Source organism: Coptis chinensis, chromosome 2 (genome assembly GCF_015680905.1).
Source record: "Coptis chinensis isolate HL-2020 chromosome 2, ASM1568090v1, whole genome shotgun sequence".
In the NCBI taxonomy this organism is placed as follows: Eukaryota; Viridiplantae; Streptophyta; class Magnoliopsida; order Ranunculales; family Ranunculaceae; genus Coptis; species Coptis chinensis.
The window spans coordinates 99,115,910-99,217,171 of NC_141457.1; the positions used below are offsets into that span (position 1 = coordinate 99,115,910).

The following is a 101,262-nucleotide window of genomic DNA, read 5'->3' on the forward strand; positions in this document are numbered from 1 at the left end:
TGGACCCGAATGAGATACCAAAACGATCGGCACAAAAAATGCTATCCAATTGTATGAGTCTTTCTTGAAAGTCACAATTTTTTTTTTTTTAAGGAGAGTGGTTTATTTAATTATAAACAAAGGTTTTATTTACATACAAGGGAGATATCGTGAAAAACACCTGGATGTCGGAGTCACCATCTTAAATTATAGACAACTGTCATGTCGGGCTCTGGAGGCGAACCCAATCGGTCGGTGTGGCTTCACCTCTATGTATTATGGGGTTAGGGGCAGGACGGTACCATCTTGGACCGTGCGCGCTACGGTCTAATAAAATTGCCCTTATTACATACGGCTATCCTCAAACCGCCCCAAGGGACTTAAAGTAACCAATTCTAGGGTTGGTCTGGTGGAATCCATTGCCCGTTTGTGTTCCAAGTATGCAACATCTGAGGTTTGACCACGAATCCCATGTGCAAAACTTAATGCAAAGGGAAAAGGCAACAATATAAACATATTTACAAGGTGAGTCTTTTAAGCGTCGGATCCTCAAGGCGAATCCCAACCGTGGGAGAAAGCGGTGCGGCGACGAAGATTATCCGCGGCTGGTGTTAGACAAAAGTATACCTTAAAAGCTGGCTAGTATCGGATAGGAAGTCGGGGCCTAGAGCGGAAAGGGTGTTTGGCAATGCATACACCAGCCCATTCTTCGCGCACGTCGTTTACGAGCAAAAGAACTATGACCATTCCCTATTCGTGATGAGTGAGACTTACACTAAATGATTAGATGAAGTTCGCGAGGTAGAGAGTAGAAAAGGGAAGAGAAGGAAAGAGGTGAAATTTTAGGTACCCATCGTTTACCGAGAAGCACATTTGCTCATGTTGCAGAAGACATTTATACTCAGTTCTGAAAAAGAGTTTTCGTGGACTAAGGTTCCGGCACTTGCAACCACACACTTCAAAGAACTTTGGAGATCATAAGATAGAAGATGGCCCGGCTACCAAAATGGCGTACCCTCTATAGAAACAAGATCGAGTACGCCAAACGAAACATCTAGTCAGCGTATACTGGATTCTAAAGAAGAGTTTGCTCAACATCTGGTGAGCGTAATTCGTTGTAATGTTTTAGGTGTTGTCCATTGACTTGAAATTCACTGTTATCCTTTGGATTAAGCAAAAGATTGCCCCATAATGTTTCACGGTGACACAATAAAAGGACCGGACCATCGTGTTTTCAATTTACCGGGGAAAGATGTGTAATCCGAGTTGTGCTGTAAAACTTTTGGCCAATTTTGAAATCCTTACATAAAATGTGCTTGTCGTGCACTCTTTTCAATTAGCTTTGTAGGATTTCGAGAGATCATAAGCATCACTCGAATCTCCCGGCTCATTTAATTGCAATTTTAAGCTTCTTGCCCGCCTCGATGATATTGTAATTGAGGCTTTTGATGGCCCAAAAGACACACGATGCTCAAGTTCATTTGGCGGCGGATGACAAGGTTTTCCAAAACAATGCGGTAAGGAGACATCCCTATGGGTGTCTTAAATGTTGTTCGGTATGCCCACAAGGCATCCGAGCGAAGCGGAAGAGACCGATCCTTCCTTGAGGGTTGCCGGTTTTCTCCATAATAGACTTTATCTCTCTGTTGGAGACTTCCACTTGGCCACTTGTTTGTGGGTGGTATGGAGTAGCAATCTTGTGAGTAACTACATATTTCTTCATTAAAAACCCAAAAATTTTGTTACAAAAATGTGTACCCCCATCACTGATGATAGCTTTGGGGACACCAAAACAAGAGAAAATGTTTTCTTTTACAAATCTCACGACAGTCTTATGGTCATTTGAGCGACATGCGAGTGCCTCAATCCATTTGGACACATGGTCTACAACGACTAAAATGTATAGAAAACCTTGAGAAATAGGGAAGAGTCCCATAAAATCAATGCCCCAAACATCAAAAATTTCCACAATCAAGATAGGATTTAGGGGCATCATATTTCGTTTGGTAATTCGACCTAGGTCCGACAACGCAATGCAAGCTATGCAATGTTTGTGTGCATCGAAAAAAAAGGGTAGGCCCAGTAAAACCACATTGTAACACCTTGCCGCAGTTTTTTTCCATCGAAATGACCTCCAAAGATTGTTCATGGCAAAAGGATAATATCGTCCGGTGCGTTCTCGGAATGCAAATGCGGCGAATGAGTTGGTCGGAACAATACTTAAAGAGGTAGGGTTCATCGAAATAATATTTTCGGTGGATAAGAACTTTTATGATCGGGACGTGACCAAAAGGGGGGGATTTCCTCAAGTAACTAGGTAGTTAACGATATCTGCGTACCATGGAGATGAGAAAATAGAGTACAAGTATTCGTCTGGGAAGGAATCACCAATGGCTTTAGAATCACTATCGATGTCACCAACCAGCCTTGATAAATGGTCGACTACGACATTTTCGGTTCCTTTTTTGTCTTTGATTTCCAGGGTGAATTCTTGTAAGAGAAGGATCGGTGGAACAATCGTTGTTTTCGTCCCTTTTCGTGGAGTAAGTACCGAATTGCTGCATGGTCAGTATATACGATGGTCGATGTTCCAACTAGGTAGGGGTGAAACTTATCTAAAGCATAGACAACAGCTAGGAACTCTTTCTCAGTTGTGGTATAATTACGTTGAGCGTCGTTAAGAGTTTTACTAAGCGTAGTAAATGACAATGGGTTTGCCGTCCGTCGTTGGCCTAGCACGCGGCACCAATAGCAAAGTCGCTTAGCGTCACACATCGATTCGAATGGTTGAGACCAATCGGGGGTTGAATGATAGGAGTGGTATTGAGGCGGTTTTAGAGTATCAAAAGCTTGTTTGCAATTGAAATTGAAGTCGAATCGCATCCTTAAGCAGGAGATTGGTTAAGGGTCGAGCAACTTTAGAAAAATCTGAATGAATCTCTTGTAAAACCAGCGTGGCCTAAAAAGACCGCGGATATCGGATTTAGTATGCGTGGGAAAGGTAGCGAAGAAATTTTAACAATTTTAGCTTTATCGACCTCTATCCCGTCTTTTTGAAACAATATGACCTAGAACAAGTCCTTTGGTAACCATGAAATGACACTTCTCCCAATTGAGTACCAAATTTTTTTTCTCTTAGCGTTAATACTTTAGAAAGGTTGGATAAGCGATCGTTAAAGGAATTTCCGTAAATGGAAAAGTCGTCCATGAAGACTTCCATATAACGTTCCACCATATCACTAAAAATGTGAAGCATGCAAAGCGTTGGAAAGTGCACGGGGAATTACAAAGACCAAAAGGCATTCCGATGCGTATGCAAAGGTTTCAAAGGGACGCGTGAAAGTTGTCTTTTCTTGATCGGGGATCGATGACAATTTGGAAGTATCGGAATAGCCATCAAGAAAACAAGTAGTAAGCATGACCGCTAAACGTTCTAGCATTTGGTCAATGAATGGGAGAGGAAGTGATCTTTACGGGTTCGGCATTAAGTTTCGCGATAGTCAATGCAAATTCTCCATTTCAAAGGAATACGAAGTGGAGATGCACTCACCATTTTCATTTTGCACAACTTGAATGCCGGACTTTTGGGAGGGTGGGACGGGACTAACCCACCACTATCCGAGATAGGGTATATGATACCCGCATCAAGTAAACGTAAAACTTCCTCTCTCACTACTTCCTTCATGGCGGGATGGGCGGCGTTGTGGTTCTCGCGATGTCTTTGTGCCGTCATCAAGATGTATACGATGCGTGCATATGCTGGGGTCTATCCCCTTAATATCATCTAAGGACCATCCGATAATGAGCGGTGTTCACTTAATGACGTGAATCAAACGTGCATCTTCGTCTGTAGTCAAGTGAGCAGAAATTATTATAGGGTGACTGCCATCGAGATCGAGATGCACGTACTTCAAATCAGAGGGTAGATATAACACCCCGTCTTTTATTTGCTTTTCTTATAATAAAAAATAAAAATAAAATAAAAATAATAATAATAATAAAGATAATGAAATAGAAAAAAACAGATATAGGATATCCAGCAGTTACGGATAAAAGCCCGTAGGTAAATGGATAAGTGTTGTCCTTGTTTTTCGGGGAGTTTTCTCACGTAGAGTTTTGGGGGAAAAAAAAAACACAGCGAAGGTTTTAGAAAAATAGGGTTGGTCACAAACAGGGAGTTTTTCATAAAAGAGAGTTTTACAGAGAGGAAAGGGAGAAGTTTCCTACTGGAGATTTTGCTGGTAACAGGAGCGTATCACGGGTGAGTAGTCTGAACATGTTCTATTAAATTTTTGTTTAGTCTTTGAATCATTGTTTTTCATCGAATCGTAAAGGTCGGAAATGTGGTTGTATACTGGCGTGTGATTGTTAGAACTAAATGGTATAAAACCAAGAAATACATAAGGTTGTTAACGAGGAACGGATAAACCGTGTAACCTCGCAAGATTTGTTTTTGTTTAACCCGGAATGAAATTGAGTTTCCGTTAATGATATAGTTAATTGTTGTTACATGGACTCAAAACTTATTGATTGCCGCGAGAGTAAACTGTTTTGATGAAGTGATATCTTTGTTTTCTTTTTTGTTGATTGAATTGAAGGGTGGTATTTTCCTTGGTTGTTGGTTGTGGTTTGGTGAAGAATAGATGAGTTGTTGTCGCCGGGGAATGATTGGTAGTGGTGGAATCATGGTATGAGTGTTGTGAAGCTCACGAAAGTAGCCATTAATGGCGTCGATTTGAGATTTTCGCAGTATAAGGAAATCTAAGTTTTGGATATCGGCATGTAGGGTTTTGGGAGGAGTCAAACCGATATGATGGAATTGGAGGAGGAGGAGAAATACGGTGGTGGTGGGCGGTGGAGAGGAGCTGGCTTGGAGAGATGTTGGAGGAAGAGGACGACTGTTGGGCAAGTTGGGCCTTGGGCGAAACTTGTTGATTTTGTTTGGGCCTTAACTTGTTTTGTTTTGGGGCCAAACTAAATAGAGAGTGTTGGGCGAGTTCTATTTTTTTTTTGGGCTGACCCATTTGAATTAAAATGGGTTAAGGTGAGTCTTTAAGGATTTAGACTTTTGGGCCTCGATTTCGGGCCTTGGTTTTTGGGGCTGGTCCATAGTATTTTAAGTGGATCTTCAAGTTGGGCCAAACCAGTGTATGGGCCGGGTTAAGGCTTAAGTTATTGAACCTGGTCAGCTTAGATAAATCGGTTTAGGACTGGGTTGACTGCTGTTGACCCTTAGCAGGTCGACTTTGACCAGAGTTGATTTTGACCAGGGTTGACTTTGACCAGTTGACCCAATTTGACTTTTTAACTCGGATTATGATTTGGGCTATTCGGATAGGTCTAGGGCTATAAGCATGATTGGCTTTAGGCTAAGACCTTTCTAAATATACTTGTGTACATATATTTACTGCTTTGTGATTTTTCAGTCTTTTACGATACACAACGTTATGACACTTATACCTCCATGAAATTAATAACGCGTAAACCAAAATTACTTGAATCAATATATTCCTTCGTTCTCTGAAATAATATATACAATAAATTTCAATAATCGTAAACAAAATTTACCGCGACTCTTTTAGAACTTTCCCGCCTCAAGTTTTGGAATTGAGTTTTTTATATTTGTTGATGTCATAGGTTAGGTGGGCATTTATTGAATGTGCCATAAATGGCCCGTTAAGTTATATATATGGGTATTCATTGAATGTGCCATGAATGACCCGGTATTCATTGAATGTGCCATGAATGACCAGATTCTTTAGACTACCCTAGAGAGGAACTAAGGTATTCGCCTTGCGGGTTAGTTGTATTGTTTGATTATGCGAGTGTTTGGGTTTACTTTTGAATACATAATATAATATCTACATAGGTTATATAGAAGTTCTAACTTTCTTTTTGCAGGAGGGTAGGACTTAATAATATTTTGTCTTGAGGGACGCCGGTCCTACCCTTTATGGTTGATGGATATCGGTAAGTTTTAATTCTATGGTTTAGATATTAAAACGAAGTTATTATAATGAGTTATATAATGGAAGTCTTGCTTGGGAAGAAATTATGCGGTTAAAATGGCGGAACCACATGCCTCCAATTTGTGAATGATTAAGTTATGGGATAATATAAAGTGATTGTTTGAATAATTAAAGTATGATAATGGTTTTATGTGGTTAGTCTACTCATACCAGCAAATTCCATTTTGCTGACCCATGTTTGCTTTGTTTTGGCAACGTAGGTGTGTTCTTGGGAACATAGGTGGAAGGCAGTGGAACCGCGGCGTTTGATTTGGGATTCTTGCCTGGAGCAGTCTGTTAGTTTCCTTTTAGGTCTGATTCTTATTAGAATGATGTAATAACGTAGTTTACATTTTTAGTATGACATGAGAATACGATGTTGAGGACCTGTTATTCTTAGAATGTTATATTGATATTTTTTGATGGAAGATAGACTTGTATAAAGTAATAAAGAGAATTTTTGGAGATTGAATTTGTGGTTAAGATTGTTTATGATGTGGGTTTTAGGTTTTGACATGTGTTGTATCCACCCCGTCATAGCCTGGGTTTTTAGACAATTGAACCAAGTGATGTTTGAAATATTTATATTTCAAATATTCATTTTTTTAATTGTTTAGAAATTCGGGCTGTGACAGTAGAGGTTTTAAATCCGGAGTTGGAGGATTGGGGATCAAGGATTCGTGAGGGATCATCTCTTCAATGGAAAAGAGCGAATCTGGTTCTTCTGAATCAGTTTGCACTGAAGCATTAGGGTCAAATAGTGGTACTTACTCTAATAATGCATGGACATCCCTTATGTACGAGTCATCGTCAAACTCCGAATTATCAAAAGAGAGGAATTGGTGTATCTCGTCTGGGGGAAAAGAGTTTGTGAAATAATCATGACCTAGACTATCAACCAAGCTAATCTCGCCCTCCATTATAGGATCGGGAAACTGTTTCATTAATTTGAACACGTTGAGTTCGACAGAAAGGTTCCCGAAAGACAATGTCATTGAACCGTCCCGACAATTTATGAGGCGTTAGCGATTGCAAGAAAAGGACGCCCCAAGATGATAGGGATGGAGTCACGTGCTACTTCATTATCTAGAATGACAAAAATCAATCGGGTAGTAAAATCTTGGACCTTTACTATAACGTTATCTACTATGCCTTTTGGGTATTTGATGGAGCGATCCGCGAAGTTGCGTAATCATATTGGTAGGTTTTAATTCATGAAGACCTAACCGCTTAAATAAGTAGTAGGGAAGTAGGTTAACACCGGCACCTAGGTCTAAAAGTCGCGATGGCGGTATACTTGTCGCCAACGTGCATGAATACAGGTTGGTCGACACGGGTCCTGTACTTTACCACACCATTGGTAGTGGTAATCGAGGGAAACTTTCGGTGAGGAACGCTTGTTGAGGTACATTAGATGCGTCGTTTGGTGGTGCACATGTCCTTCAAAAACTTGGCATGCTTGGGCAAATGCTTTAGCATCTAGGAAAGGTAAGTTTATGGTCAAAATTTTGAAGGTTTCACGGATCTCATCAAAATGTTCATCATGTTTGTTCTTTACCAAACGGGCGGGAACGGAGCTTTTGGAAGGAATCGTAGATAAGGATCGATGGCGTCTTTCCCTAGGGACGTAGGTGTAGATTTTGAAGATACAACTTCGATTCGTTATAGGTTCATGAGGTAGGAGTTGGAAGGGCGTCGACCGTGACTTCCGTCGATTCCTCGTCGGCATAACGTATATTATTGTCGATGGTTCGCCATAACGAAGAGTGGTAATGGCATTTACCTCACCCCGGCTTGGATTACTAGGTCTGGTGCATTGTTGAGTTCAAAGGCGGTGTTTGTAGGCTTAGGGGTTTGAAGCGCTTGCCCGGGGAACACTTTTGACTTTTATCCCCGAGCTTTGGTGAAAGACTGTTGGATAGAAGCTAGGATTTGATTCTGTTGATTCATGTATGTCGGGGAAAGTTTCAGCCGTTTTTTATCGGTGTGGATTGAACTAAAGGGCGAGGAACTAGTTCACGGTTATTATTCACGGGTTGATTTTGGTAGCCATATCCTTGATTAGCGGGAACAAGGTTGCGGTTGTTTTGGTACCCTATATTTGCGTTGTTGGGAAAATTACTTTGCCCCTTGCGAAATTGTGGAGGATTTCCTTGACAATAGGAATTGTAGTAAGCGGGTGGTTAAATGACAGAACGTTGTTGCCACCGAAGGAGCTTGTTGTTGGACGGGGGTGCCCAAGCTAAATTCGGATGTTGTCGCCAAGGTGCATTAGGGATGTTGAAAGCACAAGCCTCTTCGAGAAGGTTGGGAGGACACGTGATACCAAAGGACAATAAGAATCGGCGTGCTTTCGGGACTTAAACAAAGAGGGCATGGGGAAGCGTTGGCAGCCATGACCTGTTTGGGTTTTGTTCATTTACTTGTACCCGAAAGAGCATCAACCTTTTTGTTTAGGGACTCGATTAGAGTTTTACTTCGGATCGGGTTTGACCTCGAACATAGGCGTAACTTTGGTAGGAGTGTCTTTAGAAGATCTAGAAGAATCGGTGTTTCCCCAATGGGTGCTTCGTGAGGTCCGTTTCTCAAGAAAAGTGTATGCTTGATGGCGCCCTTGTCCATGAAACAACCGCCGTTCATGATATCTAATGTTTCCTTTTGATGGGTGGAGGAGAGACCATTAAAGAATGAAACGGACTAATCTGGCGGTGTCGAGTTGATGATGAGGACATTCGAGAAGTAGATCGAAATCTGCTCCCACGCCACGAAAAGGATTCACAGGGGGGTGTTGGCGAAAAGAATTGAATCTTTTGAAGCATTTACGTAGTTTTCCTCGAAAGTATAAAACTTTATCATGAATGCTTGAACAAGTTTGGCCCATGTGTCAATGGATTGCGGCTTGTCCGGCGAGCCAATGAAGCTTTATCGGCTAAGGTAAAGGGAAACAACCTAAGCAAGACTTGTTCGTTGGCAACGGTCGGATGGCGAAAAGTGGTGACTACTTGTTGTATCCGGCGAAGATGATTGTATGGTTTTCATGGTCTAACCCATGGTAAGCGGTAACAAACCGAAAATGTTTGGCGGAATCTGAAAATCACCTACAATCGTGATCGAGTTTAATGCAGGAAAGCGTGTCCTTCTGTAAAGGCAATATAGAAATCGAAAGGGTTTCCATTTGTGAGATTTTCCTCGACCATATTTAAAGGAGATAATGGCAACGAGATGTTTGACGAGGTTGATTTACGGAGGAGGGACTATGTCTAGGAGATAACATAAACAGTTGTTTCTTGTATTTTCGACGATGATATGTAAGTTCTAATTCCTTATGTTTACCAGACCGTAGTCTCATACAAATATAAATTTTAATTTAAGGCTCATAAGGAATGAATAATGAGTGGAGGTTTTAGAATTTAGGAAGGAGGGAGTTGAAGCACGTCTTCCGACATTGCTGCTAACTTCGGCGGGGAAGCTAGGATAGCGTGTGAATATTCCATTTGCCGGTCACCTGAGAGAATTGAGGGAGGTTGTTCGTGCTAGCACGTTCCTTAATTAGGGGCAACCTCAATTTTTTCCAAGTTTCCTAGGCACTGATGGAATAGGATGATGATTTATGATGGTGTATTATGCGGGGTGTTATTAAGATGATTTAGATGAAATTTTTAATTACTATGATTTTTTTATTTTTTATTTTTTATTTTTTTTATTATTTTAATTTACGTAATTAGTGTATTATGGAGACATGATTACGAAATATGCAATTAAAAATGATAGATGCCAAAATGGAAACTAACTAACATATACTAGTTTACGTAGAAAGTCTACCCATGCAAATCTATATTACCTATACGTGCAACTATGTGTAAGTTATACGTGAGCTAGGGGAATGTCGAGAACGAACTTATGCAATTGAATACCGCGTACGTGAATTGATGTAACATACACATACAAAAATATTCTAAGCAGGTGGTTTGGAGCTATGCATATATCAAAATATATTCGAATCATATTAATTGTGTTACGTGAATATGTGATGACGAACCACCCTTACATGCACAGAGTTCTCATGCCAACATACAAATATACGAGGTAAAACAGGTTATAGCAAATAATATCCTCGACAAAGTTTGAGGAGTTTAAGAGTTTGAAACACGGCGTCCGCGATTCCTCGATATAGCGATCAACTACTCCCGAGCTTATGCTTACTAGTAAAAACGGGACCAAAGAGCCCAAAAAGAAATCGAAAAGGAAAGTGGTGTGCACAGACTGAAAACCGGAGTGTTGATACTCCAGGTTAGTCTCGCGTGCTACTAATTGATCTCGTCCGAGGAGACTTTTTTCTGCATTCAAGACTTCAAATTCCTACGGAGTACTTAGGATCTGCTAATGAAAATAAACAAAACTTGGTTTACGGATATTTGTTAGTAAAAAAAAAATTAAGGTAAACTGTTCCAGAACTCGTTAGTATTGTAACAGAAATGAAAATTAAAAGATGAGGAGGTAGGGGAGGGGTTTTATGGATGTATTCCGGTTATTACGTTAAGTCCGAGTCCTTGCGCTTGTGCGCCATTTGATAAAAAACACTCTTTACACACGTTTATTTGTTTTCGCCATTACTTATTTTCTTAAGTCCGAGGTCAGGGTCCAGTCCAAAGTCCAAAGTCCAACGTCCCAGATAGTCAGATGCGTTTTAGTCAAGTTACCTTACTCATGTGGGATTGGTAGGAAGTAAGGGATCGCCCAAACCTTAGGGCTTGGATAGGTTCACAATGGAATTACAACTTTTAGTGAGTAGGATTTTTAGGTTTCTTTTTAGTTGGTTTTAATTAAATTAATGGTAATGTAAATTTACGATTAAATGTAGGTAAACAAAATTAGAGAAACAGGGAGAGAGTTTGTAACACCGTATTTTTAAACATATATTTTTATATTAATTAATTAATTAAATTTATTTATTTTCAAAAAATTCGGATTGGACTCGGGATACGTTTGATTTTTGGGCCGATCGTGTTGTTGGCTTTGGGTTTGGACCCAAGTATATAAACACTTTTCTAGAAAATAGGGTTAGGGAGAATAGAATATATTAAAAATGGAGGCGAGCTAGAAGTTGGATTTCTAGGCGATGGAAGTTTGACGGTCGGACTACGACGGATTCGTGGTGTTTCGTTTATCTTGGTGAGTAGAGTTAACTCTCACCACTACTAGAACTATGATTTTCATCGGTTTAGAATTTACTGAATTTTCTGCCCATATAAAATTTTTTGTGAGTAATTATATTATTTTTTTTTATCGATTTCACCAAAATCTTTCCGTCGAGTTTTTAGTTGGATTTCGGTTTAGCTTTTTCGCTTTTTCCCTCGTTGTTATTCTACTCAAACGGTCAATTTTATTGGATGGTTAGGTTAGATAGTAGTAGTATTTACTAAATCCTGGAAACTCTGGATTAAGTACATTGGGACTTCGGAAGAATTCGCCGATGGCGTCCGAGAGTCCAACCTCAAGAGATCGCCCCTACATTTTGGGGAACTCTTACGGGGTGGTGTTGATTCTTGCGCTATGTTGTTGTGTGGATGGTTTTATGTGGTTGGTTGATGTGGTCGGGATATTGGTTTAAGCTTGTGTTGTCGGTACATTTGAAGTTGGAAATCCGGCATCAATGGTGCCAGTCTTTTTTTTTATTGAACTTCGTTGTTGTGGGGTTTTCTAAGTTGTTGGTGATGGAGTAGTGTACTAGGTGGGAGGGATCGATTGGTTGGTTTCTTGGGCTGTTGGGAGCTTGGGAAGAACCATTAATGGTGATTTGAAATGATTTCTAGATCCGGTTTTGGTGATGTTTGGATTGATTGAATTAGAGTTTTTGTGTTTGTTAAAGTGGTGGGGGTTTACACCCTCTTCACTTTCGGTTGGTTTGATTGGGTGGTTGTGTGGAGGATGGTGGTGGCGGTTTTTGCTTTGTAGGTGGAGGAGATGATGAAACGATTACCAATCAAGCGCCGATTTGGGCTTGGGCCTTGGTTGGTTCTTTGGGCCGAAATGTTTTGTTTTGGTTGGGCCCAATTGATTTTAAGTTGTTTGGCCGAAATTTCAAGGGTGGTTGGCCGAAATTTCAGTTTTAGTTTATGTGGGCCGAAATCTAATTTAAGTGGTTGGGCCCTTTTCTTTTTGTTTTGAAATTTTTGGACCTAACCACTTAACTGTTTTTGGGCCCGTTTATAATATTGCATGGACCAGTCCATTGGACTTAAAATAGATCTACATGGGTCTTTCACTGTTTAGACTTCCGGGTTTTAAGGTTTGGGCTTCGCCTGTTGGGTCCGAACCATTACCTTTGGTCATGAGCCCAATGAGCCATGCACCTTTGAATTTTAGCCATGAACCATGGTTATGACCACGAACTGTCGAACACGAAAACGAACGGTTTGACTTTGACAACGGTTTTGACCATGGCGTGTTGATTTTGGCGTTGACCATGATGTGTTAACTTTGACCATGATGGGTTGACTTTGATTTTGAACCATGATGTGTTGACTTTGACTTTGACCATGATGTGTTGACTTTGGCTTTGACCATGATGTGTTGACTTTGACCATGATGGGTTGACTTTGATTTTGACCATGATGTGTTGACTTTGACCATGATGTGTTGACTTTGACTTTGACCATGATGTGTTGACTTTGGCTTTGACCGTAAACCGTTGACTTTGACATTTAATGGATTGGATGAATGTTGACTTTTCTAGTTTTTCACATATTGGACTATATGGATAAATATAGAAAAATAAAATGTTGTCGATATTATATAACTTGGTTTGTCATTATCTAATTTAGATTTGACGTGAGTGAGTAGTGTGTAAAAGATATATATATATATTGGGCTTTGATTGTGGGAATTGGACCGTTTTTATTTGTGATACGTTTTATGTGTATATTATATGGACACATATAATAATAAAATCTTTGTGGAAGCTAGTATATATGTGGTTGTCAATATCTAAGAAAGATTTGACCTTGATGTTATGTATTTTTGACACGCGTGACGATATTGAGATGTTAGGAGATATTATATTCCTAATACGTTATAATAAAATGTATGCGACACGTTGAAGCATTGTGACATAATATAATATGTTGAGATAGTTATATTACTGCAATATCATGGAAAAATGTATATACACTCCATTATTTTTTATATGTGAGATGCTAATATAGTATTGGTGAATATTTGATACCGGAATGTGGTGTAGTGCAATAATATATTGGCACGTGAAAGAATGAAAATGGTTATGAGGTAACCGAGATATTTCTATGTATTGTGGCTTAGTGCAATAAGGTAATTGACTGCAACGTGGTATAGTAGAAATGCTTATGAGTCATAAACGATGACACTGAATAAATTACGAACGAAAATCCTAGAACCCGACTACCACAACTCATGAGATTTGCCTTTATGTGGGCTTATGTGATATGATTGACCCATGTGTTGGGTGTATATATAAGATGTGATTGACCCATGTGTTGGGCAATCGTAGCCGAATATTGGCTTGATATATTCCGTTCGCAAAAATAGAACGATGATGCACAATATTTTATGCCGAATAGTGGCGATTGCTTACATAGATTTGGCTTCCGTGTGAGGATTTACGGTGTGCAAAGAATTTCCGGGTGGTGGTTACGCGAAGTGGCTCATTATGTAAGGGAGGCATGTGGATGTACATGTTCGGCGTTGGGTAGCGATTGTGGTAGCCAGGAAAACTAGGTAAGACATAGATACGACGCGAATTTTAGGGACACGCAAAGAAAGCCTGAAATAATCTAATTATGGTAATATGTTTAGTTGGTTATTTGTTTAGTTAGAACCTAAGGCGCCTCGATGGAGGAACTACATGCCTTATTTATTATACGTATAGTCTGTTGGGTGGTTAGTGAGAAGTTAAGGCGCCTCAGTGGAGGAACTACCTGCCTAAATTATTATACTTAAAGATGTTGTAATAGTTGTTGAAAGTTAAGGCGCCTCGATGGAGGAACTAACTGCCGTATGGTTTGTGTATATATTGGTATAAGTATATGTTGTATTTTAGAGCTACTCACACCAGCATTTTTATAATGTCGACCGATTTGCATGTTTGTTTTATCGGGTGTGTTCATTCAATGAACATAGTTGATAAGTTTTGACAGTTTAGTGATGAAGAAGATTGGTTCTTTGCTTGTGGTTTGCGTTAATTGCATCTCAGGTTGTGTTTTTGATATAGATTTTCAGTTGAGATAATATTATTTGCATTTTCATTTGTAAATTGTTTTATAATGAAGAGGACTTTGTTTAAGTTAAAATTTTTATTGGTTTTAATTATGTATATTTTAATTTGGAGAGAGTCGTCACACCTCGGAGATGAAGAGTCGGGGACAAATAAAATTAGAGAAACGGGTGTGAGAGAGTTAATCATGCTCATGCAAGAATCATTTTTTCAACAGTTTTATTACCAAATCACTACATCTCTAGTCCGTCTCGTTTCGAGACGACGCCGAAAGTATTGATCTCTAGTGCATGCCCACATCTCTAGGTCGATTTCACTAGCATAAGGAGTTTCAATAATACCTCATCTCTCGTATATTATTTTAGAGCCCGGCTTGATTTCACATCACCGGACGAATTGGAGAAGTAGCCCGACACCGAAAGTCGCGACGCCTTGAGATTCTGGAGCATCGCCAATTCAAACTTTATCTGATCACCATTTTGGGACCGGATGTTAATTGTATGCCTAATTCCTAAGTAGTGATTCTAGAATATTAACGAAGTCAATCCGATTTTCACACGAAGCAAAGATAACCCTCCCCGAGGGGATTAGCTCATCATCATAGAAGGAATAATAAAACTTCTTTGTATACATTAAGTAAATAAATGCGAGGATGTAATTTAAACTAGAAAAAAATGATCAATTATTAAGGGTAAAATAACTTTATAGTATTTAATTTCTTTGAAATAGAAATGGCGGAATGTAAGTACTGAAGAAAAAAAAAAACTAAGCGTAGCTAAAACATTAATATGCTAAAGGGGAAATAATGAAGGCGACCCCCTCATATATATAGGCTGATGTCTCGTGAAGCCTTTAATTGGGTTTCGTCTGTTTGCTAATTTAGACATTCAAAACTTTGAATAACAAAGTTTTGTCTCCATGTAAATCAATTTGATTCAAAGTTTTGTTACGAAACAAAACTTTCATTTAAGGTTTTGTCCTTTTGTGTTTTGGTTTTTGTCTTTTAGCCCAATTCAATTCAAACATTGAATTGGTACGTGTCTTTCCTCTTGCAAGGTGGCACCAAATTGAACCCATCACTTGCCACCTGCCTATCGCCGACTTCGTCATGCCTTTGGGCCTTGAGAGTGGGTCCACTTAGTGTCCATTGCTAATTTGGCGCTTTTATGACTTTTGTCCTTGCTGGCAGAAGTTCGTCGCCGGTCGCTATGGCAGCTTCACTAGCCAACGCCGGCATCTAGATTTATCCATTTTGAGCTTCAAAGTTTGTTGCTTCTTTATATGTGGACCCGCTTCGACCGGTTTTGTTCTTTTGGAAACTTTGGCTCTAGTCGGGCTTTTTGGGCTTCACGGGGTTGAGTAGGAAACTTCAAATATTCCAAGGTATTCGCACTTTGATGCATGTTTTATCATTATATTCATTTTAATTGCGGAAACCTGCAAAAGTACGAAAATATAATTATTACATGATTATTAAACACATAATCGACCAAAATGATATGTCTCTCGGGGTTTAATATTACAGTTTTGGGTGCTTATCAAGTACTACAGATGAGTTAGAGTTTTACCATTTTGTTTGGTTATGAGCAACGATATGTATGGCCTTGTTACTCCACTCAAGATCTTTCCACCCGACCACATTGCAATCATAGTGGAATAGAATAAAAGTGAAATTTTCTGAAAAGAACTGAAATTTCTGAGATTAGATGAAAAATCTTTTGCTTTAAATATCCAGCACGCTGATTAAAGAAATACCTTCTGAACAATGGTGTCAACATTTTCCTTCTGTTTAATACCAGCTGAAATTGCTAGTAGATTTCAATGACTTTGATGTTCAACCTGAAACGCGAAGGTTGCACACAGCATCAACAAACATAACATAACCACCAGTGACCAGACTGGCATATCTCAAAGAAAATTGAATGTAGAAACAATATGGAAAATATAAGACTAATAAGAGCGCCAACTGTAGACTGTAAAAATGTCTACCCCTAGTTACCAATACATAACTAAACAGTCCAGAGACTTCGAGGTGTCATTTGATGATTTCCATATATAGCTCAAACTTTTGGCCAATGTCGGAACCCAGAAAAAAAAAAAAAAAAAAAAAAGGAAAAACATAAAACCTTGAACTTGCATTATTCAGTGTGAGAAGACGGTGAAATCTAGAAGGCTTAAAATTGCTTTCACAATCATCAAATAGGATCCAAGTATCTCCGGTCACTACTTACTCTTTATCTTCTCTATATTTAGGACTTCATTCTCAAATCCATGTCTTCCACTTTTTCCCCGGTGAAGGTGGGAACCGAACCCAAGACCTTGGGTCCAACCTTCCAAAATCGACCAGTAGGTTACTACATAATATCTTAACATGCTATAATCAAGTATCCATTAAACTTAAGGTACTTAGGGAGAGAGCGAGAGAAAGCGAGAGAGATCCCTCAAAATGAAAAAAGACAATCCAGTCCAAAAGATAGTTTGAAACTATAGTTTTCACGATTATCAAAACAGGTCCAAATATCTCCAGCCAATACATAATAGATAAACAGGGTTTGATATGGTTTAATAAAAATCCCAAGTTTACAGTAAAAAAATCTTGGATATCGTAATGAAATGTAGATGAATCCTTAACGAAATCTTGGCTGCATGACTTTGTTTTTTTTTTTTTTTTGAAACTCAGCCATTATTCCTAGCATTGCTTCTATCTAATTTTTTTTTAAACTATAATTTTCGGTATCTGTAACCAATGTATTAGCTTGTAACATTCAAATTAGCTTGAGTTAATCTATACCGAGACAACAAAAAACTCGGTTCAAAAAGAAGGTACTAATGCTTCTTAGCTTAGTGAACTTGATGTGTAACCGGGGTTAAATCAATTGTCCTGAATAAAAGGACGGCACCAAATTGGTAAACTATTTGAGTGAGCAAAAAATTAATATCAATCATAAATATGATAGGTTTACACTTTAGAAAGTATTAGATTAGTGAGTTATGGCCTAACTTAGGCCAGAGAAAGGAAGATCTCTAACAATGAATAAGCTGCCTTTCTATCACTCCTAAGATAATATCTCTAATTAGAACTTCAACAATATAACTATAACTATAAGTTCATAAAAATTCATATGCACTAATAGTTTAATAACTAATAGTTATATTCTTGTCATAAGGACTCTCGAGAAGCACGTTTATGTTAGTAAAACTATTCACGTCATTCAATTATTCTAGGAAATGACATTGCAACCATTAGCACATCTCACCCTACACAATCTGCAAGGGGTTAAGTGCAAACTGAGGAAGCCAAAACCTCAAGGCATGATCCAAGCACATATTTAGCTTAGAAACCTAACTTAGGAAGCAATTAAAGTGAGCAAAGGTTTGCATTGAGGGCCGTGTACGTTCTTGAATCTTGACTGATCGAGTGATTCAGTACTGTGCATTTGTCGTTCATATATATTATGTCTCTTTTTTTCCTTTTTCTTAAGATTGATCGATCAGTACTAACGTCGTTTAGATAGGGTGCATATTACCATTCCAAATTCTAAGCCATATATTGATGATCGTTATAATAAAATGAACTACATACAAACTCACCTGGTGAGGAACTCAGAGATAGGGTGAGAGGAGAGGATAGGAGATCGATCGCCATTAGCAATTCGTAGGATATCTGGCTGAAGATCCTCATAAGTGATCATAGGGATCTTTGACTTAAAGGTATTACGGTCAATTGCTCCTCCCAATTTGTATCTTCCGAGAAACTCAGTGTGAGTGTTCTGGGTCAAAATTTGGGCCAACACCTTCTCTTGAACGGAATCAGCATTTTTGGTAATTTCTTGAATGAATTGAAGAGCCTTGGCATCTTTTTCAGTAGTAGCAGCAGCGGGGTCAATAGGTCAGTTTAGCAAACGTTGTGTTTGCAATTGCAGGAAACATCATAACTCCCACCCACAAACTCCACCGCATTGTCACAATCCGGAGATGGGCACCACTTAATTCTTTTTTTAACTTCAACATATGATCGAAGCAGGAAACGCAAGTACTTTAACGCTTCTTCATCAGAAACTAATTTATTCACCAACTCATCACCCACAGCAGCAACACACTTAATCTCAGGGCATCTCATTGTTAAACATCCAAGGCAATCATTAATTGAAGTAGTAATGTATCCCTTCCAACACAACTTACAAAACAAATGACCACATGCAACACTAACCATATCTCTATGAAGAAAGTCATCAAAACAAATTCTACAATTATCAGAATTAGAGTCACCAAAGTTGGAGATAGCTTTGAACTCACATTTGGCCTCACATTTATAACCCAAGAACACCATCGTCACCACCGACGATAGGGGCTAAAACTTGCCCGATGACAGAAAACCAACCACTCATTCTCAAAGAATAGATAAATCTCTTCCCGTTAGTGAAGAAGCTGATGGCAAATGAACTTCAATCTGATAAACGAAGCTGTTCCGGTAAAACAGACGATCCGAAATCTGAAATTTTAAGATTCTCATTCTCATCTAATAGTAAATTCTCCTGCAAATTTTCTAATCAAAGCTAGGTAATAACTTTCAGGTCTAGTAATGTTAAATCAAACAGCAACGGGGGCGGTAATACGTCGAGACTAAAATCAACATCAACTTGGGGATCACACATAGTTAAAGGATTTTCAGCTGAGAAAAAAACAAAACAGCAACAATCAACATCTCTATAAAAAAAACCACCACTTTGCAGCTCTAGTATTTCCAACATTCAAAAAAACCATCCCATTGTTCTTCAACCCGTCTCGTGTTAAAAGAACGATTCTTGGTGACTTACCATGTTCGGGTAATCCAGCCCAAGTTTATCCCCACGTGCTAGATTCTCAAAAGACTAATAAGTCTTCTACAGCTTCTCGTGATTTGTTTATTGAGTTGGATAATTTAAGAGACTTGTTAAAGGAATCTAAAGAGAGGGAACAGAAGTTATGCGATGAGGTACATGAATTAAAAAAGTAGTCCAAGGGTTTCTGATTTAGAACTGGTCAAACTGATAGTAGTAAATGGAGAACAGTTAATTGAAGGATATTATATAATTTACAGAAATTGACTGCACTAATCAACTGTTGGAAATACTTTAATTTGAAATCAAGGGTTTCTGAGTTACTAATTTGGAGAGCTCTCACTTTTCAAGTTTCCTTTTGTTTAAGAATGGAGATAAGAGGAGAGAGATTTTTATTTTGGACTTTATGTTTTTTGGATTTTTTTTTACGAACAATTGAAAAGAGCGTGGATTTGCCTTTTTTTTTTTTCGGAGGGTGACGTGTTTCCTTTAGAGTAAAAAGGGGGCTGACGTGTTTCACTGAGAGCATTCTCAACTACTCAGTATTAATGGTCTTTGATAAAGCCCATGCTTATAGTTTATCTACAAAAAAGCAAACACTCAGAGCTTATCTATAAAAAAAGTCAACGCTCAAAGCCCATGCTCATAGCTTATCTATAAAAAAGTCCACACTCAGAGCTTATCTACAATAAAGCCCACACTCAGAGCCTACATACCCACGTAAAATCAATATCAATTGCGCACATGTTTTGCGAGTCAAACAACTTCCACAACTTCGTCCACATTCAAGATTCACTTCCATCAACTTCATATCGTGTGACACTTCTCCCACCATTTCTCCAACTTCATCCCACGGGTGGACAGTTCTCCCGCCCAGTTCTCCAACTTTATCCCATGATTGGACAGTTCTCCCGCCAATTCTCTAACTTCATCCCATGATTAGACAGTTCTCCCCCTCTCTAACTTCATCCCACGATTGGACAGTTCTTCAACTTCATCCCACAATTGGAATATTGGAGAACAAGGAAGTAACTATCACCAATCCTACCTATAAAATCCAACATTCGTCATTTTTCCAGAACTACACTATCGAGACTTGATCCCAAACAATACATTTGGGTACGTAGGCAATTTCACACTGAAGTGCAGTCTTATCTTTCCCCAACAACCATCTCCAAAAACATTACTTCCGACCCTCAACTGGTGTGTTTTGGCAAATCTTGCTGAAGCACCTATAATCAATTGTACTAAAAAAATGTTTTTATAAAACAACTTCCTATAGTAGAACATGAATGTTATGAAAAAACAATAACTTGCCATTGAAATCTACTTGAACCTCTCTTTTCCCTCGCTCCAATTTCACTGGAATTTCGTTTGGCATATCGATTGGCGACATTTTGTATGGAATATCGATTTCTTATATTCTATTTCGACTATATGTTGGAATTGTTTTCTTTTGTCATATATTTCAACTATACCACTGGCGGTACATACCGATGATTTCGATTCCAATACTGTTTCGATGTTTCAAAAAAACTAAAATATTTCTGAATTCCGAGATTCTGTTCGAAACCAACACTGCTGTAGACTTGGACTTCAATTTTAGTGCTTTGATGAATCTCAACAGATGGACTCAATAGAAGTGCCAACCTAGTCTGCTGGGTAGCAAACTTCAAATACAAGTTGGTTCTTAGTTCTTACTCAATTTGGGTTTTCTATTTCTTGCTTGAATCCGAATGTCCAGTGGACAAGGTTATACTAGAACTACCCACGAACCTGAGCCCACTCTAAAAAATAAATGAATCTCACTATAACAAGCCCTGCATGGTTCACCAAAACTTTTACGTCCAAAAGGAGCAACGACTGCTTCAAAGTAATTGATTTCTGGTAGACTGACCGAGCATATGGTTGATCCTGAACCCCAAAAAAAGTCTCTGCTACTGCAATGACGGTGCCTTTACCAGGTTCCTCTTTTGGGCCGGCAAGTATTCTTCTGGACCCACTGACTTTATTTTCCACGTGGTAAACATGCATGTGGGTTAGTCGAATAATTTGATTATTATTATCACAGCAATAGCGTTGTACGTCTCTTAAGTCATAGCTTATTAACTATGATGTTTTGTTTCATGGTACAGACTACAAAATACAAGATTTGATTAGTTATGAAGGTCGGTGGCTCGGTCTACTTGGGTTATTTGACTTTTTTGGCCGGTAAAGTCAGTATTCCCAGTTGGAGAAACTTATTAATTTGTTGATTTATTGAGAAGCCCAAATTAGGTAGTTCTCAGTTCTGACTTTAAGTGTGGACCCACAAAGTTAAGTTGATTGGGTGGGGTCAGTTTGCAGTGGAAGTGAAAAAGTGTATTTGGAAGAGAAGAAGAATATGCTTATTAAGGTGTGAAAAACATTCTGAGATTCCAACCCAGTTGTTGCTCTCTCAAATTTATATAAAAACAAAATAAGGAAACACCTCCGCATTTCCCCTACAAAATCTTCTCATTTTTCTCTCTCTCTCTCTCTCTCTCTCTCTCGCTTGGTTATCACATTGATTCAAATCCTAATAACTATCTTTTTTTTTTTTGTTTTGGAAGTTTGGTTGGAGAATTACAGCTAGTTTATTTATTGGTGTTTCTGCTGGTTCTTGGAAAGAGGAGGAGAAGAAGAAGAATAAAAGGTGGGATCTTTATGATTTTCTCTAGATTTATGCTGCGTGTGAAATCTTATGTTAGTTCATCACTTCATCTGCTTAATTGGTAAATTTTGAAGGGAATTTATAAATTTCAAGTAGTAATTTTAAACTGTACTGAAATATCATTGTTAAATTGTACACAATCCCATCTTGGAAAACCAAATACGCATGCATTTCACAACTATGTTTTAGCTTGATTATCGGAAAAAAATCCTTGTTTTAGCTTACTGCTTTCACACAAATGTGATCACTTTGTGGGTCGTTAGGGTGGAATTTATAGCTTAGCAAACGTTTTTCATCACCACTTCTATATTTTGAATACTAAACCTTTAGAAAGCCTTACATAGGTAGGAATGTAGGACCACGTTCTACCTGGCACTAGCAATTACCCATCCCCTTACTACTCTCTGGCACATTCAAATGTGAGATCACTTCTAATATAATTTGTATGTTTCAGCTTGTGTCTTGCTTTTAGAACCTGCTAGCATGCTTTGGGCGGATCACCTTTTTTTTATACATATTGGTTTAACTTGGAATTTTAACCCCTCAAACTCTTAACCCCCTACTCCCCAGGGGAGGGTGGATTTTGTTCTAAAGACCCTGGTGTCCATCCCCTAAGACTTGACCAGTTAGCCTCTAGTTGTCCTGTGACATGTTAACAGAGTTATATCTACAATACGAAAGCATTTTTATTGGTTATTTTTGGTCTTGCCTTGAGACAAATATTTTCTTTCCTACAGATTCTATGCATGATCTTGAAGACAACATTTGGAAATTTGCAGCCGTGCTTGATGTGGTGCCTACAAGGTGCAATTTATTGAAGTGTTGAAAGTAATGTGAGTTGCTGGAGAGCAGTCTGATGGGATCCAACAAACAATCTGTTGGTTTACTGGATAACCTCAAAATGGAGAGTTTCAGAACGATTTTGACAGACAAATATCAATATCCACATGAGCATTCACGTCATGCAATTATAGCAGTAGTTGCTGGGTGCCTTTTCTTTATCTCCTCAGACAACCTGCATACCCTTATACAAAAGTTAGACAACAATGTCAAATGGTGGTCCATGTATGGCTGCTTACTGGGATTCTTTTATTTCTTTTCGTCCCCATTTATAGGGAAGACTATCAAACCAAGCTATTCAAACTTCAGTCGCTGGTAATTACTTCTCTCTTGATTCTGTTTCTTGTTTTATTCACCTAAAGTATTTCACTGTCTATCTTATAAAAAAAATGTAGGTTAGGATCACTTCAGAGTCGGCCAATGGTTTATGTCAACTAATAGAGTGTTACATTTTAGGTACATTGCTTGGATCTTGGTAGCAGCTCTGTATCATCTTCCTAGTTTTCAGTCAATGGGATTGGATATGAGGATGAATCTCTCCCTGTTTTTGACTATTTATACTTCATCCATTATATTTCTTCTTGTATTCCATATTGTATTTTATGCCCTTTGGTATATTGGAGTTGTTGCTCGTGTGGCTGGGAAGAAGCCTGAACTTCTTACTATCATGCAAAACTGTGCAGTAAGTGCTTCAATTACGTTTGACGGTTCATTTATGTGTTTCTTAGATATCAGGCCTTTCGCCTTTGCAAATCTGTGCTCTGAAATATTTGGTTCAACGCCCTTACATCCATGCAGGTTCTGAGCATAGCCTGTTGTGTATTTTATAGTCACTGTGGTAATCGTGCTATTGTGAGAGAGAGACCTTTTGAGCGGAAAAACAGTTGGTTTTCTTCCTCTTTTTGGAAGAGAGAAGAAAGAAACATATGGCTAGCAAGACTTATTCATATAAACAAGTTAAAAGATCAAGTATGCTCTTCATGGTTTGCTCCAGTTGGTTCTGCTAGTGATTACCCTTTTTTGTCTAAATGGGTCATCTACGGAGAGGTATCTTTAGTGCCTTTATAAGTTTTATTTAAGTTGTACATTGTTGTGTTCTTTGTGGCCGCTATTTTCTCATGTATTGTTTCAATCATTTTTTCTCAGTTAGCTTGCAGTGGATCATGTGAGGGTCAATCAAATGAAATTTCTCCTATATATTCATTGTGGGCCACCTTTATAGGTCTTTATATCGCCAACTATGTGGTGGCGCGATCGACTGGGTGAGTTTTATTTTGTACCTTTAGCTGGGGAATTTTGTGTCATGTAGGAATAATAAGTATACTGCATGAATATGCTTTACACATCTGTGCTGCTTACAGTTTTCAATGTACTGATTCGCCTAGACACTGTACGTGAGTGGAAATGTACTCCACAGTTTTCAGTGCTGTCCTGTTAAGCAATATTCCCCAGATGGATGCAACTGATTTCTTCTGTGGAATAACAATATAGGTTTTTCTTTGGCCAATTATTCTGAACCATATAATCCTATCGTGATCCTGAAATTTAAATTAAGTTAGGGCCATACTTCTAGCTTAGTCTTGGAGCGAATTGATCCATCTTTTTCGTGCAAATCAATATTTAAGTTGTTTTATTTCCAGAGTTACTTTTTGATTTGCTTTCTCCTTAATTGTTGGTAATCAACAGATGGGCTCTTACTCACCCACTTTCAGTCGAGGAACATGAAAAACGGAAAAAACAACAAGTAAAACCTGATTTCCTGGATATGGTTCCTTGGTATTCTGGGTATGTGTACTTTTAAAATTTTGGTCTTAGGGGAGAAGGTCAGTGATCTGTTTGTTGACTGTTGACTTCTTCCTGCAGAACTTCTGCTGATTTATTCAAGACTGTATTTGACCTCTTGGTATCTGTAACTTTATTTGTTGGGCGTTTTGACATGCGAATGATGCAGGTGATGTGAATTATTTGTTAGTGATTTTCTTATACAGCATGGTGTAAGGGGATCTTGGATAACTTATAAATGGATTTAAAATTTTCAGTTTGGTTCACTTTTGATAAGATATATCTTTAATTCGGTATTTTCAGTAACTCCATTCACAAATGAATTTAACCTTCCCTTTTGTTCTGTCCACCTACTGCAAAGTGCAAACATTATTTTTACGAACCAAAGAAAAAGAAAAACAGACACAAATGTTGTTGTTTGTGTATTCTTATTCACATAAAACTTATAAAGTTGTGAATTATAAAATAGGCTAACGCCCTGTCCATTCCCCCTCCTTTCATCAGGCTGCAATGTGCAAGGCACAAGATGGAGTTCAAAGAGGTGATCTTTTGTTTGACCATTTTACTGAAAAAGAAGATGTATGGTTTGATTTTATGGCTGATACTGGAGATGGTGGAAACTCGTCCTACGCTGTGGCCCGATTGCTGGCTCAACCTTCTATATCTCTTAACAATGGTGACTCTGAACGTGTTCTACGACGTGGAGACATCCTTCTTATAGGAGGGGATCTTGCGTAAGCTGGCTGCTCTCTCTCATTTGTCACATGTCCATAGCCTATTTAACCAGAGTGCCTAAAAATTCCGGCTGCTATTTTGTATGTCCTCATTTGCAGATACTCATCAGCTTCATATTCGTCCAGATCTTTAGTATCTCATATAAAACTTAGGGATTTTTAGAGGGAAAAAACCCACATGAGTTACCCTTGACATTTGTTGTCCAAGGATCTAAAAGATGTTAAAGCTAGATAACATTTACGTATTCAGACTTTCGTAATGAATGCATGTGAAAAAAAATAAAAAATAAAAAATGCATAGCTTTTAGTTGACTGAGGCAACAATGGTATTTCATTCATAGCATGTTTGGGATATTTGGGAACTTAATAGAAACAAAACTTGTGTTAGGCTCAGCTTGACATGACCAGGCATTAATTTTCTTTGGTAATGAGTCGAGCTCACAAATTATTCTGATCATTCTCACTCATACTATCATAATGTTTTTAGTCCAATGGTTTGAATTGGGCAATTAGGGACTTGTTCTTCAATCTTGTTGAATTTTTGGATCCTTGCAAAACAAAATGCTTTCGTACCAGTGAACCAGCATATGGGTTTGTAGTGGTTAATTTTATATCAAGATAATCTCTCTTTTTATTGTAAAATAGCTCTAAACTGAATATTTGGCTTTCCAGTGGAAAAGCTTTCATTGCATCACAAAACTTAGGCATACGGCATAAATTTTTAATTTTTTATCCTATTAGTACTGTGATCTAGTGTAGGGTGTCATGAATCTAACAATGAAAATCATAATAGAGAAGTAGCTACTTGTTTACAGCATATTTGTCTACTACGTATTTGAAAATCAACGCTATATATGATGTCTATGGTCTACATTCTACTTGTGTGAATATGCCATTTTACATACCGATTTATCATCCAAAAGCAATCTAAGTTGTAACTGTCACCGGCATATATGGTTGTCTACCATTTTTTAACTGAATTATAAATTCATTTAACAGGTATCCTAATCCTTCAGCATTCACATATGAGAAGCGCCTTTTCCGCCCTTTTGAGTATGCTCTCCAGCCTCCTCCTTGGTACAAATCAGAGCATATAGCCGTTAACAAGCCCGAGTTACCTCCTGGTGAATCTGAACTGAAGCGTTATGATGGACCTCAATCTTTTGTTATTCCTGGAAACCATGGTTTGTACTTTCTTAAAACCAAAACTAGCTTAGTTCAAGTAATCACGATTGATAAATTAAAAAAATTAATAATAATAAGTAAATAAATAAAACTTTGTGACTTGTTCCAAATACTTTGCGCACATAATTTATACAATTGTTCCTATGAGAGTATATGGGTTGGCTTGCACTCTCTTGGTTAGGGTTTATGGTATTCGTTGTTGTGAAAAGCATGGATATGAACTTTGCATCTGAAGTGCTTGTTTTTACAGATTGGTTTGATGGACTTCATACTTTCATGAGATACATTTGCCATAAAAGTTGGTTGGGTGGCTGGTTTCTTCCTCAGAAGAAGAGTTACTTTGCATTGCAACTTCCAAAAGGATGGTGGGTGTTTGGATTTGATCAAGCTCTTCATTGTGATATCGATGTTTTTCAATTTAAGTTCTTCTCAGAATTAATAAAAGACAAGGTATTGTCATTGTTACTTTTGTATCAACTTTCCCCCTGCTTATGCGATGGTTTAACTACTCTTAGCTGTATTTACCACTTGTCTTTCGAATATGCATGATTGATGCATACTTTCCACCTTTAGAGCTTTTTAATCAGAAGTATTTTGACTATTTTAATTTTATACTTTAGTTCAAATTATATATAAAAAAAAATCCTGTTTATAGATTTTCATATAAATCAAAGTAGTATGGCTAAAAAAAATGTTTGATTATTTACTTAAAGTTAATAGATTTTTGAATGGTCTCGACTCCTGGTCAAACAACTTATGGCGGTCTAAGTAGCTTAATTTTAGGAATGTAATGTCATTTTTTCTTGTATAACTTGGAACCACAAGTTTCTAGTAGTGTTAGTGTGTGAGTTTTTGTGTTTCAGCATTTGAACTATTTAGGAATTATATATGTAAGGAGCTCCAAACCCACAGTAGAGAAGATTAATGGAGATTGGAGAGTCAAATTGTTAGTTTAATTTGCAGTCTTTGGCTTTCAGTTAATTGTGTTTAGGCAATTTATTGCATTGATTTTCAACCCCCAGTCATATAATAGTTTTAGTTTCGATTTCCTTTTTTTAAAAAAGGAAAAATAAAAGTTCTTTCTATAAGAGATTGATGTCCTCTTTTGCTCAACACTGTGTCTTTAATTTTTCCTTCTTCCTTCCTCTTCCTTTTTTTTTTTTTTTTTGTTTGCTCGGTAAAGGTGTATATATTAAAATTAAAATAAAAAAGGATGAGATATCCTTATGCGTACAAATAAGAATGGTGAAAAGAACCAAAGGGGAAAGAAACCAGAGAAAAAGAAACAAAACGAAAAACCTCTATGGGAGTCCTTATAGCATAATGGACTCCCATCTATAGACATAACTCTCAAAAGGTATCGTCCGGAACTCATCATAAATGCGCAGCCAGAGGCAAAGTAGCGCCTTGATGGTCAACACCACCTTCTCCCTAGGCAGACACCCCCTCAAAAATGAGGTTATTTCTCTCTAGCCATAGACCCCATAAAATAGCAAAAGGTAGCATATTCCATATGCGTCTCCCTTTACGAGAATAGATATCTAAGTGCCAAGATGCTAGTAAAGCCTTCACCGCCAACACTCTCATACCTGGACATTGAAGCGTTGAATGAAGGATGGAATAAAAATCTAAAGAAAAATTCCCTTCAAATACTCGATCTTTTTTATCTCTAAAAGGTCTCACATTAGGAATGAGTTCCAACTTCCTTATAAGTGCAACCACACTAGCAATGTCCCCGTCACGAGAGAACCCCATATATCCCGAGGTTCCAGAAAGCAATCGAACCATTATCTTCGCATGAACCGGCGAACTGGTTTATTCTTTGAAGATTAGCATATAACCGAGGTAATCTCATCATCGAGTTCTCTTCTCCAACCAAACATCCTCCCAAAAGCGGATACTATTCAAAGCCAATGTTCTTTAGAAAAACTTCACGACCTTCAATCCCTTTCCATATTCGCGATCCATCCATAAGCAAATATGATTCGGCCCCCATTTCTTTCCCCAAACCGAGACACAATAACTCTCCTCCGAGAGACTCTATCCTCCCCAAACCTTGAACTTGAAGGATGGATTAAAATCTACAAGAAAAACCAAGTCCTTTTATCATCTTTTGGCTTGCAAACCCCGGCCCCATCGCACGAGGTGAAATGCGTGTCTATCCTCGTTTGTCGTCCCACGAAAATCTCTTGATCGATTCAATCGGTTGACAATGATGGATGGCATGTAGAATAGAGACATATAGTATACCCGGAAGACTCGAAAAGATGCTCTTGATAAGGATGACCCGATCACGTGGACAAAAATGACCCTTCCATCCCCGGCAATCTCTGCTAAACCGCTTTATAACCCCGCCCCGGATGGATACAAATCTGTAAGAAGCCTCGAGAGGTAAGCCCAAATATCCGGATGGGAGATAACCCATTTACACCCACGGAGGAAGCCATAAAGGCCAGTCCTCCTTTCCCATTGCTCAAAAATGGTGCTTTTCCCCATATTAACTTTGAGACGACGCCTCAAAACAACATCAGAATGTCACGAAGATACCTCAACTGCTCTAAGCTATGCTCAAGTAAACACCACGGTATCATCCATCTAATTGGAGGTGCGATATCAAAACCTGATTTCTGCCCAATGAATCCTTTAGACAATTTGAGTCCACCATCCTACCAAACACCTCAACCACCATGATAAAAAGAAGAGGGGATAAAGGATCCCTTGTCTTATATCGAGCTCTTAAAAACCCGGGCGTTCCATTTTATGAGAATGGAAAAAGATGGGAAGAAACACATCTCCGAATCCATCCCTCCATCTTGCCCCCAAACCGAGACACAATAACTCTCCTCCAGAGACTCTCTATCCTCCCCAAACCTCCAGAGCCACTTACCAAGAAGCGCTTGATTAAACTACCGTAGACTTCTGATACCAAGTCCTTTATCATCTTTTGGCTTGCAAACCCTGTCCCATCGCACGAGGTGAAATCTGTGTCTATCCTCGTTGTCGTCCCACAGAAAATCTCTCATGATCGATTCCAATCGGTTGACAACAGTGGATGGCATGTAGAATAGAGACATATAGTATACCGGAAGACTCGAAAAGATGCTCTTGATAAGGATGACCCGATCACCCGTGGACAAAAAATGACCCTTCCATCCTGGCAATCTCCTGCTAAACCGCTTTATAACCCCGTCCCAGATGGATACAAATCTGTAAGAAGCCTCGAGAGGTAAGCCCAAATATCTGGATGGGAGATAACCCATGTTACACCCCACGGAGGAAGCCATAAAGGCCAGGTCCTCCTTTCCCGTTGCTCCAAAAATGGTGCTTTTCCCCATATTAACTTTGAGACCTGACACCACCTCAAAACAACACAGAATGTCCTGAAGATACCTCAACTGCTCTAAGCTATGCTCCGTAAACACCACGGTATCATCCACGAATTGGAGGTGCGATATCAAAACCTGATTTCTGCCCACCCTGAATCCTTCCAACACCCCTAGACAATTTGCTCTGTCCACCATCCTACCAAACACCTCAACCACCATGATAAAAAGAAGAGGGGATAAAGGATCCCCTTGTCTTATACCTCTGGAGCTCTTAAAAACCTGCTGGCGTTCCATTTATGAGAATGGAAAAAGATGCGGAAGAAACACATCTCGAATCCATCCCTCCATCTTGCCCCCCCCATGATGTAATCAAGAAAGTTCCAATGTACATGGTCATAAGCCTTAGCCAGATCAATCTTACATACCATCCCCGGCCTATCCATCTTCCTCCTCTTTTCCTGTGACAATCAACTGTTTATAATACAAGATGCATATATTGCTCCTTTAGTAAATGGAGAGTCGAACTTTAGTTTAATTTTCAGTCTTTTCTTTTTAGTAATTTATATTCCAATTTATTGCATTGATTTTCACTACCTAGTCATTGATAATTCAGTTTCAATTTTCCTTTTACGTCGTTGGGGATTGAAACAAATTATAGAAGTCCTTTCTACAAGAAGAGTGATGCCATGTTTTGCTTAACTTTGTTTCTTTCTTTCTTCTTCCTCCTTATTCTTTGCTTGTGACAATATACTATTCCAAATCTAGGACGAGTATATTGCTCCTTTAGTAACTCCAACTTTTGTATACCAATTCTGGAAGTCCTGGGAGATGGAATAAGAAACCAGGACTTTCAATTTTGGTTGCTTAGTCGTAAAACTGGTTGCAGCCGTTAAAGCTCATCCAAAGGATAAGGAAGCTACTCCTTTTGGTAATCCAATTTTTTCATTGAGTATAACGTCAGATATTGTTTGCAAGTTGCAACCTTTGACGAGCTCTTGAAGCAGTGGGAGTTCTTTCTCATAGTGCTATTGTGGGGCGTCATGAGACATGGATTGAATAATAGTACTTGGGTTTATACCTGTTCTGTTTCCATTGTTGTTGCACATACTGGTATTTAGGAGGTTGAGGCATTAACAAGAGCTTGTTATTGAATACACAAGAGCAGGTGGTGCATGAGGGTAGACCTAGTTGGTTACAAAGGTGGGAATCTTCTGATTCCATATATTTCAGATTTTGTTAAGGTTGGTTGGGAACCATTTAATCCCAACATCTCATGTGTAACATTATAATTTCATATTAATATATTACTGACTTGGGCTGATGGGCATAGATTAGGACCTTCTTCCCTCAGGATTATTAACTTTTGGCCTAGAAACTGCTACAGTCCAATGTTATTTTCAAAGAAGTGGACTGCACTAAAAGATGATATGGTTTATTTGGATGCAATTAATTTTGTGCTGGTAGTGTTTTACAGGTTGGGGACAATGACTCTGTAATCATTATGACTCATGAACCAAATTGGCTTCTTGATTGGTACTGGAATGATGTATCTGGAAAGAATGTGTCTCATTTGATACGTGATTATTTAAAGGGAAGGTGTAAGCTTCGACTGGCTGGGGACTTGCACCATTACATGCGCCATTCTTCTGTTCAATCAGACAAGCCAGTTTATGTACAGCATTTACTAGTAAATGGTTGTGGTGGTGCCTTTTTGCATCCAACTCATGTCTTCAGAAATTTTAGCGAATTATATGGATCTTCTTATGAATGCAAGGCTTCTTATCCTTCTTTTGAAGACTCAAGCAAGGTGAGTAAAAACTAAAATTCAAGGTAAGTAAAATTATCTGTGAAAACATTGATCATAAATGAGACAAGAACTGTATTTACATCATAATGTGGTCCACCAATTGCAACACAGTTTAAAAATGAATACACGATTGTTTGGGAAAGGGGGAGGGGGTGGGGGTCTGGGGGATGCAAAGATGAATCAAGGGTAAATTTTTGTCAAAATGACCTTCTCATCTAACTTCATCCTCACAAAAGTATTTCCTTCTGAAATGTCTAGTCACATTAAATAACGGACTTGAATAAATATTAAGATGGGAGGTATTGCATCCCTCTTTTACCGAGGGTAGAACTATCAGAATAAGCTGACGGCTGTTGTACAATTTAACAATTTTTTGGATGTTTTATAGGAAGCAGTCCTTCACTAAACTCCACATAGGATTCCGGAGATGTGCCATTTGGTGTAATAGGAAGAGAATGTCATTAAAATAAGGAAAAATATCGTGTGGATTTGTTTATTTTATATCGCAGCCTAACAGATTGACTTCTGGTCCAGATTGCACTTGGAAACATTCTAAAGTTCCGAAAAAAGAATTGGCAATTTGACTTTATTGGCGGTATTATTTACTTTATATTGGTCTTTTCTATGTTCCCTCAGGTAACTTGAAATCTGACATATTTTTCCTTCCATGCATTTCTCAAGTGCTTTAATTTTATTCGTTTAATGTTATTCCGACCTATTTAAGTACATACTCTATATCTGTCTCAAGTACTTTCTTGCAGACTTGATACTCTTACGTACCAAATCTGTTTTTGGGGAGATGACAGTTTTGTTATGCCGTTGTTTACTTTTCAGTGTAAACTGGACCACCTCTTCAAGGATGATTCCTTTTCTGGTCATCTGACCAGTTTCTTTAGCACAGTGTGGGACACATTTCTGTACATTCTGGAACACTCATATGCATCATCAGCTGGGACTTTGGTTTTACTGATTGCAGCATTCTTGTTTGTTCCTAATAAAGTATCACGGAAGAAGAGGGCAGTTATTGGGATTCTCCACGTTTCTGCCCATTTGTCTGCAGCAGTCATACTCATGTTGCTTTTAGAACTGGGTATTGAGACTTGTATCCGCCATAAACTGCTAGCAACTTCAGGTGTGTCTTCATCTGTTTTAACAAATGCCTACTTTTAGGATTGTTCCTGATATTTCACCTGACATGTAATTGAAAAAAAAATGAAAAATCACCTTAACGTGAGTCCTTTTATGTTATTGGCATATTATTGTTTATACTGAGTGATTTTATGTATTCCTATATTTTGATGCATTATATACTAGTTGTTTGTTGTTAGCAACAACCTTCATTTTAATGTAACAAAAACAAAAAATTATCAACTCTAGAGTCTAGACGCAATATCTACTAACATACCTATTGGTTCTTCATAACCTACATATATTAATTTGTTAGTTATTGTAGACATTTCTGTTACTTGTGCTACTAGATGATGGTATGGACTAATTAGTTTGCTTTAGGTTATCACACTCTCTATGACTGGTATCGATCGGTTGAAAGCGAGCACTTCCCAGACCCAACTGGCCTTCGGGTTCGTATAGAACAGTGGACATTTGGCCTTTACCCAGCATGTATAAAATATTTCATGTCTGCCTTTGATGTCCCAGAGGTGAGAAATATTCCTCACGTTTTAGCATTTATCTTCTTGTTTCAATAGCAAGTTTTGTTCATTACGATTTCCTTGGGGAGAGAAATTTTCAGGTTATGGCTGTCACCAGGACCAATATATGCAAGAACGGAATGGATTCACTTTCACGTGGGGGCGCTATTATCTATTATGCTGCTGTCTTCCTCTATTTCTGGGTTTTTTCTACCCCAGTGGTCTCCCTGGTGTTCGGTAGTTACCTGTACATCTGCATCAACTGGCTCCACATACACTTCGATGAAGCCTTCTCTTCTTTACGCATTGCAAATTACAAGTCATTTACCCGCTTCCATATAACCCATGACGGAGACCTTGAAGTCTACACCCTTGCAGTGGATAAGGTAAGATTCTATTTTCCCCTAGTCTGCTTTAAATGAGGTAATTTGTAAGAACTGTAAGGCATAGTTCATTGAGTTTAGTACCTTAGTTTAAGAGGTTTAGGTCTTCCATTCTCTACTTAGTAGTCGCCTTTCCATTTATTGATGGCCCAACGCAAATTTACACAACTTTGTTTAGGGGTATAGAGCTAGTAATATACCCTCTTCTTATTTTCAAAGTTGACTGTAATATTGAATGTAAACTGGAGAAACAGGTAAGCAACTTTCTTTCAAGTCCTAGTGACGCCAGTAGAAAAAGTAGTGTATAAGTCGCACGTGAGACCCTACAAATGAGACTTCGTATGCAAGTCTTCAGTCATGTCCTTGTCAGATTTTACTGATTCAGTTTGTTTTGTAGGTTCCAAAGGAATGGAAGTTGGATCCGGAGTGGGATGGGGAGCCAAGACAGCCGCACCAATTGAGCCACATGAGGAAGTACCCAAGCAAGTGGACTGCAGCTGTTGCTCAACAGGATCCTCTTAACAGTGTTAGAATTGTAGATCATTTTGTTATCCAACATACGACTACAAAACCTGATTCAGAATTAAACAGTGAACAAGGTGTACATTGATCATGTCATTTGTAACTAAATTTCTTCAATCAAGATAAATGAAAGTGTAGATTTTAGCAACTAGCATTAGCATGTGACTTTTCTGAAAAGGTGATTTAACAGTACTTCTGCAGTAGCTGATAATGGAAAGGAACGCATACGTGAACAGGCAGGTAGAGACAAGTAAGACAACCGTATGCCACCATCTTTATACATGTTTTCCGAGTGTTCCGGTACTTAAAGTTCTAACTTCACCATGATCCTATTTGTTAGTGTGGTTGTGGCAGACAGCAGAAGTCGGTCCCAACTCCTAACTAAATATGAGTACGCATTGGATTTCCACACACAATTCCTGAAATTAAATGAAATTATCATTATGAGAAGAAGAAAAGTTTTCCTTACAAAACAATTTTAAATGCTGATTCCTGGAGCATGTTGATTGTCTGGGATAATTTTGCTTAAATTTTCATCCCACATATATGATTTAAGTTACAACTCCATCTACGTCTACAGGATTAACTAAAGGTATGGTTTGAGTGCATAGAAGTATTTTTACAAACCCAACTTTACAATACGGATTTTAGGACTTATTAATTCCATTTCTAGTTTTTAATTGGTCCTAAAAAATTCTTCCATAAAATCGCCTCCTATCTTAAGTCTAAACTTTTCATGAGATTTCCTTCAGAAATATGTTATAAATGCTTCGTGCTACAAAGTAAAGCTTGCCTGTGAAATTTCTTCCATGCTTTCAACAAGGTTTAAATTCTAAAAATAACGTATCCTAGTGTTAGGTTTTAGTTTTTCTTTAAGTTTCAGTGCTTGCAATGTAGCTTGAAGGGATAATGTTTCATTTAAGAATTTGGGACACAAATGTAAAACCCAAAAATAAAATTACAGATCAAGAAAAGAAAAGAAAAGAGCAGATTGTTTATATTTATTGCACATAATGGACCTCTGGGCCCAACAGAAACAATCTACACCATTTGGATCACATTTCTGGAATCTCTCTCCACAAGAATGGCACTGGTGGCTGGTGTCTATGTACCCCAGTGCTAATTGCCTAATTTCAGCTACAAAGAGTTCCGAATGTAGTTAAAACTCATCTAAAAAAGTAATAGGTGGTCCAAAAATAGAACCCGCCCCTTTGCTTATAAACACTCCATCAATTGCAATTGCAAAGGGCGAAAAAAAAAAAAAAAAAAGAAAAACACACCAGACTCTTAAAATTTTAGAAGAAATATGATGATGAACCCAAATCAAAACCATCCATTTCACTTGAAGTAAAATCAGATGCTGGTGGCATGGTTCCGAAAAGTGGGCTATGAACATATCCACCCGTATCGAAATCCAGATATGACCCGCTTCCTAACGGATTCAGTCCAGCCGAGTATTGATCCGAATCCGAGAAGCAATTACTAGTAGCACTTATATCATTGGACCAAACCCCCGTATTACCCATATCGTAACCTGAAGCTGATGAAACATCAAAGCCCAATGAAGTTAGCCCTGCTCCATTGTAAAACTGATTTTGAGCTCCATACAAACTGTCCATGACAGATTGTTGAGGTTGTTCTTGTTCTTGCTGTACTGAAGCTGGAGCCCATGGCTCTGCAGAGGGGTACCCATTGGAGAAATGACATGCATTGCCTGAACTCTGAGTTAAGTAGAATTGAGTTGTGGTTTGGTTGTTTTGAGGGGGTGGGACAAAATGGTTCTGGTTAAGTTCTTGGGCTTCATCAGGTGAGATAATGGAAGTAACTGATGAACCAGCAGGCATGTCGGAATACATGAAATTAGTACGGGCACGTGAACCACGCATGGACCTGGCAGCTCTATCGTACGCCAAGGCGGCTTCTTCAGCAGTGTCAAATGTACCAAGCCAGTGCCTCTCTTTGGTTGACGGGTCTCTTATTTCTGCTGCATATCTCCCCCATGGCCTTCTTCGAACTCCAACAAACTTTCCTGTTTTATCTTGTTGTTGTTGCTGCTTCTTGCTCTTCTTTTCTGGAACAATGTGAGAAGAAGAAGTAGAAGAAGATGAATTCATTGTTGGTGCTAGGTGTTTTTTTAAACAATAAAGAGAGTGAGTGAGAAGGAGATAGTTTTTTCTGTTATTTATAAGAGTTTAAGGTTGGTAATTAAGATGATTCTCTAATGATGGTTAGGGACGGTGATTAAATATGTTCTGTTTGATACCTTTGTGGCTTTGTTTGAAAATTATTCTTGGATGAAATTAACAAGTATATATTTCTTAATGTCGTCCAAGTTCGGTTACACGTTGGTGTGTGACCCTTAGTCCTTAGACAGAGAAAATCACTTCTATACGAACGTGCATGTGTATCTTTTGAAAACAAAAGGTTTTATATAAATTTTTCATAGGCAAATTCTATATCCACCAGGCGTTAAAAGTTTACAACAATATCACCAATCGGAATCGATTTGAAGTTCTGTAGGCGTTTGGTTGATATGCATTTATGTGCGTCAATACTTGATAAATGACATCCACTTGGCCGAAGTGATAAATAAAATGTTATACATTGCGTTTGTCCTGAATTTCTACAAAATTGAATTCTGTTGAGTGTTATATATGGTTAGTGTCTGTTTGATCTTTGAAGTACAGATAATCAATTAATTATATCATAGTTAGACTCATCCATTTCTACTCACAAATTGTTAATTGATCCAATGTGTGCTACAAAGACGTTGTGTTTTCGTTTTGGTTTAGCCACTCTAGCAGTCTAGCACCACCTTAATTTGAGAAGGATAATTGTTTATCCGGTCTGAATGTCTGATCGTGTGTTTGACTAAGATCTATTGTAATTAATTAGTCCCCTTGACAATCATAATCTCAGACTCAAACATATACATCCCCCATCCCCTGTCAATGTCAGAGTATCTAGCAAACCTCTTAGCTCATTTCTTTATACTCCAATTCATATTGAACTACAGTCTATACTCTATAGATACTGATACCTGAATCCACAGTCCAAAAGGGACTATTAAGATAAATTGTGGCATTGGTATGCCATGTGTGGTTGAATGCAATATTTCAAAAGCATCAATACTTACTGAATATCAGGAAAAACTTTCGAGATGTAGCAGAGAACTTTGTCCAATATGTGCAACTCTATTAATCATATCATTCATCTAATCTAATTTTATGTTTGTCATTGAGTGGTTGTTGAAGGATTATCATTGCTCAGCCACATGCTTCCAATTTGAACCAAAATCAATAGAAATTTCTAAAAGCATTCTCATTAGTTTTGTTTAAATTTGTGATATAGTTTGGAAGAACATCCCTTGTGCACATAAAGACAGAAAAACATACATAGGATAAATTGGGTTGCATGTGAGGCGACACAAAAAAATTGCTTTCTTTACTGAAGAAAAGAAATACAAAGACCTAAAGGCAACATGTTAATTCTTAATTGGCAAAACTACCACAGTCCAAAAGGATATAAGATTAGATACTTCTTCCGGTAGAAGCTTCTGTAATTTCCATACGTGAAAGCTAATATTTCTGCCATTCTTCTCTAGCTGAGATAAACTACTATTTAGAGTTAATCAGTCATTTTTATTTTGACTCTTCTTCTACCTTGTAAGCTCATTTTCATTTATTTAATAAATGGTTTGGGGTTTCAGCTCTTAACCTAGTCTAAAAAATATCAAAATCGGTCGTCACTTGTAGCTAGGACCATTTAGAAGGGGAAACCCTTCTTTTGAGGAATGTTTTATACTCTAAGATTATTGACGAAATCATTCTCTTATTTTACGCATTTTGCTTCAACCTAGGCCACATGATGTAAAAAATTACTAAGACTTCGAAGGATAGGTGACACTGCACAAGTGCACATAATATAACAAATGTCACTTGGGCTAATGGAAGGATAAAGTTAATCCATTGGGATTTGCATTAAGAGATCGATTTTTTGTGCACCCGGAAGACGCTGTGTGTGAATATTGTGACTTTTTCTTATCAATGGCTGTTCATTTGTGTTTGTTCAACTGCAGTCCGGTCAATGATTCTCAAGAACCACTTACCTTTGGCTTTCAGATAATAATAGTGTATCCATGACCAAAGGGGTAAGAGAAGGGAGAGTTGAGAGGCATGCTGACAAACATGACAAAGGAGATTACTACATAATCATCGTCAGTATATTATATATTCAAGTGTGGTCATTTGGTTATGTCTTTACGATGGATTCTTTTAAAAACTTGTTCAACAATCATAACTCGATAAGACTCACTATACAAACTTGTTTACCATGACTCACTGAGTTGGCGAGAAAACTGGTCAAGTCACTCGCTAGTAGGGCTAGCAATGGGTTGGATCGGTCAGGATATATGCAAATCCAAAACCGATCCGCTTTTCAACAATATAGACCCAGAACTGGACCCGACCGAATGGATATTTGAGTTAGAGAACCAGAATCGAACCAAAAACTTTTTTTTTATTCTGGATCTGATCCGTTCCGAACCAATAAGCTCAATTTCAACCCAATGAACGAAGTTTCGTTATATAAATATTAAATATTTTTTTTTGCTAAACACAAAAATAAAATACACAAATCCAAAAGGCATAATGAATTATTTGAAATCCAAATTTGTAAGGAAAGATTTTCCTTTAGATAGAAACCATCTTTTTATTATGTAAAAAACATATTGTAATATTACATATGTATTTTGCATATTTTATTTTGGAATTTTAAATATTGCAATGTTGTGGTAATAGAAATATATGGTGGAGGAAAATTAGGAAGAATAAGATTAAAAATTTAATCGGATCAGGCCTATAACGGTTTGGTACATACTTAATCCAGAACCAATCTAATAAGAGTTTGGTTCTGATTTTCAAGACCCATAACCGATCCAATATCCTAACTACCTGTCCCAGACCAGCTTTTATTGGTTCGGACCGGATCGGATATCGGTTCTTACCCAATCTATATTATGATAATTTGTCACTCAGGCCCTCAACCCGCCCCTCAAAATTGCATGTTCAAGCCCTCAAAAGTTGGCCCTCATAGATTTGCTTAGCTAGGGTCTAGGGTTAGGTTATGAAGCATGAGCCCGGCCCTCATTAAGCCTTCACTAGCCCTCACTAGGCCTCCATACATTTTCTTGTTATTTTATATTATATTTATGTATTATACTCTAATTATCTAAATTGTATAAAAAAAATCACGAAATTAGTTTTCAATAAGGGATAAATTAGAATATAACATAATATATGCGTTTTTTGTAATTGATTTATATATATATATATATATAAGCAAGTCATATATAAAAACAAATCCAACCTAACAAGTAACAACATAGTTGAGTATGAAAAATGTAGATGTTTTAAAAATATCATCTCTTCCACCATCTCTATCTATTAATTTTTTTTCTAAAGGCATAACAATTAGTTTTGTATAATTAGTTAAAATTGATATACAAAATTAAAATATGATAAAAATAAATAAAAAATCAAAAAAAAAAAAAAAAAAAAAAAAAAAAAAAAACTAGTCAAGTATAATTAGATCGGGCCCGACCCGGCCCTCATTTGGCCCTCAAAAATGAGTTTTTGAGTTTTCATGCTTGACTCTACTTGATCCGGCCCTCAATACAAAATAGGAGCAAACTGACCCGGCCCTCAATCACGAGGGCTTTTATGGTTTGAGGGGCGGGCTAGCCCAGCCCGACTCTTTTATCACCCCTAGTCCTACTCGCTAATCAAGCCCACAGGCATATTTGCAAAATAACCTTGTAAAGAACCTCCCTAAACGGGGTCTAAACTAACTATGACAACAGTTGGGACCACCATCAATTGTTGATATTCTTTGAAACCTTATAATTTATCAATAAAACTAACTTTAATACCAAAATTAATTTTTGGTGAAGAAATATAACATAAAATTACATATATATGATAATCCAACTCGCCGAGTCAACCCCCGAGTTTTCGGTCCAACTCGACTCAATGAACGCTAACTCATTTTAATTTATCAACAAATTGTTTTAATCAAGTATTAAAAATCTGTTTTTTAATTGGGGGAGAGATCCCGTTTTAATTTCGAAGTGTGATTCCTGTTTTTAATACGAGAATGATTTCCGTTTTAATTAGAAGTGATAGATTTTTCTTTTTCATTATGAATCCCCATTATAATAGGAGACGGTTTTGTTTTAATTAGAAATTGTTAAAATTTCTCTGTTCAATGGGAGAGGAATTCTCATTTTAATAAGAGTTTGATGACATAGAATTTTAAGAAAACTAGAATTGGGGATGTGATCTCCATAACATGGAGATCATCTCCACAAAAATTAGCTCCTTTAAACATGTCTAACCCTACTAAAAGTTGAGTTCAAGTTAGAAATTTATGTGACGGTCTAGAATTTAAACACTTTTTTGACAAAACTAGAGACATCCAATTGAGCAAAGTTTTTATAGAGATACAATCCATGATAGGTAAATCATCTCTACAAAAAATCAGCTCGAATTATAGAATCATACATTGTGGTTGGTTGTGGTTTAACTATCAGAACTCAGAAATTGTTGTGGAAATGCATGTATTAGAAGATCCAGATCGACAATCAACTTGTTTAGTACGTATGTACGTGAACGTCAGTTACGAGTTCAAGGAAAGAACAAAATGAATAATATGTACTGTTGAGAAGATGAACATGCGTTAAGCAGCTAAAAGACAGCATCTACTCGACTAGCCGTATCTGATATACTGCATAATTCCAATGTATACATGTAAAGTAAATGAGGTAATGCAATGTTAAGCTACAAAAATTAGGTTTCTCTAAACAGACGTTCAATGCTACAGAAGCTAAACACTCGTGAAGGAAAACTATTACACTTACCCTTGCATTTTTTAACTTACTAACAAAATGCTACCAAACATCACATTGAGAAGGAATCATTTAGAACAATACATAACTAAGAACATGAGATGAACCTACTTAGTTTGTGTGGTTCTAGACATATAAACTCCACCCCCATGTGCAAGCAATGTTGGTAGAATTTTCTATATAATCTTTGGCAAAGAACAAAGAAGTCTAGTAGGCAAAAAGACAAGTCTCCATTCACATTAATCAACCAACTATCAATATACTATGAGATCAAGCTTGAAGTTGTTCATCGTAGGGTCCCAACTCCCAACTCCCAAGCAGCTAATGGACAAAAGTTTTATTGAAAACCATGTCTGGGTAACTTTTCCTCGACACTCATCCATTCAGAAGAAAATATATACTATTGATACTATTGCATTTGTGATAGGGCATTAGGTTAGAGCTTAAATTCGAGAGGATTGAGGATGACCAGAAAAAGAGTCAACTAGTCAAGAGACCACCAAGGAAACCAATAATCAAAAGTGCCCTTAAATCCAGTTTGCTGGTTCTACAACTTTTCATGTTTAACTACTCTCTAGTCTACCTGCCCTACACAATAATAAGTAACGACTTTGACAAGTAATTGAGACTTTAGTAGTAATGTGATGTACCCTTACAAAAAAGTTGCGACTGTATAAGGGCACGCGAGAGGTTGAACCATGTGACATCCATCTAAACTTCTTTGAGCTTGGGCAATTTTAATTAATTGAAAAAAATTCCTAGATAGGGAAGTCCGAATGCACTCTAAACAACTAGAAAGGTTCTGCCTATTCAAGGTTGTGATACTAAATCATTTAACTATAAGATTGTTTTAATGAGCCTTATGACAATTATGATTTTGAACTTCAGTTGGGACAAAACAAATTGTAGCTTCTTCTAATGAAATTGAATATAATTTCAAACTCTAATTAATAATCATATCCTCCCTTAATGCATTCGATACCCTCTGACTTTTATCCCCAGGGCACCTACGAGGCTCAAATTTCAAATATGGCACGTTGGAACATGGAAGTATGGAACGAGATAAAGTCATCGTCTCAGCATTCTACACAACTAGAGTTGAGACATATTCGTAGATGCCATCAGACAGAAGCCACAGAACCTTGTGCCCCAAGACTCGGTATACACACATTTGAACTTCGAATAAAATGGATTATGCCTCTACATAGAGCTGCCAAGTTTATATATTTGTACTTGGGCCCAGGAAATGCATTTTGAATATTTGATTCCTCTTCACCAAAAATATATATATATATATATATATATATATATATATATATATATAATATATATATATATATATATATATATATATATATATATATATATATTTGATTCCTCTTCAGTTTCCCTGATTCACTGCTAATGGAGACTTCTCTTCCGTGTTAGTAACTTAGAAATTAGAATACATTGAAACTTGTCTGGTGACTTGCATTACTTTCCCCAAAATAATTACTAGGTTTTGTCCCATCCCAAGATAATTACCATGCCTATGAAGACCATAAAACAGGTCAAAACTTCAATCGCACAATCGAAAACAAAAACGATGACTTGAAAACCAAATCAAATCACAGTCGGTCTTTCGGAAAGAGTTACAGTAGTAATTCAAGAACTGGAGACTTTGCTTGAAGTTCTTTCCAGTACTGCAATTCGTGAGGTTTAGGTGTGGAGAAAGACAAAATCCAAATTCTAATACTGAAAAACCATAAAAAACAGAACCAGCGTACAAACAATTATAAGACTCAAATTCTCATAAAAAAGAAAAATATTACCCAGAGTACCAAGAACCGTAAACCCATGGACTCCAACCCTCCATAAAACACAGTTACTGGGCACTGCTACTGTTCTAACAAATACCTTTTTGGAAATGAAGCCCAACAAAGTAGCAACGTGCTTACAGAACAAGAAACTAGGGTCTAGGGGCCAAGAAGTCGAATAACAATAAAAACCCACGGGTCAATATTATTTAAATTGTTTGATACAATAATAGGAAGAGCGGAGATAACGTTATCAAGGTGTCATATGGGCTAAGAAATAAGAGCTCCACATCAATATATGCAGCCGGCCCAACCAAAAGACAACAATAGAAACGCTTGACGAGTTCAAAATAAACTGAGAATGGCCTTTAAGAGTGCATCTATTCTATACAACCTTATAAAGGAAGACATGTTTAAAGTTTTCAACAGTTCCACACAACTATCTGTTTTACTTAGGAGTTTGGTTTGGAAAGATAGAGTAAAAGCCAATATACTACACAGACAGTCATACAACATTTACCGCAGTCAACTATTAAACATGAAAAATAAGGCTGCACTCATAAACTTGGGGTGCAAACGGAGAAGTTCGGATTTGGTCCAACCAATTTTCAGCAGTCACAAATCACTCTACACGGACATTACCACAGGTTAGACGTGCATTTATTTGTGTCAGCCTTATCTTATAAGGTGACTTGCTTAAATTGAGTAACAGTTCCACATATATAAGCTATTTCTTTGAATTGGAAGGGTACCACCCATGAAAAGCTATTTAAGAAGTATTTTGGTTGAACCGTTAACATGGGGTGCTCGGTTGCACTCATCATCTCATCCTAACCAATTTAATAAATGTTCATTAAAGTGTTAACTAAAACAGAACTACTGAATCTATTATGACAACTTTATCAAACCTCAGCCATGACCTCGCAGAAGGAACTCATGCAATCTTAAAACAAGCAATGCCACAATTATCAAGACAACATTTACTAAGGCAAATAATGAACTTAGAAAACAAACTCAAAATAATCCATAGACATTACCGAAGCAAAATGTACTCCAGAGAACTAAAACATAATTCAACATACGAAGACACATAGATAGAAATGATAAAGTAGTATCACTGATCCTACCAAATCTATATTTATCTGAACCAAAAACATTTCATCACAAAGCTAACCCATGTCAACCCAAGCAACATAAAAGAAGTGAAGCAGCCTTAATCCCCCTTTCTCCTGAATGAGCATCCCTCAGTAAGTCTAGCACGACCACCTGTTGGCTGACACAACACGGTCTGGCAGTTCCCACAGACCACAACAGTTTGAGAGTGGCTGAAGACAGTAGTTCTGCAATCATATGACAATAATATCATCAATTAAGAACTAGATATAATACATGTAAGTTGTCATCCCACTGCAGTGTAGTGTTCGAATGGTATAACCTACTAACCAAGTATATAGGCATCATAATACATGTTCACAAAATAATTTCCAAACTGTTTTCGACCTTGTTTTACTTGTATAATGCACGAGTTAAAAGACCAAACCAGTTATAAAATTCAAAAAAGCTCATATGAAGCTTCTAGAAAATGTTTCAAAAATGGAGAAAACAGGTATAAAACGAACCAAAGCCAATAATCTCTAAACAACATCTATGCTAATCATCAATAAGATAAAACAAAGGCATTCTAAGTATTCCTAATAAATAGGCTGTAACAACAAATAATTTTACATTAGCATAAACTAATTACAAACCCTTTTGATTAACACATTTTTTATTTATTTAAGAAGCATGACCTAACAAAACCCTAACTTAAAAATAATTATATATAAGAAATAAAAAAACTTACATATTGAAGCAGCCCTGGCACTTGACATCCTGCAAATAAAAGAAAAAACCCAAGCTTAGTAAACAATCAATAACTCAAAAACAATAGAAATAAACGTTAATCTAACCATGAAAAAGGAGTTGGGGGATTGAACAAGACGTTTGAGCTTATGCTTCCTCTTTTCATTCTCAGCTGGTGGGTTAAGAAGATCCACATCATTTTGTAGCCCCTACAAAAAAAAAAAAAAATTAACCCAAACAACAAACAAAATCAATAATAATAATAATAATAATATAACACGTGATTGAAATGAAAATAAATGATATCAAAACTCACCATCTTGTCTTGAAGTTTGATAACTTATAAGGTCCTGTTAAATCACACAAGTAGCGCCGCTGGAAAACAAATGCGAGAGAGTGAGAACAAGTATTAGGGTATGCTATTTATACTGTGTTTGATAAGGACGTGGCTCGTAAACGTGGGTGGCCCGTGGCCCTTTGGACTTGCCACTTTGAGTTTGGGCCTTTTTCTAGGGTTTGTGTGAGGATAATAAACACCCGTTGTGTTTGCTATCAACCATCGTATCCGTTTCCAAGTAAGCTTTCCGTAACATGTTTCTAGGTTAAGAATTATAGAATGGAAAAGTTTCAATTTTTGTGTAGTTTGAATTTTGTATTTAGCTTGGAAAATGATTATACTGATGTTCTAAGAAACAACCTTTTTCTTGCATTAAAATTGTGATTGCAAATGATAACATAACCGCCATTTGTTTGACGAAATTCCTTTACAGAAGTGCTTATTATTACACTTGAGTCTTTCCTTATCAACGATCGTTAGGAGCATAGTCCATTGAAGAAGCTTTACTGTGGCTGTGTTTTTTCTGGGCTGTTCCACACTTTCAATTTTTCTACCTATATGCATTAACTTTTAAAACTTTTTATTTATTCAGGCAACAAGTTTTCTTGGATTTTGGTTTTACACAGCCTTGTACTTATTAAACTTATATTAAATCCTCAACTCCAGGAGCACTCCATTTACTATGTGTTGCAATATTCTAAGTTTTCAAGTTTTTATGCCTAGACTCATGCATCTTTTAAAAATTTCTTGTTAAACAAAATATATATTATATTTGAGGAGAAGAGATGGATTACAAAAAAATAAATGCACGGTTTATCATATTTTGTTTATTTTCATAATATATATATATGTAATTCTATTTTTAACAAAGTGGATATCAACCAAAAAAAAATTTCAAATTTTGTCCTTGCATTGTAATACCACTTTCCAACAAGTTTTGAGCCTCAATGCTTAAAATAAGGGAAATAATCCTTTGTTGCAAATAAGTTTTAGTTTTTGTGGTAACCAAACTGATAGGGGGCTTTTTGTTCAACTTAGGGGTTTGTTCAACTTAGAAGTGAGGAGGGTAGCAAAGGAGCTCTTGCAATTGAATGTGAATCCTTTAGTTCAATGCAGGTCGTGGTTTTGACAAGTGAATTAGCGGGTAAACACTACAAATAATTTTATGCTCTTCATTTATCAATCCTTGCTTGTTGGAAGCCAATTGGAACATAGTAATTATTTGTTGGGTTTAGTAATTTTCTAGACAAGGCTCCACTGTTTGGTATAACACTATGTCACTTTCATAATTATTGCTTGTAATGGCCTTCAATACTGGATCTGGGGAGGTCAAATGTAAATGAACTTACCCCCATTAGCTGAGACAATCCAATTCATCCATCTGTGTTATACACTTTTCAATTACATGGATAGTTAAAATATTGCTTGCCTAGCAAAAGAAGATATGTTACAGGTTTACTTGGATGATCCTTATTGCATGGTGACCTTTTAGTTAGCCTTTGTACAAGTCAGTTGAGGTTTATTTTCCAAGATAAAAATCTACATATCATGTTTTGGGTGAGATACTTACATGTCCACTTTGAATAGTATTTGGCACTGCTAGTCTTGCTACATGTGGTTGGTATGATTATGTTTGCATATGGGAACTACTCCCTGGGTATGAATTTGAATGTCTGAGTGTTGCAAGGGCATGCACAGATGTAAAGATGGTTCAATGGCATCCATTTGTGGATGTTTTGTTTCGTGTAGGTATAGTAACACATTTTAGGTATAATGTACTGTTAATGGTCTGGTTTCCTTTTATTGTCTTAAGGTTATTGATCTCGATGTCAAGTAACTTTTTTATAGGGTCTTATGCATTCTTTGTTTCTTAATCTCAATTTGTGAGGGTTCTTGCTGTTTGACTAGTTGGACTTTTTTTGTAATTGACGAAAGACGTGTTGGTGGCTAATTCGATTTTGTTGCCTTCCTGTCACTGTAGTATAAGTTTACTTGTTCTTCACAAACTTTAGTGGCTATAGCATACCTATAACTCCTATAAGGTTTCCCACTGGCGTAAAATGTTAGCATAGGAATTAGGAATGTAATACTTTTCACTTACTGAATAAGTATTTTGGATTACTTCAAAACCACATCTTTGTCTTTACATGACCTCTCTCTCATCGGTGGGTGTGTCCAGGGGAGGATTCTCCTCTTTATTCACTTTTGCCAGAAATTTGATGCATGAACTATGACTCCTAATTGTTGTATTTAAAGTTTGCCTCCTTTCCTCACCCAAGGATCAACCACCTAGCCAGTATTGTAGTCTTGCACCTGATTCCCTTTGATTTGCACCAGTTCCATTGACTTGAAATTTATGATCAGTGTAAATTTTCTGAACCCCTTTTGAAATGACACAGTCAATTCAGAGTTTAGTCAATTCAGAGTTTGTATTATTTGAATGGACAAGATTAAGGCTTTGATTTGGCTTTTAGCTTATTGATATATATTAATATAATTCTTATTGTCACTTGAAATTCTAACTTGGGATGATTTAGTCTGTGTTATTGGAATTTCTGTTTTTATTCATCCTAGTACACTTGTCAACTTTTGTATAATATACAGTACAATAACCTAAGCAGTTAAAATTGGATTAAATCGGTGATTAATCGTATATCGGGGGTTGAGCGATACATTTTTTTCCGATTTATCAGTTACTACTCGGTTCCCGATTTATTTGGCCAAATCGACCGAGCACCGATTTCTCGGAGAAATAAGAAAAAAAATCCGCCGCTATTACCGGAACCCAAACAGTTAAAAAACAGACCGTGCTTCCCCATTCTTCCCCAACCAGATACATTTACCCACCGCCGATCTAATCACCACCGTGTACCCCCGAGAGATGTGAGGAGAGAGAAAACATATCATATAGAGATATGATATGTTATAAGCATTTCTCAGTCAAATACCAGCAGGGTTTTAGAGTGTTGAAGAATTGAGAGAGAGGTTGGATTGAGATGGCGTTTTTATTTCAGAAATTTCAAGTGGTAACAAATCTGAACACCCAACTCTCATACATTTTGTATATGCTGGTTCTGGTTTGAATTCGAGTTTAGTGGATCATCTTGACTTTGGGTACTCATTGTTGTTATAATTGTTTTTTTTGGATATTTGATCGTTGACTGGATGTGTGAAGATTTAAGAGAGTGTCATTGTGAATAGCAGGTTGAATAAATCATTGAGGACTTGAATGATTTGGTGGTTAATCTAAGATAGAACCGATTATGGATTGTAAATGTTTTTACAATAGATGTAGCTATAATGCTATATAGTCAAGCTTGTCAGTATCAGGTTTATGGAATGAAAGGGAGGGGGATTTGACACTTGGAAGGAGGGTGACGTTCTAGAATGAGCTTGGTGAAGATATCGATGGAGGAAACTTTAAGCACTTTTACTTATTTAACTTGACAAGGGACCTAATTTCTTTAATTTGAAAGAATATGGGATGTATTTTTAGGGGACATTTAGTTTCAAAGAATATGAGATTATTCAAAAATATTATAATTTACAAATTTTACTATAATGTTTCTTAATTATTGAGTTGAATGTTGTTGGTATTTTGTATTTTGAAGGTATAATTGTATATTTATATATAATAATATTAAACCGATTAAATCGCCGATTAATCACCGATTAATCACATATCGTTTCTAGACCAATTACCTCCGAAAACCGATTTTAACTGTTTAGACAATAACTGAGGCCTTAGATGAGGCAGATCATGTGCATATCTGTTTTATTTGGCATCACTTTTTATTTTGATGGTTATAATTTTTCTTTTGTATTGAAAGAATATATATATATATACTAGCATGATGCATGTGCTCCGCACATTGTTTTTTTCTTTTTTTTGCATGACTATTTCGTAAATAAACCAAAACATAGGGACAATTATACTTAGCTAAAAAGTAGATACACATTGGGGCCCAAGTATTTTGGAAAAAAGTGTTGAATCTAAATGACATACATGCCCCTATTTTTATTTCAAATTTACTTGAACATTTTAATTTAGGATTTTGTAATTTAATCAATTGAGTATGGGCAATTCCATCCAAAAAAAGTGGTTGAAGAGTTACATAAAAAATAATAAAGTACTGTTGTGTGCGGGACTGTAGCTCAGACCCGCGATCATTAAAGTATTTTAGATATATTTTTAGGTCCAGGCTAGTGATGTGGTCCCCTTGATTGATTTCAAGAGCTAATTTATTGTAGGCATTAAAAGTTTGTGGCTTATTGGTGAAGCAAGTATTGTTTATATATGGAATAAATGTGATGATGTTCTTGCAGGGTTAAGTGTTGGAAACATAGCCAGTTTTCTGTCATTCGACCCATTCACTTCGATAAGGCTCGTCGTTTAGGCTACAAGAGTAACAGGTGAAATTAAACTTTACTTGCTTGTGATATATATTTTTTGCTTTGAGGATAGATAAGTAGCTTATTTGAGAATGTGGTCTTTTGTAATTAATCTAGGCGCTAGTTTTGAGTCTTTTGACATATTTAGACCTTTGTCGTTTCTACGGTTTTCAATTGAATATATGAAACTGGAACTCTTTGCTATGTATTGCTATATATCTCCAAATGCCAAAAGTAATAAGACCCTTTCTTCTAATCTCATTACTAGAATTGGATATTATATCATAGTTCTTTTGGAACTGAGATAATATCTCTCTTTATTATCTCGGTTGTGAAAACTCTATTATCTCGGTGGATATTACCTCGGTTTCTTGTGTTCCAAAAAAAAGAGATAAAAACTCTATTATCTCAATTTTTAGTTGAGATGATAAACCTTTTTTTTACTAGTGTTAATTAAAAAGAAAACACCTATTGTTCTAGTTGGTAAGTCATTTTAAATAGAGTAGAAATTAAATTTGTCTCTGTAGATGACCCTACTTAGCACTATACTATTCATTGAATATCAAGTAGAAAATTAAATTGTTGATTTTAAGTGCGTGCTAAAAACCTCAAGAAACCTCAAGAATTTAAAATTGTAGTTCACTGAATTCAACAATTCTTGAGGTTTTTACTAAGTTTTTATCTGAACCGAAATATGGAGTTTGTATCCTAGGAACAATGAAGTTATCTTGTGGTTGCATTAAGACTATAAGTTTGGCGTGGTTGGGGTGCTAGGCGAGGTGACTTGTCCTAAAGGCCTACTAGGCATTATAAAGTTATTGTTTAGGCCTGCTAGGCATTATAAAGTTATTCTTTAGTTGTATATACATCTTGTCACGAGAAGTAATGCTGAAAGAAATGGAGAATTCAGTGAAAGGCTCACAACGGTCTCAACTTACATGATTTGGGTAAAACTGGAACGAATATTTTCAAGGCAGAATCTGTTTATCCAAAATTGTACACACTATTAGATTCCAAAGTAATCAGTTTGTTTTCCGAGTTTGTTTTCCGATTGTATTTGTGCCTTTCTTAATAATTTTTTTATCTACGTTAGATATGCCTAGATTGTTTATCTTCCCTCACATGGTTTCTTTAAAGTTTAAACAGGGAATTGATTGGTTTTTTGCGTTGTTAATGTGCAACCAAACCTTTTTGCAGCTCTTTTCCCTAGCCCTTTGGATTGCTCTATATCTACTGTGTCATCAGAATTCACAAAATCCTTGCTTCAGGTATGAAACAACCTCCACTAAGTGGATTTTCAGTCATGGTTGTGTGTTTTAAATGCTTATTTCCTGTGAAAGGCATTTAAAGGCACATAATTAACGAAATGCACTGCTCCGCTCACGCCCCATTGCTATGCAGTTATACTAGTCTTTCTGGGTCGGGTCAAAATAGTAAAGTTGTCGGCCCAATTGTTAATTTTGCAAGCTTCTTTAAACCCTCAATGAAACTAAACAAGACATAAAACCCTCAACGAAAACCCATTCTGTGTACTCAAGGTACTCAATTACATTTTCTTTACTAGCTTAAAATTTATTCTAATAATAATTGTTCCTGTTGTCATTGCATTGTGGTATACTAGTTTCTATGGCAGTTGCACGGCGAGCTTTCCGAAATATTCTTCTTCGGGCAAACTCGGTCCAACATTTCCGAAATATATCGTACATTTCGTCGTCGAATATCCTTAACTCCATCTCACGTACTCCAACTCTTGGTGCTAATAAAGAGTCTTCCACTCAGCTATTAGGCTTTCAGTTTCTTAAAGAAACTCGAAGAGGTTTCGCTAAAGGGAAAAAGTCAAGTAAGGGCTTATGGTGTTTTGTGTATGATTTATGTTATATAATGTGATGTGCATTTTTACAAGTTACAACTGTTTTGTTGTTGTAGAGGATGATGAAGGTGGAAAGAAAAATAAAAAATCAAGTAAGTCTCTAGTATGTTTGTTTTTGGTTAAATGTGAAACAAATTTGAGTATAATTCACTTGATGTGCTATTACAACTATTTATTCATTGTAGAGGATGATGACAAAAAGATCGTCGAAGTTGTGGATATTGAACCTATTAAGCCAACTGCTATCTCACAGATGGAGGCAGCACTAGTTGCTTTATCCAGAGAATTGAGTAAAATACAAACTGGGAGAGCATCTGCAGGTATTGGGTTAGATATCGATAAGGGATTTATTGGTGTTATTGCTAGTGTAGTGTTTTTTGTATGATTGTTTGAGATGTTTGTGCAGGATTGATCGACCATATAATCGTGGAAACGGGAGGGGCAAAGATGCCTTTGAGTCGTATTGCTGTTGTTTCTGTTCTTGAGTCAAAGTCACTTTCTGTTACACCTTATGATCCTAATGTAAGGGTTTTTACCTTCTCTTTAACTATGCCAACAGCTTACTAGTTGAATAGTTTGTTGCTTTGTAATCTGATATTTGCTAGCATTTTGATATTGATTATTATTATTCTTTTCATGTTTGCAAAAGGATGGTATTACGCATACTTTCCAGATTTATTAATAAAAGATGTTATAGTTTAGGATGCAAGGTGTCAGAACCTCAGAGGCATCTTGATATATAATAGAGTTTAGAGATCCCTGTAAAGGATTAGTACAAAGAGAGAAGACTTCCGCGGAACTTAGTCTTGCATACTTGCAATGTAGTCCACAGTCAGTTTGATTCTCTAAAGTGATGCTTTACACTTAACCTTAAAGGATGCACCTACCTCCCTGGCGTTGTGAACAAGAGCATTGGTTTTTTAAGTGGGTGGCTAGAATCCGACAACTAAGTGCTTGTTTAAAATCCACCTTGGTTTTAACTTACACTCAGCACTGCAAAAGATTGCTTAGTATAGCGTTATTCCAAATCTGAAAATGCTGAATTATTTGGATTAGATTTGGCACAAAATGTGCATATCCCAAATATAAATGGTTCTAAACCTTATGCTTGTAGTAATAATAAATTGTGCACTTCATGCCAGTGGTCATTGTCTTTTCAGGCCTCAAAGGAGATAGAACGTGCCATTATGTCTTCACCACTAGGTCTAAATCCACAAGTGGACGGCCAACGACTGATTGTAGCTATTGCGCCGTAAGTAATTGTTATATTTAAACCATGTTTTGTTTGCCTCTCTCTTTCTCTCTCGCATAGTGGTGTGTCTATCAAAATGCCAGAGGTTTGAGATCACTACTTGGAACAAACAAATCCACTCAACATAAACCTACTCCAAATGCCAAATAGAATCCCATCTACATACAAAAGTAACCAGAATTAATATCTAGGAATAAAAAATAATGCCCATTAGTAGTTGATCAGGTGAGGTCATGTAAGCTTACAGCATCTTCACATTTTTTAGCTTTAAGCACACATTTAGCTCTTACTCATTGCCTTTTCTTTTATTTTTCCCCTTTGTTTTTAAAATCCAGGTTAACCAAGGAGGGCATTCAGGTGAGCCATTTTAGTCCATCATTTATTTTCTTAAATTTTTTCTTGGCCTACTGTAATCACATTGACATATGCTTAATTCGTTTGTTACAATTTTTTTGTACCAGGCTATGTGTAAGGTGGTTACCAAATCAGCAGACGATGTCAAGCAAAGTATAAGAAGAGCACGCCAAAAGGTATGCTGGAATAATAAGATATTAATCTTTGTGCCTGCTGTTGCTGCTACTTTATGAGACCTTATAGACGAAACTTAAATATTCTAATTATATTTAGACATCGTCGTAGTGGTCATTCTCATCTTATTATTCCAGCATACCATCTTGGGAGCATAACATGACTGCATCCAAGCACTTGTGCTGCAACTTACAATCTGATATCTCACTTCTGGAATCTCCTCGATCAAATTAGCCGCTTCTAATGATATGTATGATCTCCACCTGAATGTTTCTTCGGATCCATAATTACATCTTGATGATTATTGTCAGAAGAACGGAAAAGAAAACACTTTAAGTTGATGTGAGATAACATAGTGAGTGTGACTTGTGCTTGCAATGACTATCGTACCCTAAAACTCTACTGTATTCAGACTTATGTAACTTCCACCCATATAATCAAACAAGATTATCCAAGTGGGAAAGATATCGTACAAACTATTGTTCTCTTCCTGGTACCACAAATTTGATAATCTTCAAACATTCTATAATGGAGGGCATGGGTTATACACAGGCTATGAAACATATAGTTTTACAGTCTGAGGTTTGCCTTGTTATTTCTTTTTGTTTTTACTGTTATTATATGCTGCTAAGCAACAGGGTTATTGGTTGTATAGGCCTTCGACATCATAAAGAAAGCAGCATCTAGCATCCCCAAAGATGATGTGAAGAGACTTGAAAAAGAAGTGAGTAACCAGCTCAATAGTGCCTTAAAACTCTTTTTTTGTTGGCATTTTTGCTATCATTTTTTTTTTTTTTTTGATTGGCAAGTCTGTTTTAAATGAGATCAGTAACTCTTTGATGCTGGCGGGGTTCGAGCCCCAGACCTCTGGTATCATCACCCAAATGTTTTACTATCTGATTTGTATCTCATTCTCAGGTTGATGATTTGACGAAGAAATATATTAAATCAGCAGAGGACATGTGCAAGTCAAAGGAGAAGGAGATTACTAGCAGCTGAAAGTATGACACTGTTATTTCTCGATTGCCCTAGGTTTCATCTGGACTGGGCCTGGTTTTCAGTTAGCACATATAAGCAGTTCTAGTAGAAGTGTTGCATGACTTTCTTCACCATTTTGATAAATTTGGAAATTCTTGAGGGCTTATAATCGAGGCAGGATGTAGAGTAATCAGAGTTTTGAGTTTTGTGTGAAGATATACTTGGGTAGATTTTGATGACAGTATGACCCCGTATTCTCATTTGGTGAATAAAGCTAATAGCAACGTACTGACATGGGAGTTTTAGCACTTTGTAATTTTAATATTTGTGTTTGTGGAAGCCGAAAGCATTCTACAGCTACAAAAAGAAATTTCGTTATCTGCTCAAATAAAATGCATGTAAGATTCTGCAAAATGCAAATACACATTTGTTGGGAACACCGCCTAGAGACTTCCTGTAATCGTGTATATCAATTCGTCAACTTTCTTACTACACATTGTGAGTACTAATGTGAACAACCCTCCATGGCTGTTTACTTTTACAAAATTCAGTAGGACAGTTGGCGGGTTTCACTAATTGTGTTTTTACATTTGGAAAAAAAATACAGCGAGCCTCCAAAGGGAGGGCTCGATTGATAAATAGATTCCGTCCAAACATGATTTTTTGAAATCACGGCAAAAAGAAGGGTGATTTAGCTTTAGGCCCTCTCTGGATATTTAGTTTTTCGTTTCTTACCTTTAGGTTCTCCTACCGTTAGTTGATCGTCATTGACCAAGTTTGACCGTCTATTGTGGTGTGCATGGTGTCGTGCACTTTCAAAATGCCTTAACTACCCCTCACACGTTTTGCATGTGCCCATACCATAAAACTCAAAATTCAAATTTCAATTTACCCGATACATGTCGTAATCGTGGCTCCTAATCCAATGACTACTATAGATCCAACTAACAGTAGGGGGGCCTAAAGCTAATAAACGAAATTTTTGGATTCAACGCAAATACCCATATTATTGGGAGGACCTAAAGCTAAATAACCCAAAAAAGAACTTGAAAGAAACAACACTTGGTATATATATACAACTACAACGAGTTGTTTTGAAAAAGCAAAATACAGCAACTATGCATTATGAATTAATGATTTGAGTTGTATGCTTATACCTTGGTCGTTCACTTGCCAGATTCATAGGGGTTTATGAAATTCCCATTATGAAACGACAAATTAATCAAAGAAAAATATTGTTAACAATTATACAATTACACTAATCATGTGAAAGTATGTATCCAATTAATTGATCCATCATTAACTGAATTTCATCCATTGAAATTAACCCACCGAGAATCCCTCTGATTCTGCGATGAGCAAGCATTCTTAAATTTGGATATTCTGGTCATGATTAGATCTCCACTTCCAAAGAGATTCTTCAACAACGAGCTTCTCCCTGTTTACAGCCTCCACTATGTTCAAAGTCACATCATCAAATTATATTGATCTGGTGCTAAAATGTGATTAATTAGAGTTGTGGGTTTAGATATAAAGGTGATTTCGGATTATGGGTGTTTAGATGACCCACTTAATGGCGTGTTGTTTATGTGTTATTGAATTTCTTTAATTGGAGAAGACGCCGAGTCATGAGTTGACTCAATTATGAATTTGTTTTAGTTTTTAGTTTTTTGTTTTGGAATCTAATACACCTGTTATAGTTTTTCCCTTATTCCGATTTTAAGTGAGTTATTTAGCTTTAGGTCCTCCCAATAATATGGGTATTTGCATTGGATCCAAATTTTTCGTTTATTAGCTTTAGGTCCCCTACCGTTAGTTGGATCCAAAGTAGCCATTGGATTAGGAGCCACGATTACGACACGTGTGGGGTAAATTGAAATTTGGATTTTGAGTTTTATGGTGTGGGCACGTGCAAAATGTGAAGGGTAATTAAGACATTTTGAAAGTGCACGACACTATACAAACCGCAATAGACGGTCAAATTTGGTCAATGACGGTCAACTAACGGTAGGGGACTTAAAGCTAAGAAACGAAATTTTTTAGATCCAACACAAATACTCATATTATTGGGACTTTGGGAGGACCTAAACCTAAATCACCCCAAAAAGAACTCAACCATATTAATATATACAAAAACGTTTGTGTATAACTGTATATTATTAAGGACAATAATATACATCTGTAATTAATTTTTAATCGATTTTGACCACTGCTTAATAGGTTCGAATGTTGAATATATGGACTATGATGTGATCTAGAGGTCATCTAGTAGCAAATTTGAACATTGTGAAATGAGGATTATCCAAAAAAAAAAACAACGTGTAATGACTAATGGCATAAGTGCCTCAACGGGTATAGTCTTTTCCCTCGATGGCCCCATCCGTTTTCCTTTGCTCGGGATATCGTTGCTGCTTGCATTAGCAGAACTTGTAAGTTGTAACTCCGTTATTGAAATATTTCAAAATTGATTATTGGTTTCTACTCATCGATGAGTATGCTGTTATCTTTACGACAGTCTCTGTTTGTTTCTACCCCTCAAATCTTCACCTCCTTCACAAAGGGAAAAGCAAGCTGGTCGTTATTTCCCAAAATAGGAACCCCGTTTTCAATCCAATCTTTTCACCAGGAAACAACACCAACTCCACTCTTGGGATTTATAAATGGTGACAAGAAAGTTGTTGAAGTAGCCCATTCAGTTTGGCAACAAATTGTCCAAAAAGGAGACACAGTAGTAGATGCTACATGTGGTAATGGCTATGACACTTTAGCACTTGCCAAAATGTTACATGTTTGGGGGGGCGGTCGCGTTTACGGGCTCGACGTTCAGAAATGTGCTATAGAAAACACAACTTCATTGCTTAATGAAGATAAGGAAATGAGCGAGATTGTTGAGCTGTTTCAACTATGTCACACTAGAATGGAAGACATTGTTCCTAAAGGTACTTTTGTTAGAGTTGTTGCTTTTAACTTGGGTTATTTACCTGGTGGTGATAAGTCAATAATAACTGTGCCAGAAAGGACATTAGAAGCATTGCATGCTGCAAGTAGACTAGTTGGAAGTGGAGGGGTTATAAGTGTAATGGTTTATGTGGGGCACTCTGGTGGAAGGGAAGAATATGAGACAGTGCTTGGTTTTGCTTCTGGGTTACCTGTTGAGAATTGGGTTTGTTCCAAGTTTGAAATGGTGAATAGGCCTTTGGCACCAGTTCTTGTTTTCTTATTCAAGAAATGAACGTTGATAGCGTGAAAAAAGAGCAGGATATAAAGGGAAAAAGTTGAGCAGGAAGTGCCAGATTACATCAGTGGCACGCCTAGTAGGACAGGAGGATTTCACTTATCATTTGTTATGTTCTTTATATTTAGTGTAACTGCATTTCTTTTTTGGAGATTTTGCTATCGGGAATTCAGTTCTGCTAATGTGGTATACAGTTTAGGACTTTGAGTTTTCCCGCATATTTCCATAACTATTGACCAGATACGGAGCAAGCAGGCTAGTCTTATGTATTAAGGAAACTGAAAGTCACTGAACCAGGGAACCAACTTATCTATAACAGCATGAACACATTACATATCAGATTAAAGCGAATCAGTAAACAAGAAAAATAAATTTTACACTGAATTCTCTATAAAGCCAAAGTTGTGCTCAATTTTCTTTAGAAACGGGAGAGAGACATTACATCAGTGTTACAAAAATGTTACATTTTACATAAAGACCGCAAACACATGATTTACTGAGAGATTGCACTGTGAGGTCCCGATCTTTACCATGATACATTAAGTTAGACTATACGTAAGTGTTAAGTGTTAATCGGGAGTGACAAAAAAAATTAAATGAAGCAGTACCTGAGATGCAGCCAAAACTTTCAACCCCCAACTCTTGGTGGACAAAAATGAATTGAAGTGGTATTTACACAAGCTTAGCTACACAGAGGGTCCAAAATTGTTAGTCCAAGTGGAGGAAGCTTTCGTACCGCGTCCCATTCAGAGCGCTAAGGACTTCATCCCAGTTCTCTAATTGCTCTGATAGTGGCGCTTTGTGGATCTTCACCTGTCGGCTTTTCAAGTCCCTTTGTGGTACTCTTAGAAACTCTTGGACGTCCATCAGTTTCTGCACAATACATGAACAATAAGCACTGTGGAGTTCAGAGAGAGAGAGAGGAGATCTGTTTTGGCATATGAAGAATCAGGTCCAGTGGATAGCTAACCGTATGGTTGTTGACAAGATCTTCATAATAAACAATAATGTGCCGAGTGCTCTTGAAGTACTCTAAAGCCTTAGCTGTTGTGTCCTCTACACGCTTCAGATCAGGTATCAATAGTGCAGTATTAACTTTAGGCTTGTATCTAGCAAGTATCTCGGCCTGCAAACCATTACCCAAAAAAATAGACTGAATTATTGTGAGAATGCAACCATGAGAGTGAGCACAAACATGTGTCAGCAGACTGAGCGTGTGAGAGAGAAAAAGTAAGAGACCTCGTGTGGTGAATGCACATGTGACTTGTGGGTTCCATTTAGTGACTTTGCATCTCGATCATAAGAATTAGCAAGCACTGAAATCATTCTGCGTAATAAATTTCTCCGGAAGAGAAATACTGCAGAGACACCCCTCCGGTTGAAGTATTCTACTATCTCATTGTGATGCTCCATCAAGCCCTGCATGTTCCATGACAAGACATAACATATGGATCACGAACAAAATCAGCATATACAGGCAGAAATATTTCCAAGAAGATTTTATACCCAGTTTCGATCGACACTAACATTTTGGTTTAGTAGCCACTATTGAAAAGAGAAATGAAGACGGAGTAAAAAAAACATTCTGAAGATGCATAAAATGTACAGCTGCTTGAATTTGGGAAATATCCTCTATGACTATTACTAGCAAAACCGCTTTAAGCCAAAAAAGGAAATAAAAAAATGATCAGATTGTCTCCCCCCCCCCATTTTCCCAGCAATCGGCCGACGAAGACACCCAAGAGACATTGGCCTAGGACACAAATGAATCACCCGACTAGCACACACCCAGGAGACATTGGAATCCAAATGGAAGGCAGACCAAATGCTCCAAAAAATTGGACACCACAAAACAGTGTTCACAAAATCCCTATAACAACATAGAGTAGTTAACAATAACATTTTTTTAAGATTTTCAATGGAAAGAATAACTTGTCTCCTCTCTTTGACTCTCCAAGTCTCCATGTCCCTTTCTTCTCAAAATTCTATATGATGTTCCATGTCACCCTTCAGTGTCTTCTAAGAATAGGAACAAATTAGAGCTGATTCCCCACTTCTTTGTGTTCCTTCTATCTACTTTGCATCTGGTTACTCCATTTTAACTGTTTTGATAGTTGGAACTCTTATTCCCTAATCCCGTTTTCCCGGTGAAGGTGATAATCCCTTGGGCTCAAATTAAAACACTGTGAAAGATCTCATGTAGCATTGTCTGCTAATCCGATGCTGCCAATCTGATGCTAGTGTCTCATAATCACTAGAGGATACAAATTTATTAAAAATGTTGCAGAAACAATAGGCCCAGTCTGTTTTTCACTAGTTCATTGCTCATTAAGGATCAGGAATTTTGTCTAATGAGCATTAAAAAAAAGGCCAAAAGGTTGTTTAATCAAGAGGAAAGCAATATTATTATAGAAAATAAAACAAATTTGCACCATACCCTAGGTAGGTCCTCTCTTCTTGAGTTACCTAATGAATTTTATGTCAATCAAGTCTGGAAGGAAACATAAATGGAGAACTCTGCGTACCTGATTAAGCATCCACTTGAAACCAACTGCAGCTGAGCATTCATTCTTGGAAGCACTATTAAACCAGTCAAGGTTGTAAACTCTATCCAAAGTCTCTGTGATTGTCGACATATTACTTCTCCTCTCTTTAACAGAGAAGATCTCTCCATTTGAGCTTATATTGATATGGCTGTTCAACAATGTCTCAAACCAACCACTCCCCGATCTCTGCATCGATAAGATTGCAAAGTATCTAACAGGATTGCATGCACACTCATTCCTATCATTGAGTCAAGACAAAATCTAAGTGAAATGGTTCAACAAATCAACATCAACATTGACAATGTGCACCATTAGCTTACCTGCTATATGTATAGGGTTTTGGGAAGTGTACATAGGGAATTTCCCATTGCTCTAAACCAGAAGCATAACAAGGCTGATGAATCGCTTGGATATCTATTAACTTGGGCTTTCTAAATGCACTTATCTGCTTCAAACAGATCGAACAAATATAAACGCCGCAGACCATGGAAAATATTAAGACAACGGTGCGTAATACTAATGGAGACTTCTTTGGTGTCTTTGTGATAACGAAATCCTGTGATCCAAATAACACCCAGATTATCAACAGGTCTAGAAATCACATTACCATATGAAGCAAAACATGTAAATTAAGCTGAAAAGCATTATTATATTCTCAACAACCTCATTGTATAAAAAAGGGTAAGTGGGTTTTTCTTGTTGTTCAATGGCCAGATCAGAATACTCATGAATGCAACTCATTAACAAATAAATATTTGCAAGGAAAGAAGAATAGAATAAAACCTTGTTGAAGAAACAGTGATCTTCAGCCATGAATTGCTTGTGAGAAAAGAAGAAGAGGAGAAGGGCATTTGGCAGCTCAATTTCTTCTTAGCACTTATTTTGTTTAACAAGTGAGAGAGAGCGAGAGCGAGAGCGAGAGAGGGGAAAGGTAAAGAAGGTTATGTGTTTCTCGTGAAGAAGAAGAAACATTATAAAACATCATCATCCTTAAAACGCTCTTTCACTTTTTCTTTATTTAGATATTGTTTAATGTTTTTTAAGATTCGTATTTCTCTCTCTCTCTCTACTGTCTTTTTGTGTTGTGTCTTCCATGCCGTACTCAGAAACACGGAGGTCCAGTCAGCTACTCAGCTGTTGTAAATTGTAATTAAACACAGACATCTCACCCGTTTGAATAGTTAATCAAACACTTTTTCAACGACCAAATCTACTCTTTCTCCACGTATATATCAACAACTTCTGCCATAATATCAAAATATCAGTCCGATACAGTAAACATATCAGACAATACTAGGCCTGCTTTGGTTCATAGTTCGTACCAAAATTAGCAATGACCACCAACCAGGGTAAGTTTGATGATTGCAAATTTTGTTTGAGAACATGGTCCCCTATTTCCTAGTAACCTTTACGATTTTTCAGTGATGGTTAATTGAGATTCTTCCACTACGAGGATACATCAAGAATACAACTAAAAAGTATCACCTGAGACCACCAGACTTAATAAGAGTAAATTTTTGAATGACTTTTCAAAGTCCATGGTCCCAAGATCACCTTGGCCTCGTCTAAATTTTCTCTTCTTGTTCAATAAAGACGACAAGAGTATTATGATCACCCTGTGTATGTCAACTTAGCAACATAAGTGCAGGAGTGAGGAAAGTGTAGAACAGTTCACTTTCAAAAATATAGGACTTGAATAAGCTGCTTGCCTACGACCTGGGTCCATCCGACGATTTTTGTTGAGCATATAAGTATGGGGATGGTTATATGAACTCCAATTAAAGTGACTCCAAAGTTACTCCACCACTAAATACAATGAATTAGAAACTGATTTTTAGTGGAGATATTCTCCACACAATATAGATCATCCTCGCAAAAAATCAGTTCATTTGAAGATCTATAACATCGTTAAAAATCGTTTAGAATGTTATTAAATTATCTAACGACTCATATTTTTTTAAATTCATAACAAATTTTGACAAGGTTAAATATATTTAATTGAGCTGATTTTTTGTAGGGATGTTCTTCATCATGTGATCTATATATCCACAAAATATTAGCTCTCAATTCATCTTGTAAGTCCACTTTTAGGAGTGGAGTAACTTTGAAGTCACTATAAGGTGGAGTTCATATAACCATTCCCTATAAGTATTTGCAGTGTGCAAAAAGGTTTGTGTAAATCTTCAGTGCATTATCATATAAGTTATGCAGTGAGCAAAAAGAATTGTGGAATTCTTCTTGTTTCTTACTTTGAAGTTTTTGCAGTTGCTTTTGACTCTTGCTTCAAATTTGACGATGTTTATTTGAACAACTGCCCAAGCAGTCATGATCATATCCACAGTCCACTTCCATAACTGGAGCTCAGTCATCCCACTATATTGTACCGAAATTGTATCTTGTTTCTCAAGTCTCTGATTCTGAATGCACCCTTTTTTTGTACATGTTTTCAAGGGAGCCCAATTGATGTACACATTTGAAAGGAAACGACCAACTAGCAGAGAAGCCATTTAATCACTTAGCTGCCTACTTTTTAGTGTAATTTAAGAGAGAAGAGGAATAACAATAAATATAAGCTTCAGAATGTAGGGCACCCAGTACCTCTAGTTGGCCCTCCATTTTTTGTTATTTTTAGGTATACAATAATTGCTGGTGAAGCACGACAACAGATCAAATCTGGGATTACATGGCACCATAATTAGAGCCTCAAGTCTTCTAACACCGAGAGATAAAGAATTATGTTAGATAAGATCAAGGAAATTTAAATACAATTGGTTTAGAAAGGAAGTTGATTCAGTTGTTAATGTTGTAGAACTAACTGTTATACTGTGAAGAAATAAGCACGACAACAGGTAATGGAGAGCCAACTCTGCGCCAATGTTTCTATGTTTGATTTGTATCAGCAAACAAATTATAGAAACCCTCAAAAGTAATAAGAACCACCAGATGTTGCACAGCTGGAAATCTCTTGTCAGCTTGTAACACCATTTTCAGTATAAAATGATCAAAGTGATAATCTCGCCCAAGAACGGAATGCCTTTCTTTGCTTCCCCTTAAGCATTTATTCTTGTTATCTCGCGGCCAGTGCTGAATACATGAATTTTTCAGGCAAAAGAGAAGTTAACTCAAGAAGTATATATGTGCACCAAACAATGTTATCCAAGTATACGTGATCGTCCATAGTATTTACCTCACCAACGTTGTTCAGCTTATCTCTGACATCCTTCAGCAACTCTAGTGCATCCCCCTCCCACCTGCAGAACTCCAGCTCTCTCCCTTCCAAGAGCTTCTTAGAAACCTACACAAGAATTATGGATATTATTCAACCTGGTTAATGTCCATGCTATGGGGAGCATGGTCAGCTTAGGTACTTCCTTTGCTACTAATGAAAGCCCATAAGGTATAAAATCCCATGTTGACCCGCTAATCTATCAGGTTGTGACTTATTTTACAAATAACAACCAAAAGAAGCTGTAGAGAGATGAAGACATCATTGAAAGCTTTAAATGGCTGTTTGACAATTCCAAAAAGTAGTAGGAGACATACTTAAACTTTTGAATCACTATTCCCTTGAAATGTTATTATCCTCCAAAGGATTCTTGAAAGTAATACTTCAGAGGTATAAGATAATAAAATATTGGTGTTCTTTGCCAACGATAATACCAGTTACCTTTACCTAAGAGGAGGAGTTACACATGAAATCTGAAAAAGTGCAACTTCGAGATGCAAAAGATTGGTGGCTAGATTTTATTGGCATGATCAGACAGTTATATCATACCAACTATAGAAGAACAAAGAAAAGTCTTGGACTAACAAAAGTAGGTAAAACCTTGGGGTGATGATACCAGAGATCTGGGGCTTGCCAGCATCAAAGAGTTATTGATCTCATTTAAAATAGGCTTGCCAATCAAAAACAAAAACAAAATATAGAATACAATGCCAAAGCTAGTCAAGCTACTTAAACTACTATAGAAATTATGACATCAGACACATTTTCCATAGTTTCCAGATAGTAGGTCTTTTCCCCCTTTACCAAGGTATGAGATAGCTCTTGGGTCTAATTCATGATTCCCACATGAAAACTGTGCAAGTATGGCTACACTTAGACGAGATAATGGGATTGCACTGTCGTAGGGAGACCTCCTATTTCAGCATTATGTTTTGAATATGGATGAAATTCAGAGTCTACGAATAAAAAAAGAAAAAAAGTTATAAAGCAACTGAAAGATGGGAAACACAATCATACTAGATAGTAGACATCATTATAGTTTGCTCACTACTACGACTAGAATACTTATACTTGATCAGAAGTTACATAATTCCAAGTGCATATAAAGCATTTCTTTGTCTAAATAAACCATGTGCATGTAAAGCATTTCCAATACCTGTTTTGCTATCACTTGACCACCGGAGATATGTGCAAAATATATGTTATAGAAGTGACACAGGAACATAGGAGCACTCTTGCCCGCAAGCTCCGCCAAATATCCTGCATAAGAAGCACCGGGGATTGCTTTCGGTTCGGAATCACCCAACCTTGTTGGCTAAACCACTCTAGATCTTTTGAGATCACTTCAGCTCGCTCTAATCCAGTTTTTCTGAAATAAGCATCTGCAATAAGCAGACATTAGTAACAATCGTAATTTTGTTTCACCTTATACAATTACCATTACTCACACTAACTTACTAACACATTCAACATATAACCAAGCTAACTAGTCTAGTTTTGTTATTTTATCAATATTTTAGGTGGGGCTAAAATTCTCTATAACTAATTAGAAGATGTAAACAGAAGATAAGAAATCTCACAAGAAACATCTTCAGATTCTTCCACAATGCATTCCAAAGTTTCGAAAACGAGCTTACTATCAACCAAGTAGTTAATAAACCCTTCAATTTTCGGCTCCCATGTCTGACTATTCTCCAAAGAAGACTCTATTTCTTCTTCACTCCCTTGAGCATTAGAAACTTTCTCACTACGTAGTTTCATAGCGACAAACCTCATTTCTTCCACAATACCCTGGCTTTCACCTGGGTATAGCTTTCTATATCTCTTCCTTTTCTTCATAAGTGGAGGTACACTTGTTGTTGATGTTGTGGAGTCATTAGTATTGGAACAACAAAATATCAAACAGTTATTTCTGTTGAAACCACGTGGACTGTGGAATAACGAGTGAGTGAACTGAAATGGAAGTACTGACAACATTTTTTTTTCTTCCCTCCTAATTCCTTTTCCCCAATTCTACATCAATTTTGTTCGAAATTCCAAATATTTCAGTTTTTCAAGATATCGGTAATGTTTAAGTGCAGGCCAAAGGCCCAAAACCCATCAAGCCCTCTTTGGGTAACTCATTTGCTAGTTTTGCTTAGGGCTGTCCTTTAAATATTGTCCGATAACACTATTGGGCCAGTTCTAGACATATCCCTGTCCGGTCCAATAACGGCCCGGTCCGAAAACTAATCTTTATATATATATTATAGCTCTCCCCTCTTAAATTGAAAAAGTGTAGCTAGAGTATCCACATGTCCATACTAATTACGATAAATTAGGAAGAAAAATCTGAAAACTAAGAAGAGTCGCGACATCGCACGAAATTAAAACGAAAACCCCATACGTACCCTCTTTCTTCTCTGCTCACTCATTCAAGATCCATACTTCAACTCCTCTCCACGTCCTCACTTTCTCTGGAATCACCGCCATCTTTTCTCTCATCGCTTCTTTCATCTATCTCCTCGGCTTCTTCGACATCGATTTCGTCCAGTCTTTAATCCCTCTTTGCCCCATCGAAGAAGAAGAAGAAGACAGATTCATCACCCGTCTTCGCCCATCGTTGATTCCTCCTCCTCCAAAAACATTCACTCATTCATCCAAAGATGAAGACGACGAGGGAATTATTGATTCAGTGGTTTCAGGCACTACCCCGTCTTGCTCACTTGAATCAAAGCTCATGGACTGCAAGCGAGCGGCATCCATTCGCCGAGAAGCTCAGCAGAGAGTCGTGATTGGGAAATCTCTTACTGGATTGCCATTAGATGGGTTCGATTACTAATCCATTTTGGGGCGATCTTTGTGAAATGCCCGTTGGTTATGTTCAAATTCGGTAGGGATTGCTAGGCCTTTGTTGCTTTCGATGGGAGCAGTATTCTCGTCCCAATGGCTACCACGAAGGCTATTTGGTGGCCAACACCTAACAGGGGTGTAAAGCGATTCATGTGTAATCCGGTGGAGCAACGCTTTTGTTGTTGTTGAGAGATGCAATGACTAGAGCTCCAGTAGTTAGGTTTGGATCTGCAAAGAAAGCTGCTGACCTCAAATTGAAACCCCGGTTTGTCTGCCTACATGCCAAAAATAAGTAACTTGCACTGGTTAATGGAGACAGACCAAAGTTTGGGTTTATTAGTAATTAAAGCTTTTGCCAAGGACAGATTGGTGAATAGTGGAGATAGAAGACAAATGTGTATGATAGGGACCAAACGAAATATCACCATCTTCTTCTCCTTCTTTTGGTCCTCAGTTCACCATTTGAGAAAACTCAGACAATAAAAGGTTTAGTTTGTTCCTTGGTTACTTTTCACCATTTGATTATTTAATAAGCATCAAGGCAGTAGCCTTTAAGATCAGATTGGGTTGCTTACTTCTTAACAATTTTTCCTTCTTTGCTGCCATTGATAGTGTTTTTCATCAATGTAGAAAAATTCTACTTCATTGTTAGTTCAACTAAACAATTTTTAGTGCTAGAAAATTTAATCCTTAAGACCCAATATCATGAAGAAATTATAGATCCAATTTCTGGCATAAACCAATTACCAAGTTTCTAAAGTTTTGTCGCTATTGTCAGGTATGCTACTCCACACCTGGAGGCTATTCCTGCAAGGCTGTCTATCCTATTGCACTTGCAAAAGTGATGAACATTGCACAAATGATGAAATCTGAATTTGACGACAAGCATTATTATCTTTCTGGTATTGGTGGAGTGGAGTGGAGACTGGTAGCGACGCAGCTGAATTTATTCTTCTTGGAGCAAATACTGTTCAGTTTCATTGATATCTGTGATGCCTATTCTTTCTTAATCTTTGAATGTCTACGAAGAGTTTGGAATTGTGAAAGCTACGATTTAGCTCCAATAATTAGAGAATTTTATTTTAGATTGATAGGTGATGTCTTTAGTTCCGTTTGTTATGTTTTGTTAATTGGTAATATGTGTCGTCTTATTTATGGTCATTACTTATCGTGTGTCTATCGTTGCTCACTTAAAGATTAAGCTATGTTGCACGGACACGTACGCAGACACTGACGCGGCGACTCGGTTATATCTCAAAAAAGTAGGACGCGGACGCGACAAAAGACAACATAGATCGACACACAAGTGCCTTTCTCCCAGAGGCAACACATGTTAAGGTTATAAGCGATATATTTTATAATTTTATTTTATAAATTGAACATTAAAAACTAAATTAAATATATCAACATTCATAAATTCAAAACTATTAAAGATAAATAGTCACAAAATTAAGTTTAATATTTCATAATCAAACTTTAAAAACATGTCATAAGTCTTAACAAAACAAAAAAAAAAGAAAAAATTGAATTTTTTAATATTATTTTGATTTATTTTTTATTTTTTTAGGTCAAAATCCGCATCCTGACCATGTTGACCGCGTCTTGACTGCATCTTGACCCGCGTCCGGTTTAGTTGACTGGGTCTTGACCATGTTGACCGCGTCCAACGCGGACACAACCTATTAGTAGGTGCATCCGTGCTTTAGAGAGATTAAGTAATGGTTTGGGGGACATGGTTTATTATTCTTTTCTAAATGGTGCTATGTTTGCAATATTATAAATTATTTACATGTGCCCTGAATCAATTACTGTGTTTGTATCAGTAAGTAGAGGTTGTATTAGCTAGACTACCGTCTTATTGTGTACTGTCTTAACTATGTATGGGGGTTGTAAATGAATGGGGCAAGTGCATAGAGCATATTTGCACACATAAAGTGCAAATTGTATGTAACGCAAAGTAAGGGTTCATACAGTTTAGGGCTTAGACTTGATGAGTTCTTCCTTGCTTTTTCAATATTTTTTTCTTTTCTCATTAGTTTTGGGATCTCTGTTCTCAGTAGATAACGTACGTGGTGGATATTTCAAAGCTAACACCAACATATATACGGATTTCTTATTGTAAGTTCTTGGATCCTTTTACAAACTTGATGAGGTCTTCCTTGCTTTTACAATATTTTTTTTTCTTTGCTCATTAGTATAAATAATTGGGGTTTATCCCATGCAGTGGATGGTTGATTTCTATAATTAGTGGATACAATTAGATGATGGTTAAGAATTATGATGGCAATTAGGTTACATTATGTTCAACAAGATTATTGAATAACATGTTAGTAAGCTGTTACAATGTCCGATTTTAATTTTTTCCAAACTCATTAAGTTATTTTCTGCTCATTCAATTACAGTAAATTGGTTGAGTAGTTCATATTTGTTTTTATTAATTAGAGAATTTTCAACACATTACCAAGCGTGTTCTTTGTGCAGACTATTCGACATGCATGCTATTACCGTCTCAATTGGGGATGGCATCCGAGTACAATACTAAAGTATACTGTAGACAGACTTTAATTGGTGGGAACTATGGTCTCCTCAACACGACAACGTTTGTTCCTAATCCTAATTATTACAGACAAGAAAATTTTCATTGAGATTGAAACGACATTATTTGTACTTGAGTGATACTCTAATTCTAATGTCCTTCCTCTGTTGATGGATTTATTATGTTCAATGCACTGCTGTGGCATTGGCTTATGGTCAAAGGAGTCCTTGCTGCTGATAGCAATTCATCACCATTTTTACGTGTTTATGCCCATTGTTTCAAAGGAAGAGTGATTGAGTTCCATATTATTATTTTAAATTGCCCCAAAAAAGGACTACATAATCATAAAACTATTGGCTCACAAATGAAGTTCAAACACCACATAGATGTGGTGTGAATGCATGGACGAGCTGATTTTGTAGAAGTGTTAGAATATCCAGGGTTTAGTGAATTTTTCTTTGTTTTAGTAGACAACGTTGTTACACCCTAAATTTATCGTAAGGTTATCACAGGTGGGATCTTACTTATTAAATCTCAACTTGAAAGAGGAGAGAAAAACTGTGATACATGTCTCCAACATAGACTGGAAAGCCCTAAACCTGCCAAAAACCCACGGCCCATTCACCAAAAAAAAAATACACACACACACACAATGACTAAAATTAAAAACAACCCTAGATATTCTCTCGCTTCAATTTCTTCTTCATATCATTTCCATACAGTTATCATTGTCTTTATTTTTTTAGTTAATTTTTTGTTGTAATACTTCTTCTTATTCCCAAAGTTTAATTTTCCAAAACCCTCGAATTCATCTTTTAATTGTTAGTTGTAAGAGATGAATTTCCCAAAACCAATTAATTGTTGATCGAGAAATCAAAGTAAAGAAGACTTGATACTCAAGCCATTATAAAGTTAGTAGAATCGGTAAGCATATAAATTAAGTCTTCCCAATACTCAACCCATAGACATGCCCCTTAGGCTTTACATATGCTTTGTCTTTCACATCTGTTTTGGATTGATATTGGACTCTCCTCACCTGTAAAAGGACCAAAATATTTAATGTGTAGAAATGATAGAATAGCAGATGAAAGATTTACTGAAAAAATTGACATAATTAACACTACACCAGAATTGGTTAATAACGACACCTTGTTAGGACTGTGTTGACCGTCTTTAATTTAGGACTGCAAGAACCGTCCTATATGGCCTAAGCCCGTCGTATATTGGCATAAGGTAAAATATAGGACGAGCTTTAGTGTAGTGCATCCACGACGGTAGCAGTAGTGTTGGAATTTTCAAGAACTCATCGCGAGGTAGTTTTTCACTTCTTCATTCTCGCGCTCATTATACCCAGTTAGAAACCCTAGTGGAAATAGAAGAGATAAAAAAAAAAAAGGTGACTTCTAAGTTCTAACAAGCCGTAAGTTTTGTTACTGAGTCAAGATCTACTGTGAAATTGTAAGCTCTCTCTCCCTCCCTCCCCCCAAAACTATAATATTTAGTCAATGCTATAAAGCTTCAAGTTTGAGTTTTTTCGTCCGATATTTGTTTGTTAAACTGAAATGGGTAAATTTCTTTTGCCAGAGTTCACTCAAATCAAAGTTCCTTCTCCAAATCGAGGTAAATTTTTTCTCTTTTTTCATTCTTCTTGTTTTATTATTATTGTGGATTCAATGGGGTTTCTTTGAATCTATCATGGGGTTTTGTAATTTCGATTTTTTTCATTGATGAGTATGAAGTACTCATCTATTTTGGGTTTACTTTTCATTAATGAGTACGATCTATTTTTGGGTTTTCAGTTAGATTAATCGATTGATATTGAATTACTTAGTGTTGATTGTTAGAGTTGCTAGATCTTAGTTGTTATTGGTGACAAATATTGTTGTTATTGTTGTTCACTTGTTAATGTTGTTCACTTTTCAACAGAATTAGTTTTGTTTTATAAAAAAATTCATTTGTCAAAATTTGATTTTATTATTTGCAAAAAAAAAGCTTTCTTTTGTGATTCTTGTGGTTAATGTTTTGTATTTTTTCGGAACATTACAGTCCTATCAATTTATTTGATTTTGTTAAGTGGGGTTGTTAGAGTAAGAGGTTAAACACATATTGACTATATGAGTGGCACTTGGGGTGATAAAAACGCGTTGATGGGATTGTTCCCATTTTTTGTTTGCACCCGTAAATTCTTTATATATACATAATATATATGTCGAATGGGTTGCTACCATTAGGACCTTAATTTTCTCATTGTTGGAACTCTTGACTAGTGGTCGACCTTAACACTTAGCGCAGTGTCCTTGAAGAAGAACAATATATTGATGGATTATTAACTTTCTTTGTTCTTTTCTATATATTGATTGAATGTTTAACTTTCTCATCAACACTTCTCTTAAACATTATTGATGGGTGTGTGCGCGTGTTGCAATGTTATTTTATCTGTGTGCATGTGTGTGGGTTGGTGCTAGGTGTGTGCAGGTGTTTTAGCAAGTGGAGTGAGCTTTTTCCAATTTGGTTGGGTGGTCATATTGTGTATGTAACATAGATTGTTTCTTCTGATATTTCAAAAAGAAAAGAATCCTAACACTCTTGTTACTAGAACACTCTTGTATGTTGCTTTACATACGAATGACGATGGCACTTGTCCCATTGAAGAGCATCGCGAGGAAGTGGTAAGAATGTTAACAAGTGGTTTATTTTTTCAGTCAAAATAGTATCTTCTAACTCGCTCTTTGATCTTATTCAGATTCCGATATGAAGGGGAGGAAAGAAGGGAAATCGCATCCGGGCTTGGCTTGAAAGCCCTTATTTTGGCTAGAGAGGTGGATAGATAGGGCTACAATGTTGTCGAGCAGTTGAACCGAGTCAGTCCCACCAATACATGGTAGTTACTATTAAAGCAATATCATATAAAGTGGGAAGCTAAAACAAGCTGGAGTTCACGGGCAAGGCAAGCAGCATGTGTTAAGCGGTAGACAAAGAAGAGATCGGAAAGCGGCGGGGAGGTAGTTCAACCAAAGCAGTAAGGTAAGCCGCGGTACCATAAGGCATAGTCGTTAGCTATACTACCTTAGATTTTTTCTTTATTTCATAGTCTCATTTTGCATTCCACCTTATGCTCGTCCGAAGAAATGGTGAAATCTTGCACCCAACCTACGACCTATGCATCTCATCAATCAAGGAGGGGTACTTAGTGAAACTTGTTGCCCTTTGTCCCTTCCATAACATAAGCGATCAATCTATTCGGCGCTCTCACCCAAGCACGCCGTCCCCTCTCTCCTTATCGGTCATTCGTTCCTTCTCCTCTTGCTCAACCGTCCGCCAAGTAAAGGACTCAGAAGATCGTGGAGATCCACAAGATGGGCCAACCCAACAATAAACCCTTTTTATTTAAGTTAAAGGCCGGTGCCACCGAAACACTATTTTTTTAATGATGAAGTCAAGCCCGAAGCATGGGTTTCAGATGGTACTTCTTCCTATTAGAGAGCGCTCGCCATGAAACCTTGAATACCGCCATGATATCCTTCGACCGACCAAGAGACCTCGACCAGTAGTGCTTTTCCCTACCACCTATTCAACGCTTGAAACTTCGAATTGAACTAAATGACCTATAAGCGCAAGGGTAAGACTATTTCTGAGATATTAACTGGAGGATCTTTGCCATTTCCTTTGGATAGAGCCTTTAGGACTTATGGCATTGGGCAAGTAGGCTCCATCAGATACAACTTTTTGACACCATTGGCAAGTTAGAAACAAAAGCCTTTTTTCGGGCCAAGGAGTCATTTTTTCTGTTTTTCTTTCTTACCAATTAGAAGGAAGAAAGATGGATCCGCTCTCATTCAAGACCTTTGGAAAACAGATCTCAAGCTTAGTAGCTATTTCAAGAACAGGAAGAAAATTCTCTATGATGGTGGAACGGCAAGTTTCTCCTTCTTCGTCAGATCTGAGTTAGAAAGTCGGTGCATAGAGTTTTCCGGTTAGTGGACACCACTCACGGACAACTCTACATAGGATCTTGCTACCCTTCATAAGACTTGAATAAAACTTAAGAGCCCCTAAGATCATAGAGTGCTCTTTGGAATGCTGCAGGAGTAATCAAAGCCAATCTGGATGGATCCTCTCATGGAAATCCAGGGAACTCGGGTTCAGCGTCTTTAGGAAGAGTGATGGGGATGTTGTTGGTGTATACATAGGAGGTATTGGTGTAGATACTTGCTATGTTGCGGAATCTCAAGCAATTGCTCATAGTATAGCTAAAGCAATTGAGATGTCCCGTCCCGCAAATGTTGATGGAAGTTCCGCTTCTAAGTGAAGTCCGGATAAAGTTGAGTTGTTAATATGTTTTTGTTCCGTATGAACAACAACAAATAAGTTCCGAGGACTGGCTTATTTTCGTTTGTCATTCCACCCCATGTCGCCCTCCACTCACATGACTTGATCGACCACAACAAACCTCTCCGGCCAAGAGTACAATAGTATACAAGTTGTTATCTATTTAATAGGAAATTGTGTGTGAGTGATTCAATAGGCTAGTGTCTTTAATCATTTAATTCATGGTTATCCTTCTCTGTAGAATTTCATTTTATAGCATTTAAGTTCATGAAGTCTTTTAGATCTATATATGTGTCTTCTATCCCCAGCTTAAAGATTAGAGATTATACAAGGCATGCATGAATGTTGGTCTAATTATTTTAACATTTGCTACAATTCGTTGATCTTTAAACTATACTAACATATATAATGTGTTCATATAATTAAGTCTAAGTGATACAACAGCAAATATGATTTTGTTTCTTGTTTCATTTCATTTGGGGGTCTCACCTGTTCACATCCTATTGTGGTGTCATGTAGGTTACCAAATAGAAATTATGTGGGATAATGCTTCTTCTACTTAATAAGAAGAATGGGAGGGCAGAGATTTGGCCGAGGCATTACCACTCTACATTGCTACCCCATGTAAGGATCGGATTTGTGGATTGAATCCATTTGTGTGACACTAGTACACATTCTTGTTTGCCTCTACTTGGGCTGCTCGTTCAGTCTTTAGAAGACTCTCAAGGTTGCTTGTTCTACTTTCTAAACGTCATGAAAGGCTAGGCGACTCACCAAAAAAAAAATGAAAGGTGATGAAGATAGGAATTTGGAAGTACAATTTTTTTTTTTTCATTGTGAGGGTTCTTCATCTCGTGTCATTTTTCCTTTTGCAGGCATATTTAAGGCTTCATTGCCTTCATCAATTTTTCCCAGCTGTTCACTCTTCTTTTTCTCTCGAAGGTGAAGGTGAGGTGATGATACTTGACATGACATTAATTACCATGGGACATTAATCGTCTTTTCCAAGCATACCATCTGTTGTGTATATAGTGGGGAATTAATTATTTATCTCTTGGTTATTCATTAATTTCTTTCAAAATTTCTGTTTTAGGATTTTGCAAGAGGATTCCAAACTTTAGGGTTTGTTTGCAGACTACAAGGTACGAAATTTCTCCATATTCAAGTTAGTCTTGCTATTGTTGAGCTTGATATACACAAAATGAAGCATTTTAGTTTGATTTTTTTGCAATCCTTTGATCCCCATGTTATTAGATATCCCTCTATTTATAAGTATGAGTACCTTGTTAGAGAACAACTCAAGGTTCTTTTTCTCACCACCTGTGATTTCTATGTACAAAAAGTTTGACTTAAATTTTAATTAAGATTGTGCATGTTCACTTAGTTTCTATGGTTGATTGATAATATTGATTTCCTTAGTGTACATAATTGGTGCTTTGGATTAATTTTGCCATATGTGTACTAGCTCTACTTGTTTATTGTTTATCATTTTTAAAAGTTTATATGTAATAGTGTTGTCCAACCTTAATAATATGGTGGCATTTCATCTCTCCTTATTACAATATGGACATTGATCAGGACATGCCTCATAATTACAAAGAGAACTATGGGTATTGATATAAAGGTCATATCATATTAGTCCTTGACTCATCAGATTTCAATATTTTTTTTTTCAAGGCTAGTCAATTTAGAGCTAAACGTTTTCTTGCAGAACGGAAGGTAAACGTTTCATCACATTCACTATAGTTTTAGGGTGAAAAGTGTGATTTCATATGTCCTGATATACACCCATATTAAGTATTTAAGGCACTCTCCTCTAAGATATTAAGTCGCTATTTTATGTGCTTGTTCATCGATCGTTGGTGGTGTTGGTTTTGTCATGCACAAAATGGAATGCGCTTTTTATTTCATCTGTTCACTATAGTAATTTTTTTCTCTCTAGTTTGGAGTTCTTAAACTGGCGTGAGAATCGACAAGGTAGATTCATGGGTTTTATATTATATTTTTGCTCAACTCGGATTGCATGTGCTGGTATGTAATTTATCTTGCTTGTTTAACTACGATTCACTTTAGTGCTTTTTGGTTCCTTTGTTTAGCAGTCCTTTGTGCTGGTTGTCTCCAAAACCCCCTTTGGCAGAGACATGCAATAGAAACTAGAACTGGCAAAAAACTTCTTAATTTCCGTGTTGACTTCTCGCAACAATTATGTTTAGATACATACTATTTTATACAACAAGTGTGTTCATTTGTAGTTGATTATGACTAGATTATTATTATTTTAATCATGGTTCTTAAGTTCTTAATTGCCGATGGGATTCTTTAATTGACATGAGTGGCCATACTTAAAAATGCTATTGTAATTGGTGGATAGCAAAAGAATGCGAGTATGAGGTTCCAACAATTGTGTACGTTAAACATCTTTGGATTTAATTCTTAAGCTCATTAGGTACTAGTCAACATGAACTGGCGTGGTTTTATCGAAGATAGGTGGTTGAAGGTTTTATATTTATCTCATTGGAACTTCCTTTAGTAAACAGGTGAGACAATGAAGGCATGAATATCCTAGTAATATCGTAGTAGAAAGGTCTGAATACATTTAAAGTATTTATTGTCACTTTACCAAGTTTTGATATTAACTAGTTTAGTTATATAGCCGATTCCTTTCCTATTTCTCAAACTATACTGTCGCAATTTTTTGTGCCTTGCAGGTCATGAGACCTTAATTACATATCTGATAGATTTTATATATGCTGCTTGAATGGCAAAGAGAAGCGATTTTTCTCTAAGAGAACCACCTCACTGGCTCACCCAGTTCCGTTCATGATGAGGTGCGCCTGCTATGAATTCCTGCACGTGTATGACATGATATGCATGCTTACTAAGTAACCTTCCAGTTATTGTCCTTTCAGTTAGTTTTTTACCTGTCTTTCTATTGTGCTTTTAGGTTTTTAGGAAGAGTATGATTAGTTAGACTTGCTTATTTAATTTGTGTAGCTTGCAATGCTTCATTCACGTAACTTTAGTATCCAGAGTTCCAAACGGTAAGTTCTTTTTCTGTTCTACAAAAGGCAAAAGGTGACTTATAAATTGCTTTTCATTCTACTTTTCCTCAGCAGGCTCATAGTTCCGATCCTACTTGCATGGGTCATAAAGGTTATACTTTCGCAAAGCTAACTGCACCAGCAAGTAATATTCTCTCTGAATTAGTTCCAATAGTGCCTTTTATTCTGTTTTTACTTGTTTTTGTATCGTCTTTTTGGATGTTTATCGCATAAACCATTAATGAATGCAAGAGGACAGTACCTAAGCCTAGACAAAAACTTACCTTTTTTTTTGGTAAAAAAACAAAGACTAATTTGATTTCACAATTTCTTTAGTAACATTGTTGGTACACAATACCTTGGGCCACTTTGGTGTATTATTTCTCAGTGTACTCATTGGTTTCTTGTTGTAGTTGTAATGCTTAATTAGCCATAGTATTTTCATGAGTGGACATGATTATTGGTGGCTAAGTACCATGTCACTTGGAATTCGCCGGATGAATTTTATGGTGTTTTTTTTTTTTCCTTATTCTTTTTATCCATTACTAAAAGAAAGTGTCCGAAAGTACATACATTGGGGAGCACTTTAAAGGATGCTTATAACTCCACACTAAACCCGTTCTTTATTTTTTCACTTGCATATGTTGTCAATGATTCCTTGTGAAGCTAGACTTCCTTAAACTGTAGATACTTGATTACCCTTTGTAGAAATGACATAGACAATTAAGGTGGTATGGTACTTTGCACTGTTTTGACTTGGTATTCTTTTTATGCAAACAGATGTTTCAACTAATGATGCTTAGAGTTTATGTAGATAATAATATGATTGCATCTACGTGTTTGCAGGTGCGCAGAGACCACAAGGAATCATCAGCACTCACTTTCATGCAAAGTATAGCATACTATGTCTGTACATTGTTAAAAAAACTTGATGTTCGCTTATAAAGCTCAAAAAACTTGTAAACTTTGGAAAATATCAATGTATTATTTATCAATTTTTTTTATGCAATATTTTAGTATGTTACCATTTATGTCGTTCAAATGGTGATCATGTGCGAATTTAGCTGAGTATTCAGGAAAAACTAGATTCTATAGGGAAAAAAAATTATTTCAATAAAATAACTACAAAAAAGGGAACAACAAAGGTGTCCAGACTCCATAATTGATTTTCCCAATTTGCAAATGCGATGAAAAGAATGTCCTAAAGCTAAAACTAAGACACAATTTGCGACGCAATTTAGGGTCTCAAGTTTGAAAATTAACTGCCAAAATTAAAAAGTGATTTACGACGGTTGTTAAAGTCGCAAAATAGACGACGGCAATAACAGTCTTTACCCCGTCGTATTTCTAATTCACGTTAAGACGTCCAGAACCGTCGTTAATATTAACGACAGGGCAATTTGCGACGATCTGTGAGACAACATATTCCGTCGTAAATTCCAATTTAGGACGGCTTTAACCGTCGTTTTCAGCCATTTCTGGTGTAGTGTAATGGAAACCACAATTTTTAGCTGTAGAAAAGCATAATCCTAAGCACATCACTATTAGCTCACACTTGATGTAAATTTCACAATTATAGTTGGAAACATAAGAAACAAAATATTGATAGTTCATGCGAAGGATTTGCACAAACCAACACACAAACTTTACCATTACAATTTTTCCCACACTCTGACCTCATAATTTATAGATACTCCCAATTGCAAATCATTCTATCAATACCCACAAATTGTCCTTGAAAATGTATTTAAAGAATCAACACTTGAAGTTAAATTCATGATTAACTAAACCTTCATCCCATGTCAGGAGGTGCATGCAAGCTTACCCAATACATTAGAGCATTCATTTTTTTGTTTGGTAAGTCATAAGAGCAATCAAACAACCTAGGCATTGGAATCTCATGTTATTTAGGACATTTCAATGCCTGATAGAATATCTTAAATTAGAAACCTCTGTATTTGATCCCTATATGATCATAGGAATTGTTGGGACTCTATTATAACTGGGGTCAATGTTGCAGAGTTCCTATGGGTACGAGAATGCCATAATGAAGATGATATTAAGCTATAGGTTACTCGAGTTGTTCCTCCATTGCAGATACTTGCTTTAGTCAAACGTCAAAGAGATCACTCAATGTCTATGTAAATTGTTGGGTTGTAAAGGGGTGGCCGAATGAGAAAGGAGTTAAATTTGACGCTTGCTAGAGAATTAGAATCATTTGATCACTATAAGGCAAAACATGAATATAATGTCTGATCATGGAGATCCTTAATGGCATGTTAAAGTAAAGTGTGGCAGAAAAAGAGATCACCTATCATTTTGAATGTAGAAAATTAATATCTCAAATTAATATGAATAGTGCATGAAAACGAAGAGAACTGTATCTATACAGATGTTATGGCGATCAAATGACCTCATAAATTACAAACTTGGGGAGATCAGTTGTGATTGCAGACGGTGAAGTAGAAAGTCACATCCGATCTTTGCTTATCTGCACCAAATATTTAGGATCAAGTGCTATTAACTAATGGGTTTATTCTCTATTTTTTAGTTTGAATCATCGGTACGAGTCGAACTCTACTAATGAATGTCTCCAACCAATAATTCATTTATTCTTCTAACGATCCATTGGAATGGGAAGGAATGAGGATGATCAAGGTACTATGCTTTTTCTCTTATTTGACCCTTCATTCTTTTAAACAAGAAATCGAATATATAGATATTAGTCCTTATTATTCTTTGGGTTTGGGGGAATATACATATAAATGGTGGTGTTCTCTTTCTCTATAAATCAGTGGCAATTTTTTGTAAGAAGCGTTAGAATAATGATTGTGCTTATAAGAAGTCTAAGAGGATGAAGTGGTGAAGAAGTCCTAAACCAAGCACCACAGCAAGTAAGTCTTTGGACATGATAATGTGTATTGTTGGTTCATCACGTGTATATTGTCCCCTGTGAGATACGCTTTAAACTTTAAATCTTATATAATATTAACCGTTATCACAAGGTTATCTTATCCAAAAAATTTATACAGTGTTAATCTCAAGTACGTTCTTGGTATGGTGTTGCATTTTCAGCTTTTATGATTTTGCATTGTAGATGGTTAGATTATAGGATTATACTTAAAAGATTTAATTTAATTCAATTGGGCCTACCTAACCTAACTTTATTATTTGGGTAGCTAGCTTTCTCTGCCAAAGAATGATATATATCAATTTTCCATACAATTTATGACCAATGATGTGGAATATTCTAACTTCTTAAATTTGGACAGAAAAATATATAAAATATTGAAACTTAAGTAAATACTCTTAGAATGTCTCAAAGCTGCAGATTTTACATAATGAGATTATGTCAATTTTGCATAACACGTTGTACAAGAGATAACTTTGAAGTTTTTTATTTAGAATTGGTGGCAACGATGAAAAAATGGCTTGGAGTTTCTTGGTAATTCTGAGGAAAGGAGGAGCTCACAGGTGAAGTGGATGATCGCTGAACTGAGACGCGCCAAGTTGCTACAAACCATTTTTGCTATTTTTTTTATAAAGGCAGTGATGGTTTTGTTGAAGCATTGGAGGTCAAAAGAGTATTGGAGTGCTTGGGTTTAGCTAAAACATTTTCTTTTGCTTGAGGTAAATATAAGTGCACCATTGCTATGATAAATGACATGTTTTCTACATCTATTTTGATTGAGCTTTGCGTGTTATAATATTAGATTAAATTGTCAATTTGACATTATAAGTTTCATTGATTGATTTATCTATATCATTAGGGGTTTATTAGATAAGAAAGGATATTCAACATGCTGATGGTTATATCCAGTATCCTGTGTGAGTATTTTCAACCACCCATGAATTAAGACACCGGTCTACTAGCTTCTCTCAAAACACTCGATCTCAAATTTAGACACATACCAATTTTATAGTGTGGATAAATCTGGAATTGGTGGACTGGTGCGTATTAGTGATAATCAAAGTGGACCAACGACTATTAGGACATCTAGCACAGTTGCCTATTTATAGTTTTATTTTGTTGGCGATTAGAAGTTTTTTTTTTGGTTTATGTGATGGTTTTAGTGGATCAGATCAGACTATTAAAATGACTCATCACATGTCATTTCAAGGTATTTTTATAAGTTTTCGATGATCCCAAATAGTTAAAATCATATATAACTACAATATTATAATTTGATAACTAATAGAAACATTTGTGAATTTGATTTTTATTGCTATTTTTTGCAGAGGCATTGCGGGAGGATCTATGTACACAGTTGGCTATTATAGATCACCTTGATTAATCAACGGGAAAGTAGAAACTTGATGTTAAAGAATTGAATCAATTTCAAAACACACACAAGACGGGAAATCAGAAGTTTGATGAAAAAGAATTGGATCAATTTCAAATAACCATGAGACGGGAAATAAGAAGCTTGAATAGTACTTACAATGTCTAAGGTTCAAGCTTATTCTATCCAACCAACCAAGAAGGCCCAATGTAACAAAATATCAAGTCTTTTTCATACACATTGTTCATTTGAAGTTTTGGAGCAAACTAAACCACTAATGCATTTGTTTTCTCATAATTTTACCATGTTTCTTAAAGAACATTATTGTTTGAATTGTACACCCATGAGGTGCTAATTATAGCTAGTACAAATTCCAATTGTATCATGACTTTCTTCTAATGGCAGATGTCTCTAAAAAAATATAAAGATGGAATTTCAAACGGAATTCATTACCAAAAGTCCAACATAGATAGTCTTACTTACTCAAGAGAACAAATAATCCAAACTCACTCACTCTCTCTCTCTCTCTAAAAAGTCTGAAAGTACTATGACAATAAGCAGGATTAAATGCCATAAGTATGCAAAAATTGTAAATGTGCACTGTCATGTGTAGCAATTCAAATTAATCTTAAAGGATGAAAAACTTCTAATTTATATTCTAAAATAATATTATTAAATGGTACCCGTTCGTAGGACGGGTTCGAAAACTAGTGTAGTTTTGTTAGTGTTTCAATTAAACACAAATAAATATTTAACTATTAGATTATATAAAAAGTTGGAGGCTTGGTGGTTAAGTGTTATAGTGCCACACATAGGGTATGGGTTCGAGTCTAGTTACATGTAATCTTATAGGACTTAGGCCAGGCCCGAATCCGATAAAGTGTAACGGACCTAGGCCGGGCTTGGGTTTGGGGGACCTAGACATAGGTGAGTTGTTCAAGTCCGGCCCGTTGAGAGCCCTAGTTTTGCTGATACGAATCCTGCACTTTGCAACTGACTCAAAATTATATTGAGAAAATATCTCAGGTGAGCAAAATAAAATTCCCAATTAGCAAACGTACAAAAAAATTGTAACAAAAGTTCTGATTACCCGTTTATATGTCTGTTTGTTAGATTAACGACATGGCAAGGTTGTTATCAAATGTACTCTTCAGAAGTATTGCACGTGCTCCAGAAACTCATTCATTAAGAACTATGATGGTAACTAATAATATTCTTACTTACTTTTTAGTATTCACAAAAATTTCCTATTTGTAATATGATTTAACATTTTGAGTAGGTGCCTGGCTCATTTATGAGATACTCAACGACTGAGCCTAGTGATCAAGACACACATGATGATTTTAAACCAACTGATAAGGTTTCAACTTCTGGGGTTTCTCTAAAAGATATTGTTCAGAAGGTAGTTTGTATTTGAATGTGTTTTGAGTTTTCAACTTACTTATTTATTCACAATGTGTATAGTTTTGTCGTTATATAGGATGTAGAAGAAAACCCGGTTATGATTTATATGAAGGGAATTCCCGATTCCCCTATGTGCGGATTTAGCTCATTGGCAGTTAAAGTTCTGAATACCTATAGTAAGTCTTGGTATGTTTTGAAGATCGATAAGTTTTGGGTTTTTTTTTTGGTTATATGATTACATGTGCTTTTGGTTACTTGCTTGCAGAGGTTCCTTTGAGTGCTAGAAACATATTGGAAAACCCGGAACTAAAAATGCCGTTAAAGGCTTCAGGTACGAATTATCATTTTGTTGTGCATGCGACATATTTATTTTCTATTATACTAATAATTTGATGTTGATCAACGGTGCAGTCACTGGCCCACATTTCCACAAATATTTATCAATGGGGAGTTCATTGGAGGATCTGATATTATTCTCAGCATGCACCAGGTAGACCTTGACATCTTACTTTCTTAGTTTATGTTACATTGTTACGATTTTATTGATAAAAAGGATATCTGGAATGACTGCTATATGATTCATCCTTTGCAGTCTGGAGAGTTAAAGGATAAGCTCATTCATCTCCTTCCTAAAGTCGACAAAGAAGAGTGAGGATAAGTTAGTCTTCCTGAGAGATTATAAGGTGTGTTGGGGTGTGTGTGTTATGTTTTTGTTTCTTGTTACTATTGTTGTTTGTTTTGGGGATTTTTTGATGGTAAATATTCTGGGTATAAGAATAGTGATGTTATCCTTTTGATTTTAGTAAGCAACAATATTAGCTGGAATAATCCATAAGAATGATTTCTTGCTTGTAATAAGTAAGATATATTTATAATCTCTAATTCTCTATATCTTTGATGCGGCTCTGTCTATCTCATGAAATCAGAGTCCAGTTTGAAAATTTATATTCTGATATCAATAGTGTCAACTGGTTCTTTACCTTCGAATATGGCTAAGACTAGTGTAAGGAAATGCTCTCAACAAACTTTGGATCTTTAATTGAAAATAAATACTGATATTACTTATATGGAAGAGCTAAATACTCAATTAATGCATTCATATTTAAGGAAACTTGTTGTTAAGTATTCGATTGTAACTGTAAAGTCATTGGAAGGTTATTCTATATATTCTTTGCATCTGAGTTCATTGCAAGTTTGCAACTAATACGCCAATAATTTCTGTGAGTGTGAAAATTTTAATTGTTTGGTTTGTAGAATAAAATGAACAGAAATAAAAAGAGGGAAATGTTAGGGATAAGATTGACCCTAATTATCGAGTTTGATGGCTGGAATAATCCTTTCCCTGTATGTATGGTTGATTCAAACAGTTGTATACAACACATTTGACACTGGAGCCCTGATAGCTTAAACACTTATCTAATTACTTGTGTAATTGAGTATTTGTGTAACATTATGGGAACAAAACATTAGATACAGATGGCTTTGTAAAATGATTCCATCACTTCATTTCAGAACTAGTTTATTTAATAAACAAGTGAATAACCTTTAGTTTCTTAGGTTGAATAAAACCGAGTGATTCAACCTATTTTTTTTGTTAGAACTTGAGGTTGATAAGGAATGGCATCTTTTGTGAGAGAGGTGGGTCTGAATACTTTCCCGTTAGTATTTGCGACAGAACATACTGATTTGCAGCCTCAGTGTAGTGTGTACCATCCCAATTCACATATTTACTACTATTGTTACACCCTTTAGCTGTCACCGAGCTTCCGTTCAAACTCTTTGTTTGTCCGCAGGAGATCCGACTGTCATAGTTCAGTGGTGGACCTCCATATCCACAGCAAGCCATTATAGGTTGTTCAAATCCTGAAAGTTTTTCCATCAAGTATTAAGTTTCTCTATTTTCAGTAGGTAAACTTGAGATACAAGAGAAGATGAATAAGGTTTTCCCGAGAGACTCTTTTCATTAGCATGAAAACACAAGTAATAGTCACGTACCGTATTTTGAAGAGTTTGAAATGAGGCTATATTTTATTGAGAATATGTCGACATAGGTGATGTTTGCATCTGTATATTGGCCCCTCAATTTTGTTGATAAAGCATGGAACTGCAAGTTGAAAAGCTTAGCGGCACGATTATGCGAGCTTACGCATCCCAGATCGTCAAGCTTAGATGGGTCTTTTCCAAATTGGGCTATGTTTTGAGGTAGGCACCCTAGTGGCCCAGTGTTATGAATCCAAAACCTCCTTGCGCCTTGGTCATACAGATCCTGTAATTGTTAATTTAATAATTGATTACAAAGACATGATTGATGTTACCTGATTAATATTTGGAATTTAATAGTAATATTTCTTGAAAATGAGGCATCCTCTTGTCTTTTGAAAGGTGAATTTGTCCTGACCTTGATTCCCGTTTCAAACTCCAGCAAAATGGTCGGAATAGATGCAAGTACTTGGTCCTCTGTTTTGGAGTAAAATGCTCCAGCAAGATCATTCTGGCCTATGTCGAACATGTAGAGCCCCTGAACAAAAAACTCTTTTGTGGGGATGTACTTAATTAGTTTTTTACCTAAACAAACAAAACAGAAATCTGGCATTAGATTTTCCTTTTCATACTTGAGAAGTTGCGCCCGGTAATACTTGTTCAGAAGTAGTTAGTCATTCTTCTAGTGCACCGTGCCATATTCATATTGTTGCATCTATACATCTCTTGTTTTGTCTATTTTCTCCATCTGGATTGAGTATTCACTTTTTGTTGTGTCTGATTGAAGAACCCTAAAGGTATATGCTTATTTTCAAAGTTTCTTTGAATGGTGACCTTTATGTGGAAATTACATTCATTTATCTATTTAGCCTTATTGCATTAAGCATGTGAAGTAGTTTTAACTATTTGAAAACAGAACTGAAATCGTACTGTATGTAGACATGGAATACTTTTCAAAACAGTAGAAAAGTTGGACAAGCTTGGCAGGATTGTATATAGCAAGAATATTGATTGGACGAAATTGATTCTGTTAGTGTGATCTTAACCACGATTTTACCTTTCGAAAGCAGTTGAAGAACCCGGTCCTTGAAATGTAGAAATTGAGCCACCTGAATCCCAAATGAAAATGGGCTGATTGATGATGCAGTTGCTGGAAGTATGGTGGAACCTGCTGCAGCAAAATTACATCCTTTTTGTAATATTGGCGCCCCAACAGAGTCCAAATAGGCATTTAGAAATGGTAGGTTCATGGCATCCACTGCGGGCGAAAAAAAAAATGTATATTCAATGGTAATTGACGAATAGTTTAGCTTATAGAAACAATCTTGGAACATAATATAATTGAAACTGTTTTTCCATGGACGAATACAAACAGAAATCAATAAACAAAATGCTGCTAAAGTTCTTAAGCTTCCAGAAGAGTGCCTGAGTGATCAACAGAAGTCGTGCAGATAATCCAGTTGGTTGTACTTGATAAATTAGACAAGTGCTTCTTTTTGAAGGTTGTAGGTTACAGTAAAACTCTTGTCAGTTGATTCGATCAAGAGAGGAAAAAAAGGGTTTCTGACATGTATGAACTGTGGTATCCTTCCTAATCCTGATGTTGCAAAGAGGTTTGAGTTATTTTTAACAGTCTGATGCCATGAAACTAGGAGTCTAGGACATATTGCTGACTGAATCTTTAGTCCACTAAAGACTTTTGATGATTAAGTACATGCACTTGAGAATCTCTACTGAACTTAGTACCTAGATGCAACATTGGATTTAGGGGACTTACTTAGGAAATCAACAGTCAGGCGCCCATCACAGAATCGTCCAGATGGCTGACGAAAGTAAGCTTGGCCGTTTGGTGCCTCGATACGTATACCAAGACCTGCAATGAGGTCTCCTGTATCTGAGTTTGAGTCACCAAAGTTGAATGCCGCAGGATAACTAAAATCAACTGTCTCAACCAGGGGCGAGAACAGGTAGATATAGGCGAAAATTTGAAGATACCAGATCATGAGAGCCATGGCTGGTCTAGGTTTAGCTTGTTTCCACTAGTTATATATACCAAATGAAATTTCTTAAAAGGGATGTTTGGTGGGCAATGTGTGCATTGGAAGTTCAGTCACTCTAAATCCTGGTTTTCAGTTAAACTTGGAAGTAACAAAATATACAATATTGGGCCAAGAAATAGACTCTTGTTCCTAGAATGTAACTTCCAGTTGCATTTTGTGAAGAAAAAAAGATCTTAGAAGACACATCACATTTTTGTCGTGAATATTCAACTTTTGGAGTAAAATAGATGTTCTCTGCCTGTGAACAACTTTGGTTCCTTGCTGAAAATTTACTTTTTCAGTTTTTGTTTGTGATATTGCGGGGTTGTAATTGAGTACTAACTACTAACTAGCTCAAGAACTTTGAATGTCTAATACTCTAATCTTGTGAGCCAAGTGCTTTCATCTTTCTTATTTAATTTCCTGGATGATATTTGTTATTTTGTTTATGCTAAGATCCCATTATCCAAACCAGCGTAAGGGAGTTTTTGCAAGATCAACCCATGTTCTCATGTTGTTTCCTTGGACGTGTTTGTTTACACTATTGTGGATTAAATCACTGGATGCAGAAGTTGAGTCTCTGTTTTCTAATTTGAAGTGTATGTGATACTCTTTCACGGTTACTGTTTCCCCTCTTTTAAACTTAAGGGTGTGTTTGTTAAATTTTAACTCATGGAAAGAAAATGAAATAAAATGGGTGGTCCACTATGGAATAGAATGGAATGGAATGGAAATGAAATAATTTTAAATGGTATGTGTTTGGTAAAGGAAAGTAAAAACTGGGAAAAAGAATAATCATGTTTGTTTGCAAAAGCTATATAAAGGAATAATTGTATTGTTGGGTCATGGGTGTATTAGTAGTAAGTCTCTATCTATTTCCTTTCCTTTCCTTTCTACAAAATTTTCAGGGGTTAGTTAAGGACACAAAACCTTTTTCATTTCCATGATTTTGTTTCCATATGAAAAAGCCCATCTCCTTTCCATGGGTAAACAAACGCCTTAAAAACTATGGAAAAGGTGGACCATTATTATTTTTCTTTTCTTTCCACAGTGTTTCCATCATAACAAACACACACCCTAAATTTATATCAATTTATATCTTTACTTGGGTCGATAAATAGAGGATTTATGCACGTCACAGGGGTAGTTTTGTCATTTTGCAGCTTTTAAATTTTTTAATATTTTTTTTATTTTTTGGGGGGTAAAATGGTAATTGTGCTATTTTAAAAATAGTTTTTTTTAATAAATATGTGGACTTCGGTCTGTGCGGGAGAAAAGTTTGTACTTAAGAGTGCAATAGTAATTTTAAATGTATAAATTAATAAAAAAGTAAAGAAAACTCCAATATGACTCTACGTGAGTACCACGGGCACAGTGACTAGTATATATAATGTTTATTGGCTATTGCGCCAATTCTAGTCACGGCATAGAACACACGTTGTGCTTCAGTAATTGTAAAGACACAAGTATGCAAATTTTGTTACGCATCAGTTTTTTTAAGTTTTGAAACCCGTCTCTCGAGACTCAAGAGTCGAGATCGATAGTTAACATGGTTTATTTGGATTCTAATTGTAAATGGTAATTGTAATTATATAGGAGAGACTCGTCTATTTATTTTTTTAAAACAAAATGGAAAATAATTATGTTATTTAAGTGACATTATGAAAGTTCTTTTAAATTATCAATAATAAAATAGGACTTGTTTTAATTTTAATGTGGAAAATAGAAGTAATTATTTAATTTAAGTGACTATTAGAGAGGTGTTTCTAAATTATTAATAAAAAAATGACCATGTTCAAATTATATTAATAAAAGTGGGGCTTATTCTAAATTTAGTGAATGAGGTGTTTCTAAATTAAATAAATAAGGAGATTTTAAATGGCCTACTCGATAGTGGGAAGGGTATTCCGGAAGACCCAGCTATCATATAGTAAAGACATGTCAGTGCCTATAATTCATATAGGATAGCCATTTCATTTCATTAATGGGGGAGAAAGAGCACGGTTTCATCAAACGATTATTTTTGATTTCTAAGGTTGTGTTGGTTGTGTGCAACACAAGTTATCAATCTAAACTATTATAAAGATTGCGGCCCTAAGTTACAGTCTCACAATAGTGAAATAGTATTGCCCTATTTTTTTTTTTTTTAAAAAATGTAACTCTAAATCTCTTTGTCTATGTTTTTACTATTGTACCTTTTGTTTTTTAGTCAATTAAGGAGCCATTTGTTTTTGCCTCTTATAAGATGTGGCCCAGTGATTTTAGACATTTTTTTGGTTTGTTTTTTGCCTCTTATAAGAGGTATTCTACTAGAAATGTCTTATAAGAGGCTCTAATTCTATAAGTACCAAAATTAGATCTACTTCAATTTTATAAGTCTTATAACTTGAAAAATGACTCAAACACCCCCGTCCATATACCCATAGCCTCATTTATCTCTTCTTCCATTTTCATTATCTTATTTTCTAAATAACTCCATTACCCTAACCACCACCGACTACCACCACCACCACCACCACTGCCGCCACTGCCACCACCACCATCACCACCACTACTACCACCACCATCATTACCTCCACCACCACTACCATCGAACTATTAAGAATATCACCACCACCACTGTGCTATTAAAACCTCCACCACCACTACTACTACCGTACTATTAAGACCAATATCTTCACCTCCACTACCACCACCACCGTACTATTAAAACTATTACCACCACCACCACCGTGCTTTTAAGACATCCACCACTTCTACTACCACCACCATCACCATGCTATTAAAACCAATATCATCACCTCCACTACCACCACCACCGTGCTATTAAGACCACTACCACTACCACCGCCAATTAAGGTAGTTTCCTAAAATTGATATTCTAATTATCAAAATTGATTTGAAACCGAAAATCAAACTATACGTTTATTTCAAATTAATATATTCAAGTTAAATGTGATAAAAAAGTAGGGTTATATTTGTCAAATAACCATCTATAAGATGTCATGTATTTGTTTTTTCTATTTTTACAAGTGCTTATAAGAGGAACTTAAAATTAAAAACAAACCACTTTATAAGACCATCTTATAAGACCCTCTTATAACACATGGTCTTATAAGACCCTCTTATAACTTAACCCAAAAAAACAAATAGCCCCTAACAATATTGCCCTTCTATGTTTTAAATAAAGTCATTGTGTTGACTATTGTACCCCTATTTTTTAGTCAATTGAAGATATTGCCTTTCTATTCTTTAAGCAAAACGCAAATTGTGCGTGCATCAATCTAGTATGATAAAATAACACGCTGTGAACTGCGAGCTGAAGGAATGGCTACTCCCTCGTCATTGTGAAAGGCTAACACTAATACTCGCTATCATGAGGAAGATAAACTGAAATTCAAGTGAGACTCAATGCAGTCAGAATATGATACACCTGGAATATCCCTTCGAATATGCTCAAATTAAGGCCAAACTGAACAGGTGTTAATTGGTATTATGTGAAGCTCTCAAGCTCTAAAGAATTTCAGCTTTGGAGTTTGACATTGACTTGGTACTCTGAGTTGATAAAGCCTACCACTAAACAATGTAATACCATATTAAGAATTAAGGATCAAATTAGTACTTTGCAGATTCAATTTACTAAGCACAACTAACAAAGAAAACTTGACGGCATTGCTCATGTTTATTTAATTCTTATGTCGATAAGCTTATGGCTGGTACGACACGAATATAAATATAACACGTCAAGGGTTGTTAACTTTGCTAATGTGTTCTTTACCGAAAATAAAACTTTGCTAATGTGTTAAATTGGAAATCTACAGAAAGAGTCTAAAATTGATATCTGAACAAGATAATAGGTATTCGATTTGCAGTACTAAACTGCTAGGTGCTCTGAGTGATGTGTCTTCCAAAATGGTTGTCATATGTTAAAATACTAGAAATTGTCTTTGACTTAATCACGCCGTTTAATTTGGTAATCTAAGTTGGTATCTCATTTTAAATATTAATTTACACATACATATATGGTAATTTAATTTGATGTACGATTTTAATTTAAATTTCCAATTTAAATTGTTTTTGGCCTTTTTTTAGTTGCTTTGTTCAAATGATTGTGTTCAATTTGAACAAAATATTGCATAAATGTTAGTAATGTATGTTTCAATTATCTATTAAAATTCAGATTTGTAGAGCTGTGATTATGTGCTTCAATTGCAATTGATTTTTATGTGTATTCCAAAGAACCAATGGGCCATAAGGAGTTTCATGTATGTGCTTCCTGAAACTCAAACCGTGCAGTAGCTCGTCGACGCGGCATTACTCTTTATTCTTACAACAATTTTGATTCTAGCTTACAAAATTTATAAAAATTGTCATTACCTTTGACATTTCTATTACATTTTGAAGAAAACTCCATATTACCTTCTATATTAATTAAATTGTTTTTTTTACCCTTTCATCATTCAAATTTGGTTCATCTATTGTTTGAAGGTAACATGGAGTTTTGGTAATATGGGTTTTGGTAATATGGTGTTTTCTATATGGTTCATCTATATCTATATCTAAAAATCTCTTTTAGATGTATCTACTTTTACTATCTATTATCTATATCTATATCTATGGAGTCCTATTACTAACGGACTCCATATTGTGTTGGGCAAACCCCAACAAAAAAAACAATTATTACAAGTGTGTCATTGGTCCCAAAAAGTCCAAAAAAAAAACAATTATTACAAGTGCGTCATTGGTCCCAAAAGTCCAAGAAAAAAAACAATTAATACAAGTGTGCTATTGGTTCCAAAAAATTGAATTCGAAAACCCCAAGCTTAAACGACCCGGCTAAGTCGTTCATTGTGTAAACCCAACGATATGGCCACACTGGTTAAAAGGCCAAAAAACAGAATTTTATATTTTTTCAAAGTTCAAATCCCAAACGGTGTGGCCATATCGTTGGGAACTTAGTCCAAACGGTGTGGTCATATCGTTGGGGACTTAGTCCAAACGGTGTGGCCCACACCGTTTGGGATTTGAACTTTGAAAAAAATATAAAGTTTTGTTTCTTTTGGCCTCTTGACCGGTGTGGCCACACCGTTTGGACTAAGTCCCCAACGATGTGACCACACCGTTTGGACTAATGAGGACTTAGTCTAAATGATGTGGCCATATCGTTGGGTTTGCACAATGAACGACCTAGCCGGGTCGTTTAAGCTTGGGGTTTTCGAATTCAACTTTTTGGGACCAATGACACACTTGTAATATTTGTTTTTTTTTTGGATTTTTTAGGACCAATGGCACACTTGTAATAATTGTTTTTTTTTGGGTCTGTCAATAACAAATACCTAATATCTATATACTAAAGTAGAGACCTCTAAAAGAAATTTTTCTCTCTCCTAGGTGATACTCTAATATGAGAGATAACATTTTCTAATAACCTACAATGCCACGTGAAACATTTTTTTGGAGAGTTTGAGTGCATTTTCACTTTCTTTATATTTTACCAAATAAAATAATTTGCAAAAAAATATGTGAAAATAGGTGATTTGTAGAACTTAGTTTGCTATATTAGGAATCAAACACTTTTAATGTCAATTATAAAACACCGTCTTATTTGGAAGTTGGCTGCTAGATCTAAAGATTTGCTAAATTTTGATGAAATCAGGTCATCCCTTTTTACTTTTGCCAAGTACTTAATATAAAAGAGTACTTAACAACTCATATATTCTACTATTTGTATGCTTCTTCATATCTTCAATGTGATTTTCCTTGCAATTTTCCAAATCTGCTGCTAAACTTACAATTTTCCTTTATTAGTAATAAAAATTAGAAAAAGAGAGAAGAATAGAAACAAAGAGCTAGTCCATCATTCCGGCCAGTGTTTTACTCTAATGTGTTTAATTATGAATTTTATGTTCTTTAATTTGATTGCAAAACCATTTGATTGCAAAACCTCATCAATAATATTCAAACTTCTTTGACGAAATTGATAGTCTTTGGTTGATTGCTAATTAAACATGCTGAAAAGAAACACATGTAAGCTCTTTGACATCTATGCACTTAAGGAGTCGGAGCATGTACCACTTAAGAGCACTTCCCTTTGTAGTGACAATTTTATTTGAAAAAATTATTGACATGAGTACTGAACTATAGGGGATTTTATATTATGAGTACTGCATTATTATTTTTGCAAAATAGGGTACTATATATTTCAAATATTGCTAATATGGGTACTGGTTATGTACGCTGTTAAGTATTTATACGTATTTGATGATTTGGCAAACGGAGTAAACTAATTTTGCAACGGTCAAATTTTTTTTGCTTCATAATTGTACAACGGTCAAAATTTGAAATTAGTTGACTCCGTTTGCCAAATCATCAAATACGTATAAATACTTAACGGCGTACATAACGAGTACTCATATTGGCAATATTTGAAATATACGGTACGCTATTTTGCAAAAAAAATATATATATACAGTACCCATAATGTAAAATCCACTATAGTTCAATACCCATGTCAATAATTTTTTCATTTTATTTCCGTTAAATACTGTTGTGGGAGTTGTTGAACAAACAAATAACAATCCTAGAAAGTGTTCTATTTATGTCATGTACAAATAATTTTTTATTTGTCTATTTCCTTACCTCTATTGTTATATATTTGTCACTTTTTAGTATATATTTTTATTAAAATATAAAAGGGAGAAGAAGAGAAACAAAAAGTCCCTCATTCCAGGCAATGTTTCACTTATGTTAAGTTCTTTGATTGCAAAACCTCATCAATAATATCCAGACTTCTTTAACGAAATTGATTGTCTTTGGTGGATTGCTAACTCAACATGTTGAAAGAAACACATCTATGAACTTAAAGGAGTCGGAGCATTATCATTCAAGAGCGTTTCCCTTTGTGGTGGCAATTTTATTTCCGTTAAATACCGTCATGGGAGTTCATGAACAAACAAACAATCCTAGAAAGTGTTCTATCTACGTCCTGTACAAATAATGTTTTATTTGTCTATTTTCCTACTTTATTGTCACATATTTATCATTTTTTTTTTTGTAACTATGCAATCTATCTTAGAAGGCTTTTATTGTTGAAAACTTTTGGAGGTTAATTATCAGAAGGGGTTTTAACTCTTAACTAGCTAGGTTGATTGTATAAGCACACTAGGACTGTGTAGAACTTATTTCTTACCCGCAGAACTGAAAACAAATTTTCCAAATATTAAATCGTTATGTGTTGCTAAGCGTTATATTGCTACTCAACAACGTTATTAGAAGTACCATGACAATAGGTCTCGCAAAAAATGGGTGTAGAGAAGATGTCATCGATCTATTTAATTAATTCAAAGAAATGGGACTAACACCCGATGCACAAATATTTATAGCATGTGGTGTCATATTTGATTAGGGGATGTTGCAGTTTGAATCAATGAGCAACCATGGAGCATTATCTGAGTGTAAAGAACATTTTGGAGAGTACAAAATTGTTTGAAAGAGGCCATGGAGTTCATTGAAAAGGTGTCGTTTGACCTAAATGTAGAAATTTGGGAATTCTCGGTGAATCTGCAGAATTCATGGTAACATATATAGAACTCCAAGATTATTGTGCCGAGCTTGGTAGTATTTTCAAATGACTCATGTGCATAATTCACTTATATAGTTCTATGTATACTTTCATGACAAATAAGTACTAGCTCTAGCTATTATTATGAAAGAAGTGGATCAAATGCCCAGTGACATGTCATGGAAATACTCCAAATGTACAAATCTTATGTGCTTCTCTCATATTTTTAAAAGTATCGGATTCAAAAAGGAAATGACCGAATTATTAGCTTACCACGAACATATAGCTTACATAGAATTTTAGTTTTGGAATCTAACTATAAGAAATTTTACTGATTTTTCTTTTTTACTAAAAGTGTTTTAGGCAAGTAAAATATCTAAAAGAGCTCGGGTGGCCACGCCTATTCCCAGATCCAAAATCTAAAATCCAGTGGATATCTATTATCGAAATCAATCTGGACAATTTATATTAATTACTACTATATAAATGAACGGGATAGAAGAGAGATTTTATTTTTTTAAACGTACTCTGCTTGTTTTATCCCATCAGATTTGGGAGTCCAAAATTATTTGTATACATATCTCGAGTCATTAAATTAGATCTAAGTCTTAAATTATCTTTCGGAGTTTTAATTAGTACCACTACTTAACTTAAATTCCTCATATCAGTCTTCTCTATTATATTAGATAATCATTGTAAAAAAAAGAAATAATACGTGTACATAGAAACGATCAGTGAACAAGCTTCCTTCCTTGCCTCCATGGCTACAATTTTCCCGCAACAAAATCTACTCTTTTGAAGGTGAAAACGTATAATCATCATCTTGGCTTCTTAGGTTGGTCAGAAAATCCATTTTATTTGATTCAGACGAGGAAGGAAAAATCTGTTTTAAATTAGTAACTTGTTTTAAGTAAAGAAGGCTGATCGAGATCTCACTCACGGTCAAGCAACAATGACATATTACTCTAGTCCTAACAATCCCCACTGTTCATAATTCTTAGGTTTATGTGGATATTGCATTCATCCACCAAAAGTGGACTCCTGCGGTAACATTTTCCGTGGTGAATCAAACATAGACTCAGTTCATTTTGGCGCCGAGGACCGAGAGGACAACTCATGCATTTCCTCTAGAAGGGGCAAAGGTAAAAATGCAAGGGACGGACCACTGAAATTCATTAATATAACCGGGGCACGAACTCCTATAATTTTTATTTTTTCTAAGCCAGAAAATAGATTATTACCACGCAATCTCCTTGAATATCATGGGACATGTCTAAATCACTGAATGAGCAGAATTTTAACGTCGTGTTTACCTTTATTTTTGTTTTTTTACGCTTGTTGTTTAATGTCGGAGCATTCTCGTATAGTACAAGAAATTATGTTCAAGTCAAAACCCTTTGGGGTATTGAAAAAGTAAGTGACACTTAAATAAATAAAGAAAAATATAATTTTCCCTCGAGCTTCAAGAACCAGTATGCTATATAAATACATCTTGATCATGACTAAACTTAAGTACCCAGAGCAGTACTAAAACTGCATTTGATAGTTGTCTTAATTGTTTACAATACTATCAATGCTCTGTTTGGCTTTTCTTATTCATTAGTTTGCCTTCACTAATAGTCCCTAATGCAGAAATCAAGTTCACTTTATTTGCAACCCCCAGCCTATGGAGAGCTAGTTACAATTCTTAGTATTGATGGAGGTGGAATAAGAGGGATTATCCCAGGAACAATACTTGCTTTCCTAGAGTCAGAACTCCAGGTAAATATACATGATTATACAGGCATACCTATTTTGCCAAATTTTTGAAAAGAAAGTATATGCCTAGCTATATGTGTCATTTGCGTGAGAACAGTATGCACTGAGCTTTTAATTTAAAGGGCAAAACTGACATCTCTCTAACAAAATGCTAATTTTTTGATTTCTGAGACGAACAAGATAGCACGATTGTTTTGCCTTGTTACTTGCTTTCCGAAGACAAAAGGCCTTGTCCTTCGGTGTTTTTTTAAAGGGGCATTTGCTTAGCATCACGTTCACATGCCTAGCGAAGTGTCTACAGAAATTAATGTTCAAGGAAACATGCATTTACATGCATATGTACTAGTGTATTTGGCTTCAATTATAGATATTTTGCTCTAACTATCAGTATGGCGTTATTCATGTAGAAGCTGGATGGAGAGGATGCTAGACTTGCAGATTACTTCGATGTAATAGCAGGAACAAGTACTGGAGGACTTGTGACAGCCATGTTGACCGCACCAAACGAAAACAACCGTCCTCTGTATGCTGCCAAAGATATCACTCCATTCTACCTTGAGAATAGCTCAAAAATATTTCCACAAAGAAGGTACTCATACATTTACACGAACAAAGAAGGTACATCATAGGTGATATATGTTTCAAGAAATTACAAGAGCCAATATTCAATGATCTTTTTTTACTCCAACAGCGGACTGCTTTCTTCAGTGATAAACCTATTCACATCAATATCGGGTCCAAAATATGACGGACAGTATCTTCGGAGCCTTACAAGGGATGAATTAGGGGAGACAAGGTTGCACCAGACTTTGACGAATGTTGTTATACCTACATTTGATATCAAGAGACTTCAGCCAACCATCTTCTCAAGCTACGAGGTAACTCTTATTTGCTATGGATATTGTATGGGTAATTAAGGGGGTGCTAATAGGAAGGACATCTCTCTTAAGTGCTTAATTAGGAGCGAATTCCATGCCACCTCCCTTTCTCAATGCAAAGAACATTAATCAAACTATTTTACTGTTCTAGAGCAATATAAAATTACAGTTTTGCAAATTCATATTTATATTGAAAATCTGTAACATTCGAATACTAGTAAAAGATTGTTTTCATTATAATCATAGTAGGCAAAATTACCTAAAAATGTAACTTATTTTGCTTTTTTTTTTTTTATAATTAGTGCTACGTACTTTGAATTTATTCCCATTTTTTTGCAATTATATTGGTGCCATAGACTTTGGATATGTACTATGATGTCTTCAAAAAATATAATACCCTTGGTGTTCTGGTCTTCTTCCCAACCTTCTCTGTCTTACATATGCCTTGTTCACTCAAGTAACGACGTGTGTAAACTATACAGTAACACCTTTTTTTTTAATAATTATTATTTATTTGAATCCATTACAAATAGGTTTTGAAAAAAATGGAAATTGACATGGCAACCTAAGTACTGCACAAGCTTAAGTGCAAGTGTGCAACGACATTCTGTCTTTTAAATAAAAAGCCCTCACCACGAGTCCACGACCCCATTGATCTGTTGGTACTGTGATTGACTATTGGCTAGTTTGGTCATGGGATCAAGTCGTGCTGACTTAAAAAAACCCACCAAAAATCAAATAAAAACCCGTCTTCATATACATAGGTTGTTGCTTAAAACTCAAGAAACTAGGTTCGAAACAATGGAATATGATGTATCACTAAATAATCACTAAATTGCCTCCACATCACACGAGAGTTACCATATCCATTAGTTTAAGTGCAACACATTAGGGGATAATCGGTGTCAGAAACTTGTGTTAATCAACAAACTAATATTAGTTGATTCATAATCTAACTTTGTTTACTCTTGTTTAATAATGAAAACTAAATGATTAGTGTTTTCTAATAAATGTGTGTTATCAATAGCCATTATAATATGTCCTTCTCTTTATTTAGCGTACTCTGATTAAGATAATGAGTTTACTCGATCTTTAGTACTATGATAAAGATAATGAATTTACTCGATCTTTAATCTCATTCTTTCTTCTTATTTTTTCTTCTCTCTGTCTCAATTTTTCTTGTGACTTAATTAAGGGGTACCGGGATAGTAGCCAAGAAGTATTTGCAAAATGATCATCATATTTTACTGTTGCAGGTGAAGATAGATGCTGCCTTGGATGCTCGACTATCTGACATATGCATTAGCACCTCTGCGGCGCCTACTTACCTTCCAGCTCATTATTTCGAAAATATAGATTTACAAGGAAATTCCATTGAGTTTAACCTTGTGGATGGTGGTGTAGCTGCTAATAATCCGGTAAATATACATAACATACGTGTCACTAAACAATAACAAGATCTAACAAAATAGCATTGATCAGTGCAAAGTAGCTAATATATGTGTTTTGACCCAATGTTGATTCCAGGCTCTGGTTGCAATCAGTGAAATGACCAAGCAGATTCTCCATGAGAATTCAGATTTCGCCCCAATTCAACCATTGGACTATACTCGATTTCTAGTTATATCGCTAGGTACCGGTGCAGCAAAGACACAAGAAAAGTACGATGCTAGTATGGCAGCCAAATGGGGGATATTGGGTTGGCTCACTGCTGATGGTTCAACTCCATTAGTTGAAGTGTTTACGCAATCTAGTGCAGATATGGTTGATTACCACATTAGTGTGGTTTTCCAAGCTCTTAAGTCAGAAGCCAATTACCTAAGAATTCAAGTAAACATTTATATATAAGTTTAAGTTCTAATCATCATCAACATAACATTTTGATGGCTTTTCCAAAATTTTAGAGATTACTGACTTTTGCCACCTTTGCTTTTAAAATCTAAAACCAGGAGGATACGTTGAGCAACACGGAATCATCTGTTGATATTGCAACAAAAGAAAACTTGGACAATCTTGTAGTAATTGGGGAAAGGTTGTTGAAGAAGCCAGTTTCAAGGGTGAATTTGGAAACAGGTCTCATAGAGCCAGTGAACAATGGTGGCACTAATGAGGAGGCTCTCATAAAGTAGTACCTACATGGAATTGTTACAACTTCATGCTTTTAGACATCTCAGAGTATCAATATTCTACAATAAAAGCGAACATGCAACTATACAAGAGTAACTGCTCTATGGTACTCGCATGACTAATGTTTCGTAATGTTGTTTACAGGTTTGCCACGCTACTTTCAGATGAAAGAAAACTTCGGGAGACAAGATCACCACACACCAAATGAGAGTCTCGCTCAGTATCAGACATGCTGTAAAAAAGTTTGTAGGATATTGGACTAGTTCTTGTTATTTTCTCAATTTGTGCCACTGTAGTATATTTAATACAATGAATTATTTGTTTGTAAGATTGTGAACAATATTATGGTGCCCGTTGTCGCTGTAGTTATTTCGTGGATGAATCAGTTGATGGTGTTGGGGAATCATTGATGTACTGGAGAAAATATCCAATAAGCCGCTAACAAGTAAACAACATTGATTTCTATTCCCAATTTTCGTTTCTTGATTTATTTTTGGGTACTTGAATATTTTGTGTTTGGGCTGGATATAGAAATGGGCCTAGATGAGATACTCATTAATTCTTTTCTAATCGTGTTCCCCATGAAAATCCCGAAGTGCTGCGTGGTATCTTTTTTCTCTTCTTCTCTCCCTTCTGAATCCAGATGGCTGTAATCTTTTCCTGTTTTCATCCTCCTTTTTCATAACTCAAATAAATTGAAGAAATGAAGAATCTCCGTCTTGAACAATACTGCATAATTAATAAACCATCTAATACAATGGACTTTTATACCGTCTATACTGTTTAATTTTAATACAAAAACAATACCCTGCTCAAGTGTTCAGAGAATCTATGAGAAAGTTACCGTTTGAGTGAGGGAAAAAATCACAACAATTAACGATTGACTACTTATTTTTATGTTTCCTTTTCTTCCTCACATTTTGACATTTTGGTTGGTTGTTGAACCACAAAAGCTATTGTTAAGCATATCATTCGTCTATTGGTGGTTAAGCTTCTGTTAATCATAGAGAAGCAACATAAATCCTTGGATACTAAAGGCCAATCTGGAAATAATATTCAAGTATAGAGTCATCAATTGTTTAGGGTATTTAGCTATCACTACAGTTTATTTAGTTTATTTAGCGTAAAGTCTAAATAGCAAGATTATGCTTGCAAAATAGCATAAAGAGTAAACTATTTTTTTTTTTATCAAATTCAATTGGTCTTTGAACTTGGCAGTTTAATTGCATTTTTAAGCACTTCGGGAGTCTATGGAACTTTAAGTTTTCTGCTACGCTCCTACTCATTTTTAATACTCTCTCTCCCTTTTCCAGTGTAACCATTTGATTGCAATTCCTACCAAGTTGTTTTGGCTTAGAACTTTTGTTAACAGTTTTATAATCCGGGGAAACAATCAATGCTAATTAGTAACCTATTTGGAGAAAAAGATAATATAAAATGTGGGTGTTAGTTTAATGACTTCTGATCATCAAGTGAGCGGAGTGAACGTTCTGGGCCGGAGGGGGGGAGTGATTTGGTTGGTTTATGTTTGTCTGTCTTCATTTTTCTTCTCTTCATCTCCCTCTCCCTCTCCGCTCACGCCCCCAATGCTATGTAGTATACTAGTAATCTATGGATCTCAATTAGGTGAATTCACACACGTGTTCGGTCGGCATGTTGCGAAATTTTTACAGAGCTAAACAGTGGTAAGTTCATTATCTTCCATAACATGCATCTATTCAAAACTTAACGCTGCATAACAATGTTTTTTATTGTCTAGATTTGAAGTGCTTCTAGATAATATATAATTTCCATTAGTCTGTTCAAGATGCTTTGTCCATCTACTGACATAATTTGGATTTTATCTATACATTTTTTTACTATTTTGATACTCTTTCAAATGTATGCCTTTATAGTTTAGCAAACACTCTTTTGCTTTGAAAGAAATCATGACAGACCAAGAGGATGCACCAACTCATTGCGCTATAGTGCGAGGACAAGCTCGAGTTCAAAGGGTGGATTTAGCTTAGGTATGCAAGCCTTTTTATTTATTTATTTATTTGTGATCAAAGTATCTAACACAATTTCCTAGACGCATCCTCAACACAGAGGATAATTTTCCTTCTTGCAGGTGGATGTGAGACCTCTGCGACCAAGCAACGACAACAATTTCGAGCTGACATTGTTACTGAACCTGATGTATGTGTGCGTAATCTTTTCCATTGTATATATATTTTTTAAATAATTTTTATTTTTAATAAAGTATACATTTTCACTTTTCTCTCTCTCATAAAAACTCATTTTACGTTTTCTAAGCTATAATTGAGTATGTATTGTCTACTTTTCCCATTTGCAGTCGAACATAGGAATTCATGTGATTTATTTTTGTGGGGAATGTTCCTGTAATGCAATGCTATCACATCTTGATTTTTCTTTTATTAAATTATTATTATTTTTTTGGCTACAACAGCCATTCGTATATGCTGAACAAGGAATGTTGGATTTGCAAATCTGACCTCATGTTGTTAATGAAACCCAGGTACGTAGAGTATTTCACACAATTTTCAATACGGATACGTTTTATTTGGTTTTTACCGTTGACTATAAAAAAGAAAATAAAAGAAATCTCTAATCTACAGGTTTTGAATGAAACTATGGTTACAATAAAAATTAAATTAAATGTGTTTTTAACATTAAAATATTGAATGTTTGTTAGTGCAATATGTTTTTGTTATAGCACATATATGTCACAATGCCCTGCTTCAAGTAGTTAGCTACTTATAATCAATTGTGCCAAGTAATTACAAATAGTTCTCGGAGAATCGAGCGAACAACTCTCAAACAACTCAAGTCCAGATTCAGTACCAACTTCCTGTGAGTATTGTTCCTCTAGCACTATCTCGATGCACAATCTCACGACGCGCTAAAAAAGACAAAGATATATAGAGTCATATCTTCAGCCACAGCTCAGGGAGGGCGATCTTCATCTAATTGTTAATTAGAATTGTTTGTCAAGTTCTTAAACACATCGAACAATTTTCATTGTTATTAAACGTTTTCCATTCTTTTCGCAGTTGAGGCTTGCATCTCTCAATTATTTTGTTAATTTTGCATTACATTGCTCTGAGAAATTTTGTATATAAACGTCAGTACATGCAAAAAATTTCTTTTACGCATATCTTAACATGTTTAATACTTCAATTTTTTTCGTTAACTCACTGCTATAGGTATGATTTTATAGATTTTTGGATGATGTAGATTCCGAAAGCAGTGGGATTTGATGTGTTATCATTACCTCAGAAAATTGGTAAGATCGTACGTTTATGTACTTTCACTATTGGCTATATTTGTATTGTAACTGAATCGTGAGATCTAACTAATATAAATCAGTAATCCTATATCAAATTTCTTCAAATATTCATCTCACCAACTTATTTTTTAAAGGCTGGTCATATGCTTATTGTGCGAGCTGATGATCAAATTGGAAGTATGTAGGGTGTAAACCGTGACAGTTTCTTTAGGCCACTGCTCATTTCCTTATTGAGTAAACTTGGGAGATATCATTACATGCTAGCCAAACGTAGATAAAAAGGCAATAGCGAATTTTTAATTTCAAGGAGTAGTTGCGTGCTTT

The 101,262-nt window shown here is 36.2% G+C and overlaps 9 protein-coding genes and 2 pseudogenes across 33 annotated transcripts; 6 read left to right on the plus strand and 5 right to left on the minus strand.

Moving 5' to 3' along the window:
• Positions 1 to 20,898: 20,898 nt before the first annotated feature.
• LOC147519513 (uncharacterized) lies at positions 20,899 to 34,123 on the plus strand. Of its 2 annotated transcripts, none has more exons than XM_086591098.1 (18): positions 20,899 to 21,077; positions 21,191 to 21,450; positions 21,647 to 21,729; positions 22,485 to 22,902; positions 23,044 to 23,269; positions 23,386 to 23,634; positions 23,734 to 23,849; positions 24,274 to 24,372; positions 24,451 to 24,538; positions 24,874 to 25,103; positions 26,103 to 26,287; positions 26,539 to 26,738; positions 31,089 to 31,421; positions 31,956 to 32,057; positions 32,256 to 32,553; positions 32,931 to 33,079; positions 33,172 to 33,456; positions 33,851 to 34,123. In XM_086591098.1, exons 4-18 carry the CDS (start codon positions 22,604 to 22,606, stop codon positions 34,061 to 34,063), a joined length of 3,072 nt encoding a protein of 1,023 aa, XP_086447224.1. In that variant the 5' UTR covers positions 20,899 to 21,077; positions 21,191 to 21,450; positions 21,647 to 21,729; positions 22,485 to 22,603; the 3' UTR covers positions 34,064 to 34,123. The 2 variants fall into 2 exon arrangements, with proteins under 2 accessions (XP_086447224.1, XP_086447225.1); XM_086591099.1 differs by having other exon boundaries at positions 20,899 to 21,036.
• An 841-nt stretch (positions 34,124 to 34,964) lies between these two features.
• Positions 34,965 to 36,119, minus strand: LOC147519514 (uncharacterized). Its single transcript, XM_086594864.1, has one exon. It carries the CDS (start codon positions 36,087 to 36,089, stop codon positions 35,271 to 35,273), a length of 819 nt encoding a protein of 272 aa, XP_086450990.1. The 5' UTR covers positions 36,090 to 36,119; the 3' UTR covers positions 34,965 to 35,270.
• A 7,535-nt stretch (positions 36,120 to 43,654) lies between these two features.
• On the minus strand, positions 43,655 to 44,972 carry LOC147519515 (small ribosomal subunit protein eS27y). Its single transcript, XM_086591109.1, has 4 exons — positions 44,834 to 44,972; positions 44,625 to 44,726; positions 44,519 to 44,547; positions 43,655 to 44,015 (listed from the first exon to the last, which is right to left on the minus strand). Exons 1-4 carry the CDS (start codon positions 44,834 to 44,836, stop codon positions 43,889 to 43,891), a joined length of 261 nt encoding a protein of 86 aa, XP_086447235.1. The 5' UTR covers positions 44,837 to 44,972; the 3' UTR covers positions 43,655 to 43,888.
• On the plus strand, positions 44,958 to 54,294 carry LOC147519516 (Ribosome recycling factor). 12 transcript variants are annotated; one of them, XR_015212247.1, is made up of 14 exons: positions 45,058 to 45,092; positions 45,913 to 45,998; positions 49,181 to 49,267; positions 50,444 to 50,514; positions 50,868 to 51,086; positions 51,173 to 51,208; positions 51,302 to 51,436; positions 51,523 to 51,638; positions 52,277 to 52,368; positions 52,704 to 52,725; positions 52,830 to 52,898; positions 53,034 to 53,146; positions 53,552 to 53,620; positions 53,815 to 54,294. XR_015212247.1 is itself a non-coding variant. In XM_086591105.1 (13 exons), the coding sequence occupies exons 5-13, from the start codon at positions 50,873 to 50,875 to the stop codon at positions 53,893 to 53,895; spliced, it is 834 nt and encodes a 277-aa protein (XP_086447231.1). In that variant the 5' UTR covers positions 45,058 to 45,092; positions 45,913 to 45,998; positions 49,181 to 49,267; positions 50,444 to 50,514; positions 50,868 to 50,872; the 3' UTR covers positions 53,896 to 54,294. The 12 variants fall into 12 exon arrangements, 8 of the variants coding, with proteins under 8 accessions (XP_086447226.1, XP_086447229.1, XP_086447234.1 ...); XR_015212248.1 differs by lacking the exon at positions 45,058 to 45,092 and adding an exon at positions 45,117 to 45,603 and having other exon boundaries at positions 45,726 to 45,998; XR_015212245.1 differs by lacking the exon at positions 45,913 to 45,998 and having other exon boundaries at positions 44,958 to 45,092; positions 52,259 to 52,368.
• Positions 54,295 to 56,220: 1,926 nt separating this feature from the next.
• On the plus strand, positions 56,221 to 57,319 carry LOC147519517 (tRNA (mnm(5)s(2)U34)-methyltransferase, chloroplastic-like). Its single transcript, XM_086591111.1, has one exon. The coding sequence runs from the start codon at positions 56,363 to 56,365 to the stop codon at positions 57,104 to 57,106; it is 744 nt and encodes a 247-aa protein (XP_086447237.1). The 5' UTR covers positions 56,221 to 56,362; the 3' UTR covers positions 57,107 to 57,319.
• A 145-nt stretch (positions 57,320 to 57,464) lies between these two features.
• LOC147519518 (uncharacterized) lies at positions 57,465 to 60,693 on the minus strand. The gene is made up of 6 exons (XM_086591110.1): positions 60,439 to 60,693; positions 59,976 to 60,211; positions 59,635 to 59,893; positions 58,349 to 58,528; positions 58,080 to 58,235; positions 57,465 to 57,982 (listed from the first exon to the last, which is right to left on the minus strand). The coding sequence occupies exons 1-6, from the start codon at positions 60,466 to 60,468 to the stop codon at positions 57,818 to 57,820; spliced, it is 1,026 nt and encodes a 341-aa protein (XP_086447236.1). The 5' UTR covers positions 60,469 to 60,693; the 3' UTR covers positions 57,465 to 57,817.
• Positions 60,694 to 62,535: 1,842 nt separating this feature from the next.
• Positions 62,536 to 64,858, minus strand: LOC147519519 (putative inactive heme oxygenase 2, chloroplastic; annotated as a pseudogene). Its single transcript, XR_015213146.1, has 4 exons — positions 64,462 to 64,858; positions 64,038 to 64,263; positions 62,843 to 62,950; positions 62,536 to 62,739 (listed from the first exon to the last, which is right to left on the minus strand). The product of XR_015213146.1 is annotated as a putative inactive heme oxygenase 2, chloroplastic (transcript).
• Positions 64,859 to 69,389: 4,531 nt separating this feature from the next.
• Positions 69,390 to 76,643, plus strand: LOC147519520 (uncharacterized). Of its 9 annotated transcripts, none has more exons than XM_086591112.1 (10): positions 69,390 to 69,707; positions 69,834 to 69,869; positions 70,715 to 71,273; positions 73,098 to 73,202; positions 73,454 to 73,526; positions 73,672 to 73,720; positions 74,521 to 74,609; positions 75,287 to 75,406; positions 75,692 to 75,764; positions 76,466 to 76,643. In XM_086591112.1, exons 4-8 carry the CDS (start codon positions 73,125 to 73,127, stop codon positions 75,334 to 75,336), a joined length of 339 nt encoding a protein of 112 aa, XP_086447238.1. In that variant the 5' UTR covers positions 69,390 to 69,707; positions 69,834 to 69,869; positions 70,715 to 71,273; positions 73,098 to 73,124; the 3' UTR covers positions 75,337 to 75,406; positions 75,692 to 75,764; positions 76,466 to 76,643. The 9 variants fall into 9 exon arrangements, 5 of the variants coding, with proteins under 5 accessions (XP_086447238.1, XP_086447241.1, XP_086447242.1 ...); XM_086591115.1 differs by having other exon boundaries at positions 70,846 to 71,273; XM_086591116.1 differs by lacking the exon at positions 69,390 to 69,707 and having other exon boundaries at positions 69,762 to 69,869; positions 70,846 to 71,273.
• A 4,214-nt stretch (positions 76,644 to 80,857) lies between these two features.
• On the plus strand, positions 80,858 to 82,195 carry LOC147519521 (monothiol glutaredoxin-S15, mitochondrial-like; annotated as a pseudogene). The gene is made up of 7 exons (XR_015212253.1): positions 80,858 to 80,928; positions 81,016 to 81,102; positions 81,182 to 81,304; positions 81,383 to 81,482; positions 81,572 to 81,637; positions 81,718 to 81,796; positions 81,899 to 82,195. The product of XR_015212253.1 is annotated as a monothiol glutaredoxin-S15, mitochondrial-like (transcript).
• Positions 82,196 to 82,325: 130 nt separating this feature from the next.
• LOC147519522 (GDSL esterase/lipase At1g54790-like) lies at positions 82,326 to 85,368 on the minus strand. Its single transcript, XM_086591118.1, has 5 exons — positions 85,064 to 85,368; positions 84,344 to 84,544; positions 83,705 to 83,871; positions 83,302 to 83,572; positions 82,326 to 83,169 (listed from the first exon to the last, which is right to left on the minus strand). The coding sequence occupies exons 1-5, from the start codon at positions 85,296 to 85,298 to the stop codon at positions 82,901 to 82,903; spliced, it is 1,143 nt and encodes a 380-aa protein (XP_086447244.1). The 5' UTR covers positions 85,299 to 85,368; the 3' UTR covers positions 82,326 to 82,900.
• Positions 85,369 to 94,383: 9,015 nt separating this feature from the next.
• Positions 94,384 to 98,121, plus strand: LOC147519523 (patatin-like protein 2). 3 transcript variants are annotated; one of them, XM_086591122.1, is made up of 7 exons: positions 94,384 to 94,647; positions 95,052 to 95,233; positions 95,336 to 95,522; positions 96,779 to 96,940; positions 97,050 to 97,352; positions 97,472 to 97,697; positions 97,794 to 98,121. In XM_086591122.1, exons 1-6 carry the CDS (start codon positions 94,513 to 94,515, stop codon positions 97,649 to 97,651), a joined length of 1,149 nt encoding a protein of 382 aa, XP_086447248.1. In that variant the 5' UTR covers positions 94,384 to 94,512; the 3' UTR covers positions 97,652 to 97,697; positions 97,794 to 98,121. The 3 variants fall into 3 exon arrangements, with proteins under 3 accessions (XP_086447248.1, XP_086447245.1, XP_086447247.1); XM_086591119.1 differs by having other exon boundaries at positions 97,472 to 97,647; XM_086591121.1 differs by lacking the exon at positions 97,794 to 98,121 and having other exon boundaries at positions 97,472 to 97,719.
• Positions 98,122 to 101,262: the final 3,141 nt, after the last annotated feature.

What these genes read in the sequence shown, in the direction of transcription:
- LOC147519523 (XM_086591119.1), top strand. Translation starts at nt 94,513, where the DNA reads ATGCAGAAATCAAGTTCACTTTATTTGCAACCCCCAGCCTATGGAGAG. An exon ending in CCAATTACCTAAGAATTCAA is followed by an intron (nt 97,353 to 97,471) that starts GTAAACATTTAT and finishes ATCTAAAACCAG; the next exon opens with GAGGATACGTTGAGCAACAC. An exon ending in AATGAGGAGGCTCTCATAAA is followed by an intron (nt 97,648 to 97,793) that starts GTAGTACCTACA and finishes TGTTGTTTACAG; the next exon opens with GTTTGCCACGCTACTTTCAG.
- LOC147519522 (XM_086591118.1), bottom strand. Translation starts at nt 85,298, where the DNA reads ATGGCTCTCATGATCTGGTATCTTCAAATTTTCGCCTATATCTACCTG. An exon ending in CCTGACTGTTGATTTCCTAA is followed by an intron (nt 84,545 to 85,063) that starts GTAAGTCCCCTA and finishes TTTCGCCCGCAG; the next exon opens with TGGATGCCATGAACCTACCA. An exon ending in TTCAAACTCTTCAAAATACG is followed by an intron (nt 83,170 to 83,301) that starts GTACGTGACTAT and finishes AAAAACTTTCAG; the next exon opens with GATTTGAACAACCTATAATG.
- LOC147519520 (XM_086591112.1), top strand. Translation starts at nt 73,125, where the DNA reads ATGCTTCTTCTACTTAATAAGAAGAATGGGAGGGCAGAGATTTGGCCG. An exon ending in GTTTGTTTGCAGACTACAAG is followed by an intron (nt 73,721 to 74,520) that starts GTACGAAATTTC and finishes TTTTCTCTCTAG; the next exon opens with TTTGGAGTTCTTAAACTGGC. An exon ending in AACTCGGATTGCATGTGCTG is followed by an intron (nt 74,610 to 75,286) that starts GTATGTAATTTA and finishes TGTGCCTTGCAG; the next exon opens with GTCATGAGACCTTAATTACA.
- LOC147519518 (XM_086591110.1), bottom strand. Translation starts at nt 60,468, where the DNA reads ATGGCTGAAGATCACTGTTTCTTCAACAAG. An exon ending in ATCACTGTTTCTTCAACAAG is followed by an intron (nt 60,212 to 60,438) that starts GTTTTATTCTAT and finishes TTTGGATCACAG; the next exon opens with GATTTCGTTATCACAAAGAC. An exon ending in ATCTTGTCAACAACCATACG is followed by an intron (nt 57,983 to 58,079) that starts GTTAGCTATCCA and finishes TGTATTGTGCAG; the next exon opens with AAACTGATGGACGTCCAAGA.
- LOC147519515 (XM_086591109.1), bottom strand. An exon ending in CCCCCAACTCCTTTTTCATG is followed by an intron (nt 44,548 to 44,624) that starts GTTAGATTAACG and finishes TTTTATTTGCAG; the next exon opens with GATGTCAAGTGCCAGGGCTG. An exon ending in TGCCAGGGCTGCTTCAATAT is followed by an intron (nt 44,016 to 44,518) that starts GTAAGTTTTTTT and finishes ATATGATTGCAG; the next exon opens with AACTACTGTCTTCAGCCACT.
- LOC147519513 (XM_086591098.1), top strand. Translation starts at nt 22,604, where the DNA reads ATGGGATCCAACAAACAATCTGTTGGTTTACTGGATAACCTCAAAATG. An exon ending in CTATCATGCAAAACTGTGCA is followed by an intron (nt 23,270 to 23,385) that starts GTAAGTGCTTCA and finishes ACATCCATGCAG; the next exon opens with GTTCTGAGCATAGCCTGTTG. An exon ending in ACACCCTTGCAGTGGATAAG is followed by an intron (nt 33,457 to 33,850) that starts GTAAGATTCTAT and finishes TTTGTTTTGTAG; the next exon opens with GTTCCAAAGGAATGGAAGTT.
- LOC147519517 (XM_086591111.1), top strand. Translation starts at nt 56,363, where the DNA reads ATGAGTATGCTGTTATCTTTACGACAGTCTCTGTTTGTTTCTACCCCT.
- LOC147519514 (XM_086594864.1), bottom strand. Translation starts at nt 36,089, where the DNA reads ATGAATTCATCTTCTTCTACTTCTTCTTCTCACATTGTTCCAGAAAAG.
- LOC147519516 (XM_086591100.1), top strand. Translation starts at nt 50,873, where the DNA reads ATGGCAGTTGCACGGCGAGCTTTCCGAAATATTCTTCTTCGGGCAAAC. An exon ending in CGCTAAAGGGAAAAAGTCAA is followed by an intron (nt 51,087 to 51,172) that starts GTAAGGGCTTAT and finishes TTGTTGTTGTAG; the next exon opens with AGGATGATGAAGGTGGAAAG. An exon ending in TAAGAAGAGCACGCCAAAAG is followed by an intron (nt 52,899 to 53,551) that starts GTATGCTGGAAT and finishes TTGGTTGTATAG; the next exon opens with GCCTTCGACATCATAAAGAA.